Genomic DNA, 131,886 nt, shown 5'->3' with positions numbered 1-131,886 from the left:
AATTTTCATTGTATTATTATTATTTTTATTATTGTATTTTTTTAAGTAAAAATATAAAATACATCTAAATAACAATTCTATAAACCACCTTTGTGTTTTGACCCTAATAATGGCCTTCCCTATAGTTTTGAATAAAAAGAAGTTTAAACATTTTTTTTCCCTTCGATTTCCACTAGCAAAGACATTGAAGTTACCAAAATACCTTATCATCGACAATGCATTATCATACGCAATTTAAAGTTTTAACTTTATCCTCAACTATTTTATTTTGGCAAACAACTTTCAAAGATTAATTCTCCTTACTCTTATTGGACAAAGTGAGGCAAAAAGATTGAAGTGAAGTAAAATTAATACACCAACATTTTTTATCCGGAATGATGATGAAAATAAGGTAGTGTGCCATTTTTTCAAAGCAATGAGGAAGGTTTTTATTAATTTCAAAACACTAGGGAGTTTCATAGGATTTTCAGAAAACTCAAAGAGGTTTTTATATTTTTCTTTATTTTTAAATGAAATTTATTTTTTAAATAACGAAACTATATTTTATATTATTTTTTTGAAATTAGTGAAATTAAGTTTAATTAAGTGTACTAAGTTTTTTTTTAATTTAAACTCCTTATGAAATTTAATTAACTATATTAAGTTTTTATTTTCAGTAGAACTTAAGTTGGTCTTAAATTAGTAAAAAATAATTATAAAACTACTAATGGTTATAGAGTTTTGTATTAGTTTTATATTAATTTTAAATTAATATTAGTTTTCAATTTGTCATATTCCTTTTATTAATTAAATTATTTTTATTATTAATATAAATATTCTATTGATAACAATAATTTATTTAGGTAAATACTAAATTATTTTTATTATTTTCTAATGGATATATATATATATATATATATATATATATATATATATATATATATTGATACTTTAGCATATTGATATATCATTGAATACCTTCATTTCAATATAATTAATCTTTACTAATAATTATAATTTAATGTAAAACATATATAATATGTACAAAATTATAGTAAGAAGGTGTCCAGTAGTGTGAAAATATCATGGATGGGATTGTTTTGGTCCTATCTATGATAGAATGTGGTGTTGCGTTCTATGTGGACGGTCCCCAGGAAGGATCCGGTGTAATACAGTTGTGTTACATTGGTCAAATTACCCTTGCTTTATTTAACCCTTTAACATATTCTAAGTTATATTGAATATATTTTTTTAATTGTTTATTGTTGAAGATAATATTATAATGACAAATATATGTATTTTATATTTATTAGTAATTGTGTATTGATATTTTATTTTATCCATTATTATTTTTAGATTAAATGAAGGTGTAAATGGATCGTATCATGGTCCGATCCGATTAAATCCAAATCCCTTCATGTTTTTTCGGATTAGAATAAGCCTGTGTCGAGTTTTTGGGCTGGACTGGATAATCAAACTAATTGCAAATTGGATCAGATTTGGATCACCCTTATCCAATATGACATGATCCAACCTGATCTGACTTATATATGCATATATTTATAAACATATTTAGTTATAAAAATACATGTATATATTAATATATTTATATTGCATTTTTTACAAATCTTTTGTAAAATACCTATATATGTTAATATATATGATGAAAATATATGAAAAATACTTGTATTTTTTGTTTTTCTTTATATAACCTTTTTATGTTTTTTCTTATAATAATTTATTGAATTTTTCATAATTTGAATTGGCTTTGATAAATTCAAATATCCAACATCCTTAACAGTTTCAGATCCGAATAACCAATTGTGAGGCCCAATCATATCCGTTTTCGGTCCAATCCGATCTGCTTGCATCCCTACATGATTGATTGTGTAAATTATCCCAAAAGGTGTACATGAGATGTATGAAATCAATAGGTGTGGTGTGGACTAATCCAAGCTACACTTGCAGAACACTCCTGTAGATGTAAGTAGTTTTTGTCCACAGTTTTTTCCACTGTTTAGAACAACCGTAAACAATTGTGTGATATGGATTGATCTCTACCATTGGATCAATCCACACCCACCAATTTATAATTATGGTCAATTAACATTGATTATTGTAAAGTAAAATAACAATAATTATAATTAAAATATTATTTACTTTTTAAAAACTCATTTAATAGCAAATACTATAAATACGTTACTAATTGTTTTTTGTATAAATTACTATTACTATTTGATTATTATAAATGTTGTTAAATTACTATAAATTGATGGTTTTTTAATTACTTAAATGGCATTTGGTATTGTGGTGTTTATCTAGCATTTGTGTTAGAAACATAGTCCAAGGCATGTCCATTTCTTCATTTTGTTTTTTCTTCTGGTTAAAACTTGTTCTATAAAAGTATGTGCCGATCATACATTTAAAATATGTTTGTCATTATTTAACTTTGTAAGGTGAATTTAGTAGTAATTATTTAACATCTATAATTTGAGTTTTTTTACTTTAAATAGAAGTAATTATAATTATTGGAAACTAGTGTTATTTACAAAAATTATAATTTTAATTACATAATTAATATAAGTAATTGAAAATTACCATAATTTATGAAAACTACTAAAAATCACATTAATTTATGTAAACTATCATAATTTATATAACTTAATAATAATTATTCTAATTTACTTAATTTAATAAATTATTGTTACTGGTTGTTTACATCACGCTGGCAAATAACAATATGCTTTATACAAGAAGATGCGATCATCCACTAGGATGACAACTTAGCAAGGGAGTCTTGTCAGCGACTAGGGAGCTCGGGAGCTTGAAGTCTGTGGCACCTCTACACCCAATTTAGTTCGATGCCAAAGAATCGAAGTGCCAGTTTGGGGCCAAAGAACCGAATTACCAGTTTGGGGCCAAAGAATCAAAGCGCCTCGTAATCGACTCCAAAAGCTTCCCTAACGAACTCTGAATTTCCCGAGATCACGATGTCTAATAGTAGGGCTCATCCTCGCTCTGTCCAAATCAGAGGAAACTGATAAACCATATCAATTGGCGCATTGCTCTCATTTGGAAAACGGAACGGATCTTATCTATGCAACCTAAAGATCCGAGAGCCTTTTTGTAAGATTCACAACTACTCAACTATATAAGGGCATCGATCCTTCAGGCGAAGGTACATGCGATTACCTGCACCCAAGCTCTCTAGCATTGATACTTAGCTCAGAAACACACAGAATACTGACTTAAGCATCGAAGTGACCTCACTGGGTCTATCACCCCGATCCCTTTGAGCACTGTTTTGCAAATTGATCCAGCTTGCCACGTGAGTACGTCCAGGCAATTCTCCAGCTAGGAGCTTTCAGATCGCACAAATTGATCAATAGCAGATTCCACCTCGACACACAAGGTTGTGCCAGGGGCAGAACCAGAACTGGCCCAAAACCTGTCAGATCGTCCGCTTATCCCCTCATCGGGGTGAGGGGACCTCGCAGGTGTCAGTCCCTCCCAGGGGTCAAACTCCATCTCATGGGAGGAGGGACGATCAACACACCTCCAATATCACAAGGAAACCCTAGAAATAGGCATGAGGACAGCCAACTCAACAGGGTCAACTCTCTGTGGCACTCCCAACAGGAGAACAATGGATCGCGGGGAGATAACAACCAGCCAAGAGCTAGAGGCGCGAACTCGAGGCCAGTCCCTTCAGTGCCTTGTGATAGCCGGTGTGAACTCCACAACCAGGAGAACTCGGCGAGAAGGAACGAAGACCCACTTCGCGACAATGTCGAGATACCAAACTAGACCGAGGTCAACAACACCAATGCTGAGCTAGTGAAGAAGCAACAACGGACGCCACAAGACTCATCGCTCCTCGGCCATAAATAGTCCACCAGTGATGCCAAGCCAGCAAGTAGAGCGAGTTAAAGAAAGGAAAGAAGTGTGCTCGGTGGCAACGAAGACTGCGCCTCCCTTACTTAGCCGGTCATCTCCTCTGTCTCCTGAGCTCCTAGCAACCCCAATGCCGAAAGATTTTAAGGTTCCACCACTAGATAAGTATGACGGGTCGTTTGACCCCAATGATCACGTGGATTTTTCCAGCTCAGATGCACTTAGCCAGGGCTGACAAAACCTGCATGTGTGTGGCCTTCTCCACCACATTTAGGGAGTAGTTCGGACTTGGTATAAGAACCTCGCACCAGGCTCCATCAAGAGCTGGGCACAGTTTTCTGATCTGTTCATTGTGCATTTCATTACCAACAAAAAATGCCCGAAGTCGCAAGAGAGCCTTTTGAACATGGTTCAGAGGGAAGGAGAGTCAATCAGAAGCTACATCAAGTACTTCAACGACACTTGCCTACAGATATAGGACCTCAATCCAGCGGTGTGTCTCACTACAGCAAGGAAAGGTATCACCCACAAAGGATTCAAGTGGCATGTGATAGCCAACAAGCCAAAAAATATCATCGAGTTCCTTAAGTTGGCAGACTAGTTCATTGGTATTGAGGAGGAGATTAACCAGAAGACTGGATAATCCATCGACTAAAAAGAGAAAGTGAGAGAATGAAGGGATGAGGAATAGTGGGAGAAAATAAAGAAGAGAAAGTCCCTGAGTAGCAGAAGAAGAAGTCAAGAAGCAGGTCCCCCTCGCACGGCCACAAGGCAGGTCGACATTCCAAGACTCTGCCAGTAGACAGAATGAACTATACACATATGAATGCTAAGCAAAGAGAGATTTTAATGGCCATTAAGGACTCCTTTGTTAGATGGCTGCCCAGGCTAAGGGGACATAGCCTTAGCCGGACATAGCCATTAAGGACTCCTCCTTTGTCAGATGGCTGCCATTTCCATCGAGATCATGGACATAGCACAGAAATTTGCAAGAATCTCTACGGTGAGGTCTAAGAGTTTATCCATCGCTAGTACCTGAAGAATTACATCCTGCCAAAGGAGAGGGGGCAGGCAGACCGACAGGGGGACCAGAGGAGGAATGCCCCTGAGACTAGTAGGCAGAATGAGCAGCTACAAGAGGAGAGGCAATTTGCGGAGTGATCAATATAATCAACGGTGACAGGATGTACATCAACAGCTGGGAGGACTTCGATCCGTGAACTGGAGAATGAAGGTGAAAACCTACCAAAGCGACCTTGGCTCGAAGAACCTATCTACGTCACTGAGGATGACGCACTCGGGATCCAGTACCCGCATGATGATGTTTTAGTAATGAAGGTAAGGATCAATGACTTCGAGGTGAAATGCATTTTAGTGAACCCAGGTAGCTCAGCAGACATACTCTTTTAGGAGGCATTCGACAATTGCAGTTGCAGCAGGGCGACCTGAAGCCAGTAGATACACCCTTGGTAGGGTTTAGCGGCGAAGAGGTCAGGCCGCTTGGTCGAGTCGTAGTACCCGCAGAGGCAGGCACGTGGTTGAATATTGTGTGATTTGAGCACACATTCTTAGTGGTCACAACTCCGACCCCCTACAATGCGATAGTAGGTTGGCCTATCACATAGGTTTTATGTGCGATAGTGTATACTTACTACTTAGCGATAAAATTCCCAACTGACTACGGCATGGGGGTCGTGTGAGGTGACCAGCTTGAATCCCGTAAATGTTACGTAGCCGCTCTGAAAGGAAAACCAAAGATGGTGGAAGACATCGAGCTCGAGCAACCAGCGGAGTACACCGAAGAGCGAGCTACCCGACAAAAGAAACAGTCCCTCGATCAGCGAGCCACTTCAAACTCAACTAGCAGGTTTTTCTTAAAAATTTAGATATTTTTGCTTGGTTCGCGACAGAGATGCCCGGGATTGATCCTAAAATAATAAATCACAAGCATTTTAGTTAAGCCAGTAAGACAAAAGAAATGCAACCTCGCCTCGAAATGATGGAGAGTAGTCAATGAGGAGGTTGAGAAACTCCTCGAGGCAGAATTCATCAGGGAAGTCCGTTACCCGAGTTGGGTGGCCAACCCAGATCTGGTGAAGAAGACCAGTGGCAAGTGGCGCATGTGTGTTGATTACACCGACATGAACTAAGCCTGCATGAAAGACTGTTTCTCACTGCCTAAGATTGATTGCCTAGTGGACGTGACCTCGGGGCATGAGTTGTTGAGTTTTCTGGATGCCTATTCCGATTACAACCAAATTATGATGGATCCTACTGACCAAGACAATACCGCATTTGTAATTGAGCTCGGGCTATATTGTTATAAAGTTATGCTCATTGGTTTAAAAAAATGTTGGGGCAACATTTCAGTGCCTTGTAAATAAAGTTTTTGAGCCGTTGATCGGTAATAAAGTAGATCGTTATGTTGATGACATGGTCATGAAGACGCAACTTTTGAACTCTTTGTTAAATGATTTAAATGACATTTTCAAATTTTAAGAAAATATAATATGAAATTAAATCCAAATAAGCGTGGCTTCGGAGTCACTTCTGGTAAATTCTTATGTAACATATTCAGCCGACATGGCATCGAGGCTAACCCGGAAAAAATAAAGGCAATACTAGATATGAGACCACCTTGGGAAATAAAAGAAGTCTAGAGTCTAACTGGTCAGGTAGCTGCCCTAAGCCACTTCATGTCCAAATTGGTGGGCCGATGCTTACCCTTTTTTAAAGCAATAAAAAAGAGCAAGAATTTCGAATGGACCGAAGAGTGTCAGCTCGCCTTTGACAAACTAAAAAGGTACCTAAGTACCTTACCGGTTTTAACTCGACCTGAGGAGTGGGACGAGTTAAAACTATACCTTTTTGAGAGTGACAAACTAGTTAGTTCAATACTAATCAAAGAAGTAGATCGGTCCAACGACTCATTTACTATGTTAGTAAAGTTTTGTAGGATGCAGAGACTACGTATTTAGAGATCAAAAAACTAGCATTCGCGTTGGTCATACAACCTGGGAATTACACTCATACTTCCAGGCCCACACTATCATTGTCCTCACTATTAGACCCCTAAGGCAGATTCTACTCAAGCTCGAGGTGTCTAGAAGATTAACGAAGTGGTCCATTGAGTTGAGCGAGTACGGCATCCGGTTCGAGCCATAACCGACAATCAAAGCCCAAGTTTTGGCGGACTTTGTAGCAGAGTGCATGTTCAGCACGCCGTCCCCTGAACAGATCGAGCTCGCTCACAAGTTGGAGGCGTTAACCAATGCGGCATCGAACCCGGTCAAAGTAGTACCGACCTAGGACGAGGAGCCCTAGATCCTCCACGTTGACAACTCATCCAACTAGTGAGGAAGCAGTGCGGGACTGGTACTATACGACCCGAGCGAGGTGAAGTTGGAGAATGCTCTCTAATTCGGATTCAAGGCATTGAACAACGAGGTTGAGTATGAAGCGTTGATTGTCGGGCTGAACTTAGCAAATGAAATATGAGCAAAGCACATTATCATATGCAGCGATTCACAATTGGTGGTTAACCAAGTCACTAGCGACTATGAAGCCCGCAACCCCACTATGGCAACTTATCTAGCCAAAGTCAAAGAGATCCTGTATGGCTTTAGATCCTGTTTTATCAGGCAAATTCCGAGGTCAGAGAATGTTGAGGCCGACACGTTATCACGATTAGCGAGCACGAGCGACAACACTATGCGAACTGTGTACGTAGAGGACTTACCTCAGCCCAGCATTTTCGGGGGGTAGAAGAGGTCACTCCCGTGTTGCAAGTGGAACCGAGTTGGATCGACCCATTCGCCGATTATCTGCTCCACGGGGCCCTACCTGTAGAACGCAATGCAACTCAGAGCATAGAGCGTCAATTAGCCAGGGACGTCCTCATAGACGGACGGGTGTATAGGAGATCCTTCACGCTCCCCTACTTGCGTTGCCTGCGACCCTCCGAAGCTGAGCTCGTACTTCGCGACAATGAAGAAGGCTTGTGCGATAGACACTTGGGGGGCAGAGCCCTTGCACAGAATGTGTTAAGACAGGGCTACTATTGGCCCACAATGAAGGCGGACGCACTCGAGCTTGTCAAGAAGAGCGACAGATGTCAGAGGCATGCCAATATCCACCACCAACCTGCTGTCGATTTGAAATACCTTACCAACCAGTGGCCCTTCACATAGTGGGGAATTGACATCCTCGGTCCTTTCCACCAGAAACCAAGCAAATGAGGTTCTTGGTTGTGGCAGTAGTCTATTTTACGAAGCGGGTGGAAGCTGAGCCCCTAGTAACCATCACAACTCATAACATATAGAATTTCTTCTAGGGGAGCATAGTATGCCGCTTCGGACTATCCCGTGTGCTGATATCTGATAATGGGAAGTAGTTTGAAGATATCAAGTTCCAAAATTGGTGCGCCAAGATGGTGATTCAACAAAAATTCACCTCGGTGGCACACCCTAAAGTGAATGGACAGACCAAAGTAACTAATATGGCGATATTTCGGGGACTGAAAGCTCACCTAGCCCAAGCAAAGGGATTGTGGGTGGATGAATTTCCTAGTGTCCTTTGGGCCTGCCGAACTACTATCAAGATTGCAGCGGGTGAAACTCCCTTCAACCTCACGTATGGTACAGAGGTGATGATCCCAACAGTGATCGAGGTACACACATTGTAACTTGAGGCCTATGATGAGGAAGCAAATGACGACGAGCTCCGTACCAACCTGGACCTGGTAGAGGAGGTGCGAGACCTGACCTACATCCAGATTGCGGCATACCAGTAGAGAGTAGCTCGGTACTTTAACGCCCGATTCAAGAAGCGATAGTTCGTGTCAGTGATTTGGTTCTCCGGAAAGTTATGGTACCTGAGCCTAGCATGGGTAAGCTCAGACCGAACTGGGAAGGTTCGTACCATGTAAGGTGGGTGTTCGGGGAAGGCACGTATGAATTCGAGACTTTGGAAGGGAAGCAAATACCTCGAGCATGGAACATCGAAAACCTAAGAACGTAGTACTTATGAGTCCATGACTCCAATGCATAATTCCTTCTAAGTCCATGGAACCACCGAACTAGTCAAAAAGATGACGTCCTAGAGAGAGGACTATGAGTCACTCTCAGAAGCCTAAGCGCTACGATGCCGAGCTGACAGAAGATCTTGGTACTACAATAAGTTCTAGTTTCCTCTTCGGCATAAGCTGACAAGTCCTAGCCGCCTCTTCGGCATGGGCAGATAAGTCATAGTCGCCTCCTTGGCATAGGCATAATAAGTCCGTGTCGCCTGTTTAGCATAGGCACAACAAGTCCTAGTCACCTGTTCGGCTTGCGCAAGTGTGTAGCCCGTGCATAGAAAAGTAGGGTATATACCCTACAGTGCTCGTGCTTAGAAAAATTTTTGCACACATAAAGTTCTTTGAATCACTATGCTTCATTAACAAAAAGTTCCGAGTACATGGCAAAAAAAACATATAGAAAGGAAAGCAACTACAACTGAGCTCTGAGGTCCGAGATGTACACTATATACGGGGGGTCCAAGAAAAGAGGCAAGAGGTATCAATTAGTTCGGGGACCTTCGTCCCCAGCAGTAGCATTGGTAGGCTGATCCATCTCCATATGGTCGGCGACGGCCTCGGCGGCATCACCTCCCTCTTTCCCTTCCATAGTCTCTTCGCCGAGGAGGTCATTGCTCTCCTCCTCCTCGGAGTTGGGGTCTTTAGCTGCCTTGAGGGCCATCTCCTTGGTGATATTTGATGTTGTGATGGCACTGAGGTCGAGGCGAGGAAACTCAAGTCATGTCAACCACCTGCTGAGCTTTAAGCCTTTGCGGTTGCTCGCTATTCCGGTCTCGAAAAGTAGCTCGCATTGTTCCACCGAAGACTTATACTCCTCGATGGCCTTGATCTTCGCCTCCTCCATCGAATGAAGCAGGATGTCAGTCTGCTCCTTCACCAGCTCCTTGAGGTTCTGGACTTCTCTCTCAAGGGCCGCCTCACGCTTCTTCAACTCTTTATTCTCTGCCATCAGGATAGTCAGCAATTCTTTATAAGCTCGTGCAACCCTCAACAATTTGTTGTTTTCGCTTCGAGCTAAGTTCAATTGGAGTGAGACTTGCGAAACGACTCCTCGGCATCGAGAGCACGCTTCAAAATTGTCTTGGATTGACAGAGTAGGGCGTGGATAGAAGAGTTCACCTAACAAAGAGAAGAAACGAAACATAAGTATCGAGAAAAAATCCAAGTATAAAAGGGTTGAAGGTTGAGTACATACCACCATGCAATGTGTTGCCACTCTTCCCCCAAGCTGAGTGGTTGGTAGTTCAGCCCACCGAATAACCTCTTCGGGGAAAACCGCATCTTTTTTTGAGGAGACCTAGCTTTGGACTCAAGATGCTCCGAGCAGAGATGTCGTCGCCCGATGGGGTAGCTTATTGAGCTCGTTGGGCTTCGGAAGATTTAGTTTCCTTGGGCAAATGACATGGGGAAGCCCTAGCGATCGGGGTACATGTGGATGTGATCAACTAGTAGGATGACAACTCAGCAAGGGAGCCTTGTCAGTGACTTGGGAGCTTGAAGTCAGTGGCCCCTCGACATAAAGTCATCTCGGCATAAAAGCACCTCAGCACCCAATTTAGTTCAGGGCCAAAGAACTGAAGTACCAGTTCGTGGCCAAAGAACTGAAGTGCCCCATAATCGACTCCATAACCTTCCTTAATGGACTCTGAATTTCCCGGGATCACGATGTTTAATAACATGGTTCATCCTCACTCCGTCTGAATCAGAGGAAAGTGATAAACCTTATCAACTAGCGCATTGCTCTCATTCGGAAAACGGAACGGATCTTATCTATGCAACCCGAAGATCGTAGAGCCTTTTCATAAGATTCACGATTACTTAACCATATAAGGGTATCGATCCTCCAGACAAAGGTACACGCGTTTGCTTGCACCCAAGCCCTCTAGCATTCATATTTAGCTCGCAAACACACAGAATACTGATTTAAGCATCGGAGCGACTTCACCAGGTCTTCCACCCCGATCCCTCTAAGCACTATTTTATAAATTAATCCAGCTCGCCACGCAAATACATTTAAGCAATTCTCCAGCTAGAAGCTTCCACGTTGCACACCATCAAAATATAATTTGTTAATCGCAATTCTATGTATGATTAACATATTGTAATTTTTCCTTAATTTTTCCTTTCATGTCATTTAACGGTGTCGACTACGATATCGAAGAGTCCGGCTTCAACCAGGGCAATGCCCATTCGAACAGCCTTTACGGGAATATCTCCGTACTTATTTCGTGAGAAATATTTCATGCAAGTTTTCAAGAGGCTGGTCGAACGTGTTAATCGTGTGGGTGTATTTTGATCGGTCAAAACTATTTCCGTATCATGTATTTTCAATGTCATACATTTTCCTTTAGGCTGTATTTGATACGAAAGAAAAAATAAAAAAAAGGAAGAGAAAGACGGAAGTTTTAATAAATCTTATATAGATTTTTTTGTTTTTTCCTTCAAACCAAACAGCTTTAAAGAGATTTTCATTTGAATTCCTGGGATAGCATATATTAATTCCCGCCGATTTTTGCAGCTATTCTGATTGTCAGCTTCTGTTGCTAATGGCGTCCTCGATGTTCGTAGTATCTCCATTTCCATGTCGGACGACGACTCAAGATGAGCTTGCCGGAAGGATGAGACCTCCAGTTCGAAGGAAACGCAAGGAATTAGGGTTTAGAGGGTAGAGCATTTTTTCCCCCTTGAATGTTCCGGAAGCTAATGAAGTGGTGGATGGTCTTGCTTTTCCTTCCAGCAATAGGATTGCTCATATTTGAGGCGTCGAGGATCGCTAGAAAGGCTAACGAGGTAATATAATCAGATTTTTTTTCGCAGAAGAGGAAATAGTAGGGAGTTTGTATCGTCTCGATCCCACGACCACGATGGTTCGCTGGGGTCAGAGAACGTGGGTCGCCTGAGTTATATCATTTTCGTTCCCTATATACGTTTAATGAATCCACAAATTTATGTGCCATAACTGCTTGTTACTTATTAGTTGTTTTAGCGTAACAAACGATGATTTCTTTTGAGTTTTTGATTACGTTTGTCGTTTCTTAAACCCTAACTTATAACGCTGTCTTTTTTGAAGGTATGAAATTTTTGTTGCCTATTGGGTTACTGCCATACACTATTAATGATACTTGTCCCATTCCAGCAGCTGTATATGTTAGCTGAAGATGTCCTCTGTCTTCTCAAATGGTGGAATCAGTTCAGGAATAATGCTGTTCCAGTTTTATTGCTGTCGCTATTTGTTTATGCCCTCTTCTGGCCTCAGTTATCAGGTCCTATTATCACGTTAGCTTCTTTATGACTATGGAGCCTTCAAAATTACTAAACTATACTTTGTTGGAGGTGAATTTATCAGACGTTCTCATGTAACATATCAATGAGCAAAATCCAAAATCGAAAGAGCTGCCATGGAATGGAAACCATTTGGTGAGATTGAGGTGAGCATATAGATTTATGGAATCTGGTTCAATTGGTTTTAGGGAAAACCTATGCTGCCGGAAAGGCATGATAACATAAAAGCTTTGACCAGTTAAAACCATCCCGTGAATTTTGATAAATGCCACCTGATTGATTACCACTTTTATGATACTGATTGTTTGGTTAAAGTTTTCTGGTATCACGTCTTTCCGGTATCATAGTCAAACCCTTGGTTTTATGAATTTGATGGTTGATAGATAAAGCTTTTAATGGTAGATACTAGATAGACATTTGCGTCCTTACTGGAGTTCTGAAGAAGTTTTAATTTGGAAACATTATGGCTGGATTTTGGAAAGGTTGTATGAAGCTGCACACAGAACTCGTTTCCAATTCATACTTTAAGAAAATACACATTTTCCCTATTGTGCTAAAGAAAGTACACATTTTCCTTATTCTGGCGGGTTGGGTGAGTCAGAGTCTTCCAACGGTAGTTATATCCTTCTGGTTCTGTAGCATTATGGTTAATTGCTATAGAGTGCATTTTCTTTTTCCATATGTCAGGGGTTTTACTAAGAATGGATATGAAGATTTCTTGAAGATGATGGTTGTCCAAGGTAATAAGTATCAATTTGAGACAGTTTTGACCTTTAGGAAGACTGAAATTTCATTGGGATTTTGACATATAAAGAAATTCAAGGAAAATTTGATAAGTTGCTAGCCTTTTGTCCATCAAAAAGAAAAAAAGTTACAGAATTTTTCTCATTCTTCCTCTATATTCTACAACTTTCTTTTCCTTATCCATTTTCCAGTTCTTATCCTAACTTTCTTTTCATTGTCTCTTTTCTCACTTCTGAAACCCTTTCAAATATATCCTTTTATATGTTTTATTTAATGTCAATTAAATTTCATTGCACTAACCATTGGACTGAATTGAAAAGTCAAAATTCCTGAAATTTTGTTGAAACTTAATTCTATTATTTTCCTTTGTAAAGTTCTGTACATGTATTGTATTTATTGGATTGGGCATTTAGTGTGCTAGCTTCTAATCCATCAGCTGTTGAGTTTAACTCTATAGGAATCCAGGCTAGATTTACAGCCAAGGTGTCTAAAATATCTCTGGCCTCTGTGAGGTAGTGTGCTAGCTTCCAAGGGCCTCCATCCTTCTCCCCTATCCATTATACTGTATTTGCAGAATCACCTTAAATGGTTAAAGCAGGCCAGCCTTTATCTTTTGCTATTTGAAGCCTGTGAGTGCAGCTAAGATTTCTGCTTTTGTAGAATCAGCAAATCCAATTGGGCCATTGAAAGCCCACTCAATGCTTCCATCCATACTCCTAAACACTCCATCTATCCCCGCAGCTCCAGGATTACCCAGGGCACTTTCATCAAAATTTAATCTAAGCTCTGACTCCAATCTTGTAAAGAGAACACTAGGTCTGTTTAAAGACCCAGGTGAAGAATAAATGATCTCCACCAAATTCCCTTGCAGTCATCCAAAGAAAGTCCTATGAACTCCACGTAATTAACTGCCTACAGGTTACCCAAGAAAGAAATATGAGAAAGCAAATATTCAAACGATCTAGCTGTTTCCAAAAAGGCGGTTGTTTCTTTCTTTCCACATACACCACATCACTGCTTGGGCTATTGTACACCAGTAGATTTTTTCCCTACTACCAAGATCACTACCACACCATTGCCAAATGAAGTCAATATAATGTGCTCAGGAACAATTCAGCTGTACTCAACAAGGTTGAGAAAGTAGGACCAAATCTTCCTTGTTTTTGGGCAGCGAAGGAGATGCTCAGCATATTCTTCATCACTAAGACAGAGATAAAGCATGGAGAGAGATATACAACCTGCCTTTTTCTTTTGGACCGAGTCATAAGTGTTGGTTTTCTTCAAACACGTTTCCACACAAAAAAGGAAACTCTAGGAAGGAATATGAGAGTAGGGGTGCAAGTGAATTGCATAATGATCCGATCCGAATTTGAATCCGATTCTATTTTTGTCGGATTTGGATATCCCTATATTGGATTTTCATATCGGCTAGGATAATAGGATCTGATTAAAAACCAGACCGAATTTGGATCACCCCCCATTTGATCCAAAAGAATCCAATCCTATATTTATTATTTATTTATTTATAAATACGTTTATATTACATTTTTGTATTTTTTATATTATTTATTTATTTTTATAAAAGGGAAATTATCCAAAACTCACCACGACTTTTCAGCTTTCTCTTAAATTCACCATAACTTTTCAAAACGTCTAGGGAACCCCATGTCAATGACTTTTTGTGTTCCAAAACTCTCCATCCGTCAGAGCACCATTAGTCTTCATTGACAGAAGTTGTCCACGCCGGCATAAATGCAATTTTATGACCAAACTGCCTCTAAATGGCATGTCAACCTTATTAAACATATTTTTATGTTAGCCTAATTTTTATTCAATACACTTTTGTTCTAACTGACAACTCATAGAAGTGGAGGTTGGGTCCTATAGAGCCATGTGTCCTCTTCTTGACCATAGATATTTTCATGATTTTGGTTCTTGTTGCATTTGACATTAAAAGGGATAAATGATTTTTATTGTTTTTTTTATCAAAGTTTTGCTTTATTTTCCATTTACAACAGAACGAAGGGTAAAATAGTAATCTGCCAACATCCGTTAATCTATTTAATGTTAACGTACTAACATGGGGTTCCCTGGACGTTTTGAAAAGTTATGGTGAGTTTAAGAGAAATGCTTAAGAGTCATGGTGAGTTTTAGACAATTTCTCTTTATAAAATGACATGTATATATATGATAAAAATAGTTGAAAATGCTTGTATTTTTTTTTGTTTTTTTGATGAATTTGTATTTTTTTGTTTTTCTCTTTTATGTATTTTTTTTCCTTTTAATAATTTGTTAAATTTTATAGAAATTAATTTGGACCAGATCATGTTCAAATATCTGACATCCTTAGCAGATTTAATTCAAATTCGAGTTGACCTTTGTGAAATCCGATATTTATATTATCGGATCGGATCCAGATATACCTTGATTCGGATCCGATCTGTTTGCATCCCTATATGAGAGACCAAGCCCTCCTGTATGGGAAACTTGTATTAGAGATTCCCAGCACCAGGGCCTTGAAAAAGGACTTAGTTGAGAACTTGCTAGCAAGTTGAAGCTTCCTAATAAGTTGGTTTGGGGTTGCTAGGAAACTAACAAAGGAATTTGGATGGAGAATAAGATTCTCCACTTTCATCTTTACTGCATGTCTGTACTTTAACATCTGAATGTATGCTTTCATCTGTCATGATTTTGTCAATTGATTACTTATGATTCTTGCCTCTGAACTTGTTTCTTTTTTGGCTGTCTAGGACTTCATGATAAAGTGAGTTCTTGGACACGGTGCAAGAAATGCCTAATGCTAAGTCAACATCCAGTCAACCCCTCACAAGACCTTGGATAGTTGGGACCATCATTGGTGCAATGGTTGGGTTGCTCCATTGCGACTTGGGTGACCAGGTTCAAATTTTGGAAATAGCCTCTCTGTATGTGCGGGGGTAAGGCTGCATACATCTGTCCCTCCCCAGACCCCACATTAGCGGGAGCCTCATGCACTTAGTTGCACTTTTTTTATGCTACATTTAGATATGTTGCTAATGTCCAAGCTGTACTAGTAGGAGAGGGTTGTAACATAAACCCCTCAACACCAAAGCATGATAAGAGTTTGTTAAGACCAAGAGCTGTGGCAAACCAAGACCCATGCATGGGAACAACCAGCCTTACTTATCAAGTTTACAAGAAAAGGGAGAAGCCACGTCAGCTAGAGGTTAATCCAAGTGGCAGATTGTTACAACAAAGTAACAACCCTACAACAAATTGTAACAGTCTTGTAACAAACTGTAAACTGTAATCAACTTACCTGGGCTATAAAGACCAGAGGAAGAAGGCAAGAATTCCATTCAGACATCTCTCTTTCTCTCCGTTCCCCTTCAGTTTTCCCTCTCTGCTTAGGAGTTTGGTTCACTCAACGAACCTTGAGTTAGGCAACACCTAATAGTTTGGTATTAGAGCTATGGAAAATACTCGAGCTACAACCATGGAGGCAAGGGTTGATCAGGTGGAGATCGAGCTTCACCGAGTCTCAGGCGAGATGCGAGGTATCAAGGATACACTAGCAGAGATCTTGCAAAAACTAGAACAGAGGCCACTGGTTGAAGACAGAGAAATCGACCAGGATAGGGTTAGCTAAGGGAGTAATCGAAGAAGTAGCTCCACCTTGGAAAGAAACACCAAATTGAGCTTCCCGGTCTTCTCAAGAGGAGACCCCATCCCTTGGATATACAGGACGAAAAGATTCTTTGAGTACAACGAAACGTCCAGACCAGACAGGGTGGTGTAGGCAACAATGCATCTGGATGGAGACGCAATCCTTTGGTATCAGTGGTATTGTCGAGGGCACCCTCGTATTTCATGGCTCGACTTCATTGATGCCCTGTGTGTCTGATTCGGGGCTTCTGGCTATGAAGATTTTGACGAAAGTCTTGCGAAGATAAAACAAGTAGGAAGTGTTTGTGACTACTAGTTGGAGTTTGAACATCTATTGTTAAGAGTCCAAGGGTGGCCGGAGAAGGCATTGGTTGGAGCTTTTGTGGGAAGACTCAAGGAAGAAATATAGTTAGAGGTCAAGGTGATGCATCCATAAATTGTGATGGCCGTGGAAGTCCTATTCTACTGAAGGGATGAAGGATCCATCATATGGATGGCCGAACCCTACAAGTAGGTTGGGCGAAATTTCAAAATTTTCTCTCTCCCATGTGGGAATGACATTCCCTGTTTTAGAAAACTGCATTTTCAAGGATCAACCTTGAACCTAAACCAGACCAGATTTGAAACCAAAAGATAGGAGAGGGATATACCTAGTACGGAGTAGTAGTAACCCCCAACGAATGTGTTCACCCCCAAGGAGAATACCAAAAATTGCTCCCACTGAAGATGACACAACGTAGGGTGGAGCAGAATCAACAGGGTGGTTCTTCAGCAAGAACTTGATGGAGGGCAGGTGAGCACGACTTCTTATTATCTTTTCTCCAAAAGATAATATCAAGGAACTCTTCTTGATCGCTCTTATAAGTGGAGATCGAATTGGTAATGTCGGTAATAGTAGGAGAAGGCAAGAGTAGAAGATGGCGTCAGTCCAACTGTATGCTGTCTTCTCTCTTGAATCAATAAGACTGAAGGATGAATTGGAGGTTCGCCCTGCTCTTCTATTTATAGCCTTAAAGAAAGCATCTCCTATTCCCATTAGGAGTTTCCTAATCAAAATCTTGTATTTGGATCTGAACTCTCTTTAAGAGATAAGGATAATCCCTTATCTTATCTGTAGATAAAGATCAACCCTCCTAATCTAATTAGGAGTTTCCTGATCCAAATCTTTATTTGGATCTGGACTCTCTGAGTGGATAGGGACAATCCCTTATCCTATCTGCTGATCTAAATCCCAGAACCGCCCATTTTTAATTAATCTAATTAAGCTAGTTCGAATTGGGCTTTAGGCCCATTAAGTCCATGTGCTCACTTATCCTCCAAACTGTTGCCCAGTTGGATATCCTTGTATGGCGTGAGACTCAAACATTGATCTACACATCAACCACATGGGTTCAGCCCAGCCTCTGGTACAAGGCTTGTCCGAATTCACTGTATCTTTACCCGTTGGAGTTAAGTGGAGCCGATATTGTATTGGGAATTCAATGGTTGCGGCAACTTGGGCCTATTCTATGCGACTGGGCCCGTTTGTGTATGGATTTCATGATAGAAGGAATAAAAGTGCATTTACAAGGCCACTCAGCTAGTCGAGCCAGCCCAGTAAGCTTGGCATGCATGTTGAAAGAAGCACGAGACCCAAATCAGTTCATTATTTGGGGATCAAGTCGTACATGCCCAACATTATCCCAGGCCTGGGATACCTCGACTCAAGCTGATTACAAACAACAACTCAGCAACATTCTCCAACAATATGCTACAGTTTTCAAGGAGCCAACAAATCTACTGACCACAAAATTCCACTATTGTCGGATGCGTCTCCTACCAATGTAAGGCCCTACCGTTATCCCTATTTTTAGAAACAAGAAATTGAAAAGCAGATTCAAGAACTGTTGGATAAAAATTTTATTCAACCTAGCCACAACCCATTTTCTTCACCCATTCTTGTCAAGAAGAAAGATGGGACGTGGCGATTTTTTGTGGATTATCAGGCACTTAATAATATTATAGTTTCGAATTGCTTTTTGATTCCGATAATAGATGAGCTCCTAGATGAATTCAAGATTGCAAGAATCTTCTCAAAGTTGGATTTGTGGGCTGGATACCATCAAATTAGAGTCCATGAAAGTGACATTCCAAAAACACCCTTCCGGACTCGTGATGGCCACTATGAGTTCTGGGTTATGCCATTTGGCCTCACTAATGCCCCGACAACCTTCCAAGCCTTAATGAATGACTTGTTTAGGCCACATTTACATCGTTTCATATTAGTCTTTTTTGATGACATTTTGGTGTAAAACCCAACATGGGCCCAACATTTAGTGGATTTGCAGATTACTCTAGACACTCTTACAAAATCGGTTATATGCCAAAGAATCGAAGTGCGCCTTTGGGCAGGCCCGTGTATGTTAGACAGTTTTGTATGCCCTTAGCTTCAATCAAATTGATGTACTTTATGAGTTTATTGTAAATGAATAAAAGTGCATATTTGATTCATGTTCCCTTGGTATGTTTCTGTGTAATACCCTTAAACTGGATACTTATTGAGACTCGTGTTAGTTTAGAATGTTCACAGCCAGTGGGTCGGTTTGGGGAGACCTATCCTGACAAGGCTGACACTGTGGTACCACCAAGTCGGTTGGGGTGGCTTGTCTCAGCTACCGGGGTGAGACCCTAGGCACATACAGTGTGGGATTAATTGAATCTTTGAACTGGACCAGATTTCCAGTATTGCCCTGGACCTTGGAGATTGATGGGTAAAACTGGAAAGTTACACCCGACCCCTAGACTCGATTATGATACTGCACTAGGTGTCGGATCGGGCTGTCTTTGATGTACCAATCAGTGAGATCCTTAGCGGGGGTCAAAACCTGGGTATGTTGGGACAATCCGGGAATTCATCTGAGTGGGTGATCATAGTGACAGGATCAGCCCCTTTGTCGGACAAAGGTAATGATCGGGGATGCGCTCTCACTGTTGGAAACCAAGACTGTCGGCAACTGATTTCAACCGTTGAAATTTGTTTTGCAAAGTATATTTTATATGAGATATAAAAGTATATACATTATGGTTTCTAAAATGTTTGCAAAATGTTTTAATTCCCGGGATCCTTATAAGTGGAGAGTGCAACACTATTCCTTCCAGCCGAGGGAGAGGTCATCTCTTGTCGGGCAGTGTAAGATCATTATGGGCTGAGAGGTTAAGTGTAAGACCATTGAGGATAATACCTGATGGGCTAATCTTGCATCTGCCCACAATCCCTGGGTGTTACAAGGTGGCTTGGCCCAGGGACCACTTAGGGTAAGTGTTGGGCCCATAGAGCCCATTTGATGGGTTTCAGGGGGTGCACTGTCTTAACAGTGTATTCGACCAGGCCTTGTAACAAAGGCTGGGCCGAACCCATGTGGCTGATGTGTAGGTCAATGCTTGGGTTTCACGCCATATAGGGAAGCCCAACTGGGCAGCAGATAGGAAGGTTAAGTGAGCACATAAGCTTAATGGGCCTAAAGCCCATTTCGAACTGGGCTATTTATTTAGTTAATTAAAGGGGCGAATTCTGAGATGGATTAGCAGATAGGATAGGGTCTTAATCCTATCCACTCAAAGAGTCCAGATCTGAATGTGATTCAGATCTAGAAACCTCCTAATGGGATTAGGATAAAACTAATCTAATTTGCAGATAAGATAAGGGTTTATCCTTATCACTAGAAGAGAAGGCTGATCCAAATATGATTTGGATAAGCACCTCCTAATGGGATTAGGAGCTGATCTTTCAAGGTAACAAAAGAAGGAGGGGGCGGCAACCTTGAGAGAGACGAACAAGAAACACATCAGATCCTCTTTAGTGCTGAAATCAAGAAGAGAGAATTCTGCACCCTGCGAATACTCTCTTGCCGCCTCCCTGCTCTTGCCGCCCTGTTCGCCAGTTTGATCTCCAGCTGTGGGAGAAGTCAAGATTGGATCTTGACATCAGTTCTTTGAGAAAGGATTGAAAAGGAAGCTGTGCTCACATTCCATCCTATTGTTTCTTGCGAAGGACAGAGTTCTTGGGGAAGAACACTGCTGATTCTGCTCCATCCTGCACTACGCCATCTTCAGTGGGAGCAGTCTTTGGATCATTCCTTGGGCGTGAACACCTTCGTTGGGAGATATTAATTATCCGTATCAAGTATTATTCTCTCCTATTTCTTTTGGTTCAGATCTGGTTCAGTTTAAGGTTCAAGATTTATCCTTGAAAATATGATTTTCTAAATAGGGAATGTGATTCCCAGTTGAAGGGAGAGAAATTTTTTTTTGAAATTCGCCCCTTATTCCGCAATCTTTGGGCGTCCATGTGATGGATCTCTCATCCTTTCAGTGGTATCAGAGCCATGGTTCAAATCTTGAACCATTCTGTTTCAGATCTGAACCTACGCAATTAGGGTGAAGGTCGTCTACCCAATTTGCGCAGATTTGGTTTTTGGGAAATTTGTTCCCAAAACAGATGGGCACATAATCTGAAATTAATTTTAAATAAATCTGATTATTATTTAGAATTGTTATTTATAATTTTCTTGATTTATGGGCTGTTCGTACAAGAGGAAATCGATTTCTTGGTTTGCACAGGGAACCTGTGATTTTGCAGTTCTTGATTTATTTTGGGTCTGTAAATTTTTTTTTTTATTTTCTAGACTCAATGTATAGGTATTCGATCTGATGTAATTATTAATAGAAATAGGATTTCTATTTATTTTTATTTTGGATCGAAGTTGGCGGCGCAGAGAAGGAGATTTCACAGATGAGAGAAATGCTATCTGCGATTTGCAGTTTGTGAAACTGCATTCTGTGATCTACCTCTGTTTTGCATGAAGGATTGTGCGAATAGCCCTGTTTGACTGATTCTTGTTTTTCCTTTTATCAATATTTAATTTCAGATTATTTTCTTGAATTAAGGATTTAATTAAAAATCAAACCCTAGACCCATTCGAACATGGACTTGTTTGGGCTTGCCTCGAGGGGTGTGGCACAAAGGTGGCTCGTAGAATTAGGAATGTAATATATCACATTATCTACTTGATGCAATTGAGAAAGAAAAGAGATTGTGGGTTTTATATGCTTGAAAATGTTTTATATGTTTGATTGCATTTTTAAATTCTCATTTGAATATGCTTTACATATTATATTTATGCATTTTAATTTTAGATAATCGGTTTTTTGAAACATTTATTTTAAAACTTAAGTTAATATTTTTATTAATATTATGTTTAATAAAATTTTGATTTTTTTGCAATTTTTTTAAATTGTCCGCCTTGCCTCAAAAAGGCACGCGCCTCGCCTTGCGCCTTGCGCCTCAGGCCAAAATGGCCCTTGCACCTTTTTTGTGCCTTGCACTTTTAAAACACTGGCTTTACCAGATTTCGACAAACCTTTTGTGGTTGAGTGCGATGCGTTGGGATTGGGCGTGGGAGCAGTGTTGATGCAAGATGGTCAGACTCTTGCCTTCTTCAGTAAGGCCTTATCCACCACACAAAATCACTCTTCAGTCTATAACCGGGAATTGATGGCAATTGTATTGGCAGAGTTCAGCATTGGTGCTCCTACTTATTGGGCTGTAAGTTTGTGATTAAGACTGATCATCAAAGGCTGAAATTCCTATTGGAACAATGGGTCCTTTTTTCATGCCAGCAGCGTTGGGTTTTAATGTTAATGGGCTTCGATTACACTTGAATACAAACCCGGGGCAACAAATAGAGTTGCTGATGCGCTGTCATGTCGTCCCAAACAACTAGCGGAGAGCATACTTCAATTGCAGGTGTTCCAACAACCCACTACAGCACTATTGGAACAATTATGGGAGGAAGCCGACAATAATAAGGAACTCCAAGCAATAACAACGCAATTGTTGCAGCAACCAGGTATCAAACCTAGGTATTCTATCCAAGGGTTAGTGTTGTACTATAAAGGTAGAATGGTGTTGCCAGCGGACTCAGCCCTTTTGGACCAGCTACTAAATTTCTTCCATGCGACATTGATGGATGGACACTCAGGAGTCCTACGCACATATAAGAGAGTGTCGTCCCAATTTTATTGGACGGGTATGCTAAATTCCATAAGGAAAATATCTACATGCCAAGTATGTCAATAATGCAAATATGAGGTCCAATCCCTAGTTGGCCTACTATAACCATTACCCATACCTATCCAAGTTCGGGAAGATTTTTATATGGATTTTATAAGGGGCCTACCAACCTCTTCCGGTAAATTAGTCATATTAGTGGTGGTTGGTCGCCTTACAAAATACAACCACTTCTTAGCATTGTCACATCCATTTAGTGCAATTACATTAGCTGACACTTTTGTTCAGGAAATAGTTCATCTTCATGGTTTCCCAAAGTCTATTGTTTCTGATAGAGATCCAATCTTCATCAGCCTCTTTTGGAAAGAACTTTTTTGCCTCCAAGGCGTACAACTAAGCAAATCCACATGCTACTTGTTGAAGTTCGGCTTGCCCTAGAAGTCTGTTTTGTTTGTTAGCTGAAAAGTAAAGTAAACAGCAAGAAGAAAGAGAGGAAAGAAGAAGGAAGAAAGATGAAGAAGAAGAGAAAAGGTCTGGTTCGAATTAGGAAAAAGTCAACCCTAGTTTCGGCCAGACCTGTTATTATATTATTAATATAATTGGAAAAGACACAAGTGCCCTTATTTAAGTAAGAGGCACTCAAACTGACATAATAGTACACATCATCATTCTCAACAGGTACAAAGACCGAAATACCCCTTCACTAACACTCCCCCTCAAGCTGGTGAGTATATATCATATAATCCCAGTTTGTTACATATGTAGTCCACTCTCCTCCAACTCAAACCTTTTGTAAACAAGTCTGCCCACTAGTTTCCCGTATTAACATATGCAGTCTCTATCACTCCATTCAGAACCTTCACTCTTACAAAATGATAGTCAACTTCGATGTGCCTGGTTCTTTCATGAAACACTGGATTGGAAGAGATATGAACCGCTGCCTGATTGTCATAATAGAGCTTCATTAGAGTATTGATGTCATATCCTATCTCCTGTAGAATGTTCCTTAGCCATACTAATTCACAAGCAGTATGTGCCATGGCCCTATATTCTGCTTCTGCATTGCTTCTTGCCACAACTGTTTGCTTTTTATTTTTCCACGTTACCAGGTTACCCCCAGAAAGGTGTAATAGCCTGTGGTAGACCGTTTATTAGACATAGAACCTGCCCAATCAGCATCGGTGTATCCTTCTACTTCCAGTTTTCCGCCACTTTTGTACAACAAACCACGACCAGGAGCTCCTTTCAAGTACCTCACAATCCTTAGCACAACATTCCAATGTGGGACCAAAGGTTTCTGCATGAACTGACTCACCACACTAACCGCAAATGAAATAGCTAGCCGAGTAATGGTTAGGTAGTTTAGTTTGCCTACAAGTCGTTGGTATCTGCCAGGGTCTTCAAATACTTCACCTAGATCACTGCTCAGCCTCGTATTTGTTTCCATAAGTGTCTCAGTCGGTTTAGTACCCAACAAACCTGTTTTTTTCCAGTAAATCAAGCACATATTTCCTCTGACACAAACTAATGCCATGCTTAGATCTTGCTACCTCTATGCCCAAAAAGTATTTCAAATTGCCAAGGTCTTTTGTCTGAAAGTGTTCCTATAGGAATGCATTCAATCTGTCAATGCCCGTTTTATCATTCACAGTCACAACGATATCATCTACATACACCACCAGTAGTATTTTGCCTGTCGGAGAGTCATGACTGAAGACAAAGTGATCAACTTGGCATTGTTTCATACCAAATTTTTTGACCACCTCATTGAACCTACCAAACCATGCTCAAGGGGACTGTTTAAGTCCATGTGTAGCCTTCTTAAGTCTGCATACCTTACCATCCTCCCCCTGAGCAATAAACCCTGGTGGTTGCTCCATGTAGACCTTCTCAAGCAAATCACCATGCAAAAAGGCATTTTTGATATCTAGCTGATATAGAGGCCAATCATACATAGTTGCAAGGGAGATGACAACACGAACTGACCCTATCTTAGCAACTGGGGAGAATGTCTCTGTGTAGTCAATGCCATAGGTTTGGGAGTACCCTTTTGCAACCAGCCGCGCCTTTAGGCCCTCAACACGACCATCTTGCAAGTACTTAACGGTATACACCCACTTACAACCGACAGCCTGCTTCCCAGGAGGAAGAGCGGTGAGGTTCCAAGTGTGATTATGATGGAGGACAGAGAGCTCTTCTTCCATAGCACGACACCACTCTGGAGAGGTAAGGGCTTCCTGGACATCCTTAGGAACAACCACTGAGGATAACAAAGAGATGAACTGGCGATGGGAGGCGGAGAGGTGAGTAAAGGAAACAAAATTGGAAATAGGGTGAAGGGTGCAGGTGCGTTTACCTTTCTGTAAGGCAATAGGAAGATCAAAATCAGAGGCTGGTGTCGGATCTGAAGCTGAATCTGTCGGCGGTGATGAAGTCAGAGGAGTCGTAGCCGGTACATATGGGCGATGTGTATACACGTGACAGATAGGTAGATGGTCAACGGACAGTGGCACCGGAGGCAAGGACGTAGGCACGAATGAAACCAAAGGAGGAGGATCAGCCATAGGAAGGGGAAAAGGAGGAGGTGATGTGGAGGAAGCAACATCATTGGACCCTACGAAGAATGGAGTAGATTTGAAGAAAGTAACATCAGCACATACCAAGGAACGATGAGAACTAGGATGGTAACACTTGTACCCTTTCTGAGTCCGGGAATAGCCAAGGAAGATACACTTAAGGGATCGTGCATCTAATTTGTCAGTCCCGGGACCCAGATTATGGACGAAACATACACACCCAAATACCCGAGGAGGAAGCGGAAACGAAGACATGTTGGGGAACAAGACACTAAAAGGAGAACGACCATCAAGAATAGACGTGGGCATTCGATTAATTAAGAAACAAGAGGTGAGCATTGCATCACTCCAAAAGGGTTTGGGAACATTCATGTGGTGCATGAGTGAGCGTGCCGTTTCTACAAGATGTCGATTCTTTCTCTTAGCAACCCCATTTTGTTGTGGGGTGTAGGTACATGAAGTTTGGTGTATAATGCCATGTTGGTCCAAGTATTCTTGAAAAGATGAAGACAAGTATTCACGACCATTATCAGAACGAAAAATTTTGATGTGAATGCCAAATTGATTGCGGATCTCAGCATAAAATTTCTGGAAGATGGCAAATAATTCACTTATTTCTTTCATTAAATAAAGCCACGCCATTCTTGAAAAGTCATCAACAAAAATAACAAAATATCTGTGTCCATTATATGACATCACTTTATAAGAACACCAAACATCTGAATGAATTAAAGAAAAAGGACTCGACACACGATTATCAACCCTAGAACTAAAGGGAACACGATGGTGTTTCCCAAATTGACACGACTCACAATTTAGAACAGAAAGTTGACTCAGTGAAGGGACCAAGGACTTCAGCACTTTTAGCGAAGGATTCTTCCACCACCATCAAGATAATAAGTCCACCGGCTTCATGCCCTCCACCAATCTTCATCCCCGTCTTGAGATCCTGAAAAACACATATAGAGGGGTAAAATGTAATGGAGCAATTAAGGGACTTGGTTAGCTTACTAATAGACATAAGATTAAATGGAAGCTTAGGTACATATAAAACAGAGGATAGGGATACAGGGTCTAGGTCAATATTACCAACACCACGAATAGATGATGTGGAGCCATTAGCAAGGGTAACAGATTGTGATGTTGAGCAATGAGTGAGAGATGAAAACACACTTGGAGTTCCCATCATGTGATCGGAGGCTCTAGAGTCAATAATCCAAGGGTTGGGTGTGGATGCCAAACAAGCCATACTTGAGTGTGCAAAGGTAGTTGTGTTTTGCTGTGACGTGGATTGAACAAACCTTTCATACTCATCACGAGGAACACTCACCATCTCCTTGCTTGGACCATCTGAAGAGGTAGAAGGTATCTGGTCAGCTGACCGGTTCTCCTGTCTAAAGTTGGAATTGGTGTCACTAGTCATGGCATGGTTGACCCACGTCGAGGGTGGACCATGTAAGTCATAGCAGTAGTTAATAGTATGTCCATCCAAACCACAATGATTACACCTCCGTGGACCCGAGCCACGTCCTCTACCGCGAGCTCTCGTTGAATCTCTGCCTCCAGTATGACCACCACCACGGATGTGTAGATCCACCACTACCACTTCGGCCATACACTGGACCACTACTGCCACCACGACCAGGCTGGGCTCCTCGAGCCCCATTTCTGCCACCTCGACCTCTCGACATTGCAAATGCTGATTTATCTGAGATATTAGAGTTTTCCATAGATTCAATGGAAGTCCTTCGAAGACGAGCAAACACCTCTAAAGTTGGAAGGGTAGATCCTCCTAGTATCTGGGCTCGTATTGGTTCATACTCAAACTTCAGCCCCACCGGAAACCGAGTCACATCAAGCTGCTCTCTCTGTTGATGTTGAACCTTGACATCAGAAGTGAGAGGATGATAGACATTTAACTCATTACGGATATTTCTCATACTGGCATAGTACTCCTCAAGGTTCTGATTTCCCTATTGCAGATTGAAGTATTCCTGATACAATTGATATACCCTAGTTGTATTATCCTGACCAGAATACAATTTCTTAGCATGATCCCACTCCTCTTTGGCTGTGTCAAGAAACATGAAGTTCACACTAATTCTGGATTCCATACTGTTCCACAACCATGTGATGATCTGTGCATCTTCCTATTCCCAGTCTTCGTACTCCTGAGAATTAGTGGGGGGTTTCTCCTCTCTTATGTGCTTTACCTTCTTCTTCGCCTTCAGAACAACTTCTATAGACTTGGCCCAAGGGACATAATTCTCTCCATTCAGTTTAATGGAGGTCATTTGAACATTCAAATAGTCAGTAGATATCATCACACTAGGTTTACTATCACTGTTATCTGCCATTGTCGAATTCCCTTATCACTGAATCCTGAGCACTACACACAGACACTTCACTGAAATCTGCACACTGATTTCAACAATAATAAAGGTTGAAAGCCGTATTAGTAGTGAAAGGGATGAGAGATCCATCACATGGACGCCCAAAGATTGCAGAATAAGGGGCGAATTTCAAAAATTTTTCTCTCTTCAACTGGGAATCACATTCCCTATTTAGAAAATCATATTTTCAAGGATAAATCTTGAACCTTAAACTGAATCAGATCTGAACCAAAAGGAATGGGAGAGAATAATACCTGATACGGAGAATTAATATCTCCCAACGAAGGTGTTCACGCCCAAGGAATGATCCAAAGACTGCTCCCACTGAAGATGGCGCAGTGCAGGATGGAGCAGAATCAGCAGTGTTCTTCCCCAAGAACTCTGTCCTTCGCAAGAAACAGTAGAATGGAACGTGAGCACAGCTTCCTTTTCAATCATTTCTCAAAGAACTGATGTCAAGATCCAATCTTGACTTCTCCCACAACTGGAGATCGAACTGGCAAACAGGGCGACAAGAGCAGGGAGGCGGCAAGAGAGTATTCGCAGGGTGCAGAATTCTCTCTTCTTGATTTCAGCACTAAAGAGGATCTGATGTGTTTCTTGTTGGTCTCTCTCAAGGTTGCCGCCCCCTCCTTCTTTTGTTAACTTGAAAGATCAGCTCCTAATTCCATTAGGAGGTGCTTATCCAAATCATATTTGGATCAGCCTTCTCTTCTAGTGATAAGGATAAACCCTTATCTTATCTGCAAATTAGATTAGTTTTATCCTAATCCTATTAGGAGGTTTCTAGATCTGAATCACATTCAGATCTGGACTCTTTGAGTGGATAGGATTAAGACCCTATCCTATCTGCTAATCCATCTAAGAATTCGCCCCTTTAATTAACTAAATAAATAGCCCAGTTCGAAATGGGCTTTAGGCCCATTAAGCTTATATGCTCACTTAACCTTCCTATCTGCTGCCCAGTTGGGCTTCCCTATATGGCGTGAGACCCAAGCATTGACCTACACATCAGCCACATGGGTTCGGCCTAGCCTTTGTTACAAGGCCTGGTCGAATACACTGTTAAGACAGTGCACCCCCTGAAACCCATCAAATGGGCTCTATGGGCCCAACACTTACCCTAAGTGGTCCCTGGGCCAAGCCACCTTGTAACACCCAGGGACTGTGGGCAGATGCAAGATTAGCCCATCAGGTATTATCCTCAATGGTCTTACACTTAACCTCTCAGCCCATAATGATCTTACACTGCCCGACAAGAGATGACCTCTCCCTCGGCTGGAAGGAATAGTGTTGCACTCTCCACTTATAAGGATCCCGGGAATTAAAACCTTTTTGCAAACATTTTAGAAACCATAATATATATATTTTTATATCTCATATAAAATATACTTTGCAAAACAAATTTCAACGGTTGAAATCAGTTGCCGACAGTCTTGGTTTCCAACAGTGAGAGCGCATCCCCGATCATTACCTTTGTCCGACAAAGGGGCTGATCCTGTCACTATGATCACCCACTCAGATGAATTTCCGGATTGTCCCAACATACCCAGGTTTTGACCCCCGCTAAGGATCTCACTGATTGGTACATCAAAGACAGCCCGATCCGACACCTAGTGCAGTATCATAATCGAGTCTAGGGGTCGGGTGTAACTTTCCAGTTTTGCCCATCAATCTCCAAGGTACAGGGCAATACTGGAAATCTGGTCCAGTTCAAAGATTCAATTAATCCCACACTGTATGTGCCTAGGGTCTCACCCCGGTAGTTGAGACAAGCCACCCCAACCGATTTGGTGGTACCACAGTGTCAGCCTTGTCAGGATAGGTCTCCCCAGACCGACCCACTGGCTGTGAACATTTTAAACTAACACGAGTCTCAATAAATATCCAGTTTAAGGGTATTACACAGAAACATACCAAGGGAACATGAATCAAATATGCACTTTTATTCATTTACAATAAACTCATAAAGTACATCAATTTTGATTGAAGTTAAGGGCATACAAAACTGTCTAACAAGTAGCACCACAAACCCTACTCTACAGCTACCGGAAGTTTCACCATTAAGTAAACACACTTCCCTTCGAATCACACACAAACCAGCATAAACCCTAGCATACTACAATCTGAAAACCCATCATACGATTTGTACCACACCTCTCATGTGTTCCATAAAGAAAATTATGCATAAAAAAACTCCTTACCTCATCGCCTGAAGGCCAACCACACGAAGGAATGAAATACCATTGCACCACACGCACCAGCCCTACATTAATTAGGGGAGGGCTTAGAAACCACAACAACCAATCACCAACGACACCACCAGAGGCATAGAAACCTCCAAGGCAAGAGGGCGATCACTCCTTTTTAGCCATTTTCCCAGTCTCCAACCAACGGCTGAGAAATCCAAGAGAAACCCTAGTTCGAATGCGCAGAAAACAAAATTCTAGCAAGTCTGATTTGTTTAATGTGGCTCTGATACCATGTTGAAGTTCGGCTTGCCCTAGAAGTCTGTTTTGTTTGTTAGCTGAAAAGTAAAGTAAACAGCAAGAAGGAAGAGAGGAAAGAAGAAGGAAGAAAGATGAAGAAGAAGAGAAAAGGTCTCGTTCGAATTAGGAAAAAGTCAACCCTAGTTTTGGCCAGACCTGTTATTAAATTATTAATATAGTTGAAAAAGACATAAGTGCCCTTATTTAAGTAAGAGGCACTCGAACTAACATAATAGTACACATCAACATTCTCAACAGGTACAAAGACCGAAATACCCCTTCACTAACACTACCATCCACAATCAGATGGGTAAGCAAAGGTGGTCAATCATTGCTTAGAAACATACTTATGACGCGTCACCGGAACCAAACCAAGACAATGGTTAAGCTGGTTGCATTGGGTTGAATGGTGGTACAACACTACCTATCAGATATCAGCAGGAATGACCCCTTTAGGGCATTATGTGGTCGTGACGCACCTACACTGATTCCCTATGAGAAGGGCTCTACAGCAGTAGCTTCACTTGAAGAACACCTGCAGAATCAAGACATCGTTCTACAGGAGCTTAAACAAAACCTGCTCCTGTCTCAACAATGGATGAAACAATCATATGATAAACATCATATAGAAGTACACTATCAGGTTGGTGACATGGTTTACTTGAAATTGCTCCCCTACAAGTTGCTTTCAGTACAAAAACAGCAATGGAACAAGCTGGCACCTCGCTACTTTGGACCTTTCAAGATCTTGGAGAAAATTGGACCTCTTGCATACAGATTGGATCTCCCACCAGATTCAAGAGTGCACCCAGTTTTCCATGTCTCGGTTCTCAAAAAATGCTTGAAACCAGATGCTATAACTCAACCATGTCTTCCCAAATTCTCAAGTGATATGGACCTAGAAACAGAACTGGTGTGTATCACTAATTTCAGATGGGTCAAGAAAGTCTCCCACATTGTTCCAGAAGCTTTAGTCGTCTGGTCACAGCAGCCAGAAGAGGATGCAACGTGGGAACCCTATTTACAACTGCAACACCAGTTTCCCCATATTGACCTTGAGGGCAAGGTCCAACTTAACTAGGGGGGTCAAACCAAGACCCATGCATGGGAACAACCAGCCTACATATCAAGTTTACAAGAAAAGGGAGAAGCCATGTCAGCAAGAGGTTAATCCAAGTGGCAGATTGTTAGAACAAAGTAATAGTCCTACAACAAACTATAACAATCTTGTAACAAACTGTAAATTGTAATCAGCTTACCTGGGCTATAGAGACTAGAGGAAGAAATGATGAAGAGGGCAAGAATTCCATTCAAACATCTCTCTCTCTCTCTCTCTCTCTGTTCCCCTTCAATTTTCCCTTTCTCCTCAGAAGTTTGGTTCACTCAACGAATCCTGAGTTAGGCAGCACCTAACAAAGTATAAGACCAAGGCCAACCAACAGCATGAAGGAGAACATACAGTGTTCGAAGAGATGGTTTGAGGATTCTCTACTCTCAGAGCATAACAAATGTACTTGTTTGTCCCCTCACTGGTGTGTTCTTTGTAAAGCTGATGGGGAGACTGGTTTTTTATCTACTGTTGTCTTGCCAATTTGCGAATATTCGGGAGTGGCTCTTTCCCTATTTGGGTGTAGTTGGAACCCTCCATCAAATTTGCAAAGTCTATTTTCCCCTTCTTTTTTCAGGTGGCGTATGAAAAGGGGAAGGACTTTGTGGAGAGGATTGAGGGCTGCAGTATGCTGGTCATTGTGGGAAGAAAGAAACTCCAGGATATTCTCTGATGTGGAGAGAGGTGTTGAAGAACTGAGGGCTCTGATCCTTATAAGAGTCGTACAATGGATGAAATCCCTTGAGCTATTCATAGATTATACAGTGGATGACATGTTAAGGAAGTGGGGTGAGATTGCTAATTGTTCCCAGACCAAAATAGTGATGAGTGTGTCTTGGACCCCCCCCCTCCCCCACCCATCCACCCACCTGCAGGTTTCATAAAACTAAACTTTGATGGGAGTTGTAGAGGGAATCTTGGACAATCAGGGATTGGGGGTGTTTTCAGGGATGAGAATGCGGTTGTTCTATCAATGTTTTCAGGCCCCATTGAAGTAGGTGACTCTCTCAGAGCCGAGATCCATGCAGTTATGGAAGTTGTAGAGGGAATCTTGGACAATCAGGGATTGGGGGTGTTTTCAGGGATGAGAATGGGGTTGTTCTATCAATGTTTTCAGGCCCCATTGAAGTAGGTGACTCTCTCAGAGCCGAGATCCATGCAGTTATGGAAGGAATACAGAAAGATAGGGAGATGAATATCAACAAACTCATAATTGAGGGGGATTTGGAGGTGGTGGTAGGATGGCTGAATAAAGGCAACAGTGGTTTATGGCGTTACGGTAATGTGAGGTGGAGATTTAGATGGCTGGTTCGAGGAATGGAAGTCAAAATCATTTGGGTAAAAAGATCAGCTAATTCTTTTGCTGATGGGTTAGCTAAGCAAGGGGTGGAGAGGGAATCAATGCTTTGGGCACAGCTGTAATTTTATTTTTCTTTTCTCCTTCTCTTTCTCTTTTTTCCTTTTTTGGGATTCAAACTGCATTTGGAAGATAAGAAAGTTTGTCTTCCTCTTTGTAATTTTTTATTAAGATTATATAATGAATTGTGTTATTGATAAAAAAACCTCTCCTAATAAGGTTATGAACCGTTGAGCATTTTCCTTGCACTGCCATACATGTTAAGAATGCCACCTTTGATGGGACTGGGTCCCATCATATTCTTGAACTAGGAAATGCATTTTTTGCTGAATTATTTCACTTGTTGAAGAATGATTGAACTGACAACAACTCTGGTCTGTCCCAGGCCCACACCATTATATCTTCATGGTCTGGACATGGGAATCACTTGTTGTTTTTTTCTGTTGTAATTCAACCAATAGATCAATTCCCCAAATCATTCAAGTTTCCTCTAAACTGAGGGCACCACATGTGTATGTTGCTCTGCATGTCATAGCAGTCAATTACTGGAGGATATGATGCTACCTTCATGTGTATCTAGTTTTGGTTGGATGCAGGTCTGCTTTGTGGCATTTTGGGATGAAATCACACTTGCAGTTCAGGAAGCAGAAGGAAAGATAACTAATGAGAACCATATGATTGGTAAATGGCACATTGTGGTCGTTAGATATCATCCTTTTTTTTCTGATTAGCGGACAACAGTTGAATGGTAAAATCCCCAAGATAGTTGTGAAATATTTTACAATTGCTTCTGGCTGCACATGCAACTTTAGAATATTTTGCTTGTCTTTTTATTGTGAAACTTGTCCAGCTATCTTCTATATTCTTATAATATGTCAAGGTTATGCACCAAGGAGTATACACAAAAAGAACAGATTAATAAATAGAAACCTCAGTTATCATCAATTAAGCTAACTCTACATAACTGGGATAAGGCTTTGTTGATTGTAGTTCAACTATCATTAATCAGCATTTTTACTAATGAAAAAAACTAAGAAGGCAGAAAAATTTTCTCATGGCAATTGAAAGTTAACTCTGAAAATTTTGTTGACTGTTATTGTTGTCAGAAGTCCTCAAACAATGTGTTCCACTTGGTTTTTGATCAATTCTGAAAATTATTTGTAGTTTGGAATTTTGACTTTCATTAAATCTTCATATGAAATTGTTAGATGCTTAGTCATCGAGTGTTCCCTCAAGCAGGATATTCAATTTGGGTAGACTTCAAATCTCAGTTTTGCAGGGATCCATTGGGTGTGCTGGAAACCCTTCTTTGATGTAAAAATTCCTCATTTTCAATTTCATAACATGGAGCTTGAGGTAGTGTCTATGATGAGGGTAAGGCTGTAGTGAAGAAAAACAAAGCAACACCAAAATAAGTTGAGGTGCAATTGACCCAGTTTTGCTGTGATGGTTTCCCAGATGATAAGAGGTTAAACAGAAGGAGAGGTATACTTGTAATAGCTGCTGCCTCTTGTTTTTCCAGGATTTGTATCCATGGGAGAATCTACATGTTAGTAGCGGAACACATGACAAAAACAATTAATTTGTATCTTTTATTTTAGAAACAACAAATTTTCAACTTTAAATGAATGTTAACCTGGTCTTAATATTTTGCAGATTGAAAATATCCTTGCTTTTCTGTTTCTGGAAAAGTGTCAAGGTGTTAATCCTTTTGTGTTTTAAAATTTCATTGTCTTGTTTCTTTCTCTCCACTAGTGTCTTTTTTGCCACTATTTTCCACCATTTCATTATCACCTACACTGTTTTCGTCATTGCCACCATCGTGGCTGAGAGTGATTTTGGTGATGATCCTATTTTTAATAAAGGGGCACATCCTTAATCATTAATTGAGGAGCGCATCTCCCAAAAGACAAAAAACACCCCCATGTTTTTGACTTTCATGATTACAAAAAGTGGTTTCTTTGTCTTTTTCACTAGGGATTTGCCCTAATCATTCCCCCTACTATTACTACTATTACCAAGGAGAAACCCCCCACCTGTGTCTTTAAAAACCAACAAACAAAATGCAAAAGGGAAAAGAAAATATTTAATCCGGTCTGGAGCACTTAGACCATATTATGGAAACTTCTCCCCTTTGTTTGTAACCAAATAGGGTTGTTTTTTTTTTTTTTTTTAATTTCTTTTTTGTGAACTTTACTGGTATACTCTTGGTTTGTGAAGCGCTAGCTGAAGTATTCGTCATTGTGAGGGAGCAAACACTTGACAAATCTGTTCATGTTCCTCTGGTTCAATGAGGTAGTTTGTTTCACTTCATGGGATTGGCTAAGCTTTCCATATGTTCTTGGGCAACTGAAAGTGGTTGACAATATAAATACGTTCCCTGTCTGTACCTGCAAAGGCCTTGTGAACAGTATGGTCCACAAGGTTAAACCTCTGACAAACTGAGATTTTTGGTTGTTTTGAAGTTCTCATTTCTCTAAAGTTTACAAGATGGGAGAAGAGGCTGCCAGCCTCAGATCTGGAAATACCTGCCTCTGTGGATGGGATTCATGTTTACCTAGTTGTTCTTACCACCAATCTGTTGTAAATTCAGATAGCTGCTTTGTTTGAGGTATCTAATTCTGTGACTGATAGTTTTACCTCGCCAAAAGAAAAGTTGTTCTTTTTTACAAATGTTGCATCCATAAACTCACCATTTTTTTTTTTTGCTATTCTCACTTGAAGTTAGTTACGTGAAACTCCAAGGCACTTCGCAGGCCAACAGAACGGTTAAATGCCTTTGTATTTACACCAATACTTCGGTGTCTAGATTAGTTAAACTTTGAACCAGGTTACGTTCAGGTAAGACTAGGATATTTCCATTAACTTGGGGCAATATTGGTTGATTTGTTCTTGGGCAGGTTGCAACAAACCACTTGGATCATTGCTATATTTTCCATATTACATTGGAAATAAATAGAAAATAAATTATGGGTATCACCACCACAGATTTATTTCAACTGGGAAATTGCTTCTTCTATTTTACCAATGGTGGATGTGCACATTTTCTTGGATCAAGCAAACCTGAGGGCTTCCAATTCTTACTATCAAGGTTCAGATACAAGATATTTGTTTTTGCATGCTATTTGTGGGGCTTTAGCTGCTTATTTTCTTGCAGGGATTTTGGGTGATCATGCATAATTGGCTTTCTTTTTTTTCTTTTTCTTTTTCTTTTTTCTGAGAAACTTATCATTTCACTGATGAATCCTATTCTGATAATCCAGTGGTTGAAAAATTATGGGGTTTGTATGTCTAAAACTATTTGAAATGTGCTTCTAATCCGATAGCCGAATTGTCAAACTCTAATCAGTCAAAACTGCATTTCAGGTGATGCTCAATTAATGAGTCCCATTAATTGGGTTAGCATTTTTTCTTTTGCTGCAGAGTTAGTATATGGTTTTATGTATGTTTTTTGGTTTTTATTTCTCTCTCTATTTAGTTAAAGCCCTTGGCATGTAAGTCGTATGGAGGGATTGGTGGCTACTTTCTATTAATCTAAAAGTGGCATTCAAAAATTGTAGAGATTGGAGATGAAATCACAAATAACAGAAATGTCCTAATTAACGAAGTTGTAATACAAAATTGGCTAGGTTAGCCAATTGTCATAATTCACACACAAAACTATCCTGAAGAAAATAGGATGCAGTTAAGTGCTTCCACTTTTTGAGTAGGGTTTTTTCAGTGTTGTGATGCTCGATCTGCCCTGGATGGTTGAACCCTTGAGAGATGTTGCTCAGCATAACCGAGTTTGGGGTACAAATGTGTTTTATTCTTTTATATATATATATGTACATGTCTGTATGTGTACTTGTCAGTTTTTTATCCACTTTTTATCAGTTTGTTAGCTGGGCCAGGCTGGGTTTCAGCTTGATGGGCTTAGCTTTTCGATCCGTCACCTGGCAGGTAAAAAGTCTTTGGTGCCTGGCCTGGTTCTAACTCGAAGATTCTTTCTTGAATATGAAATATGAGAACTCGGTAGCTTTTCGCGGCCATTTTGGGCATCATTTTCCTGGATTTGGATTTCCTCACAAAGCCACCTCACAGCCCTTGCAGCCTTGCATTGGCAATGTTTCTCCACTAATATAAACATACAAGTACTGAGTAGTTCCTGGTGTGCGGCTGCAAGGGCTGTGAGGACCAATTTTATGAGAGGAAATCCGAACTTCTCTTTCATTTTCCCTTCATTTACCTTGTTTCCAAGAGAAGTCTTGGTCTGGTAGCAACCCGAAAAGAGCTGAAAGTTAAAAGACGACTGATTCGACTTTTCACAATGTTATATCATAATGGAGGTACTAGTATTGTGACCTTTGAGAGATGAAGCCGCTGCCAAGTACCGGATTTCTGTTTAACTTCTCACAAAATGTAAGGAAGGCTTAGTCAAGCATGGTAAGCTGACACAGGTACCTTACAGAAGAAAACAGATCCAATCTAGTACAAGACCATTTTATGATGGGCAGTCTCTCGAATTGGGGCCTGGACCTCAACCTAGTCAGTACTCAGTAGAGTGAACACTCTATGCTACATGGTCATTGAATATTGACATGGACATGATGAACCTTAATTAGGAGCGAACTATTGAACTGTTTCTTTTTCATTTTTTTTTTTGTGGGGGGGGGTGTGATTTTGGATAATTGGTCATAGAAAGCCAAACTATGATGATGACACAGACTGAACTCGTTTGAGATTGAGACACACCGATAAACACCACCCACCTCCATAACATGATATAAATATATGTCCAAATACCAAAACTTGTATATAATTATATACGACTTTGTTGGATGACAATTGGATTGGAAATTACCAACTCAATAATTCGTCTCTTTAACTTTCAACTTCACAGTGAATGGCTTTATACCACACATGCTCTCCCATCTGTATACATTTTGATTGACCCAAATGGATTCATCTTTTTCTTTTTTTTAATGCGAGATGATGAGAGGACCGCCCGAAAGGAGAAGATGCTTTTTGCGCATATCATTGGCATTGACTTGCTTGTCCAAATGTCTTTGGAAAGTTCACTTTTTCTGTCGCTTATAGGATTCTACGCCTTTAGCCAAAACTCTCGATTCTCATCAGTCCAGCCACTCAGCCACACACTCACACAGCCCCTTAGCTCCTTACCTTTTCTTTCTTCCATGCAATGTGCTCACAGACACTTCCACTTTTATGTGGATACTATTTTTTGTAGTTTTACGAATCTCAAGAACTTCACATTTCCCATGACATTTTAGATTTTCATGCGTGAGAGATCTCTGGGAGGAGTTCAAATCAGCCCCTCACAAGAGGGCGCCCCACAACGTCCCACAGCATGTATTGGGAATATCTCTCGATGGTATCTTGTCATTTTTGATACTTATAATTGGGGCTCGGAATGGCGGAGGACAATAAAGTAATTCCGCCCCTGGACTGTGAAGGCTGGTCGAAAGCTTTGAAGACTCGGAGAGGTGGTTGTTGAGGCCGAGGTGGGGTAGATTTCGAGTACGGTAGAAGCCGAAGGTAGATGGTCGAAGTGCTATAAGGCAGAAACTCGTTAGAGACCCTGGGTGAGAACCTGAGGTAGAGTCTCCAACGGTCAAGTTAGTATAGGGTACAAAGGGAGAGTACTAGAATAGGATCCTGGTAGATAGTTCTAGACTAAAGTCACAATAGTAGTTATTGCAATAGCTATTATGATAATAGCTGTAGGTCTAGAGTTTTTGTAACCCCTTTACCTGGAGGGGGGTACCCCTATTTATACTTGAGTTGCCTGGAGGTAGGTGGAGATGAATGCTTGAGATGGGAGTCGTACGAGGGCCAACAGCGGGTTTGGCAGGGTCATGTGAGTGCATTGCGGTTGGCTCCGTACGATGGTGGCAGGATAACCCTTGCTGTAGTGGATCTTGTTTCTTGATTTGGCGCTGGGTGGGCTGGGCCTCCTAGCCTCAAATGCGCTGGGTTGGGTCACTCCACATCACTTGCCCCCCACTCCCGAGGCCAAAGAGGAAAATTTGGCTTCGGCTAGTGGGAGTAATATTGGTGAGCGCAAGTGGACCCAACAATTGAGGTGTACCTTGTGGTGGTGTCATCTTTTGTGTCTCTACCTGATTCGTCTTTATGAGTTGGGTCGAGGCTGCGAATGGTTTACGACACTGCTACTTCGGACAAGTGATTCGGGAGGCGCGCTCAGTGCAGATGTTCTAGTGCCGTCATTTGGGCTGAGAGAATGGGGGCTGAAGGCTGTTTAGGCCGAAGACCTGTGGAGCCGAAGGTTGTTTAGGCAGAAGACCTATAAAGCTGAAGGCTGTTTTAGGACGAAGACTTGTGAAGCTGAAGGCTTGTGAAGCCTGAGGACCTGTGCACGGGACAACTTTTCGGTTTGACTGGTGCGCGCATTTGCGCGGTCGGGTCACATAAGTCGGTGGTGAAGGGATGAGAGACCCATCATATGGATGGTTGAACTGTGCAAGAAAGTTGGGCGAAATTTCAAAAATTTCTCTCTCCCATGAGAAAATCGCATTCCCTATTTTAGAAAACTGTATTTTAAAGGATCAATCTTGAAACCAAACCGAACCAGATTTGAACCAAAAGGGAGTGGAGGGATATACCTGATACGAAATATTAATAACCTCCAATGAAGGTGTTCACGCCCAAGTAAAAATCCAAAGACTGCTTCCACCGAAGATGACACGGTGCAGGATGAAGCAGAATCAGTAGGATGGTTCTTCAGTAAGAATTGAATTCTTCAGCAAGAATCTGATGGAGGGCTAGTGAGCACGAGTTCAGATTACCTTTTCTACCAAAAGGAAATATTAAGAACCCTTCTTGATTGCTCCCACAGGTGAAGATCGAACTGGTATGGCAGCAAGAGCATGAGAGAAGGAGACAGTGTAGTCAAACTGTGTTGTCTCTCTTTGGAATTCAGCAGTCAGTCAAATGATTTGGAGGTTCACCCTGCTCTTTTATTTATAGCCTTAAAAAGATGTTCTCCTAATCCCATTAGGAGTTTTCTAATCCAAATCTTGTATTTGGATCTGAACTCTCATTAATGATAATCGCTTATCTTATTTGTGGATGAAGATCATCCCTCCTAATCTAATTAGAAGTTTCCTGATCCAAATCTTTTTTTGGATATGGACTCTTTGAGTGGATATGGATAATCTCTTATTCTAGCTGCTGATCTAAATCCTAGAACAACCCTCTTTTAATTAATCTTATTAAGCCAGTTTGAATCGGGCTTTAGGCCCATCAAGTCCATCTACTCACTTAGCCTCCTAACTGTTGCCCGGTTGGTTATCCTTGTATGGCATGGGACCTAGACATTGATCTACACATCAGCCACATGGGTTTAGCCTAGTCTCTATTACAAGGCTTGGCCGAATTTACTGCAGGAGACAATGAACCCCTGAGTCCATCCCATGGGCTCTTAATGGGCCCAACATTTACACTAAATTGTCCTTGGGTCAAGCCACCTTATAAAAACCTAAGGACTGTGGGAAGATGCAAGATTAGCCCATCAGGTATTACCTCAATGGTCTTACACTTAACCTCTCAACCCATAATGATCAAACACTGCTCGACAAGAGATGACCCCTCCCTCGGCTGCAATGTACAGGGCTGCACTCTCTACTCACATGGATCCCGGGAATTAAAACATTTTTGCAAACATTTTGAAACCATAGTATATATATGTATATCTTTATATAAATATATTTTGCAAAACAAATTTCAATAGTTGAAATCAACTGCCGACAGTTTAGGTTTTCATCAGAGAGAGTGCATCCCTGATCATTCACTTTGTTCGACAAAGGGGCTGATCCTATCACTATTGATCACCCAATCAGATGAATTGTCGGATTATCCCAACATACCCAAGTTTTGACCCCCTCTAAGGATCTCACTGATTGGCATATCAAAGACAACCCAATCTGACACTTAGTGTTGTATCATAATCGATTCTAGGGGTCAGGTGTAACATTCCAGTTTTGCCCATCTATCTCCAAGGTCTAGGCAATACTGGAATTTTGGTTCGGTTCAGGGTTTCAAGAAAAACACACACTACATGTACCTCAGGTCTCACCCTGGCAGTTGAGACAAGCCACCCCAACCAACTTGGTGGTACATCAGTGTCAGCCTTGGGATGATAAATCTCTTAAGATCTAGCCAATGGCTGTGAAAATTCTAAACTAACACAAGTCTCATATGTGTCTAGTTTAAGGGTATTATACAGAAACACCATAATGACATGAATCAAATATGTATTTTATTCATTTACATTAAATGTCATAATGTACATCATTTTTATTGGAGCTAAGGGCCTACACTGTCCAACAGATGGTCCATAGTGGGCGGATATGTCGATTCACCCGCAGCGTCGTTTCTCCTTCCGAGGGTGAGTGTCTAGGGATGTGGCGTAGCTGGATCATAGGTGTGGAGGCGTTTTGCATCCGTTGGATCAGGGACGATCCGAGTCATCGCTAGCACATCGTTTCGTTTTCCGAGGTTGAGTGTCACGCGGCGCGCCATGATTGGGTAGTGGAGGCGGTGGCTTCTTAAGCGTTGGATCTCAAGAAATTTGGGCCATTTGTTCCCCTTTAAATAGGGCCCTTAGCGGTAGCATTCTTGTCATTTGCCTCTAAGCGCCTTTGCCTTTGAGTGAACTCAGCTTCCAGACTCTCCAACCTTCAACACTTTATTCTCACTCTTTCTTCCTCCACATTTCTTAGGTAAGCTTAAACAATGTCTTTCTTAGATTCTGGTCCTAAGTGCTGTGATTTTTCACATGAGTCGGAAAGGAGCTCTTCGTACCCCTTCTCCCCTCTCCCCCTTGAGTCCTTTTACTCTTGCCTCCCTTTGGCAGGAGGTCATGGTGCTTTGGGGAAGGGTAGCCCTTGAGGGTGCCGAAGGCAGCTGTCAAGGCGAGGGCCCTCCATGTGAGAGTGCTGCTTTTGTGACATCGAGGGAGGACGAAGAGGCCTACCCATCTGAGGGGGAGGAAACCCTAGACCATGTTCCCGAGACGAGGGCTGCCCAGGTAGTAGATGAGACTGATGTCTTCCGCCTAGGTTTCTAGAACTCTCTGGATGGGGACCAGGTTAAAGCTCTGGCAAGGCAGTACTTCATTCCCTCGTCTTATGAGATGAGGGTGCCCGAAGTAGGTGAATGGCCGTGGACTCCCAAGGAGGGGGAGATTTGCGTCTACCAACATTTCCTCCAATTCGGTCACCGGTTTCCCCTTCATCCGCTCATTGCCGAACTGTTGAGGGTGTATGGGATTACTCTTAGCCAACTAGTGCCCAACGCTGTTAGGACCATAGTGGCCATGCTGGTGGTGGCTCGGTTCTAGGGGTGGAGCACTCTTCCGAGCATTGTTTGTGCCAAGGAGGCATTCTTTCGAAAACGACATGTACTACCTCCAACCCCGTAAGACCAAGCCGATAGACAACCCTTCTTCTGTGCATAACTGGAAGGCATTCTTCTTTCTGTCATGCCCCAAGGGTTGGTCCTTCCAGTCAGGGTGGGGAGAGGTTAGCTAGGCTGCAGAGAAGAGTGTCCCTGTGCTCACTAGTGAGGAGAACGATGATCTCGCACAGTTGCTCGACCTGGGGATAGCCCCTTGGTGGAGGAGCTCCCACTAGTTTTTGCGGGGCTCAGCCTTGCTCTCCTCGGTAGGAGAGACCCTGCAATCCTTTAAAACGTCCTTTTCCCCCTCCCTTTTTCTTCTCTCATTTTTTTTGCTGCCTTATTAATGGCTTTACTTTGTTTGCAGAGGTGCCAATGGATGCTCGCAAGGCTGTTCTGGATTGTGCTCATGCCATGCAGAAGGAATGGGCCAAGACACCTCAGAAGCCTTCTGATGAGCAAAAGGAGGTCTCTACCCCTACAAAGGGGGGTATTTCCGTTAGGTCCCTGCCAAGGGGACAAAAGCACAGGTCCCTGCCAAAGGGACTTCTTCAACAACTCCCTCAAAGGGAGCCACTCTGCAGATCCCTGTGAAGGGAAAGGGGCCCGTCGAGGAGGGCTGTTGGGGCGTGAGGAACAAGCGCAACAGCAATCGGCTGAGGTGCTGAGAGGACCTATCGACGGGGTCGAGGCAGGGAGGAAGAGGCCGGCCGAGGGGGATCAACCATAGCAGAAGGTGGCCCACACCAGGAGTTCTGTCGGTGATGCCTTGAGGGGGTCCCACACAGAGTGGATGTGGCCGTTTTTTGCTCCAACGCTGTTGGAGGAGCTCGCCCAACGATCTGATCAAATCTTCCGCCCTCAGTGGGAGGTTCGCGAGGGGGGTTCAATCCGCAACACGGTAGTTGGCCTAGCGCTGGTAAGCGGGTCCCTGCTAGCTATCTCAGGACTGCTTCCAGATGTTGGGGATGACCCCTGACAAGCTATACGACCAAGGATTGCAGAGCTTGGCTGAGGTAACAGTCTGTTCCTCTTTGATTTTCTTTTGTCTTTCGTTCTTTTTTGTGGGTACTGATTGTTTTCTTGTTGCTGGTCTGCCTTCATTTTGTTGGTCTACGGGATCGGCTGAAGTTGACTTGGCCAATGTGGATAAGCTGGAGGCTGAGAAAGACAAGTTTTAGCAGATTGTCACCAACGCCGTGGGGAAGCGCCATAAGATGCAGTGGTTCTTCGCTGATGAACAAAAGTTCCGTAAGGAGGCCAAGGAGAACCTGAAGAAGATGAAGATCTTCTTGCCAATGAGCAGATTGAGAGGGCTCGGGTCGAGAGCCTCGTCTCCAAGGCTGAGTGACGTCTCCATCAAGCTGAGGAGGGCATCTCTGAGGTGAACAGGCGGGCGGCCGAGGCAGAGTGGTCGGGCAAGGAGGCAACTAAGAGGGCTGCCGAGACCGAGTAGAAGGCAGCTGGTGCCGAGAAGAGGGCCCAGGAAGTAGAGAAGTGAGCTGGCTGATGTCACTTCTGGGGCTTATTTGGATGGGATTGAGGACACCAAGAAGGCACTCATGGCGGTGCTTCCAGACTTCGATGTTGAATCTCTGAAGGTGATTCCCGATACTCCTGAAGAAGCTGCCGACTCTACACTTCCTCATCCAGCTGGTGGCGAGGATTAAGCCATGCTTCTTTCTCTCTCTCTCTCTCTCTCTCTCTTTTTGTATATGTATTCGGCCTGAGGGGCCATGAAACAAATTTCTAAAGCCAATGGAAATTTTTGTGCATAATGAAAATCAGAGGATTCTTTTGATCTTTTGCTTCGACTGTTGCATTTGTGTTTTGCTGTGTTATCTTTCCTTGTATGTTTTTGCACCGTTTTTTTTTTCACTTATGCTTTTGTTGTCGAAGGGTCCTTGTCCCTCCAAAAGAAAAAAACATAGCGTGGGACAAGCATAGTTCTCTTCAGTTTACTTTGTGCGTCAAAAGCGTGGCGAAGGGGTGGCCGAGGCAAAGCCTCCGCGGTTAGACCAAGGCTTGCCTAGCTTGACGCCCTTCTATGTGTCCACTTAGGCAAGGCCAAAGAGGCCTGTGATGGAGGGAGGCCGAAGTAGAGTGTGGGGCTCGCCTAACTCTCTCCCCTTACCCTATATTTGGGTAAATAACAAGATGACCTGTTGATGCGAGATTGGGGGCCAAGGCTTAGTCAAGGCTCGCTTGCCTCCCATTCTTCTAAGTGTTGAATTCGGCGAGGCCAAAAAGGCTTGCTGTATTGTGGGGTGACCGTGACAGTGAAAAGGCCTGTTTGGCTCTACGAGGCCTAGGCAGAGCCAAGGCTCGCTTGGCTGCCGCATCCCTCGCATTAGCTTTGGCGAGGCCGAGGTGGCCTGCCCTATTGGGGGGGGGGTGGCCAAGACAGAGCTGAGGCTCGTCTGGCTCCATGGGGCCTAGGTAGAGCCGAGGCTCACTGGCTCCTGTATTCCCGCATATTTGTTTCTACCCCTCGTGGCTAGAGGAAAGGGGCCAAGGAGGTCCATGCCCCATTTGGAAAAGGGCCATGGGCTGCTGAGGGCCGAGAGAGTGCTGGCCGGCCTGTGGCATGAGTTGGTGTGCCTCTAGCATGGGTGGCACCTTTGCACCAATCTAGCTGCGTCCTTGTGGAGGGTAGGCCAGAAGTAGCCCTGCCTTAGAGCTTTTTGGGCTAGGGCTCTCCTTCTGAGGTAGTTATCACAGATGCCTTCGTGAATTTCTTGTAGCACAAAATTGCCCTCCTCTGGATGGAGGCATCGGAGGTAAGGCAATGTGAAGGATCTTCGATACAACTTTCCCTCCAGTAGGGTATAGTGGGCTATTTGTCATCTGAGCCACTTTGCCTCATTTCTATCTTTGGGCAGTTATCTAGTTGACAAGAAGTTGACGATGGGATCCATCCATGAAGGTTTGGCCTCTATGGGTAGCACTTGGACTTCTTAGATGAAGGGCCGAAGTAGTTTCTTGATGTGCAAGGTCCAGCCGAGGGATCCGCTCGAGGTACTTGCCAACTTGGAGAGAGCGTCGACCCATGCATTCTCGGATCGTGCGACCCATTACAGGGAGAAGCATTGAAAGTGGCATGCTAGATCTTGGACTTTGGTGAGATACTTGGACATGCTTTGTTCTCTGGCCTCGTACTCGCCGTTCACTTGATTCACCACCAGCTAAGAGTCGCTGAAGACTTTGACATGTGAGGAGCCGAGGTCCCAAACAAGCTGGAGATGAGTGAAGCGAGGAGTGCCTTGTACTTGGTTTCGTTGTTCGATTTTTGAAAGTCGAACCTTAGCACATACTCTAGGACAATATCATCTAGGGTGAGGAGGATGAAGCCTGCTACGCTTCCTTTAGCATTGGAGGAACCATCGACAAAGGGCTTCCATCAGGGTTGAGCCTCGTCGTCCACATGATCCCCCTCAGCATTTTTTGGAGGCTAGCGAAGGGCTCGGCTGAAGGTGCACTCCGCTATGAAATCTGACAGGGCCTATGCTTTGATCGCGGGCCTCGGATGGTACTGTGTGTTAAACTCTGATAACTCAATGGCCCACTTCGTCAGGTGTTCCAAGGTCTCAAGTTTGGAAAGGACGGCCTTGAGGGGCTGGTTCATCAGGACCACTACAGTGTGGGCTTGGAAATATAGCCGGTGTTTTCTTGCTGAAATCATGAGGGCGAAAGCCATTTTTCTATCTTAGGGTACCTCGTCTCGGCGTCCCAGAGGACCTTGCTGGCATAGTACATTGGCTTCTACACATCATCTTCCTTGATGAGGACTGAACTAACTGCTTCATCCCTGGCTGAGAGGTATAGGTACAGGGTTTTCGGCCAGTCGAGAAGGGGAGGCAAAGTAAGGTACGCCTTGATCTCATCAAAGGAGAGTTGGCACTCCTTCATCCACTAGAACTCTTTCAGCTTCTTGATGGCACGGAAGAAGTGTAGGTAGTGGTCGGCTGACTTTGACATGAAGCAATTGAGGGCTGCTATTCGACTGATGAGTTTTTGGGTCTCTTTCACCGTCCGCGGGGGTGCCATACCTAGTATGGCCTGTATCTTCTCAGGATTAGCCTCAATGCCTCTCTAAGTGACGACGAAACCTAGGAATTTGCTTGATGTAACACCGATGGCACAGTTGTTGGGGTTGAGTTTCATGTTGTACTTCTGCAAGGTGTCGAAGGTCTCGGCTAGGTCTGAGATGTGGGTCTCGGCCTTTCAGGCTCTTTACTACCATGTCGTCCACATAGGCTTCAACGTTCCTCCCCATTTGCTCTTTGAACACCTTGTTGACAAGGCACTCATTGGTGGCCCCAACATTCTTGAGGCCGAAGGGCATCACATGGTAGTAGTATATGCCATGTTCAGTGATGAATGGGGTTTTCTCTTTATCATATGGGTTCATCTTTATCTGATTATATTTGCAGAAGGCATCCATTAAGCTAAGTAGCTAGTACCCTGTAGTGGCGTCAACGAGGTGGTCTATCCTCGGCAAAGGAAAACTGTTCTTGGGGCAGGCTCGGTTAAGGCCTATGAAATCAATATAGATCTGCCATTTCTCGTTAGCTTTCTTTACCATAACCACGTTTGACAACCAGTTAGGGTAGTGTACCTCTCAGATGAAGCTGATGTCAAGTAGATTTTCAACTTCCTCCTCTATGGCCTTCCAGCGTTCTGGTGCAAAGTTCCTCTTCTTTTGCCGAACTGGCCTAGAGCACGGGTTCAGGCTGACCGAAGGGTTAATTCTGGGCATGTCGGCGGTGGACCAAGCAAAGACATCGGCATTGAGTTTGAGGAAACTTACCAGTTTGAACAGGATGTCGGGGGGAAGGTTGGACCCAATGTGGACTGTTTTGTAGGGTTCATCCTCGTCTAGGGGGACCGAGACCCTCTAATATGAGCTAATTGGCCTCGGCTTGCTGACTCCTCCTTGAGGTCGAGACCCTCTAGTGGCACAACTTCTTTATTCTTTCCCTTCAGCGCTGCCACATAGCACTGACGAGCGGCATGTTGGTCCCCACGAATGACCCCGACGCCATGCTCGGCGGAGAACTTCAAGGCGAGGTGGTAGGAAGAAATGGTTGCCTGGAGTGCGTGAAGGGTTGTCTTGCCCATGATGGCGTTATAGGGTGAGCCAATCTTCACGACCAGGAACTCTGTCATCCTTGTCACCTGCTAGGGCTCCATCTTTATTGTGACTGGTAGGGAAATCTTGCCCTCTGGTTTGATGATGCTGCCGGAGAAGCCAAATAGTAGGGCATTTACTGGATGAAGGCGCTCCGGAGCTATCTTCTTCTTTTTAAAAGCTTCATAGGAAAGGATGTTGGCTGAGGAGCCACTGCCAACAAGGATCCTTTTGATTACGAATTTTGCAATGATGCCTGAAACCACCAATGCGACGTCCTAGGGGACTGATACCCCCTTCAGGTCCTCATTCGTGAAGGAGAGGGGTTCTTGCTTCTGCTTCTTGGGGGCCGGCCCCTGGATGTTTAGCTGCCTGGCATAGGCTTTGCGAGCTGAAGCCGAGGCTCCACCTGAGGTCGTGCCTCTCACTATGACGTCGATGACGCCTATTGCTTGCCGATGCTATTGTTATTGCTGAGAGGACGAGGCGCCAGCCTCGCCTCTGACGTACTGCTTGAGATGGCCTCGACGAATGAGGGACTCTATCTCGTTTTTGAGATCGTAGCAGTCCTCACTGTTGTGGCCCATACCTCGGTGAAACTTGCAGTACTTTTTAGGATTCCCCCAACGGGGGTTCTTCTTCAACTTTTCGGGCCACTTCATAAATTTCTCTTGCTCGATCTACATCAAAATCTGCGTGTGGGTGGAGTTGTGTGGCGTATACTGATTGTAAGCCAAGGTTGGGGCCGAAGGCTTTCTGTTGTTGTTGTTGTTGTTGCTGCGGCTCTGGTCCATGTTTTTTCTCTTTTTCTTGAGGGCTCCGTCCTAGTGCTCCGTGCCCCTCTCATGGGTGTCTGTGGCTAAGGCCTCCTCAACCCCAATATACTTCTGCGCCTTTTCTAGGAACTCCAGCTTCGTCTTCGGTTGGCTTTTTTCCATGGGGCATTTGAGGGTAGAGCTTGGGAGGAGCCCACTGATAGTGACATGCATGGAGACCAGGGGATCGAGGTCGTGGACCTTAAGTTCTTCTTTCTTGAAGCAATCAATGTATGACCACAAGCTTTCCCCTCGCTTCTGCTTGATAGTCATCAATGAGACAACACTCTTCTGAGGGCGCCGACTGCTGATGAAACGTACCAGAAGCATGCTAGAAAATTGCTCCCACGAGTTGATGGACCGAGGTGGGAGGCTTGAGAACCACCGCCGAGCGACTCCCTTGAAGGTTGCTTGGAAAGTTCGGCACGTCAAAGCATTAGAGTACCCATATAGGATCATGAGTGCCCTGAAGCTTTCTAGGTGGTCATTCGGGTTAGTGTTCCCGTCATACATCTCCAAGGCGAGAGCTTTGAAGTTTGGGGGTAGAGGCTTGGCAATGATATCAGGAGAGAAGACATCCATTCTCCCTTGGCAAAAGCTTTGTCTGGTCAAGGTGTCAGTTCGACCCTCTTTCACCTATTTGAGCTTGGTTTTGACAGCTCCGAGCTTGGCTCAGAGTTCGACGAACATGGGGTCAGACATGGCTGCATGCCATCCCAGACTTCATGAACACAGTGGTGCTCGGCATGGACTCCGAAGTGCTCGGAGTTGAGACCACATGCTTTGCATTTAGCGCGACGGTTGTTAGGGACATCCTAGAGGTCCGAAACGTGAGGGGAGGAGGCTCGGTGCCGGCCCTCGGTCCTGGAGTGGGCGCTGGGGCGATCACGATGCCCGCCTTTGTCCCTCGTGTCGGTCCTCCGACATCAATGGTGTTGCTTGGAGGGCTGGTAGCTGTCCTCCGACTGTTTCGGTTCTTCATCCCTTTTGCTGGGAGGTTTAAAGGTGCTATAGAGCGTGGGTCGGCCGGGCGATTGCTGCCAGACTCTGAGGGCTCGGCTTGCTCCGCGTGGCCGAGGCTGGGGGCTGAATGGGTGGTGGACCCGTGTCGGCCCGACTGTGTTGACTCCCCGGCAGGGTAGTCACCTTGGGGGCGACCTCCTGCCTGGGGGAAGTTTTTCTCAACTCGCTATGTCAAATATTCCAGGCGGTCGAGCACGGCTTGGAACTGTTCACTGGTGACAAGATTTTGCGTATCTCTTATACTTCGTACCATGTTGATTGGTTGGAGCTTGGGGACTTGTTAACTTGCTATAGTTCTTTCAGGGAACGTATCAATGTCGTTCCCACAGGCGGCGCCAATTGATGGTGCTTGAAATGGCCAAGGACAACAAAGTAATTTTGCCCCTGGACTTTGAATGCTGGCCGAAGGCTTTGAGGACTCGGAGAGATCGTTGTTGAGGCAGAGGTGTGTAGGCCGAGGCGGGGTGGACTTCAGATACGGTAGAAGCTGAGGGTAGGCAATCGAAGTGCTGCAAGGCAAAAGCTCGTTAGAGGCCCCGGGTGAGAACCCGAGGCAGAGTCTCTGACGGTCAAGTTAGTACAGGGTACGAAGGGAGAGTACCAAGATAGAATCCTAGTAGATAGTTCTAGACTAAAGTCACAATAGCAGTTATTGCAATAGCTATTATGACAATAGCTGTAGGTCTTGAGTTTTTGTAACCCCTTTACCAAGAGGGGGTACCCCTATTTATACTTGAGCTGCCTCGAGGTAGGTGGAGATGAACACCTGAGATGGGAGCCGTACGAGGGTCTGTAGTGGGTTTGGCAGGGTCATATGAGTGCATCGCGGTTGGCTCCGTACAATGGGGGTAGGATAACCCCTGCTTTTGTGGATCTCGTTCCATGATTTGGCGCTCGTGGTTTGAGGCTGGGAGCCCAGCCTCAAATGGGCTGGGTTGGGTCACCCCACATCACTTATCACTGGGCGATGTTTTCTATACACGGTTGAGATGTGCTGTGAGACGTTGTGGGCACCCCTTGTGTGGGGCTGATTTGAACACTATGCTACCTATATGAGATCCATATTAGCTGATGCTTTGAAAGAAAATGTGTGTTACTCTTCTTCTATTTCTGCTCTAGCTTATTTTATAGTTTGAAGCATGGTTTTCAAAATCAGATTGGACCGGAAAAATCGGAAATCAGTCCGTTTTATCCCAGAACTATTATTTTGCAAAAAATAGTTGATTTGGTCAGCAAACTGCTGACCTAATGGTCAAACCGTTTGAACCATCCAACGATTTTGGCCGCTTTTTTATATTTTTAATTTTTGTCAGAATTGTCCATTCATTCGGTTCAAACGATCAGACCGTTTGACTTAGGAATCAAACCCTGAGGTTGATGAGCTTTGAATCAACTTTTAATGGTAGGGTAGATAAGCCTTGTTAAAATTTCACCTATTTAATAGCTAGCCCTAGTTCTTTTGATTTTCCTTGTTCCTTTTCCCTAATCTTGGTGCTGATTGACCTTACTAAAAAATTTAAATTTAGAGAGAAACCTCATATGTATCATGTTTGTTAAAGACATCTAAAAAAGCCAAATAATTTTAAATCACAGAGACAAACGCATCGGCTTCTACCTAGTTTTTCCATAAAACAAGGCTTAAAATCTAAATAGAATGGGAGTCTGTGGCTTATAAACACGTGCTGTTTCTTGCTTTGTTTCTTTGGGTAATCCGCTATTAATTAAAGAGTGTCTTAATAACTTGCTTGTTTCGTTGAACCACAAGCATGTCTGTCACTTGTTTCACTTGAAAACTGGTCTTCTCGAGAATGGTGGATTGATTACGGCATTTTTATTGTTTGAATAGATAATGAAAAATGAAAACCACCCCTTCTTCTGGTCATTCTTGGAGCTTATACTGCTCTTCTAAGTCTAAGAGATATCTCCTGTTCAACGAAAACTCTCTCTTACAAGTTACAAACATAAATGGCACAAATAATTCAACAATATTATTAGGTCCTGTTCTACATTCTCCAACCGAATGAGGTCTAATTCTACAGTTCAATGTTGCATTTTCGTCTGTCCGGATGCAATTCCAGTCAGAATGCAAACGCAAAATCAGTCATTTGAAGTAATTTTTCCCTCTGTCCTCTTTCCTTCTTTCTTTCAATTTATTTATTTATTTATTTATTTTGGTGGAGACAATTTGCCCAAATAGGACATCATTTCTCAAACAAAAGGAAGGAAAAGCTTTACCAAACATTTAACTATTTTTCCATGTTAGGACAGACATCTTCGTTTCATTTGGGTCTACATCACATCAGGGTTTGATAGAAATGAAGCAGTTAGCCAATTACCCATGACCGCCAAAAGAAGGCTCATATTTTCAGCTCTATCCGGTCGGCTCCGCTCTTAGACTAGGCTGTATAGCATATAAACTCATATGCTTACAATAAAGCTTTTGACCTTTTCTGCAATCTCCGTTCTCCCATAGAAAGGAAAAGCCAAAGAAGCCTCTCTCTCTCTCTCTCTCCTTCCCAGTGCCCACCCATTTATTTATTGTTGTAAAAAAAGAAAAAAAAGCTTTTGAATGTCCCTTTCACGACAAAAAAAAAGGAGCCTGGCCACCATCCCACATCCCAACTTTTCTTTTGTATTGGTCTTGCCAAAGGTCAAGCCTCATAAGCTTATTAATTTATTCAGGGATTCTGTGACAAACGTTAGTCCTTTGACACTGGAGGACAATTCCAGTATCTCAAATTGGTTCCAAGGACATTAGCCATTTACAATTGACCATAGAAGAAATTAAGAAATCCATGCTACAACCCATCAAGCCTCCTGTCTCTGTCTCCTTTGTCCCTTCCCTTTCAGCCCTTTTGAGGCCTCTCTTTCTCCTCTACACACTCTTTTATCTTCTGTCTCTATGCATGTCCCACCTCTCCACCACAAACACATCCAAAAGAGTCAGACGGGGTCAAACTAAAACCATAGGTGTAAAATGTATTAAACCAGTTACTGACTTACTATGATATAGGGGCATATTTGGAAATATAACTGGAAATATCATGTGTATGAAAGTAAGCGGCTGCGTGACAGGGACGGTCACCAACTCCCACTTGCCTACATAACGAGAATACTGAGCAAGTGCCAATGTGGGGATTGGGTTATTCTATGCACACTTCAGAGTTCACACCCACTATTCCCTTCCTCCAGTTTGTCCCTTTTAGATTGGTTGAGAAACATTGACGTTGAAGACTATAAGACTTCAATTCATGTTTAAAAGCTCACAAACTGATTTTCTTCTTTTTAATTCGAAAGCCCACAATTACAGAAGAGGTCCTGTACTCCTGTGGACTCTGGCCCTTCCCTTCAGGCGAGCAGGAAAGACTAGTAATGTTCTTCCTTCAGAGCCTGTTCTCACCAAGTGATCGTTTCCTGGTAGTGAAGAGGTTTTCTTGGTTGCTGCAATGCAAGTGTTAGCAGCACTTTTGAGTCTAATCAGGCATTGAGAAGAAGCCATCTGACCATTGGACCTGTGGGTTTGGCGGGTAATTTTTCAACTGCAATCTGGGTGGGTTAACTCGCTCTCTCGCTCTCTCAGTCTGTGTCTTTCAGATAGGTGCTATGAGTTAATAAATGTTTGTTGGATGTTTTCTCTTTCTGTTCCTTTTTTCCTGAACACTTGTCTTTTCTGCTTTAATTTTTTTTTTTTTTGGAATTACAGCTGTTGAAACACATCTTCAAGAAATGGGGTTTGAAGCGAGCTCTGGCATTAAACCGCAAGAAGTAAAGTTGCAGGATTATACTTTGAACCCATCGAAGTCCATGCAAGTAACAAGACACATGCATTCGAAAAGGTAGCTAATCTCATTACTACAATTTCATTCATTTCTCTCCTCTTCTATCTTTTGTAGTTCAATACAAGTGTTTATCTATGGGTTCTTGGCAAATAGAAAATTAGAGATTGGAGTTTGTATAGCTGCATATATCGTTTGTGCCTTCCGCCATTTGTACAGTAACAGGGGTAGAAAAAAAACACACAAACACATAAACGCACACCACAAGTTAAAATTGCTGTTATGTGGTGTTTTTTGTCTAGCGGCATTTAGGCATGAGGCTTTGTCTTGTCTGTGACTGTAGCAGTTATCATTCCTCCCCACTCCCTATCTATATGCCTAAAAGTAAAAAGTAAATTTGTGTGATGAAGACATTCTCAAATGGGCTGGGGGTATGGGAGCGGGATGAAAAAATTTTGAGAATCCCTGAGGAAACAGAGGTGTGAAAGTTCTTATTTATTCGGTTAGATCAGAAAAATGCAATTTTAACTTGCCAAAGAGCTTGTGTGACTGAGACTAGGTCTTTGTAATGACAGTGATCCAGACGAGAAAGTGAAGGAAGAAAACTTGAACGTTTCCCCTCAAGATCCGCATCGTCCAAAGTTGGTAAGATATCATTTTTCTCTCTGGCATTTTCATATTAGAAATTTTAGAATGCTGAGTTGGAGGTTCTCTCTTCACATTTGCATGATGTTTTATTTTACATCACCTCGAGTCTCTTAGATTTAGAGTAAAAACCATTAGCAGAACAAATGCCTTGACCTTCAATTTCTTGATATTTGGGCTTTTCTATTTGCTAATTGGAGTACGTGACTGTTATAGACACACAGTCCACATGATGACCTCTTTCTGAAAATATTTCCTTTTGAACAATTAACTTGTAAGCATTGTCCAAATGTTTGACATGAGATCTTTTATGGCACAAGGATATGGGACAAGTGATAGGTGACGACAAATCCAAGATGAACAGTTCCCCTAGGACTGGCATCCAATGTTCATTGAAGGAAGAGGTATGGAGCTGAACAATTGCACTCAGAATATAATCTGTTCAGAAAATCTACAAGGCTATGGGGATATTTGGCATTTTTGGTTATGCCAATTCTAGGTCACCTTAAGTATTTCATAAAAAAAGTCACCTTAAGTAAAATTATGTTTAATCTATTTTCTGTTATGTCTAATCATTGACAAAAGTCAGTATTTTTTTTTTTAAAGTCAGTGGTCTGTGATCCATTTACCTCATGTACATGCTTGATAAGATTCAACTTTGTGACTACCTTGTTGGTTAGTCTTTCCCTCTACCTATTTTTATGATATTTGGCCTTTATGCAGATTCTACAGCTTGAAAAACGGTTACAAGATCAATTTGTTGTGCGGTGTGCTCTGGAAAAGGCATTGGGCTATAGGAGCTCCTCTAGCGATATTTCAAATGAGAACTTAATGCCAAAGGTAATGCTTTCCTGCTTTTGCTAATGGAACAGAGAAACATTTTTCATGTGTATATGTAAACCATTACTATTTGCTAGTAATGCAGGGCATAATTGTTAATTAGATGCATTTTCTGTCATGGAGTAATGGTATGTAAGGATTGTCTTTCTTTATTTTGCATAGGGCTTGTCTTAATGTCATTGTGTTGGTTTTCTAGCATTACCATTTTAAATATTACCATTTCTAACACCAAACTGCACTTCAGTTTGCTAAGGCTTAGTTTGGAAGTAGTACAAATACAAATATGTAGAGTGCAAAACCTTATATTTTCTATGTATTTGCATTGTACATATATGTATTTGTACTCCTTCCAAATTTAGCCTAAATGACTAATACATTCTTATTTGCCCCAAAATTTGTTTTTAACCATTTAACTTACAACATCTAGCTTCAACCAACTAATAAAAGTGCTCTTTTATTTGAATTCAGCCTGCCACGGAATTGATCAAGGAGATTGCCACATTAGAATTGGAAGTTGTGTATTTGGAACAATATCTTCTCTCATTGTACCGGAAAGCATTTGACCAGCAATTTTCTTCCTCATCTCCATCTGCCACGGATGAAAGATTAAAATCACCCTCATTCACACAGAAAGAGATGTTTCTAGAAGTTACTGGACCTGATATAAGATCAGAGAGAGAAGATTTAACAATTCAATCTGGTAATCTGCCATTGACACAAAATCCAATTGCTGATCCACAGAAGGAATTTAATGCTATTGGGGATACAGAGAAGTTATTAGATTCAGGCATTCACCGCAGCCATTCCTCATTATCACAACATACAGCTTCTAGATCTTCTTCAATGGATGCTGTAGCTAAAGCTGTACGAGCATGCCATTCCCAACCTTTATCTATGGTGGAAGTAGCTTAACTCTTTCAATATAATTATCTGTTTTTAGACTTTCTGTTAATTGACATTGCCTCTTCTCTCCTTAATTATGAGTTTCTATTGCTTCTCTACTGCAGGCCGAAAATGCTACTTCTAATGTAATCAGTCTGGCTGAACATCTGGGTACACGAATCTCTGATCATGTCCCTGAGACACCTAACAGGATTTCTGAAGATATGATTAAGTGCATGTCAGCTATATATTGCAAGCTTGCAGAGCCTTCATTAATGCAGAATGGCATTTCATCTCCTATTTCATCAATGTCATCAGTGAGTGCATTTTCTCCACATAACCACTGTGATGCATGGAGCCCTCGGTGCAGGAAGGACTATTCTTTTGATGCACGGTTAGATAATCCTTTCAATGTGGAAGGGTTAAAAGAGTTCAGTGGCCCTTATAGTACAATGGTAGAAGTGCCATTGATTTGCAGAGATAGTCAGAAGCTGAGTGATATTGAAGACATGCTACAAAATTTTAGGTGAGACTTGTGATCTTAGTGTTTTAACTTGCTGCACTTACCTTTGTCTCAGTATTCTGAAAACTGTACTGGACACTGAACTGGGAAAGCTTCCAGTTCACAGTTCTGCTGGCTCAATTATGGTTCGACGGGCTTGACTGACACCAGCACGATGACATGAATGGACTGAGATAAAATACAACTAAATGGCAATAATGGGAAATTGGGAACTTGTTAAAAGGCCAATGGTTCAGTTGTGGTAAATCATGGTTTTGACTTTTGAGCAAATAACAGTTGTTAAACCAGGTTCAACTAGGCAGCAATCTGGTTTTCAAAGCATTGCTTATCCTTATGAGTCAATCAATTGTTTCTCATTCTTATCATTCATTTTGAACCAAGGATGGAATAATAGATATGCAATTGGAATCAAGATTAATCCTTATTGAAACATCTAGCATTGATTAGGATCTAGTTTCTATGTGTAGAATGCTGAACAGTGCTCCTTTGATAAATCTAGAAGGGTAGGCGGATAAGTCCAGTCTATGAAGAAGGATGCTTGGCATCATGTGCATAATGTTTCTTTGATAAACTAATAAAACATTTCAGTTACCATTAAGAAAAGCCTAACAATCTTCCGAGTTCACTTGTTGAGTGCGGTACTCCTTGGTGAAGTCAGACATTCTGTTCTCCTATCGTATCATGTTTATCTGATGATATTACATCTATACTATATAAAACGGATGCTTGCCTTGGTTTTTGTGCAGGCTATAAAGTTAAATTTGATTACGCAATGTTGATTTATATCTTACCCTTACTTGCACGTGTGCATAGCACGTGCCCCTATGTATAATTCAAATTAGACTATGTTTGTTCATCTAAATTACTAAATGGATCTAGAGTTGAATAAATGTCTAATCTAGAACCATCACAGAACAAAGTTGATTATGCTGATTTGATATCACCCTGCCTACTTTTACAACATTGCATACTTGTCTTTGTTTTCGGGTGTTAGAAAGGTCGAACTATTTCGGTGGAAAATCACCTTATGATGATAATGCTGTTTTATTCCCTTGTAAATATTTTCCTAGTCCTTATAAGCTTGAAGGACAAGATGTTCTCTTGCAGGTCACTTGTTTGTCGGTTGGAAGAAGTCGATCCTAGGAGGATGAAGCATGAAGAGAAACTTGCATTCTGGATTAACATACATAATGCATTGGTGATGCATGTAATGATATTTTCTTTTTGTTAAACATATTTGTGATTTTTTCTTCTTGTTCTATTTGTGCTGTGATTGAATGGTAAACCATTTATCTGTGTTCTTCTACAGACATTTTTGGCTTATGGTGTTCCACAAAACAACGTGAAAAGAGTGTCTTTACTCCTCAAGGTGAGCATGGCCCCATTGTTATTCATTTTAGAAGGAAATTCTGTCAGGATTCCATTCTAATACATGTATACAATCCAGTCTGCATATAATGTGGGGGGTCACACTATAAGTGCTGACACAATACAGAGTTCTATTCTGGGATGTCGTATACCTCGGCCTGGACAGGTAGATCAAATAACTTTTATTTTCTTCTGAATATTTTGAATCTTTATGTTTATGTTCAATAAGTACTTGTATTTTCCATAATTTTTTCTTCTGGATTTTTTGTTGTACGCCATTTTCTTCCTTCCAAATGGTTTTAACTTTTCTCTGACTTATGCTTATGGGAATTTCAATCTAACTGCATGTTTGTAAAGGGGCTAATGGATTTTACTTTTGTTTGTAGTGGCTTCGTTTGATATTTTCAACAAAAGCGAAATTCAAGGCTGGGGATGATCGCCAAGCATATGCCATTGACCATCCAGAGCCACTTATATATTTTGCGCTTTGTTCAGGAAGCCATTCTGATCCTGCGGTAACCTTCATCCAAAATCTATTTGCCATTTATTCATCTTTCTTCTGGTATGAAATGTATTTTTTTTGTAGATGATTTATTTTGTCAGGCAACACTTTTTTCCTGTAAAAGCAAAATTGGGATCTGCCTGAAATTTACATGTGCCCATAGGTCTTTAGCGTTTTATAGAAGATACCCACCCAAAAATATTTTTAATTTATCCAACATGAACAATTATTTGCATATGCTTGATTAAATATCTGGATGATAGTCAACCTTTCATTTTCTAAGTAGAAGAAATTGGGTTAATGAGTACATAGCTAGACTAGCACATTCTCAGTTGAGGTAATTTTTTACTAGTTCTGGCCTTAAAAGTTATGGTCATAGATATAGATGAACTTGTAGAACCACCGTCATGAGTTGGTACTCCAACAATAAAAAAAAAAAAAAATCAATCTTAAAAAAAAAGAACAGAGAGATAAAGATATCCCAACCATATGATGTCTTATGATAGTTGTCCATTACTTAATATTGTTTTATTTAGAGCCATATCATTTTCACATTTTCAGGTCCGCATATACACACCAAAGAGAGTGTTCCAGGAACTGGAAGCTGCAAAAGAGGAGTACATTCGTGCTACCTTTGGTGTACGCAAGGAACAAAAAATCCTTCTACCAAAGATTGTAGAGTCTTTTGCAAAGGATTCTGGTTTGTGTCCACTTGGCATTTTGGAGATGGTTCAACAGTGTATGCCTGAATCTTTAAGGAAGACCAAGCTCAGTTGTCAGCAAGGAAAATCTCATAAGGGCATTGAATGGATTCCTCATAATTTTGCATTCCGGTATCTGATATCCAAAGAACTGGTCAAATGATTGCTTACATTGATAAATGCCAGAATCTTCATATCAAGGAAAACACCATGATTGTAACTTGTATGAGTTCATGAGAGTTGGTTTTTCAAGATGAAAGCCTTAGTTTTTTTTTTTTTTTTTTAATTTTTCCTTTTTTCTTGTCTGTACAAACAAAAGAGAAGATGAAGCAGGAGATAGGAAGGTAGAAAGGCTGCCTGCAGTTTGTCTTGTCCAATGTAATAATTATTCTTCTGTATCATGTAATGAGAAGTATCTTTGTTTTGTAGTTGTGAAAAAATATTTTGATTTGTGCATTGAACCTAGTACCTAAACCTCCTGCTGCCTTTGTTGACTGTAGTCCGTGTACATGCTACATTACCAAACCAGTATATTTCTTCATGCGACCGATGCAAACAGTCCTATTCTTGACACAAGAAAACATTAAATCCTTAGGCTGCGTTTGGTTGCAGTGGCAGTGCAGTCTTATTTGTATTAGTACAAATGCATGGGAGTGCAAATGAAAAAGAGGCAAATTCTCGTTTAATTTTGTTTTGACTTTTGAGTTTTATTTACCTGCATTATTGTCTTAATTTACTTCATTTGTACTGCAATAAAAAAAAAAAAAAACAAAAATAGGTCAGAATTTACATTCAAATCATTTGCACTGTCATAATTTTGCATCAGTACAAATTTATTTGCATTGCAACCAAACACAATCTCAGGTTCAATTTAGGAGTACAAATACAAATACATAATAAAATAATATAAAATGTAAGGTTTTGAACTCTATATTTGTATTTGTATTCTTTCCAAACTAAGCCTTGGTTTGCAAGTTGTGCTAGCTTCGGGGTGTTCTACTTCTACAATATGATTTTGTTTTAAAAAATAAATAAAACTGACAATCGACAAAATTGTATTGTTTTTGTATTAAAAAAATGAAACCAACCATGTTGTCGAACACCCCTTGATGGTGGTGTAGATATTGAATCAGCAAGTAGGGAGAGGGTAAATAGGAATATTAATGCAAACAAATACGGAGTGTAGGAGTGTTGCCTTGCCGTGTTGTAAAAGGTTCAAGCCCATAGCTGCCAATCCCATGATATTTGTCATTTTGCTTTATTATATCTGCACCAAAACTTTGTCTCCTGTGCACATCAATGCTTTAATTCATGCCATAGTTGTGGTTCTAGTTTTGTTTTGAAGAAAACAAGTCAATATCATTAAATCAATCAACCACGGTAAGCCTTGCCCCAAATGCACATGTTAATAACGTTCCTTGCTTTTTGTTGGCACTAGGCAAGTTGGCAGGCTACCCAGTGCCCATTACTAGTCGGTCGGCCACTCGTATAGTCATGCTCTGCCCGTCTGCTTCTTGTCTACAATTCCGTCAATTCTACCCATCTTGTGTTGTATCATGTATGGTAGGCTGGCTGCTGGCAGCCGTGTTCTAATTTCTAATATGTCGCACGCCTCTCCCAGTCCTGGACGCCCCACTATCCCACTCTTGCGAGAACCATCCACGCCTGATTGCCTCTGCCTGGACCCTTATCAGAATTAACAAGGTTGGGGTTGGGGGGACCCCACCAGCGACCATGCACACTGACACTAAGTCCTCATCCTTCCGTTTCTGTCTACTATTATATAATGGTATAATACCAAAAGCAATTCTAGGTATCTTCCACAGTTTCCCGGTTCAATGAAATGGGAAAACCGGGGTTTTGAGGTTGAACGAAGGACAGAAAGAGCGACCGGTCCAGTTTGATATCCAGTCCGGTTTTCTCCAAGTTCCAACTTCCACCGTCCGAGCGAGACTCAGGCAACACTTTGTTCCCTATTACGCAAACATAGTGACGGATAGAGCTGTATGAAGTGAGCCGGGCCACCCACAGATCGATACAGTCCAAACCCCCGTGCTGTATTGGGCTTGGGTTTTGAGGTCCGTGTGGCACGGTATGGCACAAAAAAGTGGCTATGCCAGTACTGCCTGCGGCCCACAGCTCATATATATTATAAATTTTTTAATTTTATTTTATTATACATCAAAACTGATATGGAATATAATTTAAGATTTTTTTTCCAATTTTTATATATCTTGTTAATTTATTTTAATCTTTAATATTTTTTTTTCAAATTTTCAGAAAAAAAAAATAATGCCACCCACAACCCAGCCTGGCCTAGCATGGGCCCGCTTGGGGGGTTCTAGGCCAGGCAAGCACAACCTGACTTGCTATAGTGCGAATGGCCTGCAAACTAGGGATGGCAATTTTTCCCATCCCCAATGAGGACGTTGTCAGCATCCGATTTTTGCTCAGTTTGTCTCATAAACCTCCAATTCACCCCGAACCTCTGGTCATACCCTTATGACCCTTCCAAAATGCCAAAAAACCAAAGAACCCCAACTTTCACCACCAAAGCCCCCAAATCCATCGTTAAGTCTATCTGATACCTATTCGATGGCCCTCGATTGACCCCCAACCATTAGATCAGACACAACCATCAGGCCCATAACCTCCCAAAACACCTACCCATGAAATTTGAACTCAACATTCCTCCATTCACCCGTCTATCAAAAGAAGATTCCATTTCGACCCTTCTTATACATAAACCAACTCTTTGTGGTCAGACCCATCTCAATCCTCCATTTTTTATCAAAAATCTCAACCATCCGTCCAGAACCCCGGTTTGACCAATTTTTCTAAAATTACAAAAATACCCCTCAAATTCCCCAAAATTACAAAAATGCGCCTATCTCCCATATAAATTCAATTGAAGCTCTTTATTCACCATAATCTGGAGAATTCGAAGGAAGGGGGTCCACCCCCTTCTTCACTCGAACCAGCGACGAAGTAGCGGCGATCTCTAGGAATGGCAATGGGGCATAGCAGGGATGGGGAGCCTCTCCCTATCCCCATCCCCGCGAAAATCCCCATCCCCGTTCTTGCTAACGAGGACAAGGTTATCTCCATCCCCATCCCCACGGGGATCCCCATTCCCCGTGATTCTTTATAATATTAATCATCTTGTTTTTGTTTTTTATTTTATTTAAAAAAATAAAAATAAAATAATTAACATTTACAATTTTATTAGAAAATATTCAACCATATGTTTAAAAATATTAAAATATAGATGTATGTTTACATATTTACATATATAACGTATGCATACATATATATATTAGTGGGGATCCTACGAAGCGGGATCAGGGTCCTACGGGGTGGGGAGTGCTCTCTCCATCCCCGCCCTGTCCCCGCTAACGGGGATGAAAATTTCCCCATCCCCGTTCCCGCGGGGAAAAATCATCCCCATCCTTGCCTCGTTTGGGGTAAACCCACATGGGCATTGGGGAAATAGGGAAAATTAACATCCCTTGCGATCTCGTAACCCCTCTCGGCCATTCTCTCCACATCTCCGGTCTCTCTCTTGGCGAAGCAGTGTCACTTCCCCGTTTGCGATCTGTGTTTCTGTCACACTGCTGCAACTCACAGCAGCGGAGATCTGCTTTCTCTCGTCCGTCCTACCTCATCAATCCCTCCGTTTTCATTGTTTCTCTGTTATTATCACTCATACCAGGCGATTTCGGTACTCCGGATTCCCTAGCACATCATCGATCCCCTATTTCCACCTTCGTATATGGCTGGGAAGAGCAGACGATAGTGACGGTCCAAACTTCTATTCCTCGTTTGAACACATTAGCATTTGAGTCGATATCTCCACCGTCGAACCTCTTGGTCACAAGCCGATTCGGCATTTCCACTCGAAGAAAGAAACCTGGAATGAAGGTAACTCGAAATCCCATTGCGGCACCCAACCTCAGGCCAAGTCCGACACTGTAGTCACTTCACACTATTGTAGTGCTTAGGTTTGCTAGTTTAATATTTGGATCACTATTGAATAATGGCAAAAATTGGGTAGCCGAAGCTAGTGGTGAAGCTCCTACCGAACTGGTTCTGTGAAGTCTGAAACTAGCTTAGATCTGCCATGGCATTATCATTCCATGCTGTAGAGATCATTTATCGTTCTTTTTTTTTTTTTTGTTTTGCAAGAGATGTCGGCTTTGATTGTTTCTACTCTCTCATTATGCCTTTATTTTCATAAAGATGAGATTTAGACTTGAATGGTAACATTAGTGAATTTCAAATTTCAGTGCTGTTTATTTTGCATAACCATTTCATTATTTCTTGCTTGCTGAACTTGTCGAGTGATTCGAAATTAGACTATATGTGAAGCTTGATTTCAACTGTAGTTTCGGTCGGACATGAAAGGGTTGTTCACTGTTGCTCAAACTAAAGGGCTGTCTGGGATGATTTCCAAGGGACTGTAGCAAAAGAATACCAAATTTCTATGGCTACATGACATGATTTAAATCAGGGAAGAATTATTAGACAGTGTATGCCCTTAAATCCAATAAGAATGATGTACATTATGACATTTAATATAAATGAATAAAGTACATATTTGATTCATGTTATTATGTTGTGTTTCTTTCTGTGTAATACCCTTAAACTAGACATATATGGGATTCGTGTTAGTTTAGAATCTTCACAGCCGTTGGATGGATTTGAGGAGATTTATCCTGCCAAGACTGACACTGATATGCCGCCAAGTTGGTTGGGGTGGCCTGTCTCAGTTGCCAGGGTGAGACCTGAGGTACAAGTAGTGTGTGTTTTTTTGAAACCCTGAACCGGACCAAAATTCCAATATTGCCCTGAACCTTGGAAATAGATAGACAAAACTGAAATGTTACAACTGACCCCTAAACTCGATGATGATACTACACTAGATGTCTGATTGGGCTGTCTTTGATATGCCAATTAGTGAGATCCTTAGAGGGGGTCAAAACCTGGGTATATTGGGACAGTCCGACAATTCATCTGAGTGGGTGATCATAGTGACAAGATCAGCTCCTTTGTCGGACAAAGTGAATTATCGAGGATGCACTCTCTTTGATGGAAACCTAAACTGCCAACAGTTGATTTTAACTATTGAAATTTGTTTTGCAAAATATATTTATATAGAGATATACATACATACATACATACATACATACATACATACATATATATATATATATAATATATATATATATATATATATATTATGGTTTCAAAATCTTTGCAAAAGGTTTTAATTCTCGGGATCCATGTGAGTAGAGAGTGCAACACTGTACCTTGTAGCCGAGGGAGAGGTCCTCTCTTGTCGGGCAGTGTTTAATCATTATGGGCTGAGAGGTTAAGTGTAAGACCATTGAGGTAATACCTAATGGGCTAATCTTGCATTTGCCCATAGTCCTTGGGTTTTTATAAGATGGCTTGACCCGATGACCATTTAGTGTAAATGTCGGGCTCATTAAGAGCCCATGGTGATGGACTTAGGGGTTCACTGTTTCTTACAGTGAATTCGACCAAGCCTTGTAATAGAGGTTGGGCTAAACCCATGTGGTTGATGTGTAGATCAATGTTTGTGTCCCACGCCATACAAAGATAACTAACTAGGCAACAAATTGAGGGGCTAGTGAGTAGATAGACTTAATGGGCCTAAAGCCCAATTCAAACTGGCTTAATGAGATTAATTAAAAGAGGGCGGTTCTGGGATTTAGATCAGTAGATGGATAAGGGATTTTTCCTATTCAGTCAAAGAGTTCAGATCCAAATAAAGATTTGGATCAGGAAACTCCTAATTAGATTAGGAAGGTTGATCTTTATCTACAGATAAGATAATGGATTATTCATATCTCTTAAAGAGAGTCCAGATCCAAATAAAAGATTTGGATTATGAAACTCTTAATGGGATTAGGAGAACCTCTCTTTAAGGCTATAAATAGAAGAGCAGGGCGAACCTCTAGATCATCTAATAGACTGCTGAATTCCAGAGAGAGACAACATAGTTTGACTGCACTGTCTTCTTCTCTCCTACTCTTGCCGCCATACCTGTTCGATCTCTACATGTGGGAGCGATCAAGAAAGGTTCTTGATATTAGCTTTTGGTAGAAAATGTAATATGAAGTTATGCTCACTAGCCCTCCATCACATTCTTGCTGAAGAATTCGGTTATTGCTGAAGAGTCGTCTTGCTGATTCTGCTTCATCTTGCTTCGTATCATCTTCGGTGGAAACAGTCTTTGGATTTTTCCTTGGGCGTGAACACCTTCATTGGAGGTTATTATTACTTCGTATCAGGTATATCACTCCACTCTCTTTTTGGTTTTAGATCTAGTTTGGTTTGGTTTCAAGATTGATCATTGAAAATGCAGTTTTCTAAAATAGGGAATGCGATTCTCACATGGGAGAGAGAGAAATTTTTGAAATTTCTCCCAACCTTCTTACAGGGTTCGACCATCCATATGATGGATCTCTCATCCCTTCAATTGATACATAGAATTAAATGTGAACGGTCAAGGAGAATTGTTAACCAATAAAAGATAATAAATAAAATAAAAGATAAAAAATAATAATAAATAAAAAAATAAAAAATTAAAAAAATAAAAAAAAGGGAAGGAGAAAAATAAATGAATTAATTAACAAATTTGACAGTAGATGTGAAGTGGGTAGATTAATTTTTCTACATTCATGCATAGTTAGTTAACAAGGGGGGAATATAAGTCCCTGAAAAGGAAACAACAATAAAATCTGAAATAGAAAGAGGTTGGTTCTCTTGTGTTGATTTGCTTGGCTTGTTTTGCTTCTCTCCATTATTTATGTCTCTAGTTTAATTATTTGCTTGCATATTTTGTGTTTGTTTTTATTTAGATTCTCATGTATGCCCCATCTATTGGACCCGGGAGAGGGGTGCCTAACCCCTTCCCTCTCCAATCTGAGTCTTATTCAGACTGGTTAGTCAGTGCCTCGGGCTTTGGAGTCACTAATAAATCAAAAGCCCTTTCCGTTGTAAATCCTGGAGCTCCCATCACTTCCTTTTCATTTACTTGACGGATGTCGACTCCATTTCCAGCCCAACTAGCAAGTGAGCCGTTTTTCCGATGCTCACAGACCTGTCTTCCCTGACCCCATTAGGTTGAAGATGGGGATTGCTTTGGTGGGGCGGGAATGGGGATGGGGATTAATAGGGATCCCTGATCAGAGTTGGGGTTGGGGATTAATAGGGATCCTTGATCAGAGTTGGGGTTGGGGATGAAGATTGAGGTCCCCACCCCACCCCTACCCTGATTATATATATTAAATATATATTATTATATATATCAACATATATTTAAAAAATTATTTATATTTTAAAGTATTTATTTCTTTTTCAAAAAATAGAGTTAACTAAAAAAAATTTAGGGATTCGAGTCCCTACGAAGAATGATGGAGGACAACTTTTATCTCCAATGGGAATTGAGGATAGGGATTAATTTTAGAACTGGGGAAGAGGACGGGGAATATGATCCCACCCCAAACCTGACCCATTGCCATTCCTACACACATTACACCTCTTGTGATGGATGAACACCCTTCGGGGTTTAAAGGTAAGGGTGGTCATGGGCCGGGCCGGGCTTTGCCTTCATAACAACGGGCTTAGTCTAGGTCCAAGCCCGACCCGACACACATTATGGGCCTAAAGATATAAGCCCGGGCTAGGCCAAGATTCCAGGCCTAATTATTGTATTTTAGTTCCAAAATTAAACAATTATATTTTTTTCATTTATTGTCATGGAAACTATAGTAACCTGTAAGAAGCTTTAAACTTAATATTAAGATAAAAGCTTCTGACATAAAAGAAATTAAATACTTATACCTTGTAATTTATAAGTTTCAATTGGTCATTGGTATGCTAAAATGATAATTTTAACAAACCAATTCTTTTATCAACAAAAAATCAACCTAGAACCTATAATGCCTATCAAAAAATAACTATCCATTGCCATTAAATATCCTCAAAACAACTTTAAACATCTCTATAAGGGTCTCCATCTTCCATTCAACTCCTACAAATAAAAAGTGAAATAAAAAATATATTAGCAGGCTAAGAAATAATAGTTCAAATTAATGTAAATAAATAAGTAATAAAATATTGAAAATGGTTTTAATTTTACCCAAAACTTGCAACTTCTCTAAACTTCAGATTTATCTTCATCAATGGAGTCTTCATTACTAGAAGATTTGTCTTTTGGTGAGAGAGAGAGAGAGAGGGCGTGGCGGTGGTTTTGTGAAATTGGTGAGAGAGAAATAGCCGAAAAGATTTGGGTTTAGTAATTTCTATATTTCATTAAATACTAGATTAAAATTTGGTAAGATCTAAGACCGTAGGGTTAAAATCTTTGAATTCCTACAAATCTCAATTCATCTCTATTTAATATATAAAACATCAATTATCAAATATTTTTAAATAACACACACACACACACAGACACACATATATATATATATTCATCTTGTTGTATACCCAATTCTTTAAACAATCGTTTCGTCCATAAGATTTCCTTGCAAGGTTCGGTTGTAGCAATGTATTAGGCTTCTGTAGTGGATAAAGCAACACATTTATGTAGTTTGGATTGCCATGACACTACTCCCCCTGCAAAAGTAAATAAAAAACCTGATGTAGATTTCCTAGAGTTAATGTCCCCAGCCATGTCTGCATCATTATAGCATTCCAACACTGCCTTACCACTACAAAAGCATAAACATAATTCAGAAGTGCCCTTAAGATACTTAAAAATTCACTTAACTGCTTTCCAATTCTCTTGCCTGGATTGGCAAGAAATCTGCTAACCACACTAACCGCATGTGTAATGTCAGGCCTATTGCAAACCATAGTATACGTCAAACTTCCTATGACTAAAGAGTATGGCACATTCATCATTTCTTCCTTTTCTTTCTCACTTGAAGGACTTTGTTCAAGACTCAACTTGAAGTGACTTGCAAGTGGAGTACTAACTGACTTGGCTTTGTCCATGTTGAACCTTTCCAATACTTTATCAATGTAGCTTTCTTGTGATAGCCATGGCTTTCCAACTTTCCTATCACGAGAGATTTGCATTCCCAAAATTTGTTGTGTTGAACCCAAGTCTTTCATAGCAAAACATTTGCTTAATTCCTTTTTCAGCTTGTTAATCTTGCTTATGTCCTGCCCAACAATCAACATATCATCAACATAGAGCAAGAGAATGATAAAATCATCATTAGAAAGTTCCTTAATGAATACACAATGATTTGTAGCTTGTTTTCTTGTACCCGTTGTCCACCATGAAGGACTCAAATTTCTTGTACCTGCCTAGGTTCTTGTTTTAACCCATACAAGTTCTTTCTTAGCTTACAAACCATGTGTTCTTTTCCCTTAACTTCAAACCCTTTCGGTTGCTCCATGTAGATATATTCTTCCAAATCACCATGAAGAAATGCAGTTTTGACATTAAGCTGTTCAACCTCTAAATTCACACTTGCTGCTAGGCCCAATACTACTCTGATTGATGACATCTTCACAATTGGAGAGAAGATTTCATCAAAATCAATGCCCTTTTTCTGACCAAAACCTTTCACAACCAACCTAGCTTTGTACCTTGGTTGTTAGCCTGTTTCTTTTGTTTTCAACCTAAATACCCATATGTTCTTGAGTGCCTTTTTGCCTTTTGGTAAATCCACCAAGTCATTAGTGCAACTCTTATGCTATGAATTTAATTCTTCTTGCATAGCTTTCAACCAATTTTCTTTTTTCTTTTTTTTTACTTTCTACAACTTCCTTATAACATTGCGATTCACTTGCATCACTGAGCATAACATACTAATGATGAGAGTATTTCTTTGATGGCACTCATTCCTAGTAGACCTTCTCAACAACGGTTCTTCTTGAGTTTGATGTTGCTCTTGTGGTATTTGAGGAGCTTCTATGGGATTCTCCCCCTATTCATGATCTACTTTACATATGTTACCACCTGAATCGCTATTCTCATCAACCACATTATCTTGTAAATCTTTTATGTTCTCACCATGCACAATAGATGAAGGAATTGGATCCAAATCAACAAAGCTTTTAGGCTTTGATTGTGACTTTGCAATGTTCTTAAGCTCAACTATTTGGTCTTCAAGAAAGATCACATCTCTGCTTCTTATTAGCTTCTTGTCAATTGGTTCCCATAACCTGTACCCAAAATTTTCATCTGCATAACCCAAGAAAATGCATTGCTTGGACTTTCCATCAAGCTTGGACCTTTCATCTTTGGGAATATGCACAAATGCTTTGCAACCAAACACCCGTAAGTGATCATATGAGACATCTCTCCCTATCCACACCTTTTCTGGCACATCTCCATTCAAAACAATTGAATGATACAAGTTAAGTAAGTAACAAGAAGTACGCATTGACTCTCCCCCAAAAGATTTTGGCAATTTGGCATGTGAAAGAATACACCTAACTCTTTTCATAATGGTGCGGTTCATCTGTTCAGCCACACCATTATGTTGTGGAGTCTTGGGAATTGACTGTTCATGCTAAATACCATTGCTTTTGCAATATTCCTCCAATGGACCAATGCATTCACCTCCATTGTCTATATGGATGCATTTGAGGAGTTTTCCTGTTTCTCTTTCAACTCTAGCATGAAAATGTTTAAATATTTATAAGACCTCATTTTTATATTTCATATTATATACCCATAGTTTCCTAGATGCATCATCAATGAATGTAACAAAATAAGAGGCACCACTAAGAGACTTGGCTTTCATGTCACATACATCGGAATGAACCAATTCTAAGACATTTTGTTTTCTATGAGGATGATTTCTTTGAAAAGAAATTCTATGTTGTTTATCAGCAAAATAATGAACACATGAATCTAAATGCGTACCTTTCAAGCCTAGGAGGAGTTGTTTCTTTGCAAAAACTTGAAGTCCTTTCTCACATGTGACCAAGCTGATTATGTCATAGGTTAGAGGAGTCTTTTTCTATAACATTCAGCTGCCCCTTGCATAACTGAGCTTTCATTCTGTAAAGAGTATAAAATCTTCGCCCCTTTGCCACTACAAGAGATCCTTTGGTGAGTTTCCATTTTCCTTCACCAAAATTGTTGTTGTAGCCTTCTTCATCTAATTTTCCTACAGAAATTAGGTTGAAGCGAGCGTGCCTCACATCCTTGAGAACCAATTTACAACCAACATCGATTTTTATTTGTACATCACCTAACCCCACAATTTTTGCTCTAATATCACTTGTTGGGCCTTAAGGGGGTCACAGACCATGAGGAATTGTCAAAACCAGGGGCTTAATACACATACACGTGCATAAGACTTATATACAAGAGATGACCACCACTTACAATCCAAAAGCCTAAGCTATTGGGCTATGGGCCACTCTTGTATATAAGTCCCTTGCACTTGTTGTATCTTTCCAATGTGGGACTCTCTTTAATTCCCCATTCCATACACCTACTCACATGTGCATCCTAACACATAGGACAATAGCGCAACGGAGGAGGATGGATTATGCATGGAGGGGTCAAACGTGTCACTCTCAAGAAACCCATTTTTGCAGAGGCCAATCTACATGGGGATTTGGACAAAAACAAGAAACACCTTCAAACCATATTGGCTTCTTGATTGGACAATGAAGGAAATGGTGATCCAAGGTTTTAGGGTCCCTTCCACACACGGGGACGGGGCAGAGATCATCAAACACATGAGAGTGCCTTGTGATCGAGCATGCTTATGACTGGCAATGAATTTGTTAAAACTCTCCATAAAAGTAGAGATTAATCCTTGGAGGCAGGAATTTCACACACCAGAACTGCTTCCACGTTAAACCATCCATCGCCATACATTAGAAGAAGAACCGAGGGCATTTGTAAGCACCTTGTAAGCAGGCGAAGAAGTGAAAAGCCTGCATTTGCTCTTCGTCCAAACCAGAAAGTCTTTAGCGTCAATACGCAGGGGCCACTAGTCCTACAACCCATTATTCCATAAAATAGCTACCAAGTTCCAGTAATCCACTCTCCTTTCCTTGCTAACTAGGTCATGAGTGTATTCTAGCATATAATACTCCATCCCTATATGTACAAGTGAACTCCAAATTAGTTGAATGTAAGGCTGTATAGCAAGTTGTAGAACAGTGATAATGTGCTGTGCTGGTCATAAAATACTTAGGGTTTGTTGTGAAATATTGAATGATTGTGGCTTGTGAGTTTCACATATCATTGATGGTGCGTGATTTGGTAGCTCCCTATTGGAAGATAGCTCGAATGTTAGATTGATGAGGTCGGCTGGTTGAGCTACAAGAAAATTGTCAGAGTACCCGGTGATGGGCACTTGGATGCTTAACTTAGTGATGAGTGTGTTGAGAGAGCTACAAGGCAAGAAGGCAAGAGAGTTGTGAATGCTAAATTGCACGTACTTTCTTTGATCAATGGGACGCCTTTATATAGGCGCAGTGAGTGCGGTCGTAAGGCTACGTACGGGGGTCTCCTTGAAGGACAAAGGAAGGCTAAGGGCAAAGGGTAGGCTAAAGGCTCTAATTGACAGAATGTTGTTCTCGTTATGAGTTAAGCCTACTTTTATAGAGAGAGATCCCGAGGTCCTGAAAGGAAGGGGCTAAAAGAGTTTGATTCCCATTTGGAAAGGAAATATTTGATTTGGTGTCAGTTGTTAGGGGGACACCACTAGGGTTTCGCCACATGTCTTATGAGATCTCTACAGGACGAGGTTTCCTTTCATATGAGAATTCTCATAATGCATGTATGCTACTTCCTTTTGTGAGTCTTTTAAATTGATGTGGCATGGATGGAGTCAATATTAATCCCATCTGTCTCTTTTAATCCTACTAGATGTCCTACCACAAATGACATTGGTCAATTGTCGTGTTTATTCGCTTGTCGTTGATCTGCGATGATTGTGAGCTCATCGCAGGCTTGCGATGGCTTTGTGCTCATCGCAAACTTGCAATGACTTTGGGAATGTCGTTGTTATCATGGTTGTGAGTCTATTGTAGGCCCGTGGTGGCTTTGAGTTCATCGCAAGCTCGTTTTGGGCTTTGAGCTCATTACAAGTCTGTGCAAGCTTTGAGCTCATTGCAGTTTTGTCCCGAGTCATGAACTTGTCACGGGTGCCTCTGTGGTATCGGTTTAGCACCTTCTATGTTATTGTGGTTGTGGTGATCAACATGTACCTAAAGGTGTAGATCTCTGGAAGGATGTTGCTTACCGGCCTGCTTCGTTTGGAGGTGGTTTCACACTCGGATTTGGTTTCATGTAAAGTGATAGAGCTTATTCGATTGCCTCCGAAACAGATGGGGCATGAGTTGGATCCATCAGTGAGGCAATGTGATCCTGGATGATTCGGAAATAACGATGCACGTGTAATGGAAGTTGGCCACCACGTCATGCAGATTGCCAATTGGGTCTCAATCAGGTTGGCGGAGGCACGTCACCTCTTATGCCGACTTAATCCTATTGAGGTATCTGCCGGTTGGCCTTGTCGAGGTGGTGTAGGACAGTTAAAACATGCGAGACGTGATCAGAGTTTCTGAATTCGTTGCCTACAAGACATTGAGATGTCATTAAACGATTCTGAGGCACCATGCATCACGATGCCATTGGAGTGACAAATCACCCTACATGAATAGCCAATCCAAGCATTTGGGTTAATACCATTGAATCCGCATCTTGTGCAAGTAAAAACTCTGTACACATGTCATCCATTGGTAAACGTTCCTAATGTTGAGACCGAATCAAATCCCCACAACGTCCCACACCACATTTCTACCATTTATCTCAAAGTTCCCTTCTCCTTCTTCGGCACCCGTGACCTACAACGACAGCAGGTGGTACTCTCCAGCTCACCTTTTTACACATTTTTTATTTTTTTATTTTTTTCTGATATTTTTGTCTTCTAGAAATCAGAGAAACCATCGACAGAGTTCTGTTCTCCTTCTCTGGTTATCCACAGGTTATACCTCATTCATTGGCAATTTTCTGAGTGATATCAATCCTTTAGACCATGTTGCCAAGTGGAAATTCAAGGTCATTTGGGGTTAATTTGGTTTAATTTGGCTCGTTCCATGAAAGAAGCAAGCACTTTTTCGATCTCCCAGGGATAGACAAGGACTAGGCCCGAACATCAGACCCGAAAGAGAGTGTTTAGGCCTCAAGGAAATCCTAATTTTGTGACCATTTCCTCCAAAGGATGCTTGCGCCCATGGAATGACCAACCAAAAGTAAACTCTTTGGGATCCTTCTCAAGAGCCCCATGGGGGGAGAGAGAGAGAGAGAGACCTGAAAGTCATTGTTGACCAACATTCCAACGGTGCAGAAAAACATTGGAGAAGATGGATGTTACAATCTGAATCTCCATTACCAGAGAATAGGTTATGCCTTGCTTCAATTTCTTGTACACGATCTTAATCAGAGGAGGCGTCAATTCATTAATGAGAGCTACACTGATTGTCATAGCGAAACCCACGTAATACTGTGTATTGTATTCATTAGTAGGGCAGTCAGAGCTTGCATGGAGGGCAATAACTATAGCACCCATGGTCAACAAAACAACTGAGTTTATGGAATAAAACATGAATCTTTGCCCCAACCAGAAGGAATTCAAACACTACTTTGAAGATCAGCTGAGTGGAACCTATCAAACCACCGGTTGAGACGGGTAGACGGGACAAACCAAAGCCATATAAGTAGTTGGTGAAGCCATTGATGAGGCCGAGAATTGTGCAGGCAACAAATAGATAGGTATTCATGAAGAAGAGCTTGGCATCTTTATCGCTTTTAACTCTGCTGCCGGTTTCTTTGGTTTCTAGAAAACGAAAATGTCAGAAAAAAAAAAGGAAAAAAAAGTGTGAAAAGGTGAATTGGAGAGTACTGCCGGTTGTCGTTGTAGGTCGTCGGTGCCGGAAAAGGAGAAGGGAACTTTGAGATACCCTAGTCTTTCAAATGAAATGGTTTGAGACTTTTGGGGGGTAACGGAAGGGGCTAACAGATGTCCCATTAGCCCTGCACGTGCTATTAATAAAACCGTGTGAAGGGACAAGTGGCGCACATTGAGCGTGTGGGACATTTGTGGGGCGAAACCAGATGGGGCATAGATTTGAACTCTACATTTCTGCTGTGTATTGGAAATATCATCGTTCTTGATATAATCAACGAGATGTTCCAATATACGACGGGAAATTTATTGGGGACAGTCTTCTGTAACTTTATTGGGGACAGTTTTGTGGGGGCTGATTTAAACTACATAATTAAGCTGCATTGCCATGTTTAGAGAAGTGTGCAGAATTTTTGCTAAAATCTCGTTAAATCGAAGGCCGGGATCTCTCAACGTCTGCGTAAAATAATCACACACCGGAAATAATTCACTATGAAATTTACATGCACGTACGGTAGATATTTTCGATGCTCGGATCCATAAATTTTTTCTTGAGGTTTTTACTATGGAAAATTTCTTTAAGAGATCCGGACTCCTAAGTCCTAACCAACATGGGCCAAACGCCAAACCCGTTACTCGCATCACATGTACTGGGTTAGCATGGACTACCGTATCCACCAGTTCGTTGACTCATCACTCATTCACCAACTCGCTCACGAGGGTCATGGGTTGGGAGTTGGGAGTATACGGTACACCTTTGCACATCGGGTTTGGTGTACTAACAGGTGTCATCTGCACAGAGACGTTGCAAATCACTTAATCTGACCAGGTTTTGGCGGTTTCAGCACCTCCGTCTCTCTCTTAAACGCAACTACAGAACCGGAATGAAAAGAGAATGATCTGGAATCTTTACACTAATGCTTTCGAAGCAGAAACCGAAGTAGAGGAGAGCAACCGCAACTGAGATAGAAGAGAGAGAGAGAGAAACATGGACGGGGACGAGATAGGTATAGTTCTGTCTCGAGCTTCTGAACTTCGAGCGAAGATTAACAACTGGATCGACAAAGTTACGAGGCACGACAAAGACTACCAAGGAGAAAATGGTTTCCATTCGCTCGACGATGGTTGTGAAGCAGACGATGAAGCTGAGAGCCTTTTAAACATTCGCGACGCAATTGAATCGCTTGAGGAGCAGCTTGCATCCTTACAGGTTCGTCCTTTTTCTTCGACATCCTACGCCATTTCATTTTCTTCTTGCTTTTCCTTCTCTTCCCCCCTTCTATTTCTTTATATTTGATACGGTAATTAGTCCCGGGAATTTATTTCTACCTTTAGCTTCTGTGGTTGTTCGTTGATAAATTGTTTGATGGGTATGCTTGCGTATTCTTTGATTCTTAACGAATGACTTTCTCTACATCTATTTTCTTAAATTAGGGTTTTTGATTTTGAACACGCTTTTCATCTTTGAATGTTCATTGTATCCAGAAGTCTAAATAGATTAACGTAGAGACCTGTACATGCGTTAGGCAGTCCTTAATTTCGACATGTTTTTCCTTTTTTCGCTACAACATATTCATGACTTGACTCTTGAGATATTCAATTGGATGCTAAATTTAGTGCCTGAGAAGGATAATTTGTAAGAAAAATCTCATAGGGCCTTTTTATTTTCTTTTTCAACTGGTATGATAAAGCATTTAAACAAATTTCTTTTTAACCTGTTTTCTTTGTACCCTCTTTATCCAGATAGTCTTTACATTTTATTTTCAAATCTGCTAGGCCTTTTTTATTCATTCCTTTTTAAATCTAGCAAGTTTTTCATCTCCAAATAAGGTTCCCATTAAAATATTTTTTTTTTTATAATTAGGTTCTGATTAAATAATTCCTTAAAATCTCATTGTAACTACATTTTTTTTTTCTGGTAAACAAAATCTCATGATACTTAAGCTTGTCCAAGTATCATAATACTGATGAGAAGAACTTGTTGTCTGATGCAATTTGGTAGCACATAAATTCCGGTGTAGAATATGACATCTCCTATTGCTGGAATCTGGAAATGAAGCGCACAAACGTGCAGATATGCCCATTTTCTTAACCTCTTATTACTAGCTCCATGTTTCTTCAAGGTTATTCTTTGAAATTTGGAAATCTCATAATCTCATTCTGGTTTCAAGAAGGATCAGAATAACATATAGGTACAATTTTGTTACTGTCTAAACATAGAATATATAGGAAACGTTAATGAAAAGAAAGAGAAGAAATAGGAAGGTTAAATTAAGGAAACAAAAAGATAAATAGGAAGGTTGAGAATAAATAGGATTTTCTTGAATGAGTATTGGACAAAAAATCAGAAGAGGAGAGGAAATAGGAGTAAAAAAGATGATGTCAGTATTCTTAATGCTGTAAGGTGATGATCAGTTGTTTTGGCCTTCCTAATTGATGAACGATGTCATGATTAGTCATTGCCTAGGTGATAACTCGTTAACCCCAAAAATGATAAGTTCTAAACTTAAGATACTAATGCAAACTCATATAGATAGTTAATAACTTAATATAGAACATTTAATTTACAATGTTTTTGTTTTGAAAGCATAAAAAAGAAGACTGAATAGGCTCAAATAAGGTGCCATTGCTCAGTGCAATGGTAAAATCTCTGGCTGATAAGTGTGAAAATGTTGGTTGGAGTTTGAAAGTGTCTATTTTGTGCAAAAAATACCAAAAGTTAGGTCTGTTACCAGTGCACCCATCCCAAGATTGGGCAATGGCCCTTTTGAATGGAAAGTTCATTTCAGGGTTCTCATTGTTGATGTCTAAAGCAGCATTTCCCAAGTATCTTCAAGCGTTCTAGTGGTGGACAGTTGTCCTTCCAATGCCATTTATTGAGTTACAGAAGTAGGGAACGTGACAGTTCAGATAATAGGATATTTATAGCATTGATCCAGAATTGTGATTCACTGGCTCCCAGAATGCATCCTTCAGATCTTGTTCTATTGCTGTTGCAAAAGTTCTGTCTTGTGTCTCAACTCGAGAAAGTGTTATCCAAAAGACAGAACGGGACTTACGAAAGTGTCATCCAAAATGTTAGGAGTCAACTCAATAAAGTGTTATTCCCTTTTGCTCTTTTCTGTTATTGGTTCAGGAATTTAATTGAAGATGAGATGATACTTTCGATTACTTATATTGCTTTAGCTCCATTGTTGTCTTTCACTAGGAGTTCACAAGAGCTTTGTTGTTAATTTTTTTTGAAGCAGGTAAAGTATTGAATTGTATTAAAGTAAAGAGTAGCAGCCCATACACAATGAGAGCCTGTACAATAGGAATATACAGAAAACTGGTAACCCGTTGAATGGGTTAGGTGGGTTAATGGTTCAACCATCAAGGTCAACAAGTCATTGACTGAATCAGTGGTTTTTAATAATATAGTGGGATACTACTGATCAATATATATATATATATATATAGTGGGATACTGATAAAAAAATAATATGGTGGGATAGAGGTTGACCCAAACTGGGATTGTGACCAGGTTAGTAGGTCACCAATCTAACCTGCTGGGTCAATGACTGGTTGAAAACACTGAAAAGAAGTGATTTGTTTTTTTTTTTTTTTTTGATAATTGAAATGTGATTTTATTAATCAAGAAATGAGAGCAATTATAGGCATCCCAAGGAGAGGCACGGGGTGCAACCTCTCTTTAAAAGAAAATTACAGAAGAAACAGTAGTGAATAGATTACAAAGCAGCCCAGTATAAATTTTCCCTATTAACCCCTTGTTTGGCAAGACAATCAGCCAAAGCATTCACTGACCTTCCCACCCAGTGTAGGGTAATACTCATGTTTCTATTTAGCCACTTAGATTTCTTTAGAAGGTTCCTGTAGCACCAAACCACTGAGTCTGCATCTGCCAGTCACCCCACAACAACTTTAGAATCTCCTTCAAGTATTAGATTATCCACACCAAGCTGATGTGCAGTTTGAATACCTTGTAGGGCCGCTAACAGTTCAGCGAATAGAGGGTCCTGGGTTACCCTGACTACTTCCATTAAAGTTCATCTTTACACTTCTTTCAGGAGGAGGAACCCAATCTGCAATTACCCTATCTTTCCTGGAAGAGCAAGCTGCTACAGCTGAGCAGCTCCTCCAAAGGTCATCAAAGGGAAAGGATTGGAAGGAGTCCATAGTTTTCAACCAAAGTATTGTTCTTGTCAAAATGCAGTCCTTGCCATTGAGGAGGCTTCTTTCTTTTTCTTGAAAAATTCTTGCATTCCTCTCTTCCTAAATTGTCCAGACTCTAGAGAGAAGCTGCTCTAATGCATTTCCACATGCTCCACCCTCTTTTAGTGAGCCACACAAAGAAAGAAGGTTTAAACGGTTGACAAACATTTGCAAGTAAGTTCCACTTGCACCCAAACAAGACAAAAATCCAATTCCAAATATCTGAAGCAAAAGGGTAGGGTATTAGTAAGTGGAAACAATCCTCACCATTAGCTTTGCAAAGACTACACCAGTTAGGAGACAAACACATGAAAGGCCTTTTTTCTTCTGCAAACAGTCCAAAGTATTGATTTTTCCATGAAACACTTCCCAACAGGTGATTTGTTGTAATTGAAGTGTCCAGAAGAACATAATAGCTCCAACAGGTGATAAAATGAAGGTAAGTAGATTAAGATGGTTTGGGCATGTGCAGAGAAGACCATCTATAACACTAGTAAGAAATGATCTATTACAAGTTGAAGGATCATTATGAAAAAAGGGGAGGGGGTGGGAAGAAGAGCTGGGGAAGGCCAAAACAGACATGGGTTCAAGTAGTGAGAAATGATTTAAGGGTCGGGGTGGGAAGAAGAGCTGGGGAAGGCCAAAACAGACATGGGTTCAAGTAGTGAGAAATGATTTAAGGGTCCATGAATTAACAATGGATAGTATACAGGATGGAAAGACAGAACAGGATTCATGTAGCAGATTCCATATGGTTGGGACAAGGCTTAGAAGATGATGATGATTAATGAAAGCCAATCTCATTGGGTTAATTGAGCATTTGAGCTTTCAGGGTTGACCTATATGCATCCATTAACTAGTTCATCCTGCTACAAATTTTGAAGTATTGGTACTGGGGAGTTCTCGATAAAATTTTGCATCCAATGTATGTGGACAGTAGAACAGGATTTAGCATTCCGTGGGTGTGTAGGAACTTTGTCTAGGAAGTGTTGTGACCTTGTAGACCCAAATCATTTGGATTCCGATTTGGAGGTGAAAGGCCTCAGGGTTAGATGGAGGCTAATGCATTCTATGGGGTATGTGTGGGTTGATGTGGAAGGTAACTTGCAGGTTCTCATGAGGTGGGTGATGATTCTAATGACTCTTGGAGTCAGCATCATTTATCGAGGGAGTCAGCTGTACTAGTCATTGGGGGACTTATCACCCTAGGTAGCATTTACAGTTATAAATATTTTTTTAGAAAGGAAAGTAACTTTATTAGAAAATAGATCAAGAGATTACAACAGCAGCCCCTAAAGAGGAGCTGAATAAACAAGATCCATAGCTCTAGACCACACTACAATTCTAACAGACTTCTGGTCCTCAGCTGGGACTGAGAACTGAGGTCTGGAGACCTTTTGCAGCTGCAATCCAAGAGACCAGCTTACAAAAAATATAAGAAATTAGACAGTCTGGATCCTTAATACTATTCTGGAAAATCCTTCTATTCCTTTCTGCCCAGATAGTGCTAACCACTGCTGCAGGAATAGCCAACCAAACACTTTTTGCCAGCTTGGACAAACCTTGGAGCTCCCAACTCCATAACAGGTCCAACACAGAATTTAACATGACCCAAGATAAGCCCGAGGAAGGTAAAAAATGCCCCGAAATAGCAGAGGAGACAGAGCAATGGATGAAAAGGCGGTTGCTATCCTCTTCTAGTTGGCCACACATCACACACAGCAGGTCTTGAATCTGTAATCGTCTTCTTATCAGGCTGCTTTTGGTTAGGCACCTATCCAGTACTGCTGCCCAGACCAAAGCATTTACTTTGGATTGGGGATATTGGATTCCAAATTTTAGCAGCAGGAACTTCAACTTGATTTCCTTCTGTTAAAAACCTTGCAAAGGCCTTAACAGTAAAAAACCTATCTGCACTGCTATTCCAGATCCAAGTGTCATCTGCCAACAGATCCAGACCGCCTAGACAGCAGCTCCAACAGCTCTTACCACTTGATCAATTTCCCAATCTTGAAATGGTCTTCCAAAGGAAGGGCTCCAGGAGACGATGTTATCCCTCACTTCATAGCAATCAGCCATTGCCCCATTCTGATTCTCTGCAATTTGGTACAGATGGGGGAATAACTCTCCTAAGGGCCTACTGCTGCACCAGTTGTTGTCCTTCCAGAAACTCAGTCTAAGACCATTACCCAAACTTTGGGGATAAACCTCTGCTAGGAAGCGGAAGAGATTCCATGATTTTTCTTCCAAAGAGAACATCCCAAAGAAGGCAAATGGGATATGGTTACCCAATCACCTCTGTCTGTATCATACTTAGCAGCAATTAACTTCCTCCACCAGCTGTCTTTTTCTTTTCCAAACCTTCAGATCCACTTTCCCAGAAGAGTCACATTAAATAACTTCAATTTCCTGACTCCCAAACCACCTTTCTCCTTGGGGGCACAAACTTGGTCCCAATTGACTAGATGGATTTTTCTCCTCCCACGGTCCCACCCTCTCTAAAAGAAGTCTCTCTGTAACTTTTCAATTCTTTGAGCCACCTTAGCTGGAATTGGAAACAAGGAGAGGAAGTAAGAGGGAAGGTTGGATAGGGAGCTCTTTAGGAGAGTGATTCTACCTCCCAGGGAGAGATATTTGGCTTTCCAAGAAGTAAGTTTCCTTTCCAAACGCTGCACTATAGGGTACCACACCAAGGAGGATGTACACTTAGCTCCTAGAGGAAGACCTAAATAAATAGCAGGCAGAAAACTAATCTGAAAAGCTAGCACCTCTGCAAGTTCTTCTAAATTCACAGTTATAAATATGTCCATGATACAAATTCCAAAGTTGGAAAAATTCATTTATGGTTTCATATTGAGAATAAAAGATTTGGTAAGAAATTCCGTGAAACAAATGTTATATGGAAAAAATTGATGAAAAAGAATGTTATATTAAAAAAATTGAAAAAATGCATCTTTACTAGATATGGTTTTGTTTAAAAAATCCCAATTGAAATTTTAGCATATTTTATATGTAAGCACATGTATAACATTTAAAAATGTGTATTTATAAATTCATGGGTATTTATAGATTATAAAAGTATAAAACATATACGTAGAAATAAGATGTCCCATAGCTTTTTAAATCCTAATTGTTCATGTATTATATGTTTTCATGAATAATTTACATATTTTTCCATTTTGAAATTATGCTGTTTGCTGTGCTTTCTGAAAAGCATTAGTATGTGTATGATATGTGAATTCTTCTATCCTGGGAAAGATTTGTGCAAGTCCAAAGCCAAAAGTGTCTTTCCATTGGCAAATGCAAGATGGGTCCCTAGACCAGCCAATTCGCTTGCAGATTCATTAGCTAAATCAGCTAAATGCAAGATGACAGGGATAATTCGTAGGGATAAGTAGACTGCACTCCACCTCAGAGTTAAAATCAGAGAACACAAATAATGTTTGGGTGCAGTAAATTGGCCATTGGCCTTGAACTGTATTTATAATAGAAGAGTTCTACAAAGAGGAAACTCTATCTTAGATAGAGTCCTAGATAACAACCAACAAAGATAACCAACAAATCTCATCTCATTAGGATAATTGTTATCCTAAGGATGGAGTCCTAAGGATATACACAACTGGGTATACTAGATATACTCTAATATGCCCCCTTAAGCTCCATGCTCATCATGAACGTGGAGTTTGTCTCTCAATAAGCAGAAGTGATCACCGACGAGAGGCTTGGTGAGAACGTCAGCAACCTGGTCTTTGGAAGAGATAAAATGGACAGTAAGCCGTTGTGCAAGAACTAGATCTCGGAGAAAATGGAAGTCAACCTCAACATGCCGAGTCCGAGCACGGAGCACAGGGTTGGCAGCAAGATAGGTGGCACCAATATTGTCACACCAAATAGTAGGTATCTCAGAGAGTGTAACCCCAAGATCTCGAAGGAGAGATGAAATCCAAAGCACCTTAGTAGCGGATGTGGCACAAGCACGAAATTTAGACTCAGTGCTGGAACGTGCAACCATTGCTTGTTTGTGGGAGCTCCAAGCAATTAAATTAGGGCCTAAATAAATAGCAAAGCCTTTGGTAGATCTGCAATCATCTGGGCATCCTACCCAGTCAACATCGGAGAAAGCATGAAGAGTAAGAGAGGTAGTGGATGTCCATGAGAGGTTCAGACCATGCATAATGGTATGTTTAAGGTAACGCAATGCGTTTCATAGCTGCCCAGTGATCATTTGTAGGAGCTTGCAGGAATTGAGAAACTTTGCTTACTGCAAATGAGATGTCCGGATGGGTGATTGCTACACATTGAAGAGCGCCAACAATAATCCGGTACATAGTAGGATTAGCAAGAGGAGAACCATCGTGTTGAGAGAGCTTGGGATGAACCGCCATAGGAGAGCAAATAGGTTTTGCAGCATTCATGTGAGACCGATGTAGCAAATCAGTGATGTACTGGCGTTGACTGAGAAGAATCCCATTAGGATGCTGAATAAGCTGAATACCAAGGAAAAAGGTAGCAAGACCCAGATCCTTAAGAGAGAAATGGCGAGAGAGCTCCTGAATGCAGCTATGGATAGCACTTTGGGAGTTCCCAATAAGTAAGACATCATCCGCATAAATAAGCAGATAAAGAGAAATGTTCTTGCAATAGAACACAAAGAGAGAAGTATTAGCTGTAGAGGCTTGAAAACCCATTTGTGGTAATTGGTGAGTAAGATGAGCATACCAGGTCCGTGGTGCCTGTCGAAGTCCATAAAGAGCTTTGTGCAATTTGCACACATGGGTCAGCTTGGAGGGATCTTCAAACCCCTTGGGCTGTTTGATATAGATATCCTCACGAGTACCCCATTCAAGAAAGCATTATCAAAATCAATCTAATGTATACACCACTGATTCATCACAACAAGAGAGAGAATGGTACAGATCAATACGGGTTTTTCAACCGGGCTAAAAGTAGCTGTAAAGTCAACCCCGGGGATTTGAGTAAAACCCTGTGCTACCAATTGTGCCTTGTATCTGTTAGTAGCACCATCTGCCTTCTGTTTTACCTTATAGACCCATTTGCTTCCTACTACATTCATATCAAACGAGTAGGGAACAAGACTCCAAGTACTATTAGAAACAAGTGCATTAAATTCCTTATTCATGGCATCACGCCAACTAGCAAATTTGATTACTTGTGAGTAATCGGAGGGTTTTGTAGTATCATCTCGAGACTGAACTAATAGTGATTGTGGTAAGGGATACCTGGTCGTGAGATGAGAATGGGGAGGAAGAGATCCATCCATGGAACGAGTGACCATGGGGTGCTGGCAAGATTGCTGAGAAGCAATTGGGACTATTACAGCAAGAGTGTCCTACATAGGACGGGTCCCACGAGGTCCGACTTCAGGAGAAGACATACCTGTGGAGGAAGCTGCCGAATGGTGAGGGCTGTCAGTCGACAGTAGAAGATCTGAATTATCTTGTAATAGTGAGTCGGAAGATGGGGAATCTGTAGTGGAAGCCAGAGGCGCAACTGGAGGTGCAAGCGGCGGTTGCAGATAAACCCCAGTTGGCTGAACCGATTCAGTGGGAGCAGTCGCAGAGTATCCTAGTAAATGATGCTCATCAAAGATTACATGTCTGGAGATGTATTCTTTCCCAGTTTTAGGGTGCAGATAGCGATACCCTTTGTGTTTGTCGTTATAGCTAAGAAAGATGCATTTCTTGGAATGAAAATCGAACTTGTGCCGATTGTATGGACGAAGCAGTGGATAGCAAGCACACCCGAAAAATTTGAGGAACCTGTAATCTAGAGGGGAGCCGAACAGAACTTCATTGGAGACTTGTGCTGGAGAGTAGCATTATGAAGCCGATTAATTAAGTAAACTGCTGTAAGTGCGGCATCTGCCCAAAAGGAGAAGGGGAGTGATGAGGAAGCCAGTAGAGACAGGGTTGCTTCGATTACATGATGTTTCTGTTCAGTACAACCATTCTGTTCATGTGTGTGCGGACAAGCGAGTCGATGAGCAATGCCAACAGAGTCCAAGTAAGAAGAAAGTTTTCGATATTCTCTGCCCCAATCAGATTGCAGAGCCTTGATTTTGGTATTGAATAAATGTTCAGCATGACACTTAAAGGATAAAAATACATCAAAGATATCTGATTTCCATTGCAACGGAAATAACCAAGAAAATCTACTATAAGCATTAATGAAAATTACATAATATTGAAGCCCTGCATTAGATAAAATTGGGGCTGGTCCCCATACATCTGAAAATATCAAATCTAGTGGACGAGAAACAACTGAAGAAGACAAGGGAAGAGGTAATCTATGACTCTTACTGACTTGACACCACTCACAAAGTAAATTAGAGCTGAAACAAAATTGACCTTCATAAGGTAGACCGAATTGAGTGACAACTTGCTTCACAATTCGCATGGCTGAATACCCAAGACGCTTGTGCTAATCATCAACAGAGGCACTTTCGCCAATCAATGCAGAAGATTGATTTGTGTTGATCACCTTGCTCGAAAATTGATACAACCCGTCTCTACTAGTTCCTCGTAGCAAGATGTTCCCTGTATAATCCTTCACAAGAAAATAATCACCATGAAATTCAAAAAATAATTTGTTATCCCGAGCAAATTTCTAAACAAATAAAAGATTTTTGGAGAGCTACGATACATGAAAAATATTATTTAAAGAAAACTGACGAGTAGCAGTTTGCAGAATTGAGGAACCCATATTCTTAATTTCCAAACCTGAACCGTTACCAACTTTGACTTGATCTGACCCACCATATTCAGATCGAATTTGCAAATTGTTGACATCAGGCGTCATGTGATGTGTTGCACCACTGTCTGGGTATCAGGTTGGATCGAATGCAGATTGAAAGGGAGCAGTATTGTTGTTGTAGGCTGCTGGTTCTGCCTCCTCATTCTTGTAGTTGAAATCATATCGTCGGTGAAATTTAATCACTCCATGTCCCGGCTTATTGCACATAGGCCTGTAAACGGATCAAATTCGAATCGAATTAGGCTAGATTCGAATTCAAAACCGATTATGAAAAACAACATTCGAATTTGATTCGATATCCAACGAATATCGATTGTTTAATTTCAGAATCGAATTTGATTATTAAGTCGAATATTCGATTTGATTCGAATTTGACCAGTATGAGGCCTAGAATCTTAAATGACTGAGTTTGCAAAGAAAACAAGCGGTTATCTTGAGAAAAGCGGCAGGAGATTGATGGTGGTAGTTGCGGGTTCCCGGCGGTTGGTCAAGTCTGTGACAACGGCAATCGTGGGTTCCCGGCGGTGCGAATGCAATGGTAGTGAGTAGTGTTGGCTGGTGATGCTGGACTGTTGCAACACAATAGCTAGTGAAGTGGTGATGTTAGACAATTGAGGGCCTTGAGGTGTTGAGCTTGAGCTTGAGCTTGAGCAACAGCGAAGGAGATGGTAGTGGCCGGTGACCGGTGCTCGACTGCTATCACTAATGCTGTTGTAGGTGCTCATAGCTTTCAAAGATTGGGAATAAAAAAGACAAAGGGAGAGGAAGAGAAGAGGAGTGTGAATAGAAAAGATGGAGGGAGAGAGAGGAAGAGGAGGAAGAAGAAATTAAAAACGGGAGAGAAATTGGTTTGGATCTCTGGTTTCTATCAAAAATAAAATAAAATAAAATAAAAGTGGAAGAGAAAAGGACGACTGGATGAGAGAGAGAGAGAGAGAGAGAGAGAGAGAGAGAGAGAGAGAGAGAGAGAGAGAGGGGTTATCGAGAATGACAATAGGTAGGTGATATAATTGCAGAAATAAAATAAAATGAAAGTGGGAGAGGAAAGGATGACCGAACAAGAGAGAGAGAGAGAGAGAGGAGGGGAGGGGTTATCGAGAATGACAACATGCACATGTGATATAATTGTCGCTATTAGCTTTTTTTATGGTGGACTCGACATGACCACTCTTTAACTTTAACCTTTATATTTTATTATATTTATTAATATATATTAAATGTATATAATTAATCGAATTCGAGTTTTTATCGAATTAGATCAATATGAATTCGAATTCGAATTCGATAAATTAATTGGTAAAATGTATAAATTCGAATTCGACCGCTTAATTTATCGAACCATTCGAATTTGATTCAATTAGGTCGGGTATCGAATAATCGGATACCGTTTACACCCCTAATTGCACAATGGACAAATAATTGTATTTCCACATCCTCTATTGCCATTATTCATGCGGTTTTCTGAAGAACCATGCCCCCTGCCTCTTCCGCGGGTGTTCTCGGAAGGGGAATACTGATTATTATTTTGATTTTTATTTTTAAAATTAGCCATATTGGCCGTAGGGAGTGAATAAACTGTAGTAGCATTCTGTTCTAGCCAGCCCTCATGGCCAAGAAGAATGCCTAAAACATCATCAATATCAAGGTCCTCTATATCAAACCTATTAGTAATGGCAGTAACAATAGATTCATATTCGGATCCTAATCCAGTCAGTATATAAAGAATAAAATCACTCATCTTTACTGGTTCTGCGACAGCTGCAAGGCTATCGGCTATGGATTTAGCTTTTTGGACATATTCAGAAATAGACATACCTCCTTTTTTGAGACTTGGAAGTTGTCTTCTGTATTGCATCAGCCTGGACCGTGAGTAATTTGCAAAGGATTTAGCCGACTGTTCCAAATGTCACGGAAGATCGATGCCCTACAACTTGAGTGAACACGTTCATGATCCAGGATAAGACCAGTTGATCTTTCTCAAACCACTCTATATGTGCTGGATTGAGAATCATCTGACTTCCATCTGTCGGATCTGGTATATACTGAGGAGGTGCAACGATAGAACCATCTACATACCCCATCAATCTGTTGGTGTAGAGAACTGGCAGCAACTGCGCCTTCCAGAGCAGGTAGTTGTTGGTGGTGAGCTTGGTAGGAAGATAATGAATCCCACTATGGGGAACTGAATTCGAACTTGCTGTGTTGCTGGAGGCTGATGTGCCTGTTGATTGTTGTGACGCAGAACTGTAGTTGCTGGAGGCCATGGGATCGACAGAGCTCTGATACCAAGTTAAAATCAGAGAACACAAATAATGTTTGGGTGCAGTAAATTGGCCATTGTCCTTGAACTGTATTTATAATAGAAGAGTTCTACAAAGTGGAAACTCTATCTTAGATAGAGTCCTAGATAACAACCAACAAAGATAACCAACAGATCTCATCTCATTATGCTAAGGATAATTTTATCCTAAGGATGGAGTCCTAAGGATATACACAACTGGGTATACTCGATATACTCTAATACTCGGAAGTCTGAAATTACAGCCCCCTCCTAGTCTACTAGTATCCCCCCCAAACCGCATCCTGCCTGTGGATTTGGCATCGATCCACGGTCAGTATTTATCCCACCTGTACGGTGGAGCTAAGATTTCTAGGGGTGGACTGAACAGTAAAACCCCTAATTTGTATTAGTAGCTGCTAGCCCCGGTGTTTTAGTTTCTGCTTTCTATATTATATATTTATATCTTTGATCAGTAAAAAAATTTCATTAATAATTCAAAAATTTAGTACAGATATTAAAGCAAACAGCCATCCCAAAGTACATTAGATTACAACTTTGCCCAAAACAAAAGAAGCCTGTCAATTCCTTGTTTTGCTAACACATCTGCCATCCCATTGGCCATCCTTCTTACCCAGCTGAAAATAGAATTAAACCTCTTTGCTAGGATATTAATTTCCCTGAAAGCATGTTTGTATTTCCAAGGAGCTGAATTGATTTTCTTGGTCCATGTGATGGCTAATTGCAAATCTCCTTCAACTTCCAATTCTCCAACTCCCAAGTTGTATTGCAAGCCTCATTCATTGTAATTGGGCCAATACTTCAGCCTGAACCGAGTCTCCAAAGCCAATTGATCTCGAAAGTAAGGCCACTGCCTCTCCTTGGTTGTTTCTAAATACTCCTCTCTCTGCATTTCCCAACGAGTTGCCATCAAAGTTCAATTTCAATTTGTTAAAAGCTGGAGGTTTCCATTCCATCCATACATTTCTGCATATCTAACTGTTTGCGCCACTTCAGTCCAAGACTTTATTATATCATTGGATGAGAATTCTTGGAAGATGTCCAAATCTTTACCCCATGTGCCATCCTAACTGTTGTAGCTTCAACCTGTTCCTCCTTTGATTTACTCTTTTCACTATAGATCCTTTGATTTCTTTCTTCCCACATAGTCTACACTACCACTGTTCTTACTGCCCTCCACAATTCTTCATCCCTTTTTCTGTTGTTTCAAGAAACTGGAATATACCACATCCTGTGGAGGAACCCAACTTTCTATATTATATTTTGATGCATTGTGTGTGGTTCGAGTCTGTTGTTCCCTCTTCTTAGTAGCTCTTGGAAGTCGGTGTTTTTCCCTATGCTCTTTTTACTCCACTATGTTTAATCGGGCTACTTTGCTTTGCTTTGCTTTTCTTTTTTTTTTTTTTTTTCCAGCTAATCTAGACATTGGATTTACATGGACCTTGTGGTAAAGTTGCTTTTATTGGAGGCTCGTTAGGGTCAGCTATACAGGCTTAATCTTTTTGTTCTTGGTGCTTGTTACATTACCCAACTTCTTAAGACTGTTTGGTTCCAATGCAAATAAATTTGCACTGGTGCAAAATCATGGCAGTGCAAATGATTTGAGTGTAAGTTCTGACTTATTTCTGTTTCAAATTTTAGCTTATTTTGTTTGATTGCAGTACAAATGAAGTAAATTAAGACATGAAACAGAATAAAGTAAAATCCAAAGCAAAATTAAACAAGAATTTGCATTTTTTTACATTTGCACTCCCATGCATTTGTACTAGTGCAAATAAATTTGCACTGCAACCAAATACAGCCTAGATGAATAATTATTATTATTATTTTTTCACTCAACCAGAATCCTCCATACCCACATGCTTGCATGAATTGAAAGTTGATTTCAGTTATGTTCTTCGGAATGCAATCTTCTGTATGCAAAAATGCTCTATCTTTTTCTTCTTGCTTAGGGTCTCCTCAATCATGAGCTGTCAAGGTTCCCATTTTCTTCACTTATGATTTGAGACAAAAACTAAAACCAATGGAATCTACCATTGTAAAGATGAACAAAAAAAGAAATCTACTATTTCTCCATTGTCACTTTAGGACTTCATACAGTTATTCTTTGATGATTAGGCTCTGCAACAACAACAACGATATGAGAGGGAAGCAACCTTGGCTGAAATTGACCACAGCCGCAAGATTTTACTCAATAAACTTGAGGAGTACAAAGGGGAAGACTTGGAAGTGATCCATGAGGCTTCTGCCTTCGCTAGTGAGACGGTTGAGCCGAATGATGATCTCCTCCTCCCACCATATCCAAGCCGACCTCCACGTTCTTTGGTCTTAGGTAATGGCTATTCCTCAAACTTCTCTTCTGCATCTAAATTTTCAAGTAGCATCATTAATGATTTTCCAGTAACTGAGGCCAAGAAGAGTACAAGTGAGTTGGACAAAACTCAAAGTCAAGCACCTGGTAAAAGCTCTTCTGGTGGAATGAGACTTTTAAGTTTGGGGGCCAAAGCAGCCCTTACCCTAGTCAGTGTGATATCCGTTCTAAGCTTGGCTGGTTTCAAGCCAAGGCTTACGAAAACGAGCACCCAGTTCAAGGCTCTTGATATGTTTCAAAAGCCTACAGCCGAGGAGAAGAGAACCATGATTGAATGTCCACCTGGGAAAGTCTTGGTGATGGAAGATGGGGAGCCTCGATGCCTCGTGAAAGAGAGGGTTGAGATTCCATTTGAGCCAGTTGTTAATACACCTGATGTAAGTTATGGTTATGGCTGAAAAACATATAGTTGATCTATTTCCTGTTGTATAGTTTTAGTCATCGGGTTTAATCTTCTTTTCTTGTGGTTGAAATTTCCTCTTAACGAGAAAGATGATGCTCATTGCTTCATCCATTAATTTTCTGTAAGGTAGGCCCGGATTTTAGGTGGTAAGATAGGGGGATGTATGCCTTTCTACTCCTCTATGAGTACCGGTAATAACATTGCTTGATTAGGTCTCCAATTAAATGCTCAGAATATGGTCTTTAATTGGCTGTTAAGTTGCTTCAAATATGAGTCCGGATCATATATATTGGTTATCATCTCGTCTTCACTCCCTAAACTCTATAAATTAGCCGAGGAAAAGATATCAATATATCATGTCTTTGTTGATGGCACTTTTAACTTACCCGCTAACCCTGTCTGTGGGCTGTTACGAGGGGGTGAGTCAATTGCCCGTGGGCTGTGGCTTTTTGATAGTCGCCTATAGGCTAAGGTTAGGGTTGCAAGTAAGGTTCAAAATATTGTCATGTTGCTTGTATCGGTCAATACATATCGTATTGGAGCCTTCCCGATATACCCCTACAGGGGGTGTTTTGGGTTGATGAGTGGTTCACGGGGTAGACCATTCTTAGACCGGCTCTTTTGAACCAGATTTGAATAAAAAGAAAAAATACAAAAAACAGTATCAATACTGGTGCATTGCCCTGTATCGATATTTTCAACCTTGATTGCAAGAGAACGGGATCTGCTCCTCACACGGGTGCTTCACAGGCACTTCTCCCGTGAATAATAACTTAAAGTATGAGAGAGATTCCCTATGCATGGTAGGATGTGCATGTGAGGTTGGTGTGAGGCGCCTGAGGAGCAGATCCAGTCTCGGTTGCAAGTGCCAACCTGTTGGTTGGAAAAGCGGAGACTTGGGATGGAGTCCCACTTGCACATGGGTTGGTAAGTGGTCACTTGCCCCAATATTTTTATTGGGGGCCCCACACCACTTCACATGTCTCTGGTCTCCCATTCTGGCCTAAGAAGCATAGCGAAGGTTTGACACCTTAAAACTAGATCTGAGATTGGAGCCCTGATAAATGGTTAGAATCTCCTTGGAGCTTTCTCTATGGTAAGCGGTAACTTACTGTATAAGAATATGGCTCTGTATATGATGTAGAGGTGGTAACATGACACGATCGGTTTGCCCATAAGAATCACTTGTCTTGCAAGTATTTTTGACACATGAAGGATGATGCAGCAGATCGAAGCCATCCAATTGAGCAATGGGTAGGGATTAATCACCTATTTACCTATGATAATTATTTATTTTTAAAGTTCTAATATTTTTACATAAAATAAATCTAAAACATGGTTTTTTCAACATGTTCCAAATAATTATAACATTAGAGACTCATGTAATAAAAGTTGATTATGTTTATAGTAGGAAAGTTGATCAAAGAGACATTACATAGAAATTATATCATCTGAAAGAGATGACCAAAATCAAGAACGGGTGATTGTAGAGAAAATAATAATAATAATAAAAAAATCACAAGTCTAAAGGTGAATGAAAACAATGTTTGAAAATCAATCAGAAATGGAGCGGAGATTATTGAGCATGTTTTTTCATAAAGGTTTTTCTTTTTATAGAAGAGTTAATTATAGGGTAAATTACAAAGACCCTTTGTACTATGGAGTTAGTGACAGTCCTCTTGTACTTTTTTTTGTGACAAAAGCCCCCCCTGAACTTTAGCCGTTTGACAAAGACCCCCTTCCGTTTAACATTCTGTCAGTTAACTTCAAAAATTTTTTTATCCGGCTGTGTAAAGATTTTTAAATTTTCAAACTAACCTTTTTATACTGTTCATTGTGTTCTCGATTGAAACCGTTCTCCGATTGCCAGCATGATAAAAGACATGCCCAGAGAACATAACAGTCTTCAGCGGTCCCATTCCGGCAAAGACCTGTGCGACCCATCTGGTGTTTTCTGAGAGTGAACTGAGAGGCCCTAATATGGATGCATTGGTGGTGGGCCATGACTGGGTGTGGGTGTCTTGATCATTGAAGCAAGTCCTAATGGGTGGGAAGAGGAAGCCTGCGTATGTGTTGTTTCTTCCCAAAGTGATACAGAGATTTGGCTCTCAACACATCATTCACTAAGCTTCACTTTATGGGAATCGTTCCCTTGGGACATATCCCCACCTAGATGCCATGTTTGCCATGCATGTCCTGTTCCTTCACTGCCATTATCTTGTTTCTCATCCCTTCTACCTTGCTCACTCTTGGCATTTCTGGTGGTGGTCTCCATTACAGACAGACGAGCAAACTCATGAGATAGATAGATAGTGCTAGCTTTAATTCTGCATATGTACCTGGATCTTGTGATTCTTCAGAAGAGGATGGTCTAAAAGCTGGCTGTTTATGTCTATGAACATAGTCAGCAATGATATCTTCATCTGGGCTCTGAACAAATGAATGATAAAAAGTTGGAACTTCAAAATAAGGTCTACGCAGGAGTCAATAAATCAGAATGAAGGATACCAAAGAACATGAGAGCAATCGAACGGTGATGATGAGAAAACTAACCTCTATGGTTTTAATGGCGGGTTTGTTGATCTTGTCAAAGTGTCTCTGAATTCTTGTGAGTCTCAAGCTCGATACATGTCTAAAATTTGTGCAGTTCAAACCCAAATGAGAATCATAGCCCTAGCTCTTCCTTCTGGTTTTGTGTAGTTAATGGTGGGCCCGCCTCTTCCTTCTGGTTTCGTTATCCATTTCATTCAGTGCCACCAAGAAACTGAGAAGCCTAGGTCGCCATTACTGGTAAAACAAATAACACAAACAAATCAGAGCCCTGGCTCCTAAATTCTTTCTGAAATCTCTATTTGGTACTTTCTTCAAGATATCCGGGAAAAAGGGCAAGAAAAAAGAAAATAGAAAAGGTTTAGTGGGGTATTTTGATAATTTAACGTTTTCCGTCATCTGACTTAACAGTCAAGAGGGTGTTTGTCTAATGGTTAAAGTTCAGGGGGGGGGGTTGTAAAAAAAAAATACAAGGGGGACTTGACCCCATAGTACAAGGGGTCTTTTTAATTTACCCTTAATTATATTCATGAAAACATACGGGCAAATAGGCAACTTGTCACGTGGAGAATTCCTTTGCCATTCAACCTCCACTAGGAAACTCGAATCCAAGGCTGTGGTGGTGCCTATCAGCAGCGTTAGGGAGATATTATTCTTCGAAATTTGGAGCCTTAGTGCAAGTAGTGTTTACTTGAGAAATAGAAGCTGTCCAAGAGCTGGTGGGTAATGTATGACTTAACTTACAAGCGTGAAGCTTGTATATATTTATATTTACATTCATAGCAGGTAGCAGATCCGAGACCTTGAATTATTAATTCCTTGCTCCATCAATCTGCCTAACAGCCTACTTGTCCATCTACTGTCCCAACCTAGTTTTCTGTTGTGTAAATTTTACCAAATGAAAGGACCTGAAAACTAGGGTTATCAATGGGCTCCGAAAATCTAATATTCGATCCCATATATTGGATGAATGCTGATTTCATCCCTTTATTAACTGATATAAAAAATCAACTCTGGTTATATGTAATATAATAATGTACATATAGATGTTATGTATAATATTCTATATTTTTATATAATATTTATATATGTTAAAAGTTAACTGTTTTTCATTTTTTATTCTTTATTTTATTGGCAATAAAATGGAGTAGGATCGATCAAATTCAAACCTGCCATTTGCGATATTTTCAGGTCGGATCTGGATATGAAATTTTAATAAATGGATCATGTTTGGATGCAATTGAATCCGGCCCCATTACAGTCCAGTCTGAGTCAAAATCGGATTTGGTCCTCACAAGATCATGCTCACACCATTCGCATAATCCATTGCAGTCCTGCGTTGGGAATACTTCTCATGAAAAAAAAAAAACATATAAATACAAAGATATTTCCAATGCATGACTGTAAAAGGCTGTGGAAACGGTTTGAGCACTGAAGCAGATCTCATCTGGATCAGTTGATTAACACATTGAGTAAACACTCAAAAATTTTTGAGGCCTGTTCCTTAACTTAAAATTCGCTCAGCCTCGGGCCTCCCCCTTGAAAAATATTAGAAATAACTTTGCTGAAGAAACTTACAATGTTGTGCCCACTAGATCTTGGGTCGTTACAACCTTGCTGAAGAAACTGGCTAAGTCATTGTTTAATCTTCCAGGCGTGTCTGGTATCATACTATTATTACATTGCATATACTTGTTTTTCTGCCACATCATGTCACCTAGGTGATTAGACTTCACCATACCAAAATCTTGTTTGGCTTGACTGATAAGTATAAATAAATTGTATTGACTTTTGTCTTAATAAATTTTAGAGGAAATATCATTTATATGTGAAAATAACTTTTAAAGAGGGACTGTTGTGTGAGTGTTTTTCTCCTACGTGAAACTTAAGTGGCACTCCTGTAATAAATGACAATAAGCAAATGTTATCTCACCCTTTATATCCATTTTATACAATAGCACAATACCAAATACAACCCTAATATGATTTACCATTTATGGCCATTTAATTGCAGCTGAGATATAAAAGCGCTTTTCTATATTTAAGGTGATTGTTTGGTATCCATGTTGATTTCTCATGAGATGGCGTCACATTAGAGCCATGTTAGTGATTTGCCTTTTAAGGCCTTGTTCGTTTATAACTTTTTAGGTTATTTGGGTAATTGCACTTTTATTTAGGTAAATGTTTTTTGGGTAAATTTATTTATCTATTTAAAAAACTTGGTGACTGTTTAGAAAAATATAAAATTTGGGATTGCTCATTTAATTATCAATGTTTGGATGGTTGATAAGGAGAATTATATGGTATTCTTAGGATATTTTTGATTTTTCAAATGTCACTTAACGATTGGTTAATGGCAAGTATTGGATTGTCAAATTTTGAAAGTTTAAGTGCTGAATTATCACATTTTAAAAGTTTGAACACTGAATTTATCACATTTTAAAGTTCAGGGACGAAATTATCGCTCAAGCCAAAGTGCAGGGCACTGATCAGAATTTTCCCTAAAAATAAAAAAGAATCAAGAAAACGGCACCATTAAAGGAAACACGATTTTTGACGTTCTCTTTTGGGACCAATGCTGATGACTTGACATCCAACGTGAATAGTAAATCACTGACGTGGCTCCAACTTGGCGGCAATGGTTCCAAATATACACATTTTTCCGTTTTATGAAAAAAAAAAAAAGGAACGGCACAGCAATGCAATGACGCAATGGAGAAAAAAATGCGAACAATTAAGAATGGTGCCATTCCATTCCATGTGTCATGTGTGGAGTAGGCGAGAAAGGGATTGCTCTCTTCGTACGGGTACTAATAATCATCATACAAACACGGAGATTCCTTGAGTTGAGAGAGTTCCATATAGAGAGACCATCCGACCTGCATCGTGGGCAAGTTGCCTCCCTCAGTCGCGTCGGTTCATTTGATTTATTACCCTTACCCACATCAATTAAAATTGAATTAATCCAAATCAACTCAACTGTTTTATTTATGACTAAGTAATAGACTATCTTGTCTTAACAACGATAACTCGCTCGTCCAAAAAGGAAAAAGAAAAGGAGGATTACTCTAATATCCCAGCATTTTCTACTTTCTGGTTTCTACTACTCATACTCAGATTAAGTAAAAGATTTGATTAGAGAGATAGAATGGTCCCCCTCGTAAGTAAGTCGTACCACCTACCACCACGTGAAGCTGAAACTTGATAAAGGAGCCAACAACATGAACACACATTCTCTCTCTCTCTATCCTGACTATCAGACTATCTCTGGCTCTAGTAGGGGCTCTGTCCGATGAAATTTCCAGGTGGGTCATATAAACATATAGTAATGGTAGTAGGAGTCGGTTTCACACAGGTAGCTTGTGCACATCCCAAGTCCGAAGAGGTGTTCCAGACCACCTGTGTGTAGGAAAGGCATTGATGATTCGGGATGCATGAGTTGGTTGCATGATCGTAGTACTTCTTCTCTTCTACCCAGGATCCGACGGCAGCAGCCGGAGTCGCAAGCGATACCGGTCCGCTCATCCACATCTGGTTGGAGCCGTACTTGGACTTGCTGAGATCTGCAAATTTGCACCCCATCTTGTCCCTTTGGTACCTCACCATCAGGCTGGCGTCTGTGGCTAGCTTCATGCTCCACTTTAGGGGTCCGACACCCACTGCAGCTCTGGCTTGGTTGTGACCTGCTAAGAACTCTTCGCTCGCATTCTGCTTCTGTGCGGAGGCAGTGCTGCTGATGGCTATTCCTACAAAACCCACCAAGATCAAGATGAGATGATGGGGGAGTAGGTGTTGTGGCCGCCGGTTGCGGTTGCGGACAGCCATTTCCTCACAACGAATTAATCGGAATCCTTTCTTTCAGGATTTCAGGATTGATGAATTTGATGGATGGCCTCAACTTATCGGAATAAGGTCACTTTTATAGACGGACGGGCAATTGATACTTGCTGAGACTTGTTAAAGAGATCAACTTTAATTACAGATCTACCCTTGCTATAGAGTTTGCAAACCTGGTTTGAAGAGAAGGGTGCTGTGGTCATTTGACACTGTGGGAAGTGATATGATGATGATGCTTGTACTTGACTCGACCACTGGTACTTACTTGGTAGTGAGCTGGGGGACTGAGGTATATATAATAAGTAAGTAGCGACCTGTGTGTGGTTACTTTACTCTTGGTTAAAGATTAAAATAGGAATTGGGTTTGGTTTGGTTTACTCTTCTTATAAACCTCACCGCATTTGGATTTTGGATTTGTCCCGGTGGAATCTGGGGGGCCGATTCACCTGAAAAAGGCATCAATCTCCAAATTCATTGGCTATTTTACAACGTTTACACGGGAAACCGTGTGCGTATTAAGGTGTGGAAATTACTAAAAATCAATCACTTCAGCTTCCCTTTATGTTCAGAACAATGGCATGTGATCTTGTTGACTTTGCCCAACCCTTAAACAATGTGCCCATATACTATGATTTAAAGGCTGCGTTTGGCTGCATTGCAAATTTTTATGGGATTTTAAATAGGTTGAGTTTTTCAGTTTTATTTGTTTGTGAAAAGGAAAATAGTGTGATCCCACCTTATATACAAGAGACAGAGTGAGATATTGACGTGGTTCCCATTTTATATGAAAGAAAATTGTGATAGGACACAGGTGATACGAATTTTGCATAAGATTAAAAAAAATTAATTTTGAGTGTAAAAATACATTAAACACAAATTTTATATCAGAAGAAAATGTAAAGCGCAGTTACAAATAAACGGATGCAGAATTAAACTAGGTGCAACATATTTGTATCTGATTCAAATATGTATTACAACTAAATGCAGCCTAATTCTTATACATACATTCATCTATATTAATATTAAAAGTGAAAATGAGAGTGTAAAATTTTAGTTTGATTAAAATATCCTATTTTTTGAATTGGTCTAAAGGTGAAACAATGATAATTATATTAATAATTTTAATAATAAATAATTTTTCATATTATCCATTAGAGTTTTATTTTATTTTATTAATCATTAAATATTATAATTAAATTAAATTTTCTAGTATTTATTGGTATGTAAATTTTTAGCCCAAGAAGTGAATAGGGCCCAATATATAATAAAAATTGAAAAGAGGTTGTTGGGCCCATTAAGATGAGATCTTTTTGTGTGAGGCCCAATGTGTGGGCCCTCCAACGTATTGGCCCAAGGTGTTGAGCCCAATATGAATTGAAGAAAATAAATGACAAACAAAAAGCAAAAAAAGGGGGGATGCTGGTTTGGATCTTGACGGACCACATTACTCATGATGTGTTATTGCACCTAGATGCCAAGTGGACTTTTCACAAGAGGTCTCCCAATCAACTTTTAAGGACAAATGAACATGGTCCCACTAATTAAAGATCAGGTTAGCTAAATTGCCATTTTGGGTGGATTAATTCACGTACCATTTAAGTCAAAAGAATCCATTTCAAGTCCTTGTGAAAATCCATTTAAATGCTTACAAAGACTACCCGAGTCAGTGCCGATTGGGGAAAGAAAAGTTCTAATTATTTAATGGAATTTCCTTTTAGGGGATTTTATGATTCAGTCCACCCCTAGGAAATCCTATCTCCACCTACGGGTCTGAATCCTACCTATGGATACTAGTAGACTAGGAGGGGGCTACAAAAAAGATTTCTGAGGGGGAGTGCAGTCCAAAAATCTCTTTTATGTGTGGGCCCAATCTCTTACCAAATGGCCTCTTTACATGGTTCCCTTATTAATTTTAAATATTGATTGTTATAATCCCACTGAATCACTTAAAAATGTCAATACAAATTGGGAAATTGTCTAAAACTCACAATGAGTTTTCAACATTTCTCTTAAACTTACCGCAACTTTTCAAAATGTCTAAAACTCACAATGTCAGTAAGTTTTTATTTTCCAAAACTCACCTTCCGTTAGTGCACCGTTAATGCTTCTTAACAGAGATGTCCATGTTAGCATAAAAAACAATTTACATGATCAAATTACCCTTGAATGGTGAGTTAGAGGAAAAATGGTCTATTTCAGTTTTCAATTTTCCTTTTTTTTTTTTGCATTTTAGTGTTTTGTTATAATTTCCAATGCTTTTTTATAATTTCTGTTTTTTTTTTTACATTTTTCTATTTTCTACAATCTATAAATTTTCTTGTATTTTTTGTTATTTATTTGCAATTTTTGTGTTTTTCTATAATTTTTGGTGTTTTTTCTACATTTTTTATTTTCTTATTTTGTTTTTCAATTTCTATAGTTTCTATAATTTGAAAATAATTTTTTATTTTGTTTTTCAATTTTTATAAATTTTATATTTTTTTTATAATTTCTATGTTTTTATGTATTTTATATTTGAAAATATTTTTTTTGAACTTTTTCATTTTTTCATGTCTAAATATTAAAATGGTAATATATTAACACCCGCTAATTTATTTTGTATATATTTTATATTTTTTTGTGAAGGTTAAAATGGTAATATATTAACATTGTTAGTCTTTTTAAGTTTAAGCTAGTGACATGGTGAGTTTTAGACATTTTGAAAAGTTGTAGTGAGTTTAAGAGAAATGCTGAAAACTCATGGTGAGTTTTAGACAATTTCCCATACAAATTTAACAAAGAGAATCCTATTCGTTAGATTGGACCAGGTATCTCTCAATCTCAAGCCAATCTTGTGGGTCCCCTAATTAATTGATTAAATGGTAATTATCACCCATAATGACATTTCCATTATTGTCAAATGAGATGGAATCACGACTATCAAAACTAGACTTCCATTCATACATGATTTTGAATGTCAAGTTGGTAGGCTCTTTTTGGAAGAGGAGAGTAGATTCTTTTACATAAAAGAGAAGATAAAAAATTAAGAGAAGGAATGTCGAACCGGAGAAGACAAAAGAATTTGAAAGAACTCTAGCTCCTGTGTGGCTGTTAAAGTTTCAAGTTAAATGCTATTAGCCACATGCATGTCAAGAGACATGCTCAACTATGATCGTTCTCTCCATCTTCGGCTCTCCCCTTTTGGCTCCCTCCAGCAGCTCCCAAGTTTTGTTTAACCTTTCTTGCTACGGGAAAGAAAAACTAGAATTTTGACTCCTCAATTGTTGAAGCTTCAAAACTGTTGTAGTCCCGTGCCATGTGAATCGAAGGATTTGATCCTTTGAGTTGCTGCAATCAAAGAAAGCTCCCATCAAATTATTGTAAACAAGAAATCTTCTATCAAATTGCTTCAACCAAGAAGAACTTCATTGAATCATTACAACCAAGGGACCTCTTACAACTAAAGTTGTCAAGCTTTATGGGTCGTGTCCGTGACAAGTTACAAATACAAGTTACAAATATATGTTCGGTCGTGTTTGTGATAAGAGAATCAGAGGGTTTTCTTCAAAAAAAAAAAAAGAAGAAAAAAAAATAGTTTGTATCCCACTTACATTTTACAAAAAAAAAAGTTAATTAAATTTCTTTGAATTTGTCTTCTTCATTTTTTGTGCTCCAAATTTATCATGCAATTTGTGTTGACAGTCATAGTTAAATTAATTTAAGTCCAAGCTCAAGATTTAAGACAGGAGTTCGGATCTTGTAACCACAAGAACTCTACCCACATAACATTGTAGCCACACATGGAGAACATCTCATCCTCCTATAGAGTATTGTGCACGGAGAGATGTTCTTAATGCACAAGGGGTAATCTAATAAATAAAATTAAAATTTAGCAAATTTTTATCTAGGAACTATTAAAAATTAAGAAATTAATAAAAATTAGTAGTTCATAAAATAATAATAATAATAATAATAATAATAATAATAATAATAATAATTAAAAATAATAAAATAAATTGTTTGTGTTATAATGTAAAGACTATAAAATTTAATTAAAATATTAAAACTAATAATGACCTAATTATAAATGTCTTAAGACTCCTACTTAGGGATGATCATTTATTACTTAGCCTAAACTCGGCTAAACCAATAAAATTTTGAGCTCAAGCAACTATTTTCTTCTGAGCTAGGTTTAGCGCAGATCTACTGTTCCACACGATGTAGAGAGTAAGATTGTAAATAGTTTGGATTCAAATAAGAACCAATTACATCTGTATCTGCATTCAACTATGGAATCTAGATCCACATTCACATTTGATTATTATGTTGGGTTTTGGATCATCTTTGTATTTAATCTTGAACCATCTTATTGTGTTTAAAATGACAAAAAAAAAATTTAAAAACCAACAATTTTTAAAGTATATATGTATAATAATGTATATAAATATAAAATATTAAATTTATCAATTATAAACTTTATATAGTTATACATAATATATATGTGTATATAATTATTGGATTCCAATTGCTATTATTTGGTTCATTTGGAGTTGAAATTGGAATCAACTAACAGTTTTATTAACATTTTATTATTTTATTTGTACATTATTATTATTATTTTATTACTTTAATAGTTAATATCTTAGTATTTATAATGAATATTTTATATTAATATTTTATTTGTGCTTAATATTATTTGATTATTAATACTGATATTTTTATTTTACTTTTTATTATTACTTAGTTAGTAGTAATATTATTATAACTAAAATTATTTTTTTCCTATCCCAAAATAAATTGTATTAATATTTTATTTATACATTATATTTAATAATTAATATCTTTGTTTGCTATTATTATTTTAGTAATATTTTATTATAGTACTATTCTTTTATTATTATTATTATCTTATATATTATTAATTTAATAATATTTTATTACTTTATTAATATTAGGGTTTTGGTATCATGAGTTCTTTAGTCCTTAAGGGGGCCTAAAATACTTAAAGGTCCTTACAATAATTATTATTTTATGTTTTTAAAACAACAAAAAATAAGAATAATACAAAAATGGAAAAATAGATAAATACCTATGCGGATTTTTATATTTTTATAAATGGTTATTTTGTTATTTTATTATAATTTGTTATTTTTATTATCACTTTTAATTATTCTATTAATATTAATTATACTAATTTTTATAAATGATCATCCCTAAGTACAAATTAATACTATATTTTATTAATTTTTTAACTTTTAGTTGTTGCTAGATAAAAACTTGCTGATTATTTAATAATAATAATAATAATAATAATAATAATAATAATAATAATAATAATAATAATAATAATAATAATAATAATAATAATAATAATAATAATATGTTATGTATCACACATTACATGTTTCTAGACAAATTGGAACCACTCATTAATTTTTTATTTTTATATCATTTTAATGGGTCTTGTATTTTATATAAGCCTCTTGTGTAGTATGGGCACTATACACAATATTATTAAAAAATAAAATACAACATTAAAACACGGGTTCTATTTGCAATAATACTTTTGTATTTGAATTTCTTATTTTTGCTAGTGTTTATTAAGTTTCATTTTAGAGTGGAATTGAAATGTTTTTAATTTTATTAATGGAATTTTATTTAAACTACTTATTATTAAGTTTGATTTTTATTAGTGCTTTTAAATTTTATTAAGTTTTGTTAATATTTATTAGTTTTAACAGAAAGTTTAGTGGATTTTTAAATTAATAATTTTTAAAATATATTTTTATTTTTTCCGTTTTATGTTTGATTGTTTGACCTCAACCTATTCATATTATTTGACTTATTAATATTTTTTAATATTTTTTATTTTATTATGTTGTATTATCCACACACTTTCTCTCTTAGATGCCTTTTTTAAATGTAATAATATCATGCATTAAAATCAACGGGTTTGGAAAATTTAAAGGTCTTTTTCTCTATTAGTGTGCAACTTTATTAATCTAATCAAAATTGGCAATGATTACTTTTTAATATTTTTAAAACAAAAGAAGATAGGAAAAATTGAGAAAATAGATAAATAACTTCTCTCAAGGGAGAGACATACATAAGATGCATACATTGGGAAGGTATAAGCAAATTTGGATTTCGTAAAAGCAAAAATTGTACTAACACTCTTATATAGAAACGATATCCAACCATTCATAAAAATATCTTGGGTGTAACATAGTGTTCATACATATTTTTTGCTTTCAGGAAATCCCATCTCAACTTGTTTAAGCACAACAGGAGAAAAGTGTATGTAACTCCAAACACTGAATAAAATTACTAGGATTTAATCTTTAGATGGAATTATAATAGAGGATGTCTTAATCATTATTCCATTTGCTAGCTCTACCTCTGCCGTGGCATTTCCTTGTTCTTTCACTTGTCGTCGACCTCATAGAAAAAGAGATAATGAGACAAACATCATTTTGGGGTCTATTTAACTCAATTTATACCTATACTATATATAAAAGTGCGGATGCACTGTAGAAGTTTTTTTGGACTAAAATTACCCTCTATTTCTTTGTTTGAGAAAGGGTATAAAAGTCATTTTATTACAAATTTAATACCATCTTTAATGACTACTATAATGTCCATATTTGTCTATTTATTCCATCTCTAATTGTAAGGGTTGAAAATGTAACTTCAATTATTACTTTACGCTTCATTTGATATCCTCTTCTTAAGTTCTATACTTAAAGACATTAACTTCTATTTTCTCTTATTAAATTCTATATTTAAGTTATTTTTCAATAATAAATGCTACTAATTAGATCTACAACAATATTTTTAATAATATAACCATTCTTTATCCAAGTGATGACAAAGTAATTCAACCATTGGAATCCAATTGATCAACTTATGAAGTCATAGTTAGGTAATAAAATTTTAAAAATAGAAATAAATATAGAAAAATTAGACATATTTATGATATCTTTTAATCTAATTAAAAAATAAGTGTAATAAAAAAGAATTATTTTTATTAAAAATAAAAATGAAATCCATAATTTATAACTAACAAAAAATGAAATTATTTTACTATTTGACAAATATCAATAATTCAACTTTTGGGTCAAATGTGTTAACATTTAATGTCATAAATAAATAATAAAAATTATTATATTAAACAAAAAGTAAATGTGGCATATCAGAATTATTAATAACATATAAAAATACATAAATTTTGCAAAAAATATTCAAGCACATGTATAATATTATTTTATTATCATTTTAAACAAAATGTAAGTGTGGAATATCAAAATTATTTTTACACATAATAATACAAAAAAATATATAAAAAATTGAACACATATATAATTCTATTTTTACACTACTATTAAAAATATGAATGAGATCGTAAACTTTTTTTGATTAAAATACTCATTTTTGAATTTAGTCCCTATTTAATTATGAGGTTTAAATTGTAAATTGAACTAATATTTTTCACCTCATTCAATTCCCTCTATTTGAATCTTACATTTTTTTAATAAATTAACAAAAAAATATACATTAAAAAGATGAAACATTACAAAAAGAAGAATCTTGTCAAGTAGGTATGTTTGTCAATGATACTTGAAACTTCACAACTTGATCCAATTATCACATATTTAGATGAAGTGTTTATGTAATCATATTTGAATTTTGCAATCTACATCCAATTAATAATAAAAATAAAAATATAAAAAAAGTAAAAAAACATATTTATAACAATTTTTGCATACATTATTACTATCATTATCATCATTTAGAATTGCCACGTGTAAAACACATGCACGCTTACTAGTACTCAAAAGGGAGGAAGCCACATGTAATTTCAATAGAACTGTTAGTTTTAGAAGTAGAATTGGTTTATGCTTGATTAACTTGGTTTGGTTAGAAAAAAAATTCACTAAAATAACTTTCGTTGGTTGATTAGTATTTGAATCCCTATTCATATAATATGTGTTGAATACTGTGTCATAAATAACACGAGTAAGATCAATTGGACATTGATAGTTAACATGGTGAGTGGCGTGGTGTCGGTTCCTTGGTCCTTATTGTCCATATGGGGGTAGGTTATAGATTTATGTGGAAATGTTGCATAGAAAATTAGTCATGAATATAGGAAACACAATCATGTGGCAGATATAATGGCGGATTATTCTTTTAATACGGAGAATAGCTAGTGATGAGGGGTGATTTGGCCTTCCAATCACATAGGGCCACATGGTGATTCTCAACCGTTTAATGACACCTCAGTGCCATGTGCAAGCAGGCTGCACCAGGCCAGACCGACCCGTGCCAATTAGCCTGACATACATCTCGATCGATGGAAGACCGGCGGGTTGCTCCATTATAGAACAGAGCATATCACCTCGAGGGAGCAAGCAAATGACTTTGGATACCGGCTTAACTCTTCAACCTGGGTATCCAAAAGCTTGAGTAGCCAACTAACCTCTAGGGTACCGACTTACGTTGTGGGTTGTCCTTATTTGATTGGCATGCCTATCAATTTTGAAATAGACGGCAATGTGTTGTCCACTTGGCAAGGATGGCCCCAGTCTCGTTTGCTTCGAGGAGACTGGATGAGGATCATCACAAACACCGGTAGAGCGTGCCTCGAAAATAACGAGCCGATGAGCCTTATCGTTCCTGGATATCTTAGACACGACTCTTGGACTCTGAGGTCTATAAAATGACACTTCCACGCCTTCACAAGGTATGTGCGCGATTTAGTTCATACAAGCTCTCTAACTCTCTGAATCTCCATTCAATTTCTTGCTCACTAAGCTCGACTAACTTAAGCATCAAAGTTCCTAGCTCGAGTCCAAACCCCTAGGTACTTTGATCTCTTGCTTCTAGCAGATCTGTCCGTCGACCTCAACACTCACTTGTTTGAGCTGTCCCCTAGCAGGGAAGTTGGGCGATTCAACCTCTATCAGTTAGATATTGTGGCTTTGTAACACTTTTCTTACACCGTTCAATAAGAGCTTAAGAGTTTGGTTTTGGATTAAAATGATCTATACTTTAGGGGAAAGTTGGCCAACTTTCTCATATTCTTTTTCCAGTTAAATGTGGAATCTACGAAAATAAAACTTTTCTATGGGTAAGCTTTTGACAATTTACCCAAGAAAATTTTACTCACCTCACAGATGATTAAATTACTTACCCATAAAGGGGGAAATTGGCCAAACTGTATAAGCTCAAAATGTCCTTACAGAATAAAAAAGCTAGGCTCCCTTTGGGAAATTTTCTCATTTATCCAACTAACAATTTTTAGCAAAAGAACATGGCAAATGTATTTATTTGGATAACACTTTACCATGTCACACTTATTTGGGTATATGCATTTAACCAGGTAAGTAACTTACCACCAAACCAAATGAATAGGGCATTGTATGTGTTAAAGATCATCTTAGTGTTTGCTATGTTATTTCTATGAGGGGATGATCTTCTTGTATAGATTATTTAGAGGGGTAAGGTTTTCATGTCACCCCCTTTCCCTATCTGTTTTTATTTGGATTCTAAAAAAAATTTACGGTGGCCTCCCCTCTGGTTAATCATTTCATCTACTTGAGTTTATTTTTTTGCCATGTACTTGGAAGTTATGAGACCTTTTATGCTGAAATGCCTACAATTTTACTTGTAATGCTGGACCATCACAACATATCAAGAGGTATTATGTTTGTATTGCCAGTTATTTTCATCCTTACAAGGATCTAACCTAATTGATGTGGTGGGCATTGATAGGCCTAGTATCATAGTTTTAATGGGGTGAAATTAGGAGTGCAACTCAAGTTGGCCCGAGTTAGCATTTTACATTGCTTTGGGCCTAGGCTTTTAGGTAGGGCCCATTCAAATTTTTCCAAAAGGCCAACCCAAGCCTGACCAAGTTGCACCCCTAGGTGACTAAGGTGGCATTTGATAAAACTTAAGTACAATTAGATCTGTCCATGGACTGGTGTCAGGCTTGTCTTTTGCCAGAATTTGAATGGACCTAACCCAAAGCCCAAGCCCAATATAGTGCAAAGTTAAGCTTGAAGCCCAAACTGTGAACAAGTTTGAGTATAATGTCTAGAGAGTAGAAAAAGTTATGTTCTTCATACAAATATGATATTTGAAAGTTTGCTTCTACCTGTGGCTGCCCGACTAGGAGGGGGGACGGAATGGAGTATGGAGTGGAATTACCATCTAAATTTTTGGAAATTTAGAAAAATCCAAAAATTTTTGAGAAAAACATTTTGGTTTTTTTGGTGACTCATTGTCCAAAGGGGATGATATTCTTAGGGTCCGGGGACCAAGGTACGGTGTGAGAAGGTGTTAGGCACCACACATGCACCTGGTTAAACTGGCCTCTATTTCATCATTTTCCAAGGAATGTTTAATAATTATGGACTAAAAAAACCACACAAAGACATACTACATTAGCAAGAGAATAATAAAACATAATTCTAACTATTTTTTATTTTCTAATCAACTAAGAATATAAGCTAGTAAAGAAGTAGCAAGGAAAAATAAATAGAGAACAACAAAACACACAAGACATGACTATCTAAACTATCCAATTAAATGAGTAAACGATGAAGGGATTAAAAGAACTTTAATAAAATCAAATGGAAAATTGTAGATGTTCTTAAATATATTCTGGAATGAAAATTCAAAAGGAAAAAATATGCTTTTATGAAAAATGATGAGAAGTATTAGTCTAAATTGAAAGTTTGAAGTTGCAAGGATGTATGCAGATGAGATTTTTCCATGATGTAAATTTTGTTTTGATACAATACAATGCAAGTGTGGGGAGAGAACATGCTATAATGATATTTAAAAGTGTTTTAGATGAGTGGTGAAACTTACTAATTAGACTAGGAGGATGTTTGAAACTATGGGTGTTTAAAAAAAAAACGGTGCTACGTCGGATCCACATAGGCATTTCAACAAACACCCATGTATCTCATTGTTTAGTTCAGCCGATTATTAAAAAATCGGGCATGTCTCGAAATTCGGGATCCCACCAATGCATAAATGTCAAATTTGGTGTTTCATGCTTCGGTGAACCATTTCCCCCAACAGTTGACTGATGTGTATCTTATGTGGTGGTTATCTGTCAGCACATACATGAAAAATGGTGATGAAAATCACCTTAACAAACAACATAGCGTTGCTCACTGCCTACGTGGCAGAAGCATTTTTCTTGTGAAAAACGGGTCTTGAAAGCATGAACATTTTTTTTGAAAATCGGTCCCTTAAAATGCCCATGCTTCCAAACACCATGTAGGTATTCAAGTGTGATCCTATGGGTTTAGGACCCACCGTTTCCAAGCAAAACTACCTATCATGAGGTGCATCAAAGATAAAAAGGGCTAATTGAGTTGATAGATTGGTCAAACTTATGGAGATAAAGAGAGAAAATTAAAGAATGATATTGGAATCATGGATGAAAATACTCTTATTACTGATGATGCGATAAATGGACAAGGTTACAAAAATAAATAAAAAAAAAGTGATGAAAATAATAGGAACGCTATTAAAAGGATTTCCAACATGGGTTGAGATTGAACCTATCAAGACAAATTATTTTCTACGACAATATGGACTGTAATCTAGACTGTTTAACCTAACCTACAAGGAAATGCATGCTAAGCTATGCTTGAAACTTTAATGTCATGCAATGATTTCCATTTTCTTTTTTTTAAAAAGTATTATATATATATATATATATATATATATATATATTAAAACATAGTAATGAAGAAATTTTCTTAGGTTTTTGAATTTTTTATTTTTTAATTCCATGTCATTTTTGAAACAACCAATGAGATGTACTTTTCTAATAACCTAAATAATCTCTTTTCCTAAAATTTCTCCTAAATTACCTTCCCCACTTTCTCCAAAATTATCTCTAATTCATATTTATATTCTAAATTATCTCCAATTTCTAATTTATCCTCTCCCCTACGTTTTATCTATATCTATCTAAAGAAAGTTTGGATTAAAAAAAATAAGAATTATTTAAATATTCTAACAAAATTATATAATATATTTAAAATATTTATTAAAACATAAAAATAATTTTATATTTTTACAAAATTATGTACTAATAATTTAAATTATTTTTTCTGGATTATCAATTAAAAAATTTTCAAATATTTAATAGTTTTAAATAAATAAAATTCAAATAACAATAAAAATTAAATATTTTATAGATTATTTAATAACCAAATATTTATCATAACTAGATTTTAAATAGTTAAAATAACGAAATTATGTAATAAATTTATTCAAACTAGAGCAATAATTATAAAATAATATTGAAATTAATAATAATTTAATGTATTACAAAAATAATAATGAAATTATGTAGTAATAGTATAATTTATGATTTTATGGATAATTAAACTCAATAAATAAACTAAAATTTAAATATTTTACATATTATTTAATTATTTAAACAACTAAATATTTTAAATAACAAAATATTTAACACAACTAGATTTTAAATAGTTAAAATAAATAAATCATGTAATAAATAGTTAAAATAATTATAACATAATATTTAAATTAATAATAATTTAATATTTTTACATAATATTGTAAATAACTAATTTCACTTAAATCAAGTAATAATTCGAGAAAATAACTTTCAAAAAATTAATATTTATTAATAATAATTTTAAACTCTTAATCTGTATTTATTATATAATTATATATACTAAAATTAATATTTATTGTAATTCAGTAATTATTTATTGTTTTTTGTGATAAATGTATTTTCAATGATTATGTATAAATTTATTTTGTTTTGTTATTTAACATAAAACTTCAATAATTAATGGAGATTAAACTATTATTATTGAAAATTTTAAATTTAATTTGTTTTACTTATTATATTTATTGCATTTTTGTTATAACTTATGATTTATATTTATTAGAGATTAAACTATTTTTTGAGGTTGTACTATTTATTGAATAAGTTAATGTATTTTGAGTACTTATTATATTTTTTTCTTTATCAATATATTTTCAATAATTCTATATTTTTCGCTATAAATTTTCAATAATTATGGGAGATTAAACTATTGTTTTTATTAAAGATGAGATTATTAGTTTAGCTTAAATTATGAGTGCTCATGAGTTGGTTTGATTTGGTCGTGAGCTATTTGGCCAACCAAATTGACTTGGTCAGGTTGGGTAATTGGTAAGCTAAAGTCAGCTGACCTTTTGTGAAAACCGACCCACTCAAGTTGTATCAATTGAGTTAATTTTTGGTTTGGTCAGTCAATTCAAAAGATTTAAACTTAAAAATTTAATTAAATTTTAAAAATTATAGTGCAATTATTAAAAAATAAATCTAAAAATTAGATTTATGATATAAAAATATTTTAGACTAAGAAATATGTGAAATTTCCCACATTTCCATATTAAAAATTATATTTAAAATATAAAATATTAATATATATCCATGGTTAGGTCGTTTAATTTTGGTTGGTTTACAGATGGCCAAAGTGAAACTGATCCAATTTGGTCGAATTGGGAAATTTTGGAACCAAAGCTAACCTAAAATACTAACTAGCTCGGGTCGAGTTGATCGGGTTGGTTGGTTTCATTAGTTTGATGAATAAACCTAATTAAAATTAATTATTGTTATTTTTGTATGACAAAAAAGTTATTAAATGTAGTATATAAAATATGAATAATTATTAGTTATCTAAAAAGTTGAAAATATAAAACAATTGTATACTCTTATGTGCTTTTATTAGGGTCATTTACTAGAACACACCTTATAGTTTTACATATTTACTTAAACCTACCTTATAGTTTTTATTTTGCTAAAACATCACGTATATTTTACAACTTATTTACTTAACCAACCTTTCATTAAGGAGTGTTTGTTTTGCTATTAGGCCCATGATTTTTTATTTCAAAAATGCACTTAACACTTTTTTTTGTACATAAAACAAAATTGACTAAATATAGCCAATAAAGTGGTTGCCCGTGTTTTATTAAGGGCAAAATGGTATTTTTATTTTTATTTTCTTTTAATTAAATTTATTTAAATGAACATTAGGGTCAACACTATCATTTTCTACTATCATCTAATGGAAGATTGATTAAATCCATTGCAAATTTTAAGTGGTGTTTTAGTAAAATGTTAAATATAGGGTAGATTTTAGTAAATCCAAGAAACTATAAAGGGTCTTTTAGTAAATAACCTTTTTTATTATTTAACTTTCGCTTAATAAATCCTGTGCATCGCATGAGTCCCCGCTTGTGAAAATATATAACAACGAATAGATAAGAAAAGAAAATTAACAAACAAACAAACTAATCTATGCTCATCTTTGGGCAACAGATGACTCACCCTACTAGACTAATAAAAAAAGAAATTATTGAAATCACTTAAATGAGAATGGAATGCATGAATTTGAAAGCATAAATACAAGGAAAAAACTCAAAAGATATAATACCTCCTGAACTACGGTGACTTGGCATGATGTGCTTTGTCGCTAGAAACCGAAAAGCCTTAGACATCCTTTTCTAGCAGAGTTGGAGATGTTTTGAAGCTCCCATGTTCAGGTTATGTGGCCCAATAAATGAAAAGGTAACGATGTTGAATATTATGGTGCTTTCAATTGCATCTTTTCGGCATGGTAATGGAGAATTAAGATACACACAGAGGAGACAAATGGATGAGATTTAAGGGGTTTTTGGTGGGAGATTAATTGAGAGAATGGGATGTCAAGAGGAAGAGATTCTCTCAATCAATCAAGACAATAAGTGGAATATTTCACCAATTTATCTAAATTGGATATTCTAATTTTAGGTGAGTGGTTTGATTGATTGGAAACTCCTAACTAATCAAATCTTGGATTTTAAGATGGTTTTAAAGGCTGAGAGGAAGGATATGATCATGGGATGCCCTAGGTTCAAAGTTATTGTAAAGAGAATTCCAAACGAAGGGCTTAGATCGAATGTAGCATAGGATCTCAAGATGGAAAGGTTAATGGCGCCAGAATTGGACGATCTTGGTACCATTGGAATCGGAATTTCAATCTCTATCCATTTACAAGGTTGAATTTCAGATTTCATGTGACATAGGGTTTAGGATAAAAAATGGTCCTGATCGGATGATCGAAATTGGTTTTGACTTCAAGTCTTGAGATAGAGGGGAAAATAGTGTTGGATTTTGATTTTTGGGCTCTATACACCTATGGGTTTGGTTTTCTTATTTTACATGAAATGATGTTCAAGACCAAGATGATCCAATCGGATGATCAGAATTAGTTCCGGTTTCAGGTCTTAAGATGAAGGGGTAAACGGTGTCGGATTTGGGTGATATTGATGTCATTAGATTTTGATTTTTGGGATCTATGTACTCATAGTCCCGGATTACTGATTAGAGGTGAAATGAGTTTAGGATCAAAATGTTCCTGATCGAATGATTAGAATCAGTTCTAGCTTTGGGTCTTAAGATGAAGGGATAAATGGTGTTTGATTTGGGTGGTCTTGGTGTCGTTGGATTTGGATTTTTGGGATCTACATACCTATGATTTCGGATTTCTTATTTGAGGTGAAATGAGGTTTAGGATCAAAATAATCCCGATCAGACGATTGGGATCGGTTCTGACTTTAGGTCTTAAGATGAAGGGATAAACAATGTTTGATTTGGGTGATCTTAATGTCGTTGGATTTGGATTTTTGGGTTTTACGTACCTATAGTCTTGGTTTTCTGATTTGATGTGAAATGAGGTTCAAGATCAAAATGACTCTGATTGGATGATTGAAATTGGTTCTAGCTTTGGGTCTTAAGATGAAAGGATAAACGGTGTTGCATTTAGGTGATCTTGGTGTCATCAGATTTAGATTTTTGGACTCTACGTACCTATGGTCTTGGATCCTTGAGGCCCCAATTTCTGTAAAATTCCAAAAATACCCCCTAGGTCAGCTAAGAGGTTAGCTAAAGCATGCTTGAAGTTCAAAGTGTTGGAGAAACACTAAGGGGTGCAAAAATGGGGTGTCTACACTACCATCCTTGTTATATTAAATAAAGAAAGGTGATCAATTTAAGCCAAGTTTAGGAGTACTTATTTGAAAAATAAGTGCTTAAAAACAAGTATTTATTTTAATAAACACTTATGAATGTTTGGTGAAAAAGCACTTATTTTAAACGGGATAGTATATGTATTTATAAAAGGGTAAAACACAAAAACCTCCCTTGAAGTTTCTGACAATCATACAAACCTTCCCTATAGTTTCATTTTAACAAATACCTCCCCTGAATTTTTGAGAAACTCGACAAAAAACCTCCCTTCTTGTCACCTTTCCGGATCGAAAACGTTAGATTGATGCACCCATTTTTTCCAAATTCCCATTCTACTCTTTTATAAATTATTTTACATACAAAATTATTGAAATAACCCTACTTTAATTTGACAAAAACCTCCTTTAACTATCATCTTTTAACGTTTTGTTGAGTTAAAACAGGGTTATTTTAATAATTTTGTATGTAAAATAATTTATAAAAGGGTAGGATGGGTATTTGGAAAAAACTGAAGCATCAGTCTAACGTTTTTCATTTGAGAAGGTGATAGAAGGGAGGTTTTTGTCGAATTGCTCAAAAGTTCAGGGGAGGTTTTTCTTTTTCACCCTTTATAAAATGATGTGGTGGGTCAAGATTGGCCAGAAAAGAAATAAGCAGTTATTGAATAAGCTTATAAGCATTTAAAAATAAGTTCACAATTTGGGCTTCTCAAATAAGTACTTATTGTCAGAATAAACACTAATTTTGGACTTATTTCTAAAACATAATTGAGTCTTTATTAGTGTATTCCTAATCCAATATTAATGCCTATTGGAATAAGCACTTATTTTAAGGATTTATTTATATTTTGCAATTAAAAACTCAACATTTATAGAAGCATTTTAACCGCAAAAAGGTGACGAATCCTTATAATGCCAAATGCAACCTTAACAGCTATCGAAAACATGCCCGAATGCCTTCCATGAATGAACCATTTTCGAGGGAGAATGAATGATCAGTCCGGCTCAAAATTTTTTAACCCTACCGTACAGAAGATGGATGTTGATTGTGGATTGATATCAAATCGATGGATAGGATGCGATTTATAAGGGACTATTAATAGAGAAAGGAGAGCTATAATTCAAAATTCTTCACAGGTCCCATCATAATGGAGCGGAATTCATGTACCACAATACTTCCCGACAGCCCCTTAATGAAACACAAACATGTCAACAATTCAATCATGTGAATTGCTTTTTTGTTCGGAAAAAGTACGAATACACATGATGCAGAATTCTGAATTTCAGCCACCCCCTACGACTAGCCTTCTTCTCCGCTATAAATCACATCCTGCTCGTGAATTTGGCATCAATTCATGGTCAGGATGCATTCCCTCTGTACTTCATGGCTAGTAAATTCTGAGCTGGACTGATCGGTACTTCTCCCTTTTTGTTTTGGATCAGTAGTGCGTCTGTGTTTGAGTGGAGTCACAAGAAAGTGGTGAGACCACGGTCATATTATATTCCATCAAGTTATTGGCAAGGCATCAATTAGCTCCCACAAGCAAATAGAAGGATTTATTCTTAAATAAAAAATTCATTACCAGTAAATTAAATTGAAAGAAGGGTCATTTCCGGACAGTGCAGGTTTGCTTAGAAAGGAGTGAAAACTAGAGCAATTATAAGGGTAAATTGCTGAAACCTCCCTTTGGGTTTCTAGTTGTTACCGAAACTTTCCTTTGAGTTTTTAGACATGAAAGTATCTAAAATGCCTATACAGTTATTTCTAACAAAAATGTTTGTGTTTCAAATTTTCTCTTCATATAAATTATTATGTCAAATCCTTCTAATTTTTTTTTCTAAAATTGTTTTATTAAAAAGTTCAGGAGAGATGATTACAGTCATTAAACTTTGGAGGAGGATTCAGCCACAACCAGAAACTTGAGAGGGAGGTTTTAGCAATTTATCCTAATTATAACAAATCTAGAAGCAAAATGTTAGTTGATAGTGCATCTGAAAATGGCAATAGTAGAGAATTTACTTTCTCATTTGGTGGTCGGTGCTACATAGGGGTGTCAACGGTATTCGAAAATCTGATTTTGAATTTGAGATTCGACATAATCGAATCAGATTCAGATAATTCGAATATCTAATTGGTCAAATTCAGATATCCTATTCATACCGAATAGCAAATTGGATACAACTTGATTCAATTAAATAAATATCCGAATTTGATCGATTATTTAATTCTTATATATAATATATAAAATATTTAAATATCTAGTATAATTTATATATATATTATATAAATAAAATATTTATTAATTACTTAAAATTATTAATTAATTAAATTCGAATTGAATCAAATATTCAAATATTTAATCGGATTTGAATTCGAATATTACTTGATCCATCCCGAATTCGATGGGTTTACACTCGTCTAAAAGGTTCGAAATTCCTTGTAGAATGAATAGTGGATAATGTATAAAAATGGGTAGGGATGAAGAAAGCGTCATCATCATCTACCAAGCTCAACTCGATATATTCAGGGAAGGCTTTTACTTAGGACGGTTAGTCAATATGTGTATATATATTCATATTTCACCACATACTCTCTGCCTTGACAATTTTTTTTTTCTCCCTTTTTGAAAGTGCAGGATATAATTCCGACAGTAGATCACCCTCCCTTATTCAGTCGAACTCCTAGGAGTAGACTAGGTTGTTGAGTCTCTGCTGGTGGACTAGTTTAGCTTGGAAGCCCCAAAAGGCCTTCGCAGATGATATGGGTCTTTTTTGTTTCAATTTAAAAGAGGAGGCTTTGAAAATTTAGTGATTAGTCAAGTGCATTTTTGTCCTTTTGTTTTTTCCAGTATTTTGATCAAACCACAGTAATTAACCCTGCAGGAAATTACATCTAACGCATTTATGACTAATAATATTAAAAAAAGGAAACAACTAATGCATTTTGGAAATAGAAAGCTCAAAAAATAGTTGTTGACTTTTGCTTATTTTATTAAGCGAAAATTCTGGATCATACCTTGTAATTTGGTCCCCAACTTGAAAATGCCACAATCCAATATTACAACTTTTGAAACGCGGCAATCTACTACTACTTAATGTAGATTGAAAATAAAATACACTTATCTCATCTGAGATTTAAGAGTTTTGAAAATATCAAAATTACACTTTGAAATAATATATACTGTTTATCATCTTCTTCCTCAAGAAGATGAAACATAGCCCAAACTCTTTGGCACAAACATCAAAACCCTTGCAAGATAGTTCAGTCTCTCTAAAACAGAGCTTAAGCTTTTTGTCACAAACATCAAAATCTTTACAACAGAGCCCAAGCTCTCTGTCACAAACACTTGCAATGATTTTGCCTTTTTCGCAAAGTCACTGCAAGTCTTTGCCAAGAACAAAAAATTTCAGGTTTTATATAATTTATTTTTATTTTATTTTATTTTAACTTAACACAGTAATATTTTATTCCTACATATAAAAAAGAGAGGAGATGACTTGAAAGAGAGAGATTAGCAATAGTGGCCGGAGACTCTTTAATTAAAATTTTTCTCTTAGAAATTGCTTTGACTTTGATGCAAAGACAAGTGAAAATATACAGAGGAGAAAAAAAGACAAAAATGTTGTGAATTCTAAACTGTACTGATCGGAAAATTTCCCTTTTATTAATTATTTGCAGTGGATGTGAATTGTGAAAACCACTTCCCGCATTTGGTATAAAAATTTTCATCAGAAGCGAGGAGGGGGCGTGGGCGTGGCGTTATCAAGCGTTTGAATTGAACGAAAAAACTTTTTTTATTTTTTATTTTTTCAGAGAAAAGAAAAAAAATGTATTAACAGCTCTATCTATCAAAAAGGTGAAATGTTACAGCAATAGAAAGAAAAAAAAAGGTGCAAATAAAACCGAGGTGACATGGGTTGTGAATAAAAATGAAACAAAAAAATGGAAGGAAAGAATAATGGATCTTCCTTCCTTTTTAATCTTTTTTCTTCTTCAACCTTACATACATTTTCTTTAGTTAATTCATTAATTAGTACCCGATGCCTCGTCGGTTGGCACGGGCACGGCCCACCTGGGAAGCGACGTCGAGACCTGTTGGAACCTTACAACCAGCCTGAGATCCGGCCGCTAATAATCTTACGACTGTGCTTCTGCTTCTGGAAAAGGTCGTCGGCGCGTTCAAGTTGTGTTTGGTACCCAGAGCCTTGCTGGCCTTGATGGCAAGAGCGCATAAGTTGGAGAGGGAGAGGGGATTGTTTGATTGGGAGAGTGGCAGCAGGAAATAAATTTGGTCAATCTGTAATTCCTCCTCGTCTGCCAATCGTGGAACGCAACTGTCCAGGTTCATGGATTCCGAACTGCAGAGGAAGCAGTTGGGGTTCTGGGAAATTACGTGCCCGGCTGTTGTTGGCTGCCTGAATTCCTGTAGCCTCCCGTCCACGTGGATTATCTTTGCCGTCGACATTCGAAAACTGCTTTCTCCTCCTCCTCTTTCTTCTGCTTTGCTTGTCCGAGAGGAAGTACAGATCCCCATGAGAGAGAGAGAGATTGATATTTTCCTTCCTTGTAGATGGTTAATTTTGGGTTCTTTAGCTGCTGTAAGGTTCTGGAGTTGCTGATTATATACATGTATCGCACAAGGGTAGAAAGCAGTCAGGGCGGAAGGAAAAGGTCAAAGAGGCTTTTATCAAAATGACTAAAATCACCCTTGAGAAAAAGTATATGTGCTACAGTTACAACGAAGCAATAATAAATGAAGTAAATATAAAAGTTGTCATAGCACGTTCGATGGGAAAACCTTTTTTTTTTTTTTTAATGAATAATCTTGAATTGCAAACCGATTAAACCATCTCGACCCAATTTGATTTGGTCAGTTTTTCAATATCAGCTGTCGGTTTTGGTTCGTGTAAGTAATTAAATCGATAATTTGGCTCAAACTGAATTGAACTGAATCGAACTGAACATGCATTGCACACATTGAGGTAGAGTGTTTCCATTCTTGGCTAAATATTGGCCTTGCTCTTTATTCCTTACTCCCTATTCTTTTCCTATTCTAGTTAGCTTTAAGTTTAAGTAACATAATAACACTATCTAAATGGGGAATTGGCTTTGTCTTGGAATTTTTTTTTTGAGTTGGAAAATTTCAAGGTTTTTAAAACTGAATCAGACAATGAATTGTTTAGGGCTCCGGTCCTCTGGTCGAACGGTCCAACCATTCAAATTGAACAGATGACTCATTCTAACAAAAGAAATAAAAAAAAAAAGGCCAAAAACCATTAGATAATTCAAATGGTTCGACCACCTGAGTCAATGGTTTATTGACCAAGTCAATGATTTTTAGCCAAAAAGATGGTTTAAGAGTAAAACGGGACTGACCCGACTGTCCAGTCTGATTTAGTTTTGAAAACCATGAAAAATTTACACCAAATAGGAAACATAGAATATAGAGGAAAACGTCATATTTTGAGTTAATTTCAAAAACTAATTAAAATAAGAATATAAGACCTACACTTTATTTTACAATTTATTTATTACCTTTTTGGGATGGACAAATTATTACAATAAAGATTCCTATCCATTTAAACTTGCTAACCTTAGAGAAATTTTATGTCATAGAGTCTTGAACACGTATTCCTCTTCATTTTCATCATAGCCTGGAGAAGCATCAAACAGGAGGTAATCCCCCCACCCACCCCACGATAGTTTGGACTTCAATCTGTGAATTAAATATTTTCACTCGTTGACTTTTGCTCTCCCCAATAGCAAAGGGCTGCCAAGATATTTAACGTTTGCCTTCAATTCGGAGACACAAATTTTGAAAGAAGAAAGGTTCTTATTCTCCTGTAAGTGTTAACACTGAAGTAAATGGCTGATTTCTGGAAATTTATCTCCTGGCCCGACCATCTACAAAATGAATTTAGCACATCTAAGGTCTAGACCAAATGATCGGTCTCAGTTATGGTGGGTTGGATAGGCAAACTGTCCGATTAATCGATAAAACTAGGATCCGGAGCGCATTCCGGTTTTTAATCCAATCTCCCAAAACACTGTGCAGGTTTTTTCCTCTTCAAAGGTGTCAAATAATCAACCTTATATGCCTCTGTATGTATGTGTATCAACATCCAAATAATAAAAAATCAACGTTTTATCTCCAGAAACAGAAAATACTTCTGATATACCTTGTGATTTCAAAAAGAATGCCTTTCATTAACCCTCCGTACGTATCTTTACTCTTTGCCCAATAAAAAGACTGTTCTCTCTGGTTATGAAATCAAAGAAAAACACCCTGTGCCTTATTGTTTCTCTCTTATAATAAACCAGAGAAAACGTTTCTCTACCGGTTTGGTCAATGTGCAGTAACCTCGCTTCAGAACCCTTGGGCTATTGTTGAAACTTGAAAGCGACTGCATGCGCCAACTTGATCAAAGCTATCCAGTCGACGGAAAGTGACTGGACCAGGGATGCAATCTTTCTTTGCAAAGATATTTTGAAAATTTCGAGCTCTATTATTGTTTGTTTCAATGTTGTAAATAGAAACTGTAATAACCTATCCCACAAACTGGCAATAAAAGCCCACATTGTTAAGGGGGTTTGATTTAAGGAGTTCAAGTTGGGCTAGCCTGGATTCAGCATTGTTAAAATATGAAGGCGGCCCATCCTGATTCCTGGGGCAGCTCGATGCATTGTAAATTCTTCCAATCGGTAACCCGATTTACACCCTTACTCAAAGAATAATAATGGATGTTATATGTCCATTCACTGAAAGGAAAATCTATAGTCAAATCCAGATGCATTCAATATATGACCTGCTACCGTTGCTGATTTATAGTCCAACCCAAACAAAATATGGTGGGTTGCATTATGATTTATGAAAGAAAAAAAAAAAAAAACAAAGAAACAAAGAAAATATGGGTTGGGTCGGAAATAAAACACCAATTTTCATTTTTCAGTTTCGTGGGCCGTGGCATAAATTGGGTCAGGTTCCATGCGTACTAAGTGCAGCTGCATACGCCAAAATGGTGGAGTTGTGGTTACTTTTTTTATGCTAGCTAGGGCTGTTCATAAGAATGTTCAATCCGACGAAACCAACTAACTCGGACCAACTCAATCCGAGTCGGCGGGTTTTCATCTGTACCGGTCGGTTTCGGGTTGGGCACATACAAAAATCGATATATCGGGTCGGTTTCGGTTTTTTTGCGTAAAAACCGAAACCAACCCGACCCGAACCGACCTAGAGATCTACTAGTTTGGTAGTTTCTACTTCCTAGTTTGAGTAGTTTCCTAATTCCTACTAGTCTTTTACTTCTAGACTTCTACTAGAACTAGAACTCTAGAAGACCCATTAGGCAATTACAATTAGAATTCACTTAGGTGTCTTTTTTTATTTTTTTACTTAAATTAGAATTTAGAAGGTTTCTAATTTTTTATTTTATTGACCACTTTTGTCTTTTCTTAAAATCTTATATTCTCTAACTTGGTTGGTCCGCCCCTCTCATTCCCTCAAGCTCAACTGCTCAAGTCTCATTCTCAAAGTCTCAACTTCAGTCATTCAAATGTTAGTATTTATTTATTTATTTTTTAATTTAATGCATATTACAAGTTGATATATTTTATTTGTGTTTTGTTTAAGTTTAAGCTTTGAAAAAAATCCAGTTAATGATGATATATTTGCACAAAAAACTTCAGTTTTGCATGAAAAACCTAATCTATTTAAAAATTTAAGTATATATTTCGGTTTTAATTTAAATATATTTTATATTTAAAACTATTAAATAAAGATATTTCAATTTTACATAAAAACCAAAACATCTGAAAAAATTTATATCTAAAAAAATATATATTCTGAAATATATGAGATATATATTTCCAGAAAATATATATTCCAAATTTCCAATATATTTTATTTGTATGTATATATATATATATATATATTTAAAAAATACATATTTCAGTTTTAAATATGTTTTCAGAAAATATCTTAAAAAATAAAAACTTCAATTTTCAGTTTTTATGAAAAACCTAATCTATTTAAATATATATTTCGGTTTTAATTTAAATATATTTTATATTTAAAACTATTAAATAAAGATATTTCAGTTTTACATAAAAACCGAAATATCTGAAAAATTTTATATCTAAAAAATATAAATTCTGAAATATATGAGATATATATTTCCAGAAAATATATATTCTGAATTTTCAATATATTTTATTTGTATGTATATTTTTGTTTATATATATATATATATATATATATATATATATATTAAAATACATATTTCAGTTTTATTCGGCTTTGTACAGGGGCAAAACTGAAACCGACCCAACCCAACTCAAACCGACCAAGTTGGTTTGGCCTATCAGTGGGTTGGTTTCGGTTCCCACCTTAGGTAACTCGACTAGGTCGGGTCGGTTGGGAAAATCCCACTAAACCGACCCAACCCGACCCGTGAACACCCCTAATGCTAGCATAGGGCTAAAACATAAAATTTTGGTCTTAATTAGATATATTTCATTCGCCTCATCAATATGTCACTTCCTCTAATTCAATAATTCAAGGTGAGATCATGGCAACAAATGAAAAGCTTTGATTTAGTTGTTTCAGTGCAGGGCTATGATACTATCGTAACATATGTGGGTTGGGTGTTAGATTGGAAGGGTTTTATGGATTCTGGCGTTCCGAGTTGAGTCCTACATTTGGTAAAAATCTAAAAAGTCCGTCCATCGTATGGGACTCACTAAAAAGTCCGTCCATCATGGCGTAAGCTTTCTTCCCTATTTCAATCTAGAATTCTCAACCCCTCTTCATTTTAGTCTTCCTTGCTCCCTCATGAAGTCACTTCATCACTTCCTTCTTCCTCTTTCCTAATGAATTATTTAATGGATGTTTGGCATCGATGCCATTTTCTAAAAAAGTGATGTCACATAAAAGAAAGCAGTACTTCAAACAATGCTCTCTTGTTTGGTACCATTTTTCCAGAAAAAAAAACATACTCCAAACCATGTCATGGAATTTGGGAAAGTGTGGTTTGGAGCAATGACAAATTCAATGTTTTCTAAGAAAAAAGTGCATTGTTGCCAGCAGTGCAATGATGTCGCATTATCTTGGATGTTGGACAATAAAACCAGTGTTGTTTTCTCCAAAAACGCCTATGTGGTAGCACCGGTTCCAAAAAAAAAATATGCATCGTTTATAACGCCACATAGCCAACACCTATGCCAAACATCTACTTAATTTATTTAATTAATTATCAGTATTAATTAATATTATTTTATAATATTTAATTTATTTAATTAATTAACAATATTAACAATACATTATTTAACCATATTTATTAATTAATTATGGTATTTATTTAATTAAATACCATAATTAATAAAAATACTAGTAGAAAAAATACATCTAATATTTTTAAATAATTAAATAAATACCACAGTTAATAAAAATTTTATTAATTAATGAATTACTAATTAATTATATCAAAATACCATTAATCAATAAAAAAATTAAAATAATTAATAAATACTATAATAAAAATATTATTAAGAAATACCATAATTAATTATGGTATTTATTTAATTATTTAATTTAGGTATTTTAGTAATTTTGATAAGCTTGGGAGTATTTTAGTCAATTCAAGTATAAGGAGGCCAAAACAAAATTCAAATATAATGGTGGGTATTTTGGATAAAAAAATGAAGGGTAGAAATGGATTTGAGTGTGTATAGTGTTTTTGCAGGTACGAGCTAATGAGATTGGCCAAAACAAAATCTTTTTATATGGAAGGCAAACAAGGGTATTTTTAGCTAAAGTTTTACAAGGTGGGGTTTTTAGGCATTTTAAGTTGATTGGTAGGGTCATATTGGACTAAATAGGCTCGGATTAAACTGATCTAGAGGCATAGTGATTTGATTAATTTATTAACTTTGAAATAGAATCTTGGTGTAATGGAAGAGAAAATGAGAGTTTTTTTATTTTTTTAAATTGACAGAGTGGTGTTTTTGAGCATTATGGGTTGACTGGTAGGGTTAGATTGGCCCAATTATGCTGAGATGGGGGCAAATTTGGAAAAGACTTGATTCAGTCAATGTGAAGCTTTGAAAAAAAATCTTAATGTATTGGAGGGGCAAACAAAAGTATTTAGGGTTGAATCCTTGTGGGTAGGGTTTTTAGGGTTGATTAGTAGGGTTAGATTGGCCCAATTATGTTGAGATCGGGCAGATTTGGAAAGGACTTGATTCAGTCAATGCGAAGCTTTAAAACGAAGTCTTGGTGTATTGGAGGGACAACCAAAAGTATTTTGGGAATTTTTGTGGGTAGGGTTTTTAGGATCTAATGGAAACATCTGATTGGTTTTGGAGGAACAAAATCAGAAAATTTGGGTCAACGAGAGCATCCAAAATGGAATATTTGTTGATGATGAGGCAAATAAGGAAATTTTAGGTTGAAAATTTATGGATAGATGTTTTTGGTGTATATAAGGTTCAATTGTATGGTCTAATTGATTCAAAGGTGTTAAGATCAAGGAGATTTGGGTTGTTGGTGCTTCAGGCTAATGAGAGAGTTCAAAACGGAATCTTGGTTTGATAAAAGATTAAGTGGAAGGGAATCTTGTGTTGAAATTTCAGGGGTAGATATTTTAGGAGGTCCTAAGTCTGATGATAGTATTCAGGGATTTTTAAGTATTTTGGAAGGATTGGAACGGTCTGATCAGGTGTTCGAAGTAAATTGGGGTTTTGACAACGAATTAAGCAAAAATCAAGTAGTGACAATGGGGTTTCTAGAGGTATTGGTCTCTTAGATCATTTGGTGGGGCTCGATTGCTCCATAAATAGTATGATCAAGGGCATTTAAGAATGAAGATTTTTGCCAATGAGATAGTCCAAATTAAAATCTTAATGTGATGAAAGGTTAAATGGGGGATATCTGTGATGAAAATTTGTGATAAGGTATTTATAAATATCTATGGATCTTCAAAAGTCCATTAACTCTAATTTACAATTCGATTAAAAAATCTCATAGATTGTAAAAATTCCAAAGTTCAATTAATACAATATACCCCAAATGCAGAAGCCCTCCCAAACGGACCTACATCTGCTGCGGGCTTACATGCAGCACTCCCTTGCGACACCCTGAATGAAAATCCAAGGCAAAAGCAAAAGCAGATGGTGGGCCGGCCTTCAATTAATACTATATGCACTGCTTTATAATTTATAGTAACAGGAAAAAGCAAGCAAGGGAGATGCATGGCGGACGGGCCCGTCAAAGCAATAAAGTGGAGAAATGGTCGGCATTCAAATTTCCCTTCTGCCTCCCTCCAACCCTTCAAATTTTCAGAGTTTAAACTTTATAATCACGCTTAATTACGAATGAAAGGCCCAAAAAAAAAGAAGGAAGAATGATGATTCAGCCTAGGCTAGGGTCAGACTTTGTAGGCCCAAAGTACTGTTGGGCCTGACAAATCGATTACTCCACTCTGCATGTGTCCTTTTGTTGCCCCTTTCCAGTTTCTGCAATTTTGTTTCAGCTAAGCGTAGTGTTGGGCTGTTGGCATGATGCCTGTCCAACACCGACCATGAATGTGGGTACCTTACTTTTATAAAAATTAAATTAAGGGATGTATAGATTGCGCTAGAGTTCTGAATTAAATTGCATACTTACAATTCAAAATTATGAATACCTTTACATATAACATCCATATTTGCCCGTTCTAAAGATGGACTGAATAGTAAAAACTCAAAAAATTAAACACTTCTAACAATTGATGGAAGTAATTAATTCTCTAATCATGCATAATTAATATGCAATCGGTTTCAAATGATATATGGGTTATGCTTGGAATCAATGCCTTCTCTTGAAAGGTAGTTTTTCGGAAAACGGTATTGTATTGTTATGTCACTTTCTCATAAAATGTGTTTTCTTTTATATTTTGTAAGGAACCATTATTGGTTACAGTCATACAGTACGTTTTTCTAACATACTGTTGCAAAAAACGAGATAACACTAAAATAGGGCATCTTCTCAGGCCCTTTCAACTGATGTGGTATTATTTTTCATGAAAATAGTATTGGTTCTAAATATTGATATGGTAAAATGTAAATTCTATTGGTATATATTAAAGGTGATGAATCAGTAGGAGTACTCACAATGTTATATCCTCTTTTTTGGACGGATATTCATACTCTCAAAGTGTTGCAGCACGCTTCTCATCAGAGTTCATCAGGGCGGATGTTCATACCCTCTTTTTTCTTTTTTGTCTGGGACCGGCATTTTTGTGTGCCACATTAGCATACTGTTATAAAAAAAATGAAAAAACACCAAAAATTCTTTTTCCCCGACTACACATTCCCTGATTTCTAACGAGTAATCTGACAAAATAATTTTCGGAAAATGCATAATCAAACAGCAGCAGGTGTGGTCTGAAAAAAAACGAATTTCAGACGTGACGCTGATATAGTGCCGTTCATCACAATTTTCTCTTTCGTTTTTTTTCTTTTTACTTTTGGCCAATGGAATTGTTAGTAGACCTTATTACGATAATGCGATGCAGTGGATAGATTGTTAAAGCATAAAAGAAAGAAAGAGAATAACGGCAAGAAAACCCATTGTTCCCTGTCATGTCTAATTGTGAAAAATTAGGCTGGTCATGCCATGTTCATGGATAATGGATTATTTTATGCAATATATATATTATCATCCAGTCTGCTGCTGATATGATATGATATGTTCTTGGATCTGGGTTTTTGACTAATTTTCAGCCAGCTTGAAATGCAACTTGGTTCAATGCTCGAGACAAACTGCAAATATGATTGAACAACTGAAAAGTTAAAAGAGCTTTGAATTTAAGAAGCTTAAAATGATAGAATTGAAGAACGATTTCCATCTTGAATGAAGAAACAAGCCAAAGTTATCACCCATGATTGGATTGTATTCATCCATAACTGCATTATTTGGGGTAAATTGCAAATGGGAAAATCTATGATGGCAAAAGTATATGGTATGCGAAGAGTTTTGACCAATCAAAACTCACTCATAAATTTTGATAAATAAAACATGATTAGTTATTACGTTTATAATTTCAGTTAATTGGTCAGAAGTTTTTTTAGATATCATATCTTTTCCGTATCATAGTCGAACCCTTGGGGTCTTGTTTTTAAAAATAAAGGCCATTAGTGTTTAGAGACTATATATCATACAGAAATACCAGAAAGCTTCATTTGAAGCTTCACTAAATTCGGCATTTTCAGTCTTTTTGAATCTTCCTGTACACATGTCTTCTCATCTTTCTAGCTTTTAGTTACTAAATGGAATTTTAAAAGACTGATTTTTGGTCTTCCAATCTTGCCGAAACCCAAAAGACTGTGTGGAGAGATTTGCCAAACATGGCCTAACATTATGGTGAGAAATAAAATTACAAAAATGCCTATATTTTAATTCTCTTCTTTCACTACGCATCTCTTTCTACGTTTGGACTTTGGACTTAAACTAGCGATTGTAAAGTCACCTCACCCTGGACTGCTCATTGGGGATAGCCTCACTTTCGGACACTTACTTTGCTGGCATTGGTTTGCATCCAAATTTAGTCCAAAGGCCGAAGAAAGATGAACAGTGAGAAAAAAGAGAGTTTTGACAAATTTATAATTTAACCATTTACTGCAACGCTAGTTTAGGGGAGTTGGACTACTTATTAAATGCTTTTTTTATGAAAGTTTAGATAGTAAAGTGACAATTGAAAATTTAGGGCATAGAGAGTAAAGCCACTCAAAATATAAGGTACCTATTTTCAATTTACCCTACTACTACTACTTAATATTATTGATGTAGAATTCCAGTAGAAAATTGGAAAGAATGAACAGTTCAATGCATCTACTATGCATAATAATCATTAATCAATGAAAGTGGATGCATCCATGGTTCCATGCCAGTGAACACACTATTACGTTTTAGTGGTCAGCAACTCAGCAACATGATCCATATCCCGTCTTTTGTGGTGGACGCTATTAGGTTGTTAGGCAAGAAAATCCCTAGGGATGTGACAAATATATATAACCAGCTTGCTTCTTGACAGGTTGTACGTACAATTGTTTCTTCATTTAACCTTGCTCCTCGTGAACCTTCTTTCACACTACCTGGTTATCAAGTTGGTTTGTACTTGATTGGTAGAGTGATCTCTCTATTGTAAATTAACTAAATGGTGTTGGTGGGTGTAGATTAATTCATATCACATCATGTGATAGGGATTAATCCACATCACATTATAGTCTACAATTATTCTGAATTGTAGATAGATTGTATGGACGGGATCAATCCACACCTATAATGGCATTCTGTAGGTGTGGTGTGGATCAATCCATACCACTTTTCGATTTCATGTATCTCATATACATTTTACGGATGATCTATACAATCGATAATAAATGTTTAATTTTTACATTTTGTATGATAAATAAATTGAAAAACAGGAATTCATAAATTAATATTAACCAATAAACATTAATTTTATTAAAAAAGATAGTAAAATAATTTAAAAAATATTATTTTGTTGATAAAAAACATTAAAAATTAATATTTAAATAAATGAACAAAGAGTGGAGAAGGAGAATCTCTATACTTGTGCTAGAATTAACACTAAAAATTATTATTTTATTGATAAAATATTAAAAAATTAAAATTTAAAAATAAAAAAATATATAAAAAAAATGTATTATATCAAAATAGAGTATAGAAATATTATGAACCGATCACATTCACGAGTATATATATATAATCAAGATTTTGAACTATGAACAAAAATGGTCCACGATATATGTATCATCGTGAATCGTCTCCCTCCACATCTAACCAAACACCGTTGTCATTCCGTGGTATAGACTGAGACAAACCCTCTACAAGATAATTACAGAACCGAACACCACCTAATTCGAGAACCAGGTGGTTAAAATGTTAAGATGATGATGATTGCTATGAAAAGCATTTGACGGAGAAAGGCTGAAAGCGAGGGTGTTCAGCTTTTTCATATATATTTGAACCAATCTTAACTCTTCTTCTTTTTGATAGCCATATAAGAATGTTGGTGGAGAAATAAATTAATTAAGCCTGTAGACAGGTAATGAAGGACAGTGATTGATGCGTGATGGAGTCCAGTCTGCCCACCCAAAACTACAACTTTGGTTCAGTTTGAAGGAATATAAATACATATAAAATACGAAGGATTTGCACTATTTATACTCGATCCAAACTGAGCCTTAATTAAGTTGTATAACCATCGTAAGATTTCTACGTCGTACACAGTGTCGTCGATTATTAGAATTAGGCGGTCCAAATAAGTCCAAACCATCGTCTTTTAGTTTGGTGAAAGCTTCTATATGTATATATACGTTTCATGTGTCAAAGAAAGTATTGAAAGCTGAACTTAAAATGGTTATTGTAATTTAATATGAAAAAGATTTTTCAATTGTAAATTTCGAGGAAGAATTCCCAGGTTGGGAGCTACCCCAGTTACGTACGTATACATGCAGAGAATTTGTTGAACAAAGAGACTGGTGGGGGAATGGGGATGTGGATAAGATCATTAAGCCCTCAGCTGGAATCTACGGGGCCAAACAAGAATAATTTTCTCTCCTTTTTTATCCAAATGAAATGGTGAGGACTGACTAAGGGCTAAGGAGATGTGATTCCTTTCAGTGCGAAGCCACGACAAAATACGATGGAGATATATATAGATGAGTTTTGGTGGTGCAATTTCAGTGGTCCTCCATCCACGTACTGTAGCCCCGACCAGTGTCATGACTCCATCTATACAGAAACAAAAATAAGAGATAAAAACTATAACCATGTAGTTGATTTAGAAGAAATACTTAAACAAATGGAAAATGACTTGAGTGGGTTGCCTTCTTCATTCCGATCTCCATGAAAGTTGTCCCACCCCACATATAGCTAGCGAGTCTATGCCCAGTCGTTTTTGAGCTGGTTAATGGTCAATTTCTGCCTAGTGTCTAGGTTTTTCCATGACCTACCTAGTGTCTAGGAATCTGTAAAGAAGAAAAAAAGTCTAATTAATTAACGTACATAAACTTAGCTTTCTGAATCACTGCTTGTAGGACTTAACTTATTATTTGTGTGTAATCTTCTTTTTCGAGCTTTAATTTCTTCACTTTATGAAATGTAATTCGTTGATTTAGAAATGTAGTTACATCATTTATATTTTTCGTTAAATGATAAATACATAAGATGAAATAAACTAGGGAGATTAATCGATCTATTTTCATCTCATCATTATATATATGATCAAAAAGCTTGAAACTTGAAGCTAATACACCTCTCGATATTGCACCAAGACTCTAACTTACGACACCCACATTGGATATAAGAAGATGAAGAGCAGTCCATAGATACGGTAGCTATTATATGTACATAATTCTTATTTGCAGTTTTGGAATTAATTCACCAGTTATATATTCTTCGACCATGATTTTCTCCTCCCTCTCTAAGTGCACTTAAATGTGTTAAAGTTTTTTTTTTAATTTTATTCTTGTACTTTTTTTTTATAAATTTTAGTGTCATTTAATTTTTTTAATTTTATAATTTTATTCTTGTACTTTTTAATTTTATAAATTTTATTATCTATATATATATATATATTATATTTATCTTCTCTTTTCTTCTTCTTTCTTCCATGGTTGTACGAGGCATCCAAATGTTGTGTATACATTTGATGACTACCAACGCATTCACTCTCTCTCGAGATTCTCTTCGAGATACGAATATTGACTCTGCAAATAACATCCAAGTGTTTTAAAGCTATATATTCTTTTTCATCGTGGAACAAAGCAAGTTGAAAATTAAAAAAAGAAAAAGAGGAAAGAAATTAAGTTTTTAAATGATAACAAAACACCACTAAAAAATTAGCCCGCGGGCTTCGAGCAATAATTGAACATGCAGTTAACTCAAATGGGGAGCAAGGTGAATTTTTGGACAGTTGAGTTGACAACAACATTTTCTGTCACTAATTAGTCAAAAGTTTTCTTCTCTGCTGGCGGAAAACTTCAGTGGTCCATCGTGCCATTCGTTCACCCTATCATCATTCAATCTTAATTCTCAAACAGATCCAATCAAGAATGGCTACGTCCCATCCCATCAAAATCAAATTACACAAGTTAAAACAACCCCATTTAATTTCCTTGCAGCGTCGTCTCGTGCCTAGACAGCTGTTGTTGCCTGTAGTCTAGCCTCTTGTACTCCGGCCTTTAACGATTCAAATTTGGAATTCTCTTCTGACGGAGGAATTAATATCCGATTATTCTATGCCGTATTCTTTGGCGTGGCGATCCCCGGCCCAGGATCTCTGTAAAACGGTATAAAATTCACGGATAAAGGCAGAGCATAGTTTGCAGTTTTGCACAAGAAAAAAAAAGTTGGGAAGAAAAAAGTCTGTTTTATTCATTTACAATTCGTCGAATGATGACATGTATAAATAGAGATGCGATGAGGTCTTACGAGAAAGAACACGTGTTGAATGTCTCTTGGTTGCCAGCCAGGTTTGAATGTTTAACTTGTAGATAATGAAATCTATTAGCTTCTAAAGCTTTGGTAAACAAGTCAACTGGCTGCTCCTTTAAAATGCGAGAAGTTTTGATTGTCTTGGTTTGAATATGTTCACGCAGAAAGTGACAATCAATTGCTATATGTTTTATCTGTTCGTGAAAAACCGGATTTGATGCTATATGAAAAGCCATTTGATTGTCACAATGAAGCAATAATGGGTGAGTGGCCGAAATATTGAGATCAACAATGAGGCATTTGAGCCAGAGCAACTCTGCAATGGTGGAAGCCATTGCATGATATTCCACCTTGGCTGATGAGTGGGCTATAGTGTTCTGTTTCTTTATCTTCAAAGATAGTGAATTACCAACAAAGATTACGTACCCTGTTGTGGATTATCGGGAGATTGGACAACTGCCCCAGTCAGCATCACAATAGGCTCGAATAATGAAGTCATTTGATGAATGTAAGAAAAAGGCATTTGTCTGGAGAGGCAGAGAGATATCTGAGGATGTGTAAGGCTACAGTCATGTGAACCTGAGTTGGGTGTTGCATATGTTGATTGAGGGCATGAACAGAGTAACAAAGTTCTGGTCGTGTGATGATTAAATACACTAATTGGCCAATGAAACGATGGAAGCGCCTGAGATCCGGAAATAAGGAATTCTGCTCGTCAAATTGTGATTGTTGCTCATTTGGAAATGATGTTGGGCAACAACCAGTCATGTTGGCTTCATGTAGTATGTCAAGTAGGTATTTTCGTTGATGTAAAAAAATTCCAGATGAATAGCATTGAACATTCATCCCCAAGAAATAAGTGAGTGGTCCCAAATCTTTGAGATGGAAACACTTGTGCAGGTGTTGTTTTAGATCATTAATTTGATCAAGATTATTATCGATGATGATCAAATCATCGACGTAAACAATGATAGCAATGTATGAACTTGAATTAGAGGAGAAGAAGAGTGACTAGTCATTTAATGACTGAGTGAGTCCATACTGCTTGAGGGCATCAAAAATTTTTCAAACCATTGTTGAGAGGTTAGTCGTAGACCATAAAGGGATTTTTTTTTAGTTTACACACTCGGTTGCCTCCTAGAGTAGAAAGACCTGTCAGAATTTCCATGTAGACTTCTTCATCGAGATCACCATTCAGAAAAGCATTGTTAACATCAAGTTGGTGAAGAGTCCATCCCTGACTAGCAGCAACTAACAGAAGACACCAGACTATAACTAGTTTGGGCATTGGTACATATGTGTCACGGAAGTCCAAACTCTTAACCTGAGTGTACTCCTTAGCCACAAGTCTTGCCTTATAACACTCAATTGTTCCATTAGCTCGATACTTGATTTTGTACACCCATCGTGCACCAATGGCTCGATTTCCTAATAGAAGTTCAACAAGAGTACATGTGTTATTTTGATTGAACGTTGAAAGTTCATCATCCATAGATTGCTGCCACTATGGATCAAGAACTATTTGATTATATGTGTGTGGCTTAATTGGGGTGTCCACATGATGAAGGATGTTGGTTGAGTACCTAGAGAATTGACAATCATAATCTCTTAAGTATGCCAAAGTTTTTTGTTGTCGATGAGGGTGAGTTATGTTAGCTAAGCCATGGTTAGGATGAATCAAATTGGGCTGGATTGAGTGAGGTTGAGTTAGGCTAGGCTAAACCGTTTGCTCATAGTGTTGAAGCAATCAATGTTGTTAGAAGTGGTAATGGTATAATCGGCCCCGAATTGGTGAAATGTGTTTATTTATTCAGTATGAATGGGAAATGATTTTCATAGAAGACAACATCACGTGAGGTGGAGATTTGTCAAAAATCCAATCAAAGATTTTATAAGGCTTTTGTCCAAATGGATATCCGACAAATACTCCTCTGATTGCATGAGTAGTAAACTTGTTGCGGGTACAATTATGATTTTAGGCATAGACCAAGCAGCCGAATATGCAAATATGATCATATGTCGGTGGTCGATTAAACAACAATTCGAAAGATGTCTTGCCACTGAGTACTTGAGTTGGGAGGTAATTGATCAAATATGTCAATGTAGTCACACACTCTCCCCAAAAGGAAAGAGGGAGGTTTGCCTGGAAGCGAAGTGCTCGAGTTATCTCAAGCAAATGTTTGTGCTTGCGTTCGACCATGCCATTTTGTTGTGGTGTGTCGACACAAGAATGTTGATGAACAATTCCTTATTGTAGCAAGAAGCTTTTCATGGAATGTAAAAAAAATTGTGTTTTGACCATATTTCAGAACTGAGAAAAATAGTAAAGAACTTGAGTTTTACTGTGCATCAAATACATAAGTGCTATGAGAAAAGTCATCTATTATGGTGAGAAAATATTGTGCGCTACTATGAGGAGTAGAATAACTGCCCCAGATGTCAAAATGAACTAGATGAAATAGTTTCGTTGCTCGAGAGTTGCTTATGGGAAATGGCATACGCGATTGCTTTACACGATGACAAGTATCACATGGCAATCCTATAGGATGAGTAGAGATTCCAGGAACTAATGAAAGAGAATGTCGAATAGCATGACCCAAGCACTTATGCCATGTATCAACAATAACTTCACTATGAGCAATCAAAGCAAAGGAACATGGAGCGTCAACAGTGAAGTGGTAGATTCCGTTCAGTGCTTCACCATGCCAATCACTTTCTTCGACACTGGGTCTTGAGTCAAACAAGTAGTTGG

At 38.5% G+C, this 131,886-nt stretch overlaps 3 protein-coding genes and 1 long non-coding RNA gene across 17 annotated transcripts; 3 read left to right on the top strand and 1 right to left on the bottom strand.

The window, feature by feature from the left end:
- Nucleotides 1–11,354: 11,354 nt before the first annotated feature.
- On the top strand, nucleotides 11,355–35,266 carry LOC148876941 (uncharacterized). 4 transcript variants are annotated; one of them, XR_016110855.1, is made up of 4 exons: nucleotides 11,355–11,740; nucleotides 12,021–12,378; nucleotides 33,174–34,078; nucleotides 34,814–35,266. It is a non-coding gene; the product is annotated as an uncharacterized LOC148876941 (long non-coding RNA). The 4 variants fall into 4 exon arrangements; XR_016110857.1 differs by lacking the exon at nucleotides 34,814–35,266 and having other exon boundaries at nucleotides 12,021–12,213; nucleotides 12,297–12,378; nucleotides 33,174–34,275; XR_016110854.1 differs by lacking the exon at nucleotides 34,814–35,266 and having other exon boundaries at nucleotides 33,190–34,275.
- Nucleotides 35,267–52,061: 16,795 nt separating this feature from the next.
- Nucleotides 52,062–58,760, top strand: LOC148876940 (uncharacterized). Of its 8 annotated transcripts, none has more exons than XM_088978886.1 (12): nucleotides 52,062–52,532; nucleotides 52,686–52,818; nucleotides 53,334–53,403; nucleotides 53,724–53,807; nucleotides 54,127–54,243; nucleotides 54,712–55,107; nucleotides 55,251–55,651; nucleotides 56,756–56,855; nucleotides 56,958–57,017; nucleotides 57,096–57,182; nucleotides 57,403–57,531; nucleotides 58,080–58,760. In XM_088978886.1, exons 2-12 carry the CDS (start codon nucleotides 52,709–52,711, stop codon nucleotides 58,380–58,382), a joined length of 1,857 nt encoding a protein of 618 aa, XP_088835012.1. In that variant the 5' UTR covers nucleotides 52,062–52,532; nucleotides 52,686–52,708; the 3' UTR covers nucleotides 58,383–58,760. The 8 variants fall into 8 exon arrangements, with proteins under 8 accessions (XP_088835012.1, XP_088834993.1, XP_088835033.1 ...); XM_088978867.1 differs by having other exon boundaries at nucleotides 54,712–55,140; XM_088978877.1 differs by having other exon boundaries at nucleotides 52,114–52,509; nucleotides 54,712–55,140.
- Nucleotides 58,761–61,543: 2,783 nt separating this feature from the next.
- On the top strand, nucleotides 61,544–89,473 carry LOC148876939 (plastid division protein PDV2-like). Of its 4 annotated transcripts, none has more exons than XM_088978845.1 (4): nucleotides 61,544–64,536; nucleotides 73,992–74,356; nucleotides 88,550–88,763; nucleotides 88,833–89,473. In XM_088978845.1, the coding sequence occupies exons 2-4, from the start codon at nucleotides 74,135–74,137 to the stop codon at nucleotides 89,198–89,200; spliced, it is 804 nt and encodes a 267-aa protein (XP_088834971.1). In that variant the 5' UTR covers nucleotides 61,544–64,536; nucleotides 73,992–74,134; the 3' UTR covers nucleotides 89,201–89,473. The 4 variants fall into 4 exon arrangements, with proteins under 4 accessions (XP_088834971.1, XP_088834952.1, XP_088834980.1 ...); XM_088978854.1 differs by having other exon boundaries at nucleotides 61,557–62,140; XM_088978826.1 differs by having other exon boundaries at nucleotides 88,550–89,473.
- A 5,242-nt stretch (nucleotides 89,474–94,715) lies between these two features.
- Nucleotides 94,716–95,645, bottom strand: LOC148876938 (CAP (Cysteine-rich secretory proteins, Antigen 5, and Pathogenesis-related 1 protein) superfamily protein). Its single transcript, XM_088978810.1, has one exon. The coding sequence runs from the start codon at nucleotides 95,578–95,580 to the stop codon at nucleotides 95,029–95,031; it is 552 nt and encodes a 183-aa protein (XP_088834936.1). The 5' UTR covers nucleotides 95,581–95,645; the 3' UTR covers nucleotides 94,716–95,028.
- Between the last annotated feature and the right edge of the window lie 36,241 nt (nucleotides 95,646–131,886).

Source organism: Nelumbo lutea, chromosome 1 (genome assembly GCF_056320005.1).
Source record: "Nelumbo lutea isolate HS-2025 chromosome 1, American lotus-T2T, whole genome shotgun sequence".
Classification (NCBI taxonomy): domain Eukaryota; kingdom Viridiplantae; phylum Streptophyta; class Magnoliopsida; order Proteales; family Nelumbonaceae; genus Nelumbo; species Nelumbo lutea.
Note: the sequence above shows the minus strand (reverse complement) of the source record. Positions and strands in the feature narration are given on the sequence as shown.

Excerpts from the sequence above, each read along its gene's own strand:
- LOC148876939 (XM_088978826.1), top strand. The coding sequence starts at position 74,135 with ATGGACGGGGACGAGATAGGTATAGTTCTGTCTCGAGCTTCTGAACTT. Across the intron at positions 74,357-88,549 it reads AGCAGCTTGCATCCTTACAG|GCTCTGCAACAACAACAACG; the intron begins GTTCGTCCTTTT and ends TTTGATGATTAG.
- LOC148876938 (XM_088978810.1), bottom strand. The coding sequence starts at position 95,580 with ATGGCTGTCCGCAACCGCAACCGGCGGCCACAACACCTACTCCCCCAT.
- LOC148876940 (XM_088978867.1), top strand. The coding sequence starts at position 52,709 with ATGGGGTTTGAAGCGAGCTCTGGCATTAAACCGCAAGAAGTAAAGTTG. Across the intron at positions 54,244-54,711 it reads ATGAGAACTTAATGCCAAAG|CCTGCCACGGAATTGATCAA; the intron begins GTAATGCTTTCC and ends ATTTGAATTCAG. Across the intron at positions 57,183-57,402 it reads GTATACCTCGGCCTGGACAG|TGGCTTCGTTTGATATTTTC; the intron begins GTAGATCAAATA and ends TTTTGTTTGTAG.